Below are 144,179 nucleotides of genomic sequence, written 5' to 3'. Positions count from 1 at the left end.
TTTCAAAGACTAAAAAAATTGTTCTGTAACCTATGAACAGCTAGTTTTGCTAATCTACACCCTAACATTCCTGTATCTGTTAATGTATTCTTATAATAAAGTTAGCCAGTCTTATGTAAGGTACCTTTCCACTTTCTCATTACAACCACGACCCAATTTGTACCTTTATTCCTTGATATTTGATTTCTCTTGTTGCTGTTCTTGTATATTACAACTGCTGTTTCTCATTCGATGTGTATATACATGATTCTTCTGTACCATTGGCTTCATACTGTGTGATATATCTCTCTGATTCCACATTGATTAAGGTTGTAAGCACCACTAGTCAATAAAACCAGTTGAACAAGAAGTTTGTCTGTTGATAAAATTTTGCTTGGATATGTGATCAGTAATAGATGGGATCAGAGGCCAAAGCAATCTAAAGACTGGTTACTGATCTACTGATCTAAATTGAAGCATTGCCCAATCAATTTAAATATATGACTTTGCTGCCATAGTAAAATCAAGGCCTGGTTGGTCTTTATACTGTGCCAGACAAAAATTGGACAGACCACGATCCATTCTTTCCCATTGATGACATGTCCTAGCAATGGAGCAATATCTTATTATGCTTACTTTTGTTAGTCATGAACCAAAATGCTTGTACAGTAGTTATCCCCAAGAAAAGGGAACCTTATATGATTCATTTCCATTGACATTTAGTATTTATGGAACTAGGCATGGTAAACGAAACCAGTCTTTGACCAATATCTGACCTTTGTGTATTGCTGTGTAGGCATATCTGGTAAGAGAAAGTGTTAATGGCAATTTTACTTTTTCTGCTTTATTAAACAGTGTCAATGGGTTCATTTACATTGACTTCTGTAACTGCTGTAAAAGCTTAAAGGGATACTCCTGTTCAAGCATACTTTATATTTTCAAATCAATAAGTGTTAAAAAAAAGTTTATAGATTACTTCCATTTAAAAATCTCAAGTCCTCTAGGACTTATCAGGTGCTGTATGTCCAGCAGAAAGAGGTGTAAAAGCTAAAAACAAAAACAGAATGCCAAGTGCAGAGACCACAACACTATGCAAATGCCACTAATCGTGAAAGAATCACACAACACTATGTAAATCTCACTATGCCTAGGAGAATTACCTGTATGGAGTCTGTAGCAGATGTGATTCAAGTCTTCCTATTTACTGTGTAGTGCGGTAATGTCGATCCTTGGACTGTACCCTTGTGTTTTTAATCTTTGATGTAGTGTCCTAAATGAGGTAAGTATGAAGTCCTTTTCAGGGAGTAAAGTATTTCCAAACTGCTGTGATAGGTATGCCCCGGCCGGTAGCTATCCCTAAAAACACCGAAAGTGCCGATACACGTATGTTGGGTTTGTGGGACCGAGTGACATCACTTTCTCCTTCTACAGATTACACCATTTGCCCTCATCAGGTTTGGGCTTCGTCATTCTCTCCTTCTACAGATTCCCGTAGAGGCTTAAAAACCAACGTGTTTCAGCAAATTGCTTTCATCAGTTCTTTATAACATTCTGACGTCAACTGATCTGAAAACATTTTTTTCCCCTCTGAAGTACCCTTTTAATGAAGTGATAGAAATGGCCTATGTGACAGATATACAACCTAATGTCCATTCTGGGACTTGAGCTAAAAGGGTATTACAGTATATTGTAAAAAAAAAAAAGATGCTGCTGGGATGAGAAAAAAATTGAGTAAAACCAATACTTACCTAGCTGCTTCCCTCACAGCTCCCATTCTTCTCCATATAAAGAAACAGCATTTTATTTACTTATTTTTACCATATGCTAGAATGCCTCTTTAATTTTATATGGCTACTGGCAATGAGGCCCAATATTCCAAGCATGGTTAATAATTATAATTATTATTGCATCTTACAATATTTCTCTGTTTACTGTTCCAAAATAGTTTGCAGAAGGACAGTAGTTCGAATTCAGACAGGCTGCAGTGTTGCTGTGTCCAGGGCCAGGTTAAGAAATTTGTCTACACAATATTACATTTTAACCTGGACAGTCAAACTAAGCTTTTATGCTGTCCATTATCCACACCCAGACCCTTTCTATCATATTTAGGTGATTATGTAACTCGAGTGGGGTGAAAAATATGTAATTGTTAAAGGAAACCTGTCACCTCTTGATGTCCCCCTAAACCCACCCTACCCCTGCAGGATTGGCATTGGAAGGAGGAATGGCAGGATGGGGTAAGTATGGGGGGGCCACCCCTCAGGTTCCCTTTAAAGTCAGAAGGACTCCCAATGTGTAATTCTGTCAGAACGCTGCAGAGTATACAGTACCTCTGTATAGACATTCAGTGTGATATATAGGACTATTGTAAGCTTATACTACGCTGTATGTGTTGTGAATGGAGGTCTATGGAGCCATCAGATGTATAAGTCACGGAATATCACGGAATACTCATGATGTATCTATGTAGTATGTAGCTAAGATAGTAATCTTTTAGAAACAAACAGTCCTGTTATCTGCCTGTGCCTTTTATGAAGGCGTGCAATGTACGATTCAGAGGGGCTTTGCTGTAAAGTTGCCATGTGTCATCAGTGGATTTCTCAAGGATGTCCTTATATTTTACCCACCACAGTAGCTATTAGCTCCGACTGTAAATCAATGGTGATGAATGTAAATACTGATGGGCAATTTCTATTGACCGAGTATGCCCGAGTCCTGTAGTTGTATAGAATTTTGGATTTTTTTTATTACTGACATATGAAAATTAATATTTTTTCAAATATCAATCCACTGTTGATTCTGTACTAAGTCTTACAACTATATGATTTATAGACTGGAAAAAGCAGCATGAAAGAGCTTTTGAGCTTCACAGGAATGAGGCCCACTATAGCAATCCAAATATATGTTGCAACTTGCATGTTTTTTATTTAATTATGGAACAATGTGTTCAGTGTAAGTTGCTGTTTGCCTGTGATACCTATCCAAGTCTTCTCCTAGGACAAAGGCTGCAGTTATCAGCTGAATCTGTTTGCTCACACTGGATAAAGTTCTGATCTAACATTGGCACTGCTCCAAGTGTACCCACTCTTCACTGACCCTTTCGCCCTAGCTCAGGCTCCATAGCCAAGTCATGTTTTACAAGACCATGCTGCTCCAGGCAACAATTTATCCCAACTTCCAGAAACCTTTTTTTTTACTTTTAGGGCCCTATTACACAGAGTGATTATCTGCAAAATCAGGCCAATTCCAGCAGATATCGCTCTGTGTAATAAAGTCAATGATCAGCTGAAGAGCCAATCATCAGCTGATCGCTGTCTTTCGACATTTTACCAGGATATAAAGCTACCAAGGAAGGAACCTCAGATATAGTAGGAGACCATATTAATCCAGAGACACCATCAAGTGCTTCTCAACATCAATGAATCTAGGAACATTGGGCCCCGGGAAGACAAATATGCAAAAATACTGCACAGACACCACATGTGATGGTTTTTCAGCTGAGTTTTGGTCATCTTCCAGAGGTCAACCATCATTCTTTTAAATGCACTTACTAGGCTTTGCTCCCACTAGCCAGAATCCTACTCCACACTGATGAGGGGCAAATACCCCGAAACAGCTGTCTGTGGATGGATACCTTGCTTGAGTATTTCCAAAGTCAAGTAATTGTTGACTGTGGCTTGTTGGAAGGTGGTTTTCTTGAGTGGAAACCCCCTTGGCTTGGTTGTTCCTTCTCGGTAGAAGGTCTTGCTAGTTCACTGACACAAGAAACACTTAATGGTGTCTCTGCAGTATTTTTGCATATTTGTCTTCCCAGGGGGCAATGTTACTAGATTCACTGACGTTGAGAGGTCAACCATTATTTTTTTGAATTATCCCTGCAGAACGCACCGACAGGCAAAGAGCCATGACTAGTCATGTCTTGAACTCCACCCAGATGACTAGTTACATCTGTCCCCCTGCACCACATGCTGGATTAAACAATGTTTTACCTGGACATAAAGGAATGAACACCAGATATGGTAGAAGACCTGCTTACAGCTTATATGCAGCATTGCTGGGAGCTTACCTAGCACAATTGTGCCAATTGGTACCCTTTAAAGCATCTCTTAAATGAGCTTTAGAATCATAAAGCCATGAAGAATGAGCAATTCATGAGGCCATTCTTTTTTCTGCATTTAAAGGGGTTATCCAGCTCTTCAAAAACATTGCCACTTTCTTCCAGAGACAGCCCTACTCTTGTCTCTAGCTTGGGCGGGGTTTTGGTGCTCAGTTCCATTGAAGTGAAAGGAGCTTAATTGCAAACCACACCTGAACTGGAGACAAAAGACGTGTTGTCCCAGAAAGAAAGCAGCCATGTTTTTGTAGCACTGGATAACCCCTTTAATCGAGGCAGATACTAGCAGATGGATCTTTTGGATCGTTTTGTCCTAAAACATTATCTGTGCATTACTTTGTCAAGAAGTCAAACTCCCAATTCATCATCATAAATGGGAACAACATAGAAAGCAGATCTTTATTAGATCTTCATTTAAAAAAATGTACTTAGTTTTTTTTCTACAGCCTCTACAGTGTGCCATGTGAGCTCAATGCTTTCCATATACTTTTACACAGCTTATATAACTCTTTCTTATATGATCCTCTCTTTCTCTTACCCGTGTGAGCTGTCCTCAAAGGATTCTCTCTCTTTGAGCTGGTTGCACTTTTTAACAACAGAAAGTCCATTTGATTGATTTATCTTTCTCAGAGTAGAAGTCAAATGATAGGAAATTGTCAATCTAGAAAGTTGCTTCATTTGGCATTCAGAGACCAAATTAAAAAAAAATATATTCGAAAGGAAAAAAAAAAAATCAAACGTTAGGTACATTTTCATAATCTCAAAGGAGAGATATCAGGACATGTTCTGTAATATCTAAGATATCTGCGCTGTAGATGCTTCCACTGCCATAGATGATCAAATTGTCATTGATAGAAATAGTTTGGGTGATCCTGGCAATTAGAGTCTTGTTCTGGTGGGCCATACAGTTATGAAAACATTGTGTTTAAGTGGTATGTAATTGTAGAATTGATGTTCTATTTTTGCAATATTAGCATATAATTTATGCCAAAACTAATTCATAACATAAGAATATGTCTAGGTCTGAAATATTAACTTACAGCTACATCTTTCTAGTCAGGTTCAACTAGGTCATTGTTATTACGTCCAAACTATCTGCCAGTAACTACTGACTAAAGGTCACTAAACAACAATTCATAGGCACAAAGGTCAGAATGATGACTTGACTATTCAACAGAACTCTTTTTTCTTCCTGTGACATTGTGTTGTATCACACTATGGCTAGTTTCATAGGTGGTCACACTAATGCTAGTTTCATAGGAGGTCACTTGAGCAAGTTAAGATGTTATCAGCATGCCACTCTCCTACAGTAGAGTCCAAAAGTCTTAAAGTGATACTGTCACCCCCTTACTCTATGTGCGGCTCAGTGTGGTAGACAGTGTCACGTAGCTGGTGCTACGCGGCAGTTGGGCCCTCTCTTCCTAGGGGAGAGGGGATCCGGCTGCCTTGAAGCCCCATCTAGATGACACTGTTTACTGATGATATGAAGCAATTTTAAAGCAAATAGAAGTTTTATACAAGTATATATTGAATGTGTAGCATCTAAACTTGTGGATGGTGCGGAGAACCACACATAGAGTAAAGGGGTGACAGAATCACTTGAAGCTGGCCATGCATCTCCAAACAATTGTGAAAAAAACCCATGAAAAACTGCCATTTCTATAGCTTTCTGGCTTTTTCCTCCAATTTTTCTGTAGAAAACCTGACATCACATGAAGAAAGAATCCCATGACCTTTAATGAAAAAATGCATAGGATAAAACACCAAAAAATGCCTATGCTTATACACACTTAACAAAAAAAAACAAAAAAAAACCCAACTCTATAAAAACTGCCAAAAAGAAGTAAACACTGGGAATGTTCATTACCAAACCGACCTGTGTAGAAGGGCACTATGTGTACCCAGAAGAAATGATACTGTTTGAAGGTAGAGGGTGGTCACACCAAATATTGATGTGATTTAGATTTCTCTTCTATTCATACACAGTGCATCTTGTTAATTGATAAATATTAACTATTAGGCTATGTTCACACAAGGTTTTTATTTTTATACGTATTTTTGGACGCCTTTAATTTTGAGGCTAAAATGCAACTATATTTTCACAATTGCAGCTGTAAAAAATGCCCATGCTCTTTATTTACAGCTGTAATTATTAAAATATGGCTGTTTTTGCCTTTAACCGCTTAACAACACAGGGCGTTAATGTACGCCCTGGCGTCGCTAGGGGCATTTAGAGGGGGGCCATGCTGCCATCCACAGCCCAGTACCGTGGCAATTAGCGGGCACGGTACAATCGACGTGCCTGCTTATTAGCCATTCAAATGCATCTGTCAAAGTTGACAGCTGCATTTAAAAGGCTATTTTCCCCATGCCTGGTGTCTAGTGGGGGGGGATCGCCCCCCCTATGACGCAATCACAGAGGAGCGGTCCCCGCATCCAAGCCGTCCAGGGGTCTGCACTGTAATGACGCTGATCCCGGCTTGGCGATCGATTGTTCCTGGCTGCAGCAAGCCAGAGCAATAGATCGCCCATCTCATTGAGCTATGCAGTATATCTATACTACATAGATCTCAATGAAAGATCAGAGTAGTGATACTAGAAGTCCCCCAGGGTAAGTGTGTAAAAATAAAAAAAGGTTTTTTATTAATAAAAAAAGCCCCTCCCCTAATAAAAGTTTGAATCACCCCCCTTTCCATATTTTATAAATAAAAATAAATAAATATATTTGGTATCGCTGTGTGCGTAATCACCCAAACTATTAAAATATCACATTCCTGATCTCGCACCGTAATGGCGTAAGCGCAAAAAAACCCCACTAAAGTGTGAAATTGCTCATTTTTTTGTCACATCAAATCCAGAAAAATTGTAATAAAAAGTGATCAAAAAGTTGCATGTATGCAAACAAGGTACTGATAGAAGTACAGATCATGGCACAAAAAAATGACACCATGCACAGCTCCATAGACCAAATTATAAAAGCGTTATAAGGATGGTAAAAGACCAATTTTAAGAAACATTTATTTAAAAAAAAAAGGTTTTAATTTTTTAAAAGCCATCAAATAAAATAAGTTACACAAGTTACATATTATTGTAATCGCACTAACTTGAGGAACATATATAACAAGTCAGTTTTATCCTAGGACCAGCGTAAACACAATCACCCCCCCCCCCCAAATAAAAAAAAAAAGGGGGTTTATTTTCTATTTCACCACACATATATTTTTTTTCTGGTTTTGAAGCATATTTTATGCAAAAATACAGCCTGTCATTGCAAAGTACAATTAGTGGCGCAAAAAATAAGGGCTCATGTGTGTCTGTAGGTGAAAAAATGAGCTATGGCCTTTTAAGCGCAAGGAGGAAAAAAAGAAAGCGCAAAAATTTAAATTGGCTCTGTCCTAAAGGGGTTAAAATGATGAGCTTCTAATACAGCAGAACAACAACAACAACATGTGAATATAGCTTTAAAGGGAAAACTTTTATTGTTGAAAGCATTCTTACTTTGCAGCATTTTTTTACACACCCGCCTAAAACTTTTGCACAGGACTGTGCATTATTTATATTATCTGTAAATCAATATATGCTTGGTATCTCCTTAGCTTGTTTCCAATATTTATACACGGCATTGTTGCATCACATACTATAACAGTCTACCATAGTGACCAGAATTTGCATCACTACATGGGAGTTTCCGGTTCACAAGGTCATCCTTTCATCCCAGGATGGACACACGAGTCACATGACATTCACAGATGATAAGATGACTTCATGGCCAAGGCATGACCCTATAGTGTGAAGTCCCCTGGCCATCCTCATTAAACATTCCATCACTGCCAGAAGGTTTTATGTGCAGTATGTGGCAAAAACACGTGCTAAAACCTAAACTAGCCCAACAATGTATTATCCAGAGGAATGGGAAAGTCTTCTAAGGGCAGATTATGTATGTGCTGGGAAATAAAGATGTTAGCTAAACACGTGATATTCTTACAAGTGTTTTGATATCTTAGAGCTATTTGCTCAGTATATGAACCCTGTGGGACGAGTTCAGCGCCAGTTATGTTCTAGTCTAATTCTCCACTATTAATCTCTGGGTGTGTCACACACCTCCCTGATTCCGTTCTTCCTTTTCCTAAAATATTAGCACAAAATAAGTGTTCAAATACTAAAGGTGGTATCTTACGTCCTGAGCTATACAAATTATATGTCTTATTTATTTTACTATAATAATATGTAAATAATTTTATTGTGACATTCCAAATGAATACATATTTGTTATGGTTTGTTTACGCGGGACGATGAATCGTTCAATCGATCGTTAAATGTTTTTGAATGGCCGATTTTTTTCAAGAAACTATTTGCGTTTAACAGAACGATAGATCGTTTGGAAGATACGTCTTTGCGATCGCTTTTAAATCATTCATCAGATCGAACACTCCTCCTGAAGCCACCTCACACAACAGGTAAAATTGTTGAAAATCCATTTACAGATCTAGGAACGATCCAGACATGATCAATGATGATTTAAGAACATGCTAAAAGACCACTACCACCCATTTATTGCTCGTCATTTGATCGTGAAGAGCGTTTACATAGGCAGATTATCGATAGTATTCGGTCGTTGTAGCAAATCTAATAACGATAATCGTCCTGTGTAAACAGACCATTAGAATCAAACAGCAGTTTTCCCAATAAAACATAGGTTTTGGTCCTGTTGCTCCAGAATGTAAAGCCAATTCACACAGTCTAGAGTAGAAGTCACCTTCTCTATGTAACGTTGAGACCTTCAATGTAAGGCTGCATTCACACGTTCCATGACATTGTCCGTGATCATGGACAATTTTAAAGCCCATTGCTTTCTATTGGGCTATTCATACGCCCTGTTTTTTTCACAGATCCGCAATCCGTTCCATGAAAAAATAGGACATGTCATGACATCACATCACAAGTTTCCCCATAGAAGTCTACTACACGGATCTGACATCTGTGCAGTCCTTGAAAAACAAAGATGTGTAATTAGTTTAACTGAAAAAGCTTTAAACATATCCTTGAAAAACACGGACACGGATGCAATCACAGAGGCAATCACGGATGGTTTTTCACAGATCACGGAGGTAGATAGCAGACTTCATTCACGGACCTTGAAAATCACTGAACGTATGAATGCGGCCTAAGGCTATGTTCACACAATGTAAGTTTTGTATTAATCACAGCCGCACCCTCCATTGTTGGCTATGGTGAATTGGAATACGGGTGCACAGGGACGCGTCCTAATCCCAATTCAGCACAAATAAAGATCATCCGGCTGTATTGCAGTACCCGCCGGGATGATCTTCACTGACACCGGCCATTCTGTGACCTGAGCGGGTCAAAGATTGCCCGGTGTTTCACATAGTGTGAACCCAGCCAAAGGCTAATAAAGTTAATAACAAATAATAAAGTTACAAGAAAAAGTGACTTTTGCTCCACATAGCAACTGTTTTCTGCATCGGCTGATCACTCTGATAGCAGTGGAATTGGAACTAAAGTATTATCAAGAAAAGACATGTACTGTAATATTTTTGCACTATATATATTTGGAATCATACAGCACAGTATGGACACACAGAGGTAGGCCTTAATGCCCTTTTCACATGAAGGTCCTTACTAGACACTGATACCTGGTTAGATAGTGGCACTTTACATTGATTATGCCCCCACCATAGGCCTTTGGTGCTGATGACTCTTTCTTTGTTCCACCAAACTACAGAGGACATGGACCTAGTTAAAAAGAGCACATGAGGCAGTTCTCATAATGTAACAATGCCCTCCTCGGCCACCCCTAGAGAAACTACTTTTTTTATTGTTTGGTTTTACTTTAAATCATCACTTCAAATTTAATTTTTCATACAAATATCAAAACATATTATTTATGTGTTTAATACTGTTTTGAGGACAATACCGTTGTCCTTGCGCCAATGCTCTGCAGCTATAACGGCCAATAATTATATAACTTCCAAATGTGCAAAATATTTTAGTGGATATTTAATTCTTGAAGGAATAAAAAAAATTGAAAAAAACAATACAATAAATCAGTAAGTGCTGTTAGGATCTGGTCACATTGACATTTTTGTGGCATTATATTTTTTAAAATAAAGACGTACTCTTTGAAGACCTTACTTGAAGAAATATGACTTTAATTGTATAAATATGCCCTTCATATAGCTTCAATTCCTGCAGATTTTAATCAAATATTTGTCTTAGTGTTTAAAAGAAAAAAAAAATCACATAAGCAGCTATGTCTGTGGCCATGACTCCAGTCGCTCTGCTATTGTGTCCTCTATTGTTTTCTATTCACATAACTGGGAACTAGGGGTCTTTTTACAAGGCCTGATATGCGGGAGTGCAGAGTGATTTGCGGTAAAAATCTATTTCTTTCAAGTCAACTGGTTTCAGAAAGTTATATAGATTTGTAATTTACTTCTATTTAAAAATCTCATGTCTTCAAGTACTTATCAGTTGCTGTATGTCCTGCAGGAAGTGGTGTATCTTAGGCTGCAGGCTGAGTGAATCCCAGCTGGAGTGTATACACATAGGGGGACATTTATCAAGCAAAAAGGCGTATTTTTGTGCGGAAAATGGCCAGATGCGTATAAATTTAGGCTGGGAGAGGGTGTGGAGGGGGCGGAACGGAGGGGGGGGGGGGGGGGCGTGGATTCTGGGTCCACTTAATTCATAATTTTTCTCCCAGCTCTGAACTGACATAGGTTTCCTCGGCGCCTCTACATAAATCTCCCTAGTGCCAGCACTATGGGGACATTTTTAAGCCCGGCGCAGAAAACGCCGGACTTAATAAATGTCCCCCGTAGTATACACTCTGGCCAGGATCCCATGCCACGCCATAGAAAACTGACATGTCAGTTTTTTGTGGCCGCTATTCTGTAAATAGCGGCTGCAGAAAACCCTGTCAGTGCACACAGTGGAGCAAACGGAGCTCAGCGGCGCTAAAGATCATCTGGCCGGTACTGCAGTACCGGTCGGGATGTTCTTTTCTAAAACCGGCCTTTCTGTGATGGAACGGCTGGTCTCTTACCGTGTATGAACATGGCCTTACACTGTGCTCTCTGCTGCCACCTCTTTCCATGACAGGAGCTGTCCAGAGCAGTAGCAAATCCCCATAGAAAACCCCTGCTCTGGGTAGTTCCTGTTTCGGACAGAGGTGGAAGCAGAGAGCGCGGAGTCAGACGGAAAAGAAAACACCATTTCCTGCAGGACATACAGCAGCTGATACGTATGGGAAGACTTAAGATTTTTAAATAGAAGTGAATTACAACTCTATAAAACTTTCTGACAACAGCTGATTTGAAAGCAAAAGAGTTTCACCAGATAACCCGTTTACTCTCCCGAGCTGCATGAATGATCGCTGTATCAATCATGTCATTTAAATGTATTGCTATTGGTCACACATCCCCTTTTTACAAAGGTACAATAATGATCAGCCGATGAGCAGGCATTTCCCCACACCTCGGGTGATTGCCGACACTTTTACATTGGTTGATTATCGGCCAAAGGCGTGTTGGTAGCAAAGTTTCTTGCCAATTATTGGCCTGTGTAAAAGGGTCTTAACAAACTTTCTTTGCACATGTTACCTACTCTATTAATTATAGCAGGGCACTGACCCTAAAAAGCAGCCAAACTTATTTAACCCCATGGCAACATATTCCATAGGATTGAATAGTGATCATCAACATGTCAACATTCACATCAATCCTTGTCCTCAACAAAGCTTACGATCTGGGATCCCTGTGTCACACATACACACTGGGGCAATTTCTTAGGAATCCTGTTAACCTATTAGTACAGTCTGTAAAAGTGTGTGATAAAACTAAACTACTCAAAAGACAGCCCATACAAGCACAGGAAGAACATACACAATCCATAAAATCCACAAACGTGTTGGATTTGAATCAAGGACCCAATCACTAGGTATAAGTGCTGACTAGTAATCCCCCATGATGATCCATGCTTATGTATAATGGAAAACCTAGTTATAAACATACCACTTTAGATGAGCCAAGGGTGCATGATCATGGGTGCGTCATTTGATTACTGGTGGCTGCAGATTGATGTAGCCCTAGGGTGTCCTGGAAAACATATTCTATAGCAACTGATAATGAAATGCCGATTGCTCGAGTTCGGATGAGGTCCCTTACCTATATTTATTGTTAACTTGAAGAGAAACTGACAGCAGGTTAGAAGACTTTAACCTGGTGCTATGTTCCCATAGAACACTGAGAGGAAGGTAATTTTCTCCTATTCTTGTCTATATCCTTTCGGTGTATAGACGAAAAAAAAGCTGCAGCAGACATGGGCTATTACTGTTGTGAATAAGGTCTGTTGTAACCACGAAGAGTGCAGTCAAAATATGTTTTTAGGATGTTCCATCAGATCAGGATGTAACAGAGGTCACACATCTCGCTGCCAATAATGAGGTTGCAAGGCTCCCTCATTTGGTAAACTTTACTTTTTTTTTGTTTAGTTTTTTCCACAGATAAAACATTCCATGTTCCTGGATGCAAGAGTAGTATAAGTCAGACACTGGCAGCTATTCAGGCACTGGGGTGGGTGTATCCCAGCTCTGGAAAGTGAATTACAAGCTCCTTCATTATGACTAGATTAGTTTGAATATTTCTTATATTAACACAATTGCACATTTTTGGCTTATTAGATTTAATCTAGGCTTGAACATTTCTGATTTTCTCTAACATACATGACCCAGCAGGCCTGTAACAGTACTATATATATACTACTACTACTACTAGCCTACATACATGACCCAGCAGGCCTGTAACAGTACTATATATATACTACTACTACTAGCCTACATACATGACCCAGCAGGCCTGTAACAGTACTATATATATACTACTACTACTACTAGCCTACATACATGACCCAGCAGGCCTGTAATAGTACTATATATACTACTACTACTACTATCCTACATACATGACCCAGCAGGCCTGTAATAGTACTATATATACTACTACTACTAGCCTACATACATGACCCAGCAGGCCTGTAATAGTACTATATATACTACTACTACTAGCCTACATACATGACCCAGCAGGCCTGTAATAGTACTATATATACTACTACTACTAGCCTACATACATGACCCAGCAGGCCTGTAATAGTACTATATATACTACTACTACTAGCCTACATACATGACCCAGCAGGCCTGTAATAGTACTATATATACTACTACTACTACTATCCTACATACATGACCCAGCAGGCCTGTAATAGTACTATATATACTACTACTACTAGCCTACATACATGACCCAGCAGGCCTGTAATAGTACTATATATACTACTACTACTAGCCTACATACATGACCCAGCAGGCCTGTAATAGTACTATATATACTACTACTACTAGCCTACATACATGACCCAGCAGGCCTGTAATAGTACTATATATACTACTACTACTAGCCTACATACATGACCCAGCAGGCCTGCAATAGTACTATATATACTACTACTACTAGCCTACACACATGACCCAGCAGGCCTGTAATAGTACTATATATACTACTACTACTAGCCTACATACATGACCCAGCAGGCCTGTAATAGTACTATATATACTACTACTACTAGCCTACATACATGACCCAGCAGGCCTGTAATAGTACTATATATACTACTACTACTAGCCTACATACATGACCCAGCAGGCCTGTAATAGTACTATATATACTACTACTACTAGCCTACATACATGACCCAGCAGGCCTGTAATAGTACTATATATACTACTACTACTAGCCTACATACATGACCCAGCAGGCCTGTAATAGTACTATATATACTACTACTACTACTATCCTACATACATGACCCAGCAGGCCTGTAATAGTACTATATATACTACTACTACTAGCCTACATACATGACCCAGCAGGCCTGTAATAGTACTATATATACTACTACTACTAGCCTACATACATGACCCAGCAGGCCTGTAATAGTACTATATATACTACTACTACTAGCCTACATACATGACCCAGCAGGCCTGTAATAGTACTATATATACTACTACTACTAGCCTACATACATGACCCAGCAGGCCTGTAATAGTACTATATATACTACTACTACTAGCCTACATACATGACCCAGCAGGCCTGTAATAGTACTATATATACTACTACTACTACTAGCCTACATACATGACCCAGCAGGCCTGTAATAGTACTATATATACTACTACTACTACTAGCCTACATACATGACCCAGCAGGCCTGTAATAGTACTATATATACTACTACTACTAGCCTACACACATGAACCAGCAGGCCTGTAATAGTACTATATATACACTACTACTACTAGCCTTCAAACATGACCCAGTAGTCCTGTTATAGTACTATATACTACTAATAATAATAATTGATTCACCAGCTAAGTTTGGCACAGCAGCACCCTGGTTCTCTGGATGGTCCAAATGTATATTGGTTATGCCAGCCTAAAATATAGCATAACTGCTGAGTGTTTTCTTATCACTTTTATTTGGTTCTTCCTTAGATCATGTGTTCATGTCAAGCTAATTTACATTGCAAAACAATCAATTTGTAACTCAACTCTATCTAAAACACTTTCCTATTGTTACAATGCTGGCTAATTCCTAGACTGCCAAATCGTACTCCGATACTCCCAGGAGTTAAAGTAGGGCAAATTAGGGTGACAAGTCAGCAGTGGGCAAAGGAAACAAGTATAAATATACCAGAAGTACCAAGAACAAAATGGAAAATCACCATTAAATGGTTGGAACCTGAGATAACAGTATTAAATTCTTTAAATTGATTCAATTAAATTAATAGACAGAAATGGAAAGACAGCACTGGAAGGAGCTAACAAATTTTTCCATATTTTCCCTTTACCTTCTCCTAACTTAAACTGACAAAAAAACTAAGCTGCCCCTGTTATATCCCTGTACTAGACCTAGACTAAATCAGGCATAATAAATAAACAGAAGGCAGAATACTCAGAAAAACAGAACTAAGGAAAAACCCCTCAAAACCGCCAGAGAAAAATACTAAGAAAGTCAGGAAACCAGGATAACATTAACATTTAGCAGCAAATAGACAAGGAACTCAAGATACTAACACTGAACAAATAGAAGACAATGCAGAGGGCATTGTATTCTTTGAAAAGCTGACAAATGGAACTTCACCAAACATTTGGGTCTGATGTTCAGCACTTATTACACATCTCGATGACTGTGTGGCCAGAGCTGCCCTTTCCTTTATTCAGCCATTGGAGGCTCATCTCCTATTACACAGAGAGACGTGTGACCAACAGTGGATTATTTTTTGACAGGCCTAAAGTGGTCAGTTGGCTCTATTACATGCGGTGCTATCTACACTTCTCACTTAGAAGTAGCAGGTAATCACATTGTGTAATATGGCCTTTGGTGATCAAGATATCAGATACATTATTCTGGAATCAGATCCAGGCCTTAAGCTTAGAAAGCAAGAGAAGAAAAACTAGCAGGAGGATTACTGCTACACGAAACACCTTTAGGTTTTTGTGGTTACTTTTAAATAGGCACTTCCTCTTAACACCTATGGGTTGGAAAAAGTAACAATGTACATGACTAGGATGCCTAAAAGGAGGGGGGTGAGCCAATGTGTCACTTGTACAAGGGGTTAAAGGATGAGAAGAAGAAGGGTAGCTTTAGTAAATGGGATAGTGTGAGATAGTATAGGGATGGAAGAGGTTTGTAAAGAGGTGTGGTAGACTGAGGAGATGGTGTTTGTGGTCTGGTGAAGGTGTTCATCAGGTTTTATGGATATATTTGCCCTGGGAAGTTATGCAAGCCATTCAGAAGAGCAGGAGCTGTCTGTGGGTGGGTCTGTCGGGACAGACATGCACAGTTGGCCTGTTGAAGCTGGTCGTGTATTTAACATGTTTACAAAGTAAACCGAGTAAATACAGATGCAAAACCACATGACTCATAATATTTAACCCATTAAGTGCATGTGCATGTCTGAGGGGGCCAACCTGATAATAGCAATGTTGGAATGGGGCCAAGGCTCTAAAGCAATTTTCCCACATACTGTTGGCAAGTGCCACATTGTAATCACCAGAAACAAGCAATACACCAAAAGTGTCTTCTGATAATATTACTGTCTATGTGTAGTCATGTGATCAATCCTTGCTTTTTTAACAATACTCTCAGTAAACCTAATACCAACAGGCCTTGGAGATGATGGAAATCATTGAGTTAGCTTTCAGTCAGTGTCATAAATAAAGACTGCACCAAACCACAAGTAATGGACTGTCAGTGATTTTGTGGAATAGATATGTTGTTTCCAGTTTTTATATTCCAAGTAATTTTAGTGAGTGACCCAATAAGCATTATACCTTATGACTAAATATGTGTTTAAAATTAAAGAAACAATTTCACAGCACATTTTAGGTCTCTGCTGCTAATATACATCCGGATTATATCAAAAAGTATGCAGTGTGCCTGCAGTTGTAACGCCTGGAGTAGTGGATCCACTGGACCGTCACTAGCGATGGCACTAACCTCACCAGGGAGTCTAAGGGGCCGCTGGTTTTCACCAGAGCCCGCCGCTACCCCTGGCTTGGCCGGCACAGACGGAGATAGGAGCGGGGCGAGGTAAGGTGCCCCCCCGGAGCCGAACAGGTAGCAGCGCCAAGTCCCTGCACAAGGACCCCGGCGGCTGCATGGGGCAGAGGGAGGTCGAGGCGGCGGCCCGGAGCACGGGACGCCGCCGCGGCCGTGACAGCAGTATACTTATTCCCATCTTAACTAATATATTTTTGAAAATACATTCATTTAGCAAACTTGCCTCCTTCTCCTCGACACTATAAACACTTTGGGGGAAGTGGTGTAAAGTGAAGCTGGCTCAGTTGCCCCTAGCAAACAATCAGATTCAACTTTTTATTCCTCACAGACCCTTTGAAAAATGAAAGGTGGAATCTGATTGGTTTCTAGGGGCAACTGAGCCAGTTTCACTTTTCACCATGATTGATAACTTTCTGGGGGGCCATTTATCAACCCCTATGTCCAGCATGCCTCTGCAAAAATCTGCAACCTAATGGGCTGCCAGGTGGGGGCAGCAAAGCAGGATGGGGGGCTCCAGAGCTGGTGTAGATTTCCTAGACTGTTGTTTTTGTTTTTGCCTCTCAATAAATCTACTGTGCTGAATGGGGGTGGAGATTTAGTTAAAGGGAACCTGTCACCCTCCATGCTGGGTCAGAGCCCGGCCGACCCCCGCTAGAGCCCCTTATACTCACCTCGTTCCTGAAGTCCCGCTTCTTCAGCCGTTCTGGGGACGGAGATATCACCATCGGATGCTCGGCGCGCGTGCTGCTGAGATGAGTCCGTCGCTCATGAATGGAGCCGTCATTCTCTATGGGCGTTGGACTCATCTCAGCAGCGCACACGCCGGGCTTCCAACGGTGATATCTCCGTTCCCAGAACGGCTGAAGAAGCAGGACTTCGGGAACGAGGTGAGTATAAGGGGCTCTAGCGGGGGGTCGGCCAGGCTCTGACACGGCACGGGGGGGTGACAGGTCCTCTTTAAGACCGTCATACAGATACAGCAGTCCTGATAACCTCCTCCATATCTATCTATCTATCTATCTCCTATCTATCTATCTATCTATCTATCTATCTATCTATCTATCTATCTATCTCCTATCTATTTATCTTTCTATCTATCTGTCCGTCTATCTATCGATCTATCTATCTATCTATCTATCTATCTATCTATCTATCTATCTATCTCTTTAAGGGTAGCTTAACACATACAGCAAATTTTACTAACTAACTGAACACAGCATCAAATCTGCTGCAAATTCTGTACGTGTGAACGCACCCTAAAGCCTTTTCGACAGTATCCAAGCTAATACTGACTGTGGACACCTAAAATGTCATGTGAATGGGATCTAAGGCATCCTTCTTACTTTTTTTTTTGTCATTTGAATTTTATCACTGTTTTGTTTGTTAAATAATGTGACCACATAGGCTATATACATTATCGGCAGCTGTGTTGTACAAATGTATGAAAAGTTAAAATAAGTTACATACATGCATAGAATAGTTTCTAATATATTTTTCAAGCTCTAACTACATGAATGAGCTGTCTTAGAAATTTCTTCATTGTACAAATATACTCTTAAAAGCCACGGTAAAGAGCCAAAGTATTACACAGTATTACAGCTTGGAAGCACAAGGAATTGTATACAGCGAATATCTGCAAGATGTCAAAATAACCCTATCACACAAGACTCTTGGAGAGGAGCAATGCTTTCTCTAGGACTAAGATGATTAGGTTTCCTTAAGATGCCAATAAGCTCTATCAAGATGCCCCCTAGTGGTAGAGTGTGTGATAGAAACCTATTCTAGATACAGTAGTAGGTTATGAAAATACAATGTCAGGAAGGGTTTTAGACACTAGATACATTTTGTAAAGTTATATAACATAGGGATAAACCTAAAGCATAGAGAAACAGATAAAACTCCAGCTGTGACCAGCCATAGATGAGTGTCAGATGATAGCGTCAGTGAATGTTTGGATGTATAAGTACAGACCACCAACAAATTTCCAGAACAAAGGAGTATTGGCTCTCCATACATCTCTGGAGCCTTGTCAGCACACTCACAGCTTTAAGTTACTGGAAATCTCTGAAACAACATTGTAAGTGCCAGTTTAACTAAAAGCTGTGCTTACAGAATCCATGATGTTATCTGCTCATGAGTCTCTATGGCGTGTCAAAACAGAGATATTGGGTGAAATTCTCTGTAAAATGGTACATTATCTAAACTGTCTGTACAAATAATGTGACTGGCTGAAACAAGTCAAGCTGGTAACTGTTCTTGGTTTCTTCTGTACTGTCTGCAAACTGTAAATGAACTGATGAACTGTGAATATTTCATATTAGAAGTTTTAATGCTGGTGAAGGAATAGCTGAGCAGTTAATGTAAATGTAAAGCTATTAAATTGCTTCTACTGGTAATGTGATTTTCAGCAAATCCTTATGGAAAACACACAGTGGTATTGCCCCATATACAGTGGTACCTTGGTTTAAGAGTAACTTGGATTAAGAGTGTTTTGGTTTAAGAGCTCACAGTTTTTCAAAATTGTGACTTGGTTTAAGAGCATTGCTTTGGTTTAAGAGCAACCTGTACTGGGTGGGAGTGCGAGTGGAGGAGGGGCATGGTCTGCATAGCGGGGTCTACAGCATTGTACTATGACCCAGGAAGTCTCCCTCACCTTCCCAATCATAGCAGATCCACTTTAGGCTGGGGCTCACATCAGGGGACAGGACTGTGGGGGTAATCTCTTCATAGCTGTAACCCTTTCTCCCCATACAGAGAGTGCTGCATGTAAGTGCCCACATCTGTCCTGCTCATTCCTTCATGCCCCTACAGTCTCTGCCAGCCTTTGTGTTTCCCATCCTCTCCATTACTGTACAGTAACTTATAATATCACATATTCTGCTGTTTCTGAATGTTTGTTTCATCTGTTTTACATGTTATTCAGAATAATAAATCATTATTTTTTTGGGCGGTGGGGTGGTGGAACCAATTGTCGGCATTTCTATGATTTCTTATGGGAAAATTTGCTTTGGTTTAAGAGTGGGTTTGGATTACAAGCACAGTCCTGGAACGAATTATGCTCGTAATCCAAGGCACCACTGTATTTCTGTAGTTGCTGTGTGTGTGTGTGTGTGTGTATACAGTATATATATATCTGTGTAAGAAACTGCAGGACAGCTCAAGCATACCCCAGACATAGTTGATACTAGCCTCTGTGTTTAAATACATGTTAACATTAGAATAGATTTTACACTTAGGGGCGCTGTCTGTCAGTAGCACGGCAGGCGCAGCAGCCTGTAGCAGAACAAGCAGCAATATCACTTGTTTCGCTACAGGCTGCCATGGCAGCTCACATGGGCAGTTTCCCCAAGTGTAATGCGTTTTCTAATGCTAATATGCATGAGAATAGACATCAGGGGAGGCTCCATATAGCTAGCGCTGCATGCAACAGCACTAGCAATTTATGTATCTGTGCTGGGACAAGGGTTTGAACAACCCTGCAGTTTCCAATACTGGTGCTAGCAGTCTTCCAATAACTTGCTCTCTCTCACAGTCTTCATCAGGTTGTAAGCAGGTTCCTCTGGCAACTCTTTTAGTTACACAACACATACTCCCTGTCTGGTGCCCAAGTACTCCATTATAAGAACTCATATATCTCTCCTCCAAAAGTATGAGGGTCACAAGCCACAACTTTACACCAATTGCAACCTAGGCCCATGCTGGCACTTCATCCTACAAGCTGGCAGCTGAAAAAAAAAACATTTTCTTATACCCAACGGTCTGACAAAGTATGGTAGAACTGCCACCCCAGCACAGAAAGGCCAACAGGTAGTAATATATGATGGCCATAACAATGACAAGCTGTTCTTAAAGTGACACACATGCCCTTTTAAAGTAAATGGGGGTGGAGGGGTTTACCATTCTTATTTGCAGGATATTCTGTAGTATGTCTTTTAGACACCCTGTAGGGGTTTATTTGTCTTCTGATCTCATTTATTGTGGCTGCTTAATGGTGGATTTCGGGAGGAATCACTAGGATTGTATTATATTTCTGTGTAGCTCTTTGCTACTGCTGTCTCTTTAAGAGAATGTTTGTTAGAGAAGTGCTAATATATTTACAGTGCAAAAGGAGCTGCAAAGAGGTCATTTTATATTTAGAGATTATTATTATTATTATTATTATTATTATTATTATTATTATTATTATTATTATCTTTTTTAGTATTCAGCCTTGGTTTTTATAAAAACAATTTGCTGTATGACCATAGTCTGTTTGATCAGAACTTCCCCTTAAATAGACTGCTATAATGGTGCAGTGCAGGTCAGTGAGTCATGGCTGGGTAAAATCCTGTGCCAACACATTTAGTCAATCTGGTCTGATGATTATTTTAACAATTTTATTTTCACTTTCTCTGTGTCACAATATGATTTGTGTATTTAATTCTCTGTTATCTTATGCGTTCCTTGAATAACATATCCTATTAATAAGAACTGTGCGGCTTCCCCTAAATGGACAGTAAAATGGGCATAGTATGCTCTATGTCAGACACCTACAGTCTCAGCCAGCACATCCTCATAAATATTAGTAACTGGTACAATCTCTGCTGTTGAGGTCATTTTACCAAATGTGAAGTGAATGCTTCATCCTAAGGGTGCGTTCACACCTACCGCATCCGCAGCTTATTTTTCCGCGGAAATCCGCAGGTCTGGTAGCGCAGATTTCAACCTACGAGAAATCCGCGTATGTGTGCGTTTTGCGGTTTTTCTGCATCAAGTTTATCGCAACTGAAATGTCAGTTTAAAATGTCTCTCATTCTAAACGAACATTTCAGTTGCGATAAACTTGCTGCAGAAAAACTGCAAAACGCACACATACGTCCTAAAGGGGTTTCCTCACATTTTCTAAAAGAACATCTATTGACTGGAACCTGCAGGTTTTGCTGTGATGACATCATATGCATGGGTCTACTTTGATGACATCACTGCTTCATCAGTCTCTTTTTGCATGTACTACTAAGGCCATTGATATATATTTGTTGGACATTGTTTATTACACACATTACATATACAGTATATCACCATAAGATCCTTAAGCACTGTACAGAGCATGAAGTCATTACACTGTCTTAACTAGACACACATTCTAGGGCCAGTTTCATAGGGAGCCAAGTTTTCTTGTGTAGGATAGAAAGGGATTACCCAGCGGAAACCCAGATAACAAGAACATGCATACTCTGTGCAGATGTGATCCTTTTTAACTCATTGACCCACCAGAGTCATTATATATAGAGAGAAATAAAGTTAGATTAATCATATGCAGATAGTGTTCTTCTAAAGGATAGAACATTTCTATAATTCCCGGAAGGAGCCTTATAAAATGACTTGGATATTAGATAAACAGGAAAAGCAATCTATAGACTGATCTGTTCTTGGTTCCCATGAGTGCAGAGCAGGGGTCTGGTTTTCTACATGAGAAGCCCTGGATATTGCTTGTAGTGAGGAATGACGAACCATAGCCAAAAGCAGGACCTATGTAAAAGATAAAGAACTCACTCCACAATATGATATCATAAGTTATTTTTTTCTGTTCCCTAACACCAAAATCTTTCAGTCCATCTGCTAATAATGACATCATGTCATATGGTTGTGTTGTCCAATAATTTCCGCAGGACATTAGATTGTGTCTTTTTTCAAATTTATCAACCAAGTAACTATATATGTAACAAAAAAGCAGTAATGTAGTTGAGAGCCATTTGTTATTACATACAAATTACATTACATCACTATGAATCAGATACTACAGCAATGGTCCTTACACGAGATTTAGGGGCGGTCACAGACTGCATAGGGCCCCTGTGTAAAAAAGGTGCCTAAATGTGCACAAAGTGGGCACGTTCTGTGACAATAAATAGAACAGTAGGACACTGACAGGTCCTGCTGCTCTATCCTGTCCCTTATATTCAGCTCGCTCACTCTCACAGAGAGCAGGATAAACATTACAGTGAAGGGGCATCCCTGGAAGCTGCACGGCCGCAGCTTCTAGGGATACCGAAATGGGACATTCCCAATGGAATGCTGTGGCACTAAGTGGGCGGCGGGTCCCTCTCCCTCTCTGGGCCCCTGTGCAGCTGAACTGGCTGCACATGCAGTATGTCCACCACTATCTAGACCAGTCATGTCAAACTCTGGCCCGCGGGCCAAATCTGGCCCGTGGTGCCATTATTTATGGCCGGCCAAGCTTTTCCGTTGCTCTGTTAAATCTGGCCTCCCTGATGTCCCAGCAGATTATAATATAGGTGGTCCTGATGGCCACTCACACCGCCCATATTATAATCTCGTAGGCCACTGGCTACTATATAAGAGACTATTTTAGGGACTGGCTTCTACATAAGAAACTTTTGGGGAGGGTTGGCTACTATATAAGAGACTATTTTAGGGACTGACTTCTACATAAGAGACTATTGGGAGGGCTGGCTACTATATAAGACACTATTGGGGAGGACTGGCTCCTACATAAGAGACTATTGGGAGGGCTGGCTACTATATAAGACACTATTGGGGAGGACTGGCTCCTACATAAGAGACTATTGGGAGTGCTAGCTACTATATAAGAGACTATGGGATAGGGCTGGCTACAATATAAGACACTATTTGGAGGGCTGGCTATTATATAAGACACTATTGGGAGGGGGACTACTATATAAGACACTATTGGGGGCTGTCTTCTATTTTGGACACTATCGGGAGGGCTGGCTACTATGTGGGGCTCTAATAGTAGGCCTGGCTAGTATGTGGTGCACTATTGGGAGGGGGGGGCTACTACATAGGGCACAATTATGGCATTACCTACTGCTTGAGGGATATAATGGGTAACTACCATGTGAGGACAACTACTTTAGGATAGGCAGTGCCAGAAATGCCACATGCAATTTTCATTAAATATCAAGGTTGGCCCGTGTATTTGAGTTTGACACCCCTGACCTAGACTATCTAGAGAGGTATACTGGGTTAGAGAAGATTTCCAATGAAAATCTATTGGATTTTTTTTACTTCAATTTTCTATATCTTCTTGCTTAAACACAATATGAACATAGAAACCCACTTTAAACCTGTAATTATTTTCATGCTGCCTAAATCAGGAGTCTACCGGTAGGCCCAAGTTGTTACACAGTAACACCTTACATAGGGCCCAAAGGTCTAGCAGAGAACAACTCAATTTGGAGCTGACTTTTATCAGATATCCTATTAAACCCTAGCTGTGCTATGAAAGCAGCTGCCTGGACAGAGATCACTACAAGCTGGGGTGTGAAATGCACTGGCATGCGCTTCTCCTGGCTCTTTCTTCTGATCGGGGGGACCTCATCGAATCAAAACTTTTTGTCATGTTCCTGCAACATTTAAAACCTTTTTTCTTTCTCTATGACAGTGCCCATTTAAAGCCCTCCAAAGCAATTCATAGGATAAGCCATCAACGTGCAGTATAATGCCTGGGAAACCCAGTGTAAAAAAAAAATAAGCTGAGCCCTCAGGATAGTTTCCCCTAGTGAGCCTCACAAACTATTTGCATACAGGGAGAGATCTATCAGTCATGGCTGGTGGAGCAGGCAAAAGTCTCCAGAGACCATCCTAATGACTTGTGGTTCAAACAACATTTAAAATTATTACAGATCTCAGTGGTACCTTGGTTTAAGAGTAACTTGGTTTAAGAGCTTTTGGATTAAGAGCTCACAGTTTTTCAAAATTGTGACTTGTTTTAAGAGCATGGCTTTGGTTTAAGAGCTCCCTGTACTGGGTGGGAGGGGGAGTGGAGGAGGGGCATGGCCTGCATAGCGGGATCTTCAGCACTGTACTCTGACCCAGGAAGTCTCCCTCGCCTTCCAAATCATAGCAGACCCACTTCAGGCTGGGGCTTACATCAGGGGACAGGACTGTGGAGGTAATCTCATAGCTGTAACCCCTCTCTCCCCTAGCTGCATTATGTGCCCACATATTCCCCGCTTATCCTTCATACTCCCTGCAGTCTCTGTCAGCCCTTGTGTTCCCCATCCTCTCCATTACTGTACAGTAACTTATAATATCACATATTCTGCTGTTTCTGAATGTTTGTTTAATTTGTTTTATTATTGTTTCATTTGGTTGTTATTCAGAATAAAAATCATTATTTTTGGGGTGTGGAACCAATTGTCTGCATTTCTATGATTTCTTATGGGAAAATTTGCTTTGGTTTAAGAGTGGATTTGGATTACAAGCGCGGTCCCGGAAGAGAACTATGCTCATAATCCAAGGCACCAGTTGTATAAATAAATATATATATATATATATATATATATATATATATATATATATATATATGTGTGTGTGTGTGTTTTTACGTGCTGGAACAAGGTGACACAAGCTCGCGTCACGCCAGGTCATCCCAATGCGTGCAGTTTTTTTTGTTCGTATCATGTCATGATTTCACTAAGGACTGTTTTTGTTCTTAAAAGGGTCTGTCTGCATGTGTGAGTCAGGGGTGAACTGGGGCTATATAAATACATACGTACATATATATACATACATACTGTATACAGACGAAAAACATATTGTTTTAAGATAAAATGACAAGCCAGAAATCTGTTCAGCTCTTTTTAAACCCTAACACCAGCCATTTCATCTGACAGGAGTTAGTAAATAGGATAAAGCTGTGGGTTAAATATATGTTGCTTCTCCATCCTTCAGTGTTTGTTTTACTTGATAACATCATAAAGAAATGCAAAGTAATGTAGTTGTCAGGACAGACCAGAGTTGGCAAAATCTCAACACGTCTGAGCCAAGACGTGAAGTCTAGAGGCTCTCATAGAAGACTTTTCCTGAAATCACCTTATTTGAACATGTCCTGCACTGAAATCTGATACCTAGGACTTAGGAAATGCATGAGTTCAGTTCAAAACAGCCATATAGATGTATGCACATTACAGATAGATTCTCAGTAAACCACCAGAAGGAGACGTCTAATTAGAGAGAGCGATCTGTTGAAGCCCTGCCGCAAATACTCCAGGGGGGGATTTATTATTGCTGGCAGGCTATGAATGCTCTGATCCGGCTCTTCCGCAGCCAGAGTTAATTTAAGACTCATCCATTATATCACATATATACGCATGTTATGCAGGGGAAATTGTGGTTCCTTTCATATGAAGGAACCTATAATGTAACTGTCATTTTTATTTCAGTTTTATAATATTTTACTAAACAGAGAAAAGGTATTTTACTGCCCACTCCATGGTTAAAGGGCAACTATCAGCAGCTTAGATGACTCTAACCTGCTTATAGTTACCTATTGCGCACGGGGTGCTGAGAATGAAGTTATGTCTCCTTGTAGTGCTCTGTCCGCTAATGTCGTTTGGAGCACTGCCCCACCCCAGAGCGCTGACCGGACTGTTCCACAGACATACCTTCATGCTTAGCATCTAATGTGCTGATATTTCCCCTTTAAGAGTTTTTTAGGGGTATTTTGTAGAGATGAGCGAACCTCGAGCATGCTCGAGTCCATCCGAACCCGATCGTTCGGCATTTGATAAGCGGTGGCTGCTGAAGTTGGATAAAGCCCTAAGGTTGTCTGGAAAACATGGATACAGCCAATGACTATGTCCATGATTTCCACATAGCCTTAGGGCTTTATCCAAGTTCAGCAGCCACCGCTAATCAAATGCCGAACGATCAGGTTCGGATGGACTCGAGCATGCTCGAGTTTCACTCATCTGTAGTATTTTAGCCTAAAACATTTGTGAATTTATATGACTGCTAAGACCCCTACAACCACCAAAATGTGGGACCCTGTATCTCCAGGCTTAAGGATTGCAGCTAGAGGATTTTGAATGCACTGATTTACAATAGTGCTCTGTTTAAAGTTTATGGGACTGATGGAGGTCAGACTCCTGATGATCTCTTACTTGTCCCCTATTCTGTGGACAAGTTTGTATATGAATATTAAAACCAACAATGCTAACTATTCATTTAAGGCTAATTCTCACCCTTGACATTTCACAAAGAAGATGTTATTTTTATGTCCGCAGCATCGCATACCCACATCCACCTGTCCACTACTTCTTGTTACCTACCTTGTATTTTAGTGTGGTGTAAGCATATTTATCAACTAAACTGATTTGGGAAGCTATACAAAAACTGATTTATGTAGGTGGACTTTATAAAGAGTACTTTCTAGACAACAAATTTTTTTTAACTTTTTAAAGGGAAGTGTTTTGATATTCTTTAAGGAAGTTGAACCTCGGACCTTACATGTGATGCAATTGCTATAGGTTTTCAATAAAGATAATTTTTTCCATATGACTCAGATACTACACTTGTAATTTGAGGAACCAATATAGCAGTCCTCAGCACATTTACAGCAAGTTACACTCATTAACCTCACTGACATTGAGGTCACTACATGTCTGTTACTGTGTAAGTCAGCATAACTTCAGGGCCCATGCACTATGATGGACCAGGTGTACTCTACTAGTGACTACATTTGGTCCATTTTTCTATGTATACTTTTAGTTTGTGGCAAAAACTTAAAATTCAAAGTCTTCAAAGTTTCACTGACCTAAATGGTGCCATTCCAGTGATCAATGCAAGTTAAAAGTTATGGGCACTAGTTTTTATGTGATAGGACGCTGAACCAGGCAAATGTGCTGTTTGCCATTGGAGTTGAGAGGGAATTTTTCTCCCTGTGATGGGGCACTTGGCATCTACCTCATAAGGGTTTTTGCCTTCAGCTCAGTAGGGTTTTTGTAGGTTGAGCTACTATGCCACTATTTCTAGTGCTAATATTATTTTTTCGCATCATTGATACTTAAATGGGTTGTATGAGGTTAGAAAAACATGACTGGTTTCTTCTAGAAACTTACATCTCAACTAGAGATGAGCGAACCGGCTTCGGGTTCGAGTCGATCCGAACCCGAACGTTCGGTATTTGATTAGCGGTGGCTGCTGAACTTGGATAAAGCTCTAAGGTTGTCTGGAAAACATGGATACAGCCAATGACTATATCCATGATTTTCACATAGCCTTAGGGCTTTATCCAACTTCAGCAGCCACAGCTAATCAAATGCCGAAAGTTTGGGTTCGGATCGACTCGAGCATGCTCGAGCTTCGCTCATCTCTAATCTCAACTTATCTATGGGCTTCATCTGGTATTACAGCATATCCCATTGAAGTAAATAGGCCTGAGATGCAACAATAGATGCAGCCCTTGGACAAGAGTGGTGCTGTTGGTGTCAGTAAGAAAGCAGTCAAGTTTATCTAATTGTATAAACCCCTTGGTTTTTAATCAAGGTGCTGAGAATAATACTTGTGTTGAATACTTGACAAATACATTTCCTAGGGCTGCTACATTAAATAAATGCAGCCAAAATAAATTCAGATTCCTGAGGTTTCTCAGAGACCCTTTGAGAAAGTTTTAGACTTTAGTGAACAGAAATCTTTAGTCTGAGGGTTGGACACAGACTGTAGACTGTTGTCAACAGCTTGTAGACTTGTAGTGGACTAGGTACTGGAAAAATACCTTCAACTTTGCTTTGCATGTTCTGAACTCAGTTTCCGAACCCCAGACATCTATCTCATCTTTTCCTCTCATTAGAACTATTACATTTTAACGTCCTCAGGGATTAATATCTACAATATACTCGCAAATTATCCACACCAGGACATCAAGATCTCCTACCCTTGCTCTGGAAAATTGTAAATTATTAATACTCCCTTTAACCACTGATGCTAATGATGACCTTCCGGAACTACTTTTATATGTCTCGCCAGCTACAAATAACAAATTGATTCAGCTCTACACCATCCAGCAGTGTTATCTAACCTGTATGCCACTTTACCAAATAGGCAGGAAAGATTTTTTTAGATGCTGTTCCTACAATTAGGTGGACTTTTGGCATATTATTTGTAATTGTTCTGTTCTACAATAATTTTGGAGGGAAGTGGTCAAACTGCAGTCAGAAAGGTTATCAGTACCCTTTCCTTGACTCAAAATATGCCTGTTTAGAATCTCAGATAAAAAGCAATGGTTTTAGGGTCTTCAACTGTTGATGGTGACAAACCATTGCATTGTTTGTGCCGTGCAGAAAAACCTGGACAATTCTTTCATACTGCAGTTAACACATCCAAGAACTGATCTAAAGGTTATGTTAAAATTTCCTGAATTATCTAAAAAAGCAGAAATGCACTTTAAATTGTTTTACATACCCCTTTAACTAGTCTGAAAGTGTCTTGTAAAAGTGACAAAATTACTAATTTGCATATTCCTCCCTGTTAATATTATTATTATTATTATTATTATTATTATTATTATTATTATTATTATTATTATTTTAACTCTTCTGCTTGTCTGGTCTTCTGGTCCACCCTATGGTCCTGTTCCTCCTGCTTATATTAAAGTGCAATGCCTCCAGGAAATGGCCACCCAACTCAGTGATAAGCTGAGCAGGAAGAGAACATCACTGAATGGAGAAAGGACCACAGCAGGGACCAGAAGACAGGGATAACAGGAGCAATTAGGGAGTGGGGTAGGTGAGTATGTAGGCTTAAATTTTTTCATACACAGCGTATGCAAAACGAGTCTTTTTGCCCAAAAAAACTCTTTAGGGGTTTAATGAGATAAATAATAATAATTAAAAAAAAACAGAATACCTTCAGCTAGAAACGGTACCACTCTTGTTTGTTAGCCATGTGTGATATTGTATCTCTGCTTTTGGGATTGAATTACAATAACATATACAGCCTATGGCTGTATTCATATTCTGTATAAACAACCGCTGTTGTATGACGCGGGTGTTGTTTGCCATGTCAAACAACGGCCGCTGTTTGATATGTTCCTGCAGCTTATGCTACCATATCGGCCACAGGAACATCATTTTATTTTATTTGGATTGCAGGCACATTTGGGGGTGCCTGCAATTCAATTAACCATTAAACTCTATGCAATGTATGGCTGTCAGAACGGCCATACTGTCAGGATTGTATCTTTGCAGAGCGTGATGGGCCCCTTGGCTCGAGATGTGCGACCGAGAAGGTGCTGATTTTCTTGTATTCTGTTTCTGTGTTTTGTTTTGCAGTGTCTGAACATTGGTTTATCTGCTCACTTGATTTAATAGACACACACAACTTCACCTGCTGAGTTCTGTCTGGTCATGTCATGGTTAATCTTTGTTTTGGTTCCGCTGTGACTGACAGGCTTTCCTGCCAGTGGATTTGTTTTGTTGACAGGTGTCTGTGCTTGGAGATCAGGGGGATGGTCCAATTACGTTCTGGATCAGAGCCCTGGCCTCCTATATAACTAACCCCAGTCGGTGCACTCATTGCTGGTTATTGACTTTGTCTCTGCCTGCTTGTGTCTTCTGTTTCTTTGCTTCTCCTGATCTTTGCCTTGAATCTTTTGTCCTCCCTTGCTTGCCGCCTGCCCCTGACCATATTGCCTGTACTTTGACTACGCCTTTTGGATTCTGATTTTGTACTTTTGCTGCCCGATTGTTGTGTCCCGGACTGTTTACTATTCTTTATTGTGTTTGTTTGTCTTTCTTGTTCTGTGTGCACCTATACTAGTATAGGGAACATCTTCGTGGTTGTCCGCAGCTGCCTAGGGCCTTTTGAGGCAAGTAGGTAGGGACAGTTGGTGGGTTCAGCGTCAGGGCTCACTGTCTTGTCCCTGCCATCCGGTACCTGACACATACATTGTGTGAGTAGAACAACGTCCATTTTTCACACTCTAGTGGATGAAAATAATTGACATGTCAATAATTTTCGCAGCCATTCGTGTGTGAACAATGGCCGTTGTTTCTGTAGAGTTCAATGCAGTGCATTATTTTAAGGTAAGAACAGCCATTGTTTTTATTGCCAACAGTGGCCATTTTTTTCTTACGAAATACACTGTTTGAACATGGCCTATAGCTGTATCTGAGCATAGCATGTAGGATAGCAGCCATGTTTTTATAATCTCATACAACCCTTTAAAACTGCAGTTTGCCTTATCATCAGATAAAACTGTTGTTTTTTTGTCTATAGGCCAAGAATACTGAGGAATAAGGCAACTGAATCTGCATCTTATTATAGAATCATCATCACATTAGAAGCTCATCTTCCAATACTGGAGATCGCCTTCTTATTTTTCAACATGATGAATGATCCATCTTTTAGAGGGGCCTCAGGTTTCCCATGAGGCCTTGTGAGATGGTAGCCAAAGGTAGGCCTGGGTCTGATCCAAAGGCAGGTGATTTGTCTGGTCACCATGGTGAAAACAGACACTAGAAGAATGGAAAACAGATGTGAAAGTCAGAAATCACTTGCACAACTGAATCTATGAAAAGAAACATCTGAAAATTATTCTACAGTAAAAAACAATATATTAATCATTCAGTTTCATGGTATCGTCCATGCAAAGGAGCAGGTGGTAATTTACTAGCTGTGAGTACACAGTCTTTCTACATATGACATGCCCCAGAGTTGTGCACTTGCTGTGTCCAGATTCTCATTTCTGTTACTATTTTACATTGCTGCAATAAACTGCAGACGCAAAGGGAGTGAAACCGTGATATAGTGTATATTGTTGAACAAGTAAAGGTAAGATATCTATAAGATATAAGCGTATAAACGATTCTTAGAAATAAAGTTATGTAGTTGTCTCTTTTGGAAAGTAAGCATTTTTTTAAAAAAGAAACCTTCAATAGGTGTCAAAAAAGATTTGTAATTTACTTCTATTAAAATTTTTCAAGCCTTCCCATACTTATTAGCTCCTAAATTTCATTCAGGAAATGTTGTTTTATTTTCAGTCTAACACAGTGCTCTCTGCTGACTAGAGATGAATGAACCGGCTGAGGTTCAGGTTCGTGTGAACTTGAACTATCGGCTTCTGATTTCCGCTATCTGCCCGCTCCGTGGAGAGGGTGGATTTGGCCTGAGGACCGCCTAGATACTGGGATACAGCCTATGGCTATGGCTGTATCCCAGTTTTCCAGGCGGTCCTCAAGGTTGTATCCACCCCCTCCACGGAGCAGGCAGACAGCGGGAATCAGAAGCAGAAAGTTCAGGTACATACGAACCTGAACCTCGGCCTGTTCGCTCATCTCTACTGCTGACATCTCTTAAATTACAAATCAATATAACTTTCTGATATCAGTTGATTTGAAAGAAAAAGATTTTAGCTGGACAACCCCTTTAACACATGATCGTTGAGCCATCTAATAGGTTAATTGATTCTCTTGCTCATCATTGGACTTCATAGATTAAACCTTTATGTCTTATTCTAAGGATGTAAAATGACTAGGCTGGTGCTAAACTAATAATTTATCCTCATAATTATGTATTTTGAATGGATTTTTTTTACTTCCGTTGAGTTATCCTTGGTAAATCAGATTGCTGATTGCATAATGCACTGTACATGGATTTGTTTGTTTGCTGTTAAGAGCTACAAAACAGTTAACTGAGAGCTCTGGACATTTTTGCTGAATCCTGCCCTGTGGGGGAGTGATGTAAGGAACAGATGTGTCAGTCTCTGTCAGTTCTTGTAATGTGTTCCATGTACCTGACAGTAAACAAATATGTAATCTGCTTATAAACCTTTAACACGCGTATTTAAAGCCATACACAAATATGTAGCTCTACTCTATGTTAGCATGTCATTGTTAGTACAGTATGTGACATATAATATGTAACATCACAATATGACATCATCCAGTCCTGCCAAGTTTTCTAGCCATGAAAAAAAGGTTTATCACTTAAATGGTCACAAATTTTTCAACAATCTACAAAGAAGCGACTATAAAAATTGCAACATGTCTGTCAAAGACAGGGGTTAAGGAGTAAGTCATGACCTCTTTCCCTGCCTACTTGCAGAACTTGCGCAAGGCTGCAAGCGACAACTAGGCAATAAATTCTACACTAAGTGCATAGCAAAAGGTGGAGGACAAGCAACACTAAAGACTAACAGGACAAAAGCAGATAGAACTAGCCAGGTCAAAACCAGAGAGCTGTGGTCGTAGAAAGAAAAAAAAAACACCCAAAGAACTCGAAGTTTAATATCTAAGGTGTTCTAATACTGCTCAGTACTGCTCTTTAATGCCCTCTATGCTGCAGCTCCTTCTGAGAGTGTGCTAAAGATAGGGGAGCAGGGTAATTTCTTTTCTGTGTTTGCTGTATATTGAAGATGTCATAGCAATTAACTAAATACTAGCCAGTAATAATCCTACACTTCAGTACACACACGAGTGGCAACCTATTTTAAAGTGACTCTGTACCCACAATCTGCACCCCTCCAAACCGCTTGTACCTTCAGATAGCTGCTTTTCCAAGATCGGTCCTGGGGTCCGTTCGGCAGGTGATGCAGTTATTGTCCTAAAAAACAACTGTTAAACTTGCAGCCCTGTGCCAAACTGGCGTGGCCTAGAGTATCTGTGCCCTAACTTTGCACCACCCCTCCATCCCTTCTCCCCACCCTCTTCATCATTAGGAATGCCACTGGCAGGATTTTTCCTATTCCTCTGCAGTGAACACTGCACAGGTGCCTTAATGATTCAGCCCATGTGCCGCGTTCTCACAGCTGATGAATAGTAGAAAATCTGCCTGGGGCATTCCTAATGATGAAGAGGGTGGGGAGGAGGGACAAAGAGGTTGTGCCAGCCTAATGCACAAACACGCCCGTTTGGCACAGGGCTGCAAGTTTAAAATATGTTTTTAGGACAATAACTGCATCACCTGCTGAACGACCCCCAGGGCAGATCTTGGATTAAAAGCAGCTATCCGAAAGTACAAATGGTTTAGGGGCTGAAAGATTGTGGGTACAAAGTCACTTTAAAAATATAAAAACTTTCAACAACTGTATCATGGGGGTGCAGATCAGACCCTTAAAAAGTGTGGCACCTGCCAGATCCCCATCTACACTGCTTTTGATTGGTGCATCTATAGAGTAAAACTACCAGGTGTCTAATAACCGTCTGCAATAAGTGAGGTAATATGATGTTCATTGTTAAATTTCACCCAACAATCAATCGAACTTATTGAACTCATCTATTTTCATTAACTTTAATGTGTATGGGTACCTTTAAATATAGTAGGGATACAGGGATAGGGAGCTCAGATTGAGGACAGGGGGAAGAAACACTGTATGGCTGTAGAGAGTGAGGAAAGCAGATACAGGACAGTACAGTACAAGGCAGTCTGGAGGGGAGAATCACTTTTTTTTGCCTAAAATAAGTAAAGAGCAAAAATAAAAAAAACTTTCCAAAAAGTGTTACTATAACGTGTTTCTTTCTTTATGATCTATATGCATAGCTAGCCAAGTGTACACATTTTTTTTTCTCATAAAGCATTTGCACACAATACAGAAATGTTGCCTCTCTCATTTTATTTTATTGTTTATTTGTTTTGATTATTTACCATTTTACACATGCGTTCTCTCCTCAATTGTAAAGAACAGCCGAATATGTCGGTGCTATAGTAAAAAAACAAAAAAACATTGTTATTGTTATCAAGCTGAACTTATTTTTTCAGGGCACTCCTGGTTAATAAATCTTAACATTTTATGTTTTCTTTTTTCTCTAGCCAATTCCCATGATAGTCCCAATCATTTTCATGTTTTATAAGACTGCTCCCCCACTGTTCCCACTCCCACACACGTGACACTAGAGACTGTGAAGAGACCTCGAAGTTTTTTGGGCACACAATGTTTCAATTCACAAACTATTCTCCTGCCCAGTGTTTTTCTAACTCACCACTGATACCTCCTATATGAGACAGCAAACTTCCTAAAATAGCCATAAAGCTCCCGCTGGACATGTTAGTCAGTGCTGTGGTATCTTCTCTGTAGAAATCCTTCACTGCTTATTAACTACTTTCTTGCCTTATTCCTACGTGACATTCTGAGCATCTTCCATTACAAGTCACCAAATTTCTGGCAGCAATATACTGAACAGTCTATGAGAAGTATTGCATGCATGTATTATCAATCTTAGCACCAAAGTAGTATTAGATATGTTTATTTTAGTTCCACCATATGAAACTTATTATAAACCCTAACATATTGTGATTATCTTGTTGTCACTCATACATAATATACACCATATCCCATTAAAATAGAAGCCAAAACCAGTGTAGACATAATACTCCACTCCAAAATGCAGAGATTTATCAGGCGCAGGTCACAAACAGGAGCAAAGTGTAGCATCAAACTAATAAAATTTTATTGTAAAACATATAAAGCACTACGCGTTTCAAAGCCGGACCTCAGGTGCATAAGAAATGAACAGATCTAGTGACCTTATATACTCTCACTAATGACATAGGAGACCAGTGTAGATAAATCTTGATATATGCCTAAATTTAACATAGTAGACCATCCTAGTACCTGATCTTTAAAGCTTAGTTCCAGTTGAAGTCTAGGAATGTTAAGTGAGTGCTGTAGCTAGGATTCCCATGTCTTGCTATAAGATCTACTTTAGCTTTATCTTCTGTTTGCTCTGACAACAGAATTCTTAAAAGAACATACATTCTAGTAACCAGAATATTCATGCAAACTATCCATAGGTACCATTTCTCCATTAAATGCAGACCAGCTAGTGGTTAGCTATTATTACTGTACCTGGGGAATCTGAATGGCAGCAATTTTTTTTCTGCACTGGCCACTACAGGAGTAATGTGGTATTACATTGTAAATGTTTGACAAGCTTACAATGAGTCTTGGGTTGGGGGTCGCTCTTTGCTTTTGTTCTCTGCTCTGGATAATAAAAGGGAAATGTACTAAGGGAACTTGCCCCTTTATGGTGTTCATGACTAATGGGACAAACCCTGTAAGTAGTATATGTACACATACAAATATTACACAATCGTGAGTCACTTTCTAGAGATGAAGATTACAGAACTGAAAACATAGCTTTCCATCTAATAAGAAGGCATGAATGAATGATCTATATTAATGATATTTTGCGAGTGTAGAAAGAGGCAACTGAATCTAGTAACTTATCTGTCACAAGTTGCATATGGAGAAATGGTCCTTCTAAGTTACTGTACATAGTTAATAAAGTTGAAAAAAGACTAGAGTCCATGAAGTTTAACCTATAACCCTATTGTGTTGATTCAGAAGAAGGTTAAAATGCTCATGAGGCAGATGCCAATTGCCCCATTACAAGGAGAAAAACTCCTTACTGACTCCAAAATGGCAAGTAGAATAAATCCCTGGATCACTGTCCTACCACATGTAATCTCTTGTAAAATATGTCTTTGAAGAAAAGCATCCAGGCCTCCCTTGACAATGTTAAATGAATCATCCATGAGAACATCATGTTGCAGAGAGTTCCATAATCTCACTGCTGTTACAGTAAAGACTCCACGTCTGTGCCGATGATGAAACCCTCTTTTCTCTAGACGTACATTAGAGGATGTCCCCTTGTCATAGTTACAGACGTAGGTGTAAAAAGATCAGTAAGAAGATCTCTGTACATTGTGCTCAGATCACCCTTAAGACGTTTTTTTTTCTAAAACGAAATAGCCCCAAGCTTGATAATCTGTCTTGGTACAGTAGCCTGCCCATTCCCTTAATGACCTTTGCACCCGCTCCAATTCAGTCATGTCCTTCTTATATATTGGTGCTCAAAACTGTACACAGTATTCCATTTGAAATCTGACCAGTGATTTATTAAGAGGTAAAACTATGTTCTTATCTTTAGCATCTATGCCTCTTTTCATGCATCCCATTATTTTGTTGGCCTTGGCAGCTGCTGCCTGGCACTGATCACTAAGGTTGAGTTTACTGTCCACCAATACCGCCAGGTCCTTTTTAGAAGCAGTTTTACCCAGTGTTTTATTATTTAGCACATAAGTGTACTTATTATTTCTACACCCCAAGTGCATAACCTTATATTTATCCACATTGAACTTTATTTGCCATTCTCTGCCTAAGCCTCCAGCTTCTCTAAATCCCTATGTAATATTATATTATCCTCCTCTGTGGTGATTACTTTACCCAGTTTGTTTTTTTCATCTGCAAATATGGAGATTCTCCCCTGTAGCTCCTCTACAAAGTCATTAATAAACATATTAAAAAGAAGTGGTCCAAATACCACACTTGTGCAGTACCACATCTGTAACTGTGGCCCAATTTGAGTATGTTGCATACTCTGTTACCGGCCACTTACATATATGTCTCCTTCCATGTATTTGTAAACCCATTGCTGGTTGAATCTCAAATGTCACCCTGGATGCCCGAAAACAACAAACAAAACAAAACAAAAGTTTGGACAGAGTATACATAAACCATGCTTCTTTTGCAGTCGTTCACAGGATTGCTCTACCAAAATTATAAATCCTAACCTATCACAGCACAGTCTCCCAACACTTAAAAAAAAATTGATGATAATTAATATTATTAGAAAGCGGGTGGAGACTTTCTAGACAAAATATAAACATCAAAAAAAGGAGGAATGTACTGTAAATGTTGTATAAACTGGTGCAGACATCCAAACAAAGACAGCAAATGAGTAATGGTTGGGAGCTGGGCTAGACAGTAGATCTGATAAGGCTTACATGACCTGGAATAATCGCTGGTGAGTATTAGCATTCCTGGACATCAGACAGCGTCCCTCCTATTCACGTGGATGGCATATTCAGCACAGGGTGGTGTCCTGAATTCCAAGGACCAGCAAGACCTTGATCATGGATAATACTTTTCAAACTACTACTTAGATTGATAGGAACATGCCATCATCTGAAATTAAGTGAAGGTCCTTTTACAATCTTTGGCCATCCATGGCCTCTACAGGGCACAAGCAATTGTTTTCCTGCTCCCTGCTTGTTAGCAGTAATCGGTCGGTGTAAAAGGGCCCTTACACTTGGCTTTGGCATATGTCTAGATAGCTTATTTAAAAAACACAGGATACCAATTACTGTATGGTGACATGTACTTTCAGGTATTACATCTCCATTTCCTTTTTTTATGACATAGCTGAAGTATATGTGTGTGAATTTTCCAGGTGAAACAGATTAATGGGCTGTCCATTTTATAGGTCATCAATCATTTATTGGTGTGGTTACAGCAGCACTCATATTTAATATCTAATGTTAGTGTCACATGCAATACAAGGTCACCTTATCAATGGGGATCGGTAATATAATTTGATCACAATGTGTGCTAAGAGCTTGCAGGCAATAGTCGGCTTATGTAAAACGGCCTTTATGGTGCGTTTACACAGAGATTTATCTGACAGATTTTTAAGGCCAAAGCCAGGAACAGACTATAAACAGAGAACAGGTCATAAAGGAAAGACTGAGATTTCTCCTCTTTTAAATCCATTTCTGGTTTTGGTTTCCAAAATCTGTCAGATAAGTGTCTGTGTAAACGCAGCCTTGGTGCTTGCAGAGTGCTGCTATTAGGTTTTGTGTGTTTGGACTCGTGTTGCAGTCATGGCAGTGTGTACATGTGCCTTTGTTTTAATTTTGTTGGGGGTGCTGACAATTTTTACATTAAATCTAAATGCAGTTTGTATTTAGTCTTTGAAGGTTTAACTTTAATGTGAGTGTCCGTGTCCACCACAAACAAATGAATAGGTCCAAATTATTTGCTATATCTTTCATGTCATATAAAGATGAGGGGGCCTTTTTTCTAATATACCACTCCAAATCAAGTGCATGGACAGAAGAAAATAGAGTGAACTAATACAGTTCAGAATGCAAAAAGCTATCGCTACTTTGTATTCAAAAACAGAATAGTTTTCAGTAAGCTTAGCTCCCCCTAGTGGTGACTGTATGAAACCCAATTGTTATAATTTGTAATCATATTAATATGTTTTGCGATTGAAAAAGGGGAGCACATAATGATGGATCTAAAAACCAAATGGTTTGACAAACTGTTTTTTTTTTTTAAAAAAAGGTTCAAAGTGGATAATTTTTTTTTTTAAAGCAGAATCTATTGACTTAAATCTAAATGGCGAGTTTCTCCAACCTACAAGTACAGTAAAGCTGTAGGTAGATTCTAATAAATGCACCTGCATTTCCCTTACTGACATCAAACACGACCCGTCAACAACATGGAACAAAGAACCTCTTTATATTTGTGTGGTTGAGAGACGGGCAGCCTGGTACATTCTAATATAAAAGATAATTATTTGGTCGGTAAACTGTACCACCTGCCGGGAAGGGTCTGGGATGCACAGCTGGATGGAAAATCACAGCACAGATGGTAAGGACTGAGCGGACATTATCATTACTCTCTACAACATTTCTATCCGTGACTCATTATGGGAACTGCGTAAATTGCCATATATCTGACCACTAGTCAGTGTCCATCGCTCTCAAATACATCACTGAAACCACCATGAGTAGGTAATGTTCAGAAACCCCCAACCATTCTTATGAGAATGTATCACATGCAGCATTCTAACCCACAAAAGGACAAATGGTTCTTATCTGTCAGCATTTTCTTTGAATAATTCCTGAATCTTGGCGCGCTTTCTCAGAATCTGTATAATCACTTCAGCGCTGTTTTCTCAAAGAGCATCAGAATTTGCAACAAGAAACACATCCCACAAGACTGTACCGTCTGCATGTGGGCTGTCTCAGGATATTCTTATTTAAGGCCCTATTCCACGGAACGATTATTGTCCGTATTTGGCCGATATTGGCCGTTATGGACGATAATTGTCCTGTGGAATAGAAGGCAACGTTCAGCCGACATCGTTCAAACATGTTGAAAGACAAAGGACAGGGATAACCGCGATCTGCTGCCGTCGCACCATGGAATAGGAGCAGCGACAGCTGACTGCCGCTATCCTCTATGGGTTGCCCCGATGATCTAGCAATCACCCGGGCAGCCCCCCCCCCCCCCCGGACTCACCCACTCGCTGCTGCCACGCAGAATAGCAGTGGCAGTGAGCGGGGAATGAGGAGCAAACGAGTGCTGATAGTGCTGATTTGCTCCTCTCGTCGGCCCGTGGAATAGGGCCTTTAGGGAAGACCAGAGCCATATTTTGTAATTTTTTGTATCACAGAAGATGTTGGTTTCCTTTGTAAGAGGCTTAGCCCAAGATAAAAGCTGAAAGATAAGCGGTTACCAAGGTTCTCTACAGGAATAATAGCCGGTGATATGGAGCTTGGGAATCACTTCTAAGTGTCCATTGCAGAATCCAACTGTTCTCATGTACACAACCCGACTGTTCTCCAAAGGAAGACTAATATTTTAAGGTGTTCCATGCCACCAACCACTGTAGGGGCTTCACACATGCGGAACACAACTGTTCTCATGCTCACAACCTGAATGTTCTCATGTGCACAACCCAACCATTTGCATGAGCTAAACCAACCGCCAATATTGGAAATAAACAAAATGTCATATGTAAATGCTTACCCTTTAGAGGCATTCCATGCCAGCAGCAACCCTCAGCTTCAATTGACAGATTATGAATTTTTTGTGAGGAAAAAGTGTAAGTAGTAAAACCTTAGGACCTTCAAAAATCTCATTTAAACCTAGGAGCTAGAGTGTCTACATCAGCAGCCCATAGAGCCATGGACTTACAGTGAATTTCCACATTTATGTACCATTATTTTTCTTACTTTAAGTAAATATAAAATTTAGCTGTATCCCCAAAATATACAATTTTATTACTATTTTACTTATTTAAATGTTACAGTTAAAGGGGTATACCCATCAGAAACTTTTACAGTATATCCTCAGTGTAGTTTTCAAGCTACACTTTTTACATTACACCAGGAATTACACAAACAGTGTAGTTCACAGAGCTAGACTGTTTGCAGAAGTGCCATTACAGTCAATGGAAATTATGCCAATTGTGTAACTCCAGTTTCAGCTGTTTTTGACTTCTTAATCGCCATGTCCTGTAGATATGCCACAAGTGTCCCAGATGTCCCAGTATACCCCTTTAACAAGACTTACTCTATTCTTTGCAGGTTGAACCTAAAAGGAATCTGGGGAACAGACATAAAAAAACGTTTGCAGTTGGAGACTAAAAATAATATCAATTCCCAAGCTAAGAAAAGGGTAAAGCTCTATTACACAAAAGAGGCTGCATGCATGATGTTTCTGATCGTGGCCTTTTAACATGTTAAGGCTGGGTTCACACTATGTATATTTGAGGCTGTATTTGGTCCTCATGTCAGGTCCTCATAGCAACCAAAACCAGGAGTGGATTGAAAACACAGAAAGGATCTGTTCACACAATGTTGAAATTGAGTGGATGGCCGCCATATAACGGTAAATAACTTCCATTATTTCAATACAACAGCCGTTGTTTTAAAATAACAGCACATATTTGCCATTAAATGACGGCCATCCACTCAATTACAACATTATGTGAACAGATCCTTTCTGTGTTTTAAATCCACTCCTTGTTTTGGTTGCTATACAGCCTCAAACATACAGCCTCAAATATACGTAGTGTGAACATAGCCTCATGAAACAGCATGATCATGTCAGTGACTGTCTGCTCCACGTTTCTCTGTGTTATAGAAGCAGCGTCAGCAGACCACCGCTGACTACAATGGGCAGCCTAAATGATGTAAGGATCATCCGGGCCGTCCCTCCCAAACGTGGGGGAAACAAACGCTGACCTGACAGGTTGGCACTCACTTCCCCCTCATGCTGTGTAATATGGTCTTAAGTCTGATTGATCAAAATACTTTGGGGGCAATTATTTAAGGTATGGTATTTGACCATATAAGACTAGTAAACATTGTACTGTTTTTGTAGCAAGATTTGGTGTGTGGTGTGGTGGTTTCATTCTTTAAAGCTACATTTTATGACTTTCGCCATACCATTCCAATGGTGCACAAATCTTTCCCCCAATGCGGCACATCTTTTCTAATAAATCAAGTGTGACTTTGAAAGCCCGCCATTTCCTTCTTTATATTTGTATGCTGTAGAGGCATATATGTACTTGGAAAGAAAACTGGCACTAATACTGTGAGTAATCTGTATACTTTGTCGCTGTTAATGTTTAATACAAAAACAACCACAAAGTTATTGGATATTGTGTATGTCGTATACACTCACAGACTGCAAGGGTTACATTACTGTAGATGAAGCAATGGAACAAAAGACAGAACATCTGTTTGTTATTACTGGAAACGGTTAAAAAAAGGGGGGAAGAGTAGAGAAGTGGACGGGGTGAATGCCGAGCCAGAGGCTGATTAATTCATACCAGCTGTACCAAACCCCTCCTCAGTTCTTTCATTTTATTTCAATTTCAATGTGGATGGGGGTCAAACAAGGGGGACCCCACGTCACCCTCAGTGAAATAAATAAACATGGTTATACACTCCAGGGACAGACGAAACAGTTCCTGAAAAGCTTCACAAAGCCTCTAATTTTATGTGATAGATTTACCTCTCTGAGCAGCTATCACTGTCCCGTGACTATTGTTGGCTATTACGTGCTGTCACGCTTCATACTTGCTTACAGTCACCTTCTAAGTAATATAGTATAGTCATGCAGCACAGAGTGATGTCATAAGGGCACAGAATAGTTTCCACCATTGCCAGTAAATTCAAGTCCTCAAACAAAGAGAAAGAGAAACTCAGTCGGAATTTATGGCAATAACTCATAAATCTTTAGCTACTTCAGCCCCGGGCTCATAGATCACTGGTTTTCTAGAATCTATAGGGAAATATTTGAATTGCACATTCATGGAATGTGTGAAAAGCCTTAAAATTATTATACTTTAAAGGGGAACTAACAGCAGATTAGAAGACCCTAACCTGCTTATATGTTTCACTAAATCTTGACTTTAATCAATATGTAAATTTGTAATTTCGATAGACTAGGGACAGGACTACTGCCCTCAGTTCCCCGATCCACCCACAGGCCCATCCCCCTCCTCATGAATATTCATCCGACGCTCTGCAGAGAGTGACGTCACTAATATTCATGTGGGGAGGTCGGCTGTGGGGGCAGATTAGTGCACTGAGAGTGGTAGTCCTGCCCCTAGTCTATCGAAATTACAAATTTACATATTGATTAAAGTCAAGATTTAGCAAAAATGGCACTGAGGATGAATGTAAGAAAATTACTTTAATATTAAGCGTCTTGTGCGCAATAGAAACATAACAGCAAGATACAGTCCTCTAACCTGCCGATAGTTTCCCTTTAAGGTGACCAAACACCTTATACTAAGAAAGTACAGTAGCCGTCATCAATCCCACAGCCTCTCGATCCTGAGCTCATATGCCGAAGAGATCAATCCAATGTCTGTTGAAGCTAGTGGTGCACAAAAATCTGACCCCAGACAGATCCCCAATTTAATACAGACCCCAGCTAGAACACTAATGTAATGCAAGCCTACAATATATTATAGACCCCAGCAGACCCCCCAATGTAATTCAGGACCCAGGAAGACCACTGTTGTAATATATACCCTAGACAGACCCCTCCAATGTAGAATAAGCCAGAGAGAGATCTCCCATGTAAAAGGCAGACCCAGAATGCAATATAAACATCACACTCCCCATTTTATACAGACCCCAGAAAGATACTACATGCAATACATACCCCCAAACAGATTCCTGATGTAATAAAGGCAACAGACAGACCCCCAACATGCTCTTCTGCAGTCTCCTCTGTGGACCAGGAGGATGTGCCGGAAACAGATCTGCCCAGATTTCCATCAACAGTAGGTGAAGTCTTTAGACAGACTTTATCTTCCAGGCTGCCATCTCCATTTGGGTGGAATACTGGAAGCTACAACAGACTACAACAGCCCACATCATTAGACTGCTAAGATGTGATGTAGCTGCCTATGAACTTGCTTGCTGTCCATTTTCACGCTTGAACCCCTGAACCCCACATATGTCTGAGGATTTGTACTGGTTGCCCCCCCCCCCCAATCTTTACCTGACGAGGCTGTGAAAAGAAATAAAATCCTCTTATGGTGCTCCACCCCCTTGACACTGAACCACCAATACTTACTGGTAAATATGGCCCTGCCCTCTGCTTAAACAAATAACATCAAAGTAGCTCCAATGTAACTGGCATACACTGTGCTGCCTATTTAATGTACATTGTAAGCGCAGTGTCCGGGCTCCGTAGAGACATGCCATTTACCCCCAGGCATACATGTAGCAAAGGTTGACAGCCTAACCTCTAGGAGGCTCAGTGTGACATTTACTGTATGTTGTTTTTCATGGGGGATTCAACAAGTGGGACTATTCATAATTAACTTCATAAGAAAAGAAAAGAGAATATATCTCCATTGGGATGGATTTATTAAGTGAAGTCATATCACAGTTTTGTGATTGCAGCATTTTTCCATCCTCTGAGAATGGAAATTGAGCGAATTCCCATTGATACAGTTAATATTTACTGGTGTGGTTTCAGAGCATCCTGTGGGTAACTGATACTGTCTGTAGGTTTGGTATTTCCCCATGAATCAGGCAAACAAAGGCAATTTTTTTTCTTTTTCTTAACGTGTAATCTGCCTTGTTGACCCTTATGTAGCCGAACATTACACTCCCCCCCCCCCATTTTTTCAGTAAATATTTCACCACCAACATCTTACTAACTATCCTGTGATTTGAGAGCCCTTCCCACTTCCCTGGATGTTTGTTGGCTACGCACATGTCATGTCACGTGACATTTGGCAGGTACCACTATGTGGGATTATAATAGTAAAGTAAATTGTGAACTGTGCTTTAACTTTTATTCCGGCATCCTTTCATGGAGGAGAGGCCATTAGTATCATAGAATAGATGGCATTTTTATTGCAACCAATTGCTCCAGATATTGTGCTAAAAATAATATGCAAGCCCAAGTGCTGTTCCCCAGGGTGTGTCTACAAATGGCTGGGCCCCATAGAAAACTTTTGACTGCCCACCCCCCCAAAAAAATGTCCAACTCTTTGGGGGGACATTTTTTTTAAGTGCACCCCAGGCATATGCCATGGTAAAGGGCCAAATGTACCCCTCTTCATTCGCGTACGCCAGCTGTATCCCCCGCTTGCCTGAGGGGAAGATAAGAGGGGTGCGGTAAAGCGGGGATGAGGCTTAGCGTAAATCATGGCAGAAATCTACACCTGCTCCAAAGTGCCAAGCGCAGGGCCAGTTGCCTGCCTCCTAGTAAATGAGTCCGGGAAACTGAGGGTGGGGTTTTATATAAGACTGTGAGATGATCAGTGCAATCACCACACGCTCCTGCAGGTCTCTCACTTTCTCCCTCTTTGTATGCTACCCCAGCAGTGTTACAGGAACCAGGAGGAGGGCAGTCTGAGGTGCCCAGCCCCTAGTGTAGTGGGGGCCAGGCTGCAGTACACACTATCCCTGGGTAGCCAGTTTTAGGACAAAGGTCCTGAATGGTTAACCAGGGACATCTCAGGGCTAAGCAGGCCACCGGACCCCCTGATGTGGCAGATAATAAGTACTTGCCCCTAACATCCCATAAGTAGAGATGAGCGAACCTCGAGCATGCTTGAGTCCATCCGAACCCGATCGTTCTGCATTTGATTAGCGGTGGCTGCTGAAGTTGGATAAAGCTCTAAGGTTGTCTGGAAAACATGGATACAGCCAATGACTATATCCATGTTTTCCACATAGCCTTAGGGCTTTATCCAACTTCAGCAGCCACAGCTAATCAAATGCCGAACAATTGGGTTCGGATGGACTCGAGCATGCTCGAGGTTCGCTCATCTCTACTTATGGGATGTTAGGGGCAAGTACTTATTATCTGCCACATCAGGGGGCCTGGTGGCCTGCTTAGCCCTGAGATGTCGCTCATCTCTATCCTATTCTGCCCCTAACATGTGAAGAACTAATGGTACTTGGCAGCAGTAAGAACAGCAGAGCCTTATAAACCCCAGCCCTCACTCAGCCCACATGTGACAGCTATATACTGCTGAGCTGTGGGGAGGGCTGCTTTCATATATTGTGAGACTTACCCACAGGTGCAGAAGAGGGCGATCATGTAGACAGATGCTTTAGTGGTGCTGGAGCTGTAAGCTGTGCCAGGTTAAGGGGTTTGTGTTATGAAGGGTTGGTACAATATAGGCACTTTCTTCCAAAATCAGCATCACCCTGGTAGTGTGTTGTATTAAAACCTGGCTCAATTCACTTCAGTGGAAATGATCTTCAATACCACACACAGCCTGAGGGCAGAGGTTGTGCTGTTTTTTGGGGGCATTAAATCCTTCACATTCAGAGTAATGTAGTAGAATATACACTAATTGTAACATAATCGATTGGGGGCCCACTCAGAGTTGCTGGCCCCCCTTAGACTGAACCCCTAGCTACGCCCCTGAGATCAGAGCATGCGCCACCTGGTGAGATCACAAGCACTTGAAGTTGCTTAAAGGACAACTCCGGCGGGACCCCCCCCAAAAAAAAAAAACACAGACACACACAGACACCATACTCACCATCCCTCCGGTGACGATCGCCACTCCATTCGCCCGCCGTCCGCCTCACCGTCACCTGCCTCCGCCGTCCAGCGAGGTCTCTTGCTTCCGGGTCCATGAGAGAGAAAAGGCTGCCAGTGCGCTTGCGCACCGGCAGCCTTTTCATTGGCTGGAGCGCATCACATGGCTTCCAGCAAGCTCAGCCAATCAGGGCTGAGCAAGCTGGAAGCCATGTGATGCGCTCCAGCCAATGAAAAGGCTGCTGGTGCGCATGTGCACCAGCAGCCTTTTCTCTCCCATTCACTCTCAATGAAGACGCCGAGGAGGAAGAAGACCCGGACCGGGTATTTAACCACATTACAAAGTTATATAACTTTGTAATGTGTGTTAAATAAGCCAAAAAAATTTTTCGCCGGAGTTGTCCTTTAAGGCATGGTCTCTTCTTCCTGTATGTCATGGCTGTCTAGTGATGACAGGATAACCAACACCATTCACTAATTTGCATTAGCATTAATAAACCTTTTATGTAGCTGTAGAAAGTGTCTGGTTTCTTCTTGTATAATAGACTCAAACGTGTCACCTGTATGACAGGGGTCCCTGCAAATGCAGACAGTTACTGACACACAGTAATCCTGTCCGCAGTTGCAGATCCGTAATTACAGACAGGGTTACTAATGCGCCCTTGAATTAAAAAGCCTTTAAAATTTTCGAGAGTTAACCACGTGTCCCTCTTTGGCCGTCCAAAAAGTTGGGAGGTATGCCATTCATTGTATATTAGCGATGGTAAAACTGTACCAGGTAAAACTGTACCACCTCCTCATGCCAATTCGGCTTCGTAGAAAGTAAGCAGATACCAGATTTTTTTCTAAAAATTTTCACGTCACCTCCAATATAGTTTGAAATCATATAACCCATAATATACTACTTCAGGTGTTAACCTTTTTTTTTTTATTTACTATTACATACAGAATGGACAATGTTCTGCAACGAGGCTCTCCCAGTTTTACCATACCACACTGCCCTCTGCTGAACATTTAGATTTTATCAGGTTATGAACTGCCTTTCAGTCTATGGGATTTACGTTCCAAATGGGGATAAGTTATATTTCAGTATTATAGGCACTGTACAGAACAACCAGGATGAGTTACAGCTTGGTATGTACATACTATAATCCTCTACCATTCATTTGTTCTAGGAGAGCTTTGGCTGCGACTTTACCCTCCCCTTCCCATCGACCCTCAGTTATTAAGGTGTATGGTCACCTTTAAGAAACAGCAACAACATCACGCCCTTGTCTCCTGTAAACACAAGCTCTTTATTACAGATTTGGCACCTTTTCTTCCTGACATAAGGAAACAAAGTAACAGCATAGCAATAGTTACACTTCAGTCATCTGACGTTATCATTAATACACAATTGTATAAGAAGAAATATAAAATATTATTTGCAATGCACACTGAATACAACCTTTACAATATTGTGTAATAAATATACTTATTATAATCAGGCAATTTAGGGGAAATCCGTAAGAAGAATGAATAAAAGATTTCTCTCTCGGGCCTGGCTCAGCAGTTTACAGATAAAGCTTACAGAGGTTTGCAGCATATGACTACACATCAAGACTTTCCCGGGTCTGAAGTGTTGATGTGCACCTAAAGCGTAGTCATTGATCTCTGCAGCTTTACCATCAGAACAAAATTATTAAAAAAAAAATAGATTTTATTGGATTTCGGGTTTAAACAATAAATACAGCTAAAAATGGCGGACCCATTGTAAATCATTCCAAGCCTTGCGTTCTTTTATGGAATGATGGCAAAAACACGTTCTTGTTCATCAATCATGTACATCAGGTTTAATAGGGTTTATTGGAATCTTCTAAATCTGGAGTCTCCCAATAGAACAGGTGCCCTATAAGCAATCTGTACAAAATGATAAAAAATGGTCTAGAACAGAGTCCCTAAAATAATCTAGAGACAAGAAGAGGGGGAGACGGAAATAATTCTATTGTTTTGTAGTTGCAACTTGTACCCGTGTAATATTCTGCTGCCAGAACGTAGAACCAGAAGATCAAGTGTCACTTTTACATCTGATCAAGGTTTCCTGGCCTTGTAGATTCGATAGACACCTTTTCAGTGAATATACTTATTTTCAGAAAACAGCAAGTTCTTAGAAGTAACAAGCGTCAAGTCTATGGAAGCTTTATAGAGATTAGCGACAAGTCTGCCAATACTGCAGCAGTGGGGGCAACGAGAAGTTCCGGTTGGTAAATAGCTGGGATATCCCATCAGCTGAATATACATATAAGATTCAGGGTTGAGGATAAAGGAATATGCATCTTTAATACAGAGAGACCCATTTCTTTGCAAGATGCAGACTGAAAGTTTACTTGGGATTCAGATCAGCACTTGCATCTGAAAAGTAGTAAAGGAGGATCCCTCCGCCCTGGTGATAGATAGGTCCCTTTTGCTCTGAGCTCTGATAGAAGGCCATGCAAAAGGAGCATCACTTTATCAGCTTAGATCTGGTGTCCTCATGTACTTTGGGATATCTCTCATGAGCAATGTTAAAAAAATCCTCCACTGCATCAAGGCAGATCAGTCGGTCCTATAAGAGCAAACAGAGAGTTAGGATGTGTTGCTATTTCTAGCCTCATAGATCACTATTGGTAGAGTAATGGAATTGTACCATTATATAAAGGTATCTCTCTGGCAGATCCCATCCAGCAGGGAAGATTGTTGTATCATCTGCAAGTCGCAGAAGGAGCTCCATTGCCTTCTTCATGTTTTTAGGGCTACTGATGGTACTTTGCTTAGTAACAGACAACAGGGTTTCAGCTTCTTTTTGGAAACCTGGATGGGATAACAGGATGGTTGATGCAAATATCATGAAACGCACATTGAGGGTCAATACTTACAATACAGTTATGGAGCAATTTATTAGCATATTATAAAATATCTTATGCATGTTTATGTGGGAGTCGGACATCATGAAATGTGCGTGTATGATAGCAATTTTGTTCTATCATGCAAGAGGAAATTTCAGCTACGGGAAGCCTCATGCATGCTACGGAAAACATCTGTATACGTTTGCAGTAATGTCATTAATCTTCAAATACATAGCATGCCAACTGCCACTAATATTTCTGGATTTTCCATGTTAAAGGGATTTCCAGCGAAAATCTTTTTCTTTCAAATCAACCGGTGTCAGAAAGTTATATAGATTTGTAATTTACTTCTATTAAAAAATCTCAAGTCTTCCCATACGTATTAACTACTAAATGTGATGTAGGAAATGTTTTATTTTCAGTCTGGCACACTGCTCTCTGCTGACATCTCTGGCTGAGACAGGAACTGTCCAGAGCAGGAGAGGTTTTCAATGGGGATTCATATAAAACCAAGACAGAGTTCCTGTCTCGGCCAGAGATGTCAGCAGAGAGCACTGTGTCAGACTGAAAACAAAACTACTTTTCCTGCATGACATATAGGAGCTAATAAAAATAGGAAGACTTGAGAATTTTTAAAAGAAGTAAATTACAAATCTATATAACTTTCTTATACTAGTTGATTTGAAAGAAAAAGATTTTCCCTGGACAACCCCTTTAAAATAATAAAATCTGCATGATATGCTGGGTGAGAACACAGACTTCTAGTGTTTCACAAAATAGTTGTGTGCAGGGTAAATGAAGGTTGCAGGTTTGCCCTTTAGTGCAAGAGGGTGGAGAAAGGGCCATAAGAATTGTAGTCAGGTATTCCGGCTCATGTAATGTTGTTTTGGAGATATTTTGCAGAATGTCGGTGAGATTTGATGTTGGCTGGAGACAGAGCTTGGCATTTAGATGAGATGTTGTGTTGGCCTGGAGGTAACAGACAGCTGGATAGCGGGCTAATACATGCAGGCTAACATTGTGTAGGTAATTTAAGACAGTATCTGGCCAATATTATAAAACCATACTGACATCTAGTGGTCAACGTGAAAACTCCAATCATCATTTATTTAGGATTTTTGCAACAAATGTCACAGAGTGTAAATATTTATAGGTTGTTCAGTTTAAAACATTAATTTTAAAGGGAACCTTTCACATCAAACCTTGCAGTGCAATCTGCAGACATTATGTCATAGAGCGGGGGGAGCTGATTTATATACTGTATAGATTTGTGGGTAATGTTCCAGGCTATATTGTTGTTCATTGATGTAAAACTTTGAACATTTAAATGAATAAATTAGGGTATCCTGGAACTTTTTCTACAAAAATATAGATATCGATCTGGTCAGCTCCTCCTGCTCTGTAACATGATACCTGCAGATTACACTGCATTTTCAAGGTGACAGGCTCCCTTTAACCTTATTAAAGGGGTGCTCCAGCCTGGGGGCACTTTTTTGGGGGGACCGGGGAGGAGGTGGCTGAAATAAAAGACGTCCACTTACCTCCTCGGTTCCAGCGGCGGGTCCCACATCACGGCGCTCCGGTGCCCGGTTCCCGGCCGCTTCCTGGTGTCTGACGCCGCCCGAGACGCTACGTCTCAGGGCTGCTCAGCCACTCAGTGAAGGAGGCGGGATCCGTTTAAAGTCCGCTCGGATCCCGCCTACTTCACTGAGTGGCTGAGCGTCCCTGAGACGTAGCATCTCGGGCGGCGTCAGACACCAGGAAGCGGCCGGGAACCGGGCACCGGAGCGCCGTGATGCGGGACCCGCCGCTGGAACCAGGGAGGTAAGTGGATGTCTTTTATTGCAGCCACCTCCTCCCCGGTCCCCCCAAAAAAGTGCCCCCAGGCTGGATAACCCCTTTAAAAGAATCATCACAGGGGGTAATATCCAGTATTCAGAATTATCCAGCATGAATAAGTAACTACAAAGAGGGTCTTGCAAGGACATGGGATCTCCATGTACTACACGGACAGCATATTGATGTAATTTGGAAATGCATAATGGTGGCAACGCTGCAAAACCATCAGTCACTTGCTGCCAGATTGCAACTGGTCATCCAGTAGGACACACTGATCATCTTTTCACTAGAGGACCTTACTAGCAAAGAGATATCGTCCACAGTGGATAATTAATTTAAAGGGAATGTGTCACCTAGGTATCTTTTACTGATTAAACCCAGATAAAAAATATTCTGTTTTCATACCGGTTTTGATTTTATGATTGTAAATTATTTTTTATTTTATTTTGTGTATATGGCTATGGGGGCAGTAATCTTGCCTATGCTACCATGCAGTTCTGTTTACATTAGCCACAATGACCCAGGAAACTGGTATCTGGAGAGGGCTCATTGACAGGTGCAGAGATCCAAGGTCGTAGGTAAAGGATCTTGGGCCCCAGTGCAAAAGCTCTGCATGGGTACCCCATCTATTGTCTGTTCAACAGGAAATTGACTGCTGTCAGAAGTGCCTAGCAGCAGCTTTTCTCTCTTTTTTTCCCTCCCTAACACATGAATACTTACAGGCTCCTGCAGACCTATGTACTAGTGCAGATTTCAGCTACAGTCATAAATGTTTTCTATATTTAAAGGGAACCAATCATGGCTTTAAAATCAGCTATAAATACAATGCAATATAGCCTGTAGCAATGTTCCCAACCAAATGAGTAATAGCGTTACTCCAACCCCTAGAAAATGCACTTTGTTAATCTTGCACGTCATATGTAAATGATACCTATGTAGGCATCAGAGCAGTCCTTAGCGGGTAAGTAGTTATGGCTGGCAGGAAGCATCATATCTAATCTCTGGTAGCGCTGGCACTCAGGAAGGGCCCTCTGTGATACTGCCAGCTCATACACTAAGAACCACGCCCAGCACTTGCGCAGACCTGGAGAATGGCATGAGCGTGCAGGAGGCCGGGCATCACACAACATTTATAAAGAAGAAGGAGTGGTGAGGTGTGCCAGCGCGCGGCACAAGCGCTATACCATGACTCCTCTTTAACTCTTCTTACAGTAGGAGAATTGAAACCTCCACTGACAAAAAAGCCAAAAGGAACCTGCTCAATAGTGTACCACCACCTGCTGCACACTGTCAGCATCTTGGATTCCCTTTAACCTTAAAAGGCCTATTGGTTGAATGAATGTCTTGACTATGCACTCCCTCTAAGTCATGCAAATGACCTTGAAATTTTCTCTATTTTTTTTTTTAAATGGCTGCCAAGAATTTTTCTTTTCACATTTATCAAACTTACCCAAGTCTTCCAGAATCCGTCTCCATCTTGTTCTCACTTCTCTTCTTGCTTGCCTCAGGGTGTAAATTTCATAGTTGAGTTTTTGCCATTCCTAGGTAAAGATCAGAAGATAATTTTTATTCTTTTGTTGCAAGCTGTCAGTAGAGAAGTCACATTCATTATACACTCTTGGATTTCAGAATTTTTAAAATTTTTTGTTATATTTTCCTTCTGTATGAATTAAAACAACTAATCTTAACACTGTCATATTGGCAGCCATCAGGTTACAAACTGCTAAAGTTGTGTGTGGCTCTTACCACCACTTCCAGGGAAGAACACAAGCCCGATCCCACCGATCTACCTGCCCAGTCGGCGTTTGTCCTGGTGTTCAAATCTCCCGCACTTCCTGCCTCTCATCATGACACTCCTATGATGCAGCGCGCCACACTGTCCTCCTATCTACACGCCCACTACAGCTAATACCCGCCCCTCCTTTCACTAGCCCTGCCCTTCTGTAGCAATCATTGGATGCAGGCTCAACTAGTGGATGGACACCCGGCCAGCCGTCAGCTATGATGCATTGACACAAAATGGCCACCAGACCGAGGGGTCAACACACCACCGAATGAACTATGAACTACCCTATTTCCCAGTGTCTCATATTTCGGGTGTTCAAGAAGAGCACTTTGGCTGCAGAGATAATCATTAACACATTATATCATGGATCTCCAAACTGCGTCCCTCCAGTTGTTGCAAAACTACAACTCCCATCATGCCTGGACAGCTAAAGCTTTGGATTTGGCTGTCCAGGCATGATGGGAAATGTAGTTTTGCAACAGCTGGAGGGCCGCAGTTTGGAGACCCGTGCATTATATGGACTGATCCCTAAACGAAGCAAGTCTCCTCCTCAGCTACATAATGGACATGGATGAATAGCTGCTACATGTAAATCAATGACTGGAAGAAGCTCCCTATTAGGGCCTTGTTAATGCAGAACTTAGAGGCCAGGATTCAATTACTTAAGACAATACATGTGGTAATGCCGCACTATGAAATAAACCTGGGGCAAGTGAATACAGACGTTGTGAGAGATTCCAAGATGCCAATAGACAAACCCTTAACTAGGCCTTATTTTCAGCGGATGTCTTATTTTCAGAAAAACACTGTATATTTTGTGACACTCTTTCTATTTTATCTTGGGATATTTAGAGAAGGAATTGTTAAAATGGGACGACCCCAAGTGTAATTTTTGCATCCTTATTATCACTAAAAAGTTCTGGCTATATCATGGGTTTAATAACATAGGCTGGAATCACATATACCTGTCAGTGTTCAATGAATCAACAATGAAAGCAGATCCATAGACAGGTAGAATTTACCGATACCCTCCACCCAACCCCCTCTGTAATATCCACTCCTGAAGAAATGGCACAAAGTTGTTCTATGTGATTCTAGATACAAGTATTTCTTCCACCGTCTTTCAAATGAATACAATAAGATCAGAACGGACGTTTCTGAAAAAAGGGGTCTGTGAGTGTGAACAATTACTTTTTGTTATTTCTTTATACTGTTAGTGGAGCAATATTTTACAGCTGGCTGGCCAATAATTTATTGTGATCCACACACAGGATGTCAGCTCTTTTACATCATTACAACGTCACGGTTTCCAAGGTAACCTATTGATGCGGCATTCTTACTGCTGCGTCAATGAACACTATTAAATTTGGAGCCAATTATTTAAATTCTCTCATTCTGATGCAGCCACAGCCTGACCTGGATTTCAGCAGAAAATAAAAAACTTCCTATTGCCTATATTTCTTCCATTTTAATATTAAAGACACATAGCATATATACACTTAAAGGGACACTATCAGCAGGTTAAACAATGAGTTATCGATAAATCTTAACTTTTATAACCTGTATATGGGGGTGTTTGGTGCACTGGGGAAGTCCATTAACCAGCAGTTGTCCTATCGGATGTTGTCCTATCAGGAAAATTATTGCAGATATGCATTGATATAACATATGGACATCATAGAGAAGGACCTCATCTGTGCCCCCACTCTTTGAGCGGCAGCATAGCGGACCTGATCTGTCCATGTCTTGGGCCAGGGTTACACTGGGTTTTTGTCCGTTTAACGTATTAACCTTTAAAAGAAGAAACTGGTGGTGGTATCCCATACAGCAGCAGCAGTTTTCCACTACATTATTAAAAAAAACACTGATAGAAACAGATCAATTTTTTTAAAATATTTTTAACGTACCCAAAGACATGGTTAATCACTTTTTTGTACGCTAAAATTAAACGTACTTAACGGATCCAAAAACAGTGTAAACCTAGCCTTTCTTAGATGCCCATTCCTTTGAATGTTTTCCATATAATATTACATTACCCCTTTCCTGCCTGGCTGCAACTTTTCTCAACAATAAATGCTCTTCACCGGGAAATTGTAAAGACAGACCTGCAGCGATCAGCTGACCACCACACATGTCAATTCTTTGGGCAAACGGCGATAATCATTAAATCTATGGGACGGGCAGAACTTCAAGCAGAGGCTGTGTGGCAGAATCTTGAAGTCTCTGTGGGTATTCCATAGTGTGCACATGCCCTTAGGGCCCCAGTGCAGCTTGCCACCAACCAAAAAATACAACACAACCAGTAATTGAGCATTGTCTTCTGTACAAGAGACCAATGTATTTTTTGATGTTGTCTACTGGAGGAAAATTTTGGAACAAATCAGGTCTCCCCCTCTCTTTTTGCACAACAGAAAACATTTCAACAGCTGTAAAAGAATCTGTTCTCCAGGTGATGTGGATGGTGCCAAAAGTATGGATAAAGACAAAATTCCACCAGCTCAGAAAGCCGGCTCATAGACTGAGAACAGTTCCCCCAAAGTATAAACCAGCAATGTGAAGGTGATTATTTTCTATGAGAATGACGGCAAAGCTTGGATTAGAATTTTAAATAGCCATTGTTAGAATATGCAATTTGGCAATACAAAGGAATCACAGAAACTGTACCCTATGTGAACTACTGGAATTACAGTATGAGGCTGGGTTCACACTACGTATATTTCAGTCAGTATTGTGGTCCTCAGATTGCAACCAAAACCAGGAGTGGATTAAAAACACAGAAAGAATCTGTTCACACAATGTTGAAATTGAGTGGATGGCCGCCATATAACGGTAAATAACTGCCATTATTTCAACATAACAGCCGTGGTTTTAAAATAACAGCAAATATTTGCCATTAAATGCCATCCACTCAATTTCAACATTGTGGGAACAGAGCCTGTGTTTTTAATCCACTCCTGGTTTTGGTTGCAATAGGAGGACCACAATACTGACTGAAATATACGTAGTGTGAACCCAGCCTAAGGCATCCTCACTCATTTCTTTCAGTTGAAGGAGAAATCCATTGCATCTTGACTCAATGTTTTTGTTTGGTAATTAAAAAACAAAGTAATCAAATAAATAATCAGAATGTATTGTATATATAATATATATTGTTTGAGGGCGCCTTCACACGTACCATATTGCAGCAGATTTCACCAACTTAACTCAGCATCTGCCACGTTAAAAAGCAAATACATTACTTGTCTGGGCTCCAGCTTGCTTCGCCGACTCCCGAGTCACTGTCGTCCTGCTTAGCCAATCAGTGGACAGCGTACTGATTGGCTAAGCTGTACTGTTCGGGCCCTATTCCACCGGACGATTATCGTTCAGATTATCGTTAAATCATTCGAATCTAAACGATAATCATTCGGTTGAAATGCAGTTAACGATTAACGACCGAACTAGAAATCGTTGATCGCTTTATAAGACCTGGACCTATTTTTATCGTTGCTCATTTGCAAAACGTTCGCAAATCGTTCGCATTGAATAAGACATTGTTCGGTCGTTCGCAATAGATACGAACGCAATAGCGAATAAATAGCGAAGAATAACTATCGCAATTACGATCATTATCACAGTTTGAGAAGCACTGCCTTAGACCATGGCTAACAGTACAGAGTATCTCAGCGGATTTCTCAGCATAAAATTTACTGTGAAACAGTACATGTGAAGGTACTCTAGATCAAGTTTTTATGTTAACCACTTTCTTAAAAGAATTAATGGTGATATTTTGTCTAAAATTTTCATTTAACTAATAATAAAATAATCCTATTATCTTGTAGTTTTCAGTCTGGCCACTAGGCCTAAAATTAAGCTAGGACTTCCTGTTCTGTCTGTGGTGATAAGGAGGTAGAAATGAAGAACACATCAATTTCCGGTCATGGACACAGCCACTTGTATGTCACAATGCAACCCCATTCACTTACATTACCAAGACTGTAGCACAATGAAGGGAGTGCAGCACAGCAATCTTTGCACACATGACCCAAGTCTTGGCTAAAGTTGCTGTGTGGCTCTAGCTTAATAATGTGCTATACAGTAACACTACATTACAGTGCTGTGAAACCTATTTCCCTTCTGGTGTTACAAAACTATTCTCATCATACTTATATAGGGTTATGAGGTATGTGGTTAAAAAAAATAAAAAAATAAAATAAAGTGTAAAACAAATACAATTTTCTAGTGTCAGCTAGTAAGGTGTGCCCAAGGCAAGCATGGTAAACAGCAAAGTCACTGTACCTTCAAGGAACATACATAATTATGCTTTTTGCAGCAGAAATGAAGGGAAAACAATGCCGTTTACCAGTGCTGAGTGTATCTATGTTTATATATAGCTGAAATTCCCATAAAGAGAGGTAATCATGGGTTGAGTTATATTGGACTGTGTGTGCTTTCTTGTCGACGGCTTCCCTGCTCAACACCGTCGCCTTCTTATAAGTTAATAATTTACTAAGCTTTGAAGAAAATCTTCGCACCTACTGTATCACAAAACTACATAAAGAGAAAAATATCCAAAGACTTATAATATTTACTTTTACAGTTTTTATCAGTATTTATACAAATGACATTATATGGAGTGCTCAAAGTGCAAATAGTTTAGTGGTTAGTGTTACTTTGATCCAAAGGATCTGTCTGCATTACAGAGTGGTTACAGGTGGCAGCAGAGAGCTTACTGGAAAGTATACACCACTTCCTGCAGGGCGTATAGCAGCTGATAAGTACTAGACCACTTTAATTTTGGAATAATAGGTTACTACCCAGGCACTACCACTACACCATCTTTTGTATTGAGAACCTTTGTCTGCTAACAAAGGCAAAGACTCATTTATTAAGAGCCCTATTACACCAAATGATTATCTGACAGATTTTTTGAGCCAAAGCCAGGAACAGACTATACAAAGGGAACTGGTTTTTTTTTTGTTTTTTTTTTTTTGTTTTTTAGCTGCCATTGCAGTTTTTATGCCAAAACTAGGGGAGGATCCAACAGAATAGAGATGTACAAGTCCGCTCTATATTTTCCATCCTATTCGAATCCACTTCTGGTTTTGGCCCAAAAACTGCCCTGGTAGTTCTCCACAAAAAAACTGCTGTGTGTTTCCAGCCTGACAGGGCCAAAGGCTCTATGTATACAACTATATCACAAATCAGCCACAGCTAGATATTAAAAAGAGGGCACTGACTCAAGAAAGCCTGTCCCAAAGTTTGTCTCATCTTACTGGCTCATCCACTTATTGGCTGCTGCATAAAACTACCCATGTATGTGAGCTCTTGCACCTCTCTCTCTACCCACCTCAGAGTCTTTTTCCAGTTGACGTCTGGTCTGAATCCAGGAATGCAGCATCCTATCATCAACGGCCTCTGTGTGAGACAAGTCATGAGGCGAGCTCCACAAGTTTCTCTCATCATCATTGCCGACAGAGTAATTCTGGATATGGTTGTTATTACTAATGAACCAAAGAGGAAAAACCATCAGCATTATAGATTTGGGGAACTAAACCATACAATCAAATGTTTTTGGATTTCATATTAGTGAACGTGACATTCTTTTCAACAGTAGCCTGCTTCTATACGAGCTCAGGTATTGGCACAATCACTAAAACAACCACGTACTTGAAACCATGGCTTGGCAAACACCCTAGTACACTATATACAAGATACAACACTCAATAAACTTAGTTATCAGACCTATGATTGCCTATAGGCTGATAGCAGGCGAGAATGACAGAAAAGATTCTGTTACCTTTTATTAGTGCGGCCGGCTAAACAACTGATTGTATCTTCAGAGGAATCAGTAAGATCTGTGATCTGTACTCATTTGCATGACAGGCTCACCTTATGCTTTAAATTATACTTCCTTTACGTCTGTAAAGGTCCTTTTAGACGGCTGGATTTGCGGCAGACTACGAAAGCAAACGAGCGCCGATCAGAGAGACAACTAATCAAGCGGCCAGGCCACACGACCAATGCCTGTATCGTTTGTGCAGTCATTTAAGTATATTGCTGTTGTGCAGTTGGTAAATAATTTGTCGGCCTGCTCAAAAGATGAGATCAACCAAAGAGTGGGTACTTTTTATAACACATTTTTAGCAACACTCATTGACAAAAACTGGCCTTTGTAAAAGGGCTGCACGGTTCTCATCATTTTATTTTACATTTTATTGCGGAGATTCTGTGCATGTTGTATCAACTGGAATCCTAAACAAAACGTTTAACAATAAACATCAAATGCTTGTAACTGAAAAAATTCCCACCAAAATACATGTATAAAACACATTAAATGCTCTTTTTCAATGTTCTACATAAAAACTGGCAGCAAAGTTGGCAAATGTATCAAAACTATGCAAAATATATGGCAACTGGGGCAACTTGCTAGACAGGATAGACACTTTTGTCTTTCATCAATCACTGATTCTGTCTATAGCACACCATCTGTACACACATTGCAAGGCCTAGACACAGTGTAAGCAGTTCACTCTGACCTCAGTTTGGGTTCACTTTTTGATCTCTTATTTATTTTTCCTTTGACTTTGCTGGTGTATGTTTTGTTTTTTGGCACTTTCTTTTTATCGATACCAAGCTTTGCTGGTTGAGCGGTTCTGCTGTATTATATCAATTCTATATATCGGTATTTGTGAGCTTACACGCTCACACTTTCCTTCTGAGCTTGCATTTTACAACTACAGGCGGGATAACCTTTTGTATGCAAAGTTGCAAGGTATTTTGAATATACTTAATATATGCACATTTACAGTACTTATCTTCAGTACCATTATGGCAGGCTTTTATATATCCATAGATTTTCTTGACAGGATCCTGTATTAGTATTGTTTGTAAAACTCTGCCTTTTATTCCTTTTTTTCTCTGCCGTGATTGAGGCTTTTTCTGTGAATTTTTTTCTTGACTTTTTTTTTAATGTTTTCCTGTTTACCCTGCAGGGTCTTTTTGTTGATTTGTGATTTTATTCCCTTTATGTTCCTGTTGTTTTTTTGGTTTTGCATTAAGTTTCAAACGTGGGATATTACTCCTTGGGCTTCAAAGGTATTAGGTATGTGCACACTACAGAATCCGCGAGGATAATTTCTAGCGTATTACAAGTGCTTGAAGTTACATCCGCCGCCTAGGCTCAGTTCTATGCTCAGATTCCGCCGTCTTCCCAAAGAATTGACATTGCAGATTCCATAGTGGGCACATACCTTTACAATGTGAGCAGTTCCAACAACTACTAGATTACTGGAAGCAGCCATTTGTGGGGGTTGTTTTTAAAGAGACTCTGTACCCACAATCTGACCCCCACAAACCACTTGTACCTTCGGATAGCTGCTTTTAATCCAAGATCTGTCCTGCGGTCCGTTTGGCAGGTGATGCAGTTATTGTCCTAAAAAATAACTTTTAAACTTTAAGTCCGTGCCAAACGGGAGTATCTGTGTCCTAACTTTGCACCACCCCTCCGTCCATCCTCCCCACCCTCTTCATCATTAGGAATGCCACTGAAACATTTTTCCATGCTGAACATTGCACAGGTCCTTACCAATCCAGCCCATGTGCCGGGCTGCCACAGGTGGGGAATAGGAGGCAATATGCCTGGAGCATTTCTAATTATGAAGAGGGTAGGGAGGAGGGACTGAGGGGGTTGTGCAAAGTTAGGGCACAGATACTCCCGTTTAGCACGGGCTTCAAGTTTAAAGGTATTTTTTAGGAAATAGCTGCATCACTTGCCGAACAGACCGCAGGACAGGTCTTGGATTAAAAGCAGCTATCCGAAGGTGGGTTTTTTTTTTTGGGGGGGGGGGGGCAGATTGTGGGTACAGGGTCACTTTAACTCAAACATTAGATTCATTTTTATTGAAACTAACTTCCATTGTAACAAGGCTTCCAGTTCTGATCCCGGCTCTGCATTCGATTGCTTTTGGCTGCAGCAGCCGAACGCAATCCAGTGCCTATCTCATTGATCTATGCTGTATATCTATACAGTATACATCTCAATGAGAGATCAGTGTACTTATACTAGAAGTCCCCCAGGGGAGCTTCTAGTATATGAGTAAAAAAAAAAAAAAAGTATTATTAATAAAAAAAAAAAAACCTCCCCTAATAAAAGTTTGAATCACCCCCCTTTCCCCATGTTATAAATAAAAAATAAAAAAATAAATAAACAAACAAACAAACAAACTAACTATTGTATCACTGCGTGCATAATCGCCCAAAATATTAAGTTATCACATTCCGGATCTCACACAAAAAAATTCCAAAGTGCAAAATTGCGCATTTTTTTAGTTGCATCAAATCCAAAAAAATTGTACTAAAAAGCCATCAAAAAGTCGCATATGCCCAATCAAGGAACATGTATAGCAAGTCAGTTTTAGCCCAGGGCGAACGGCGTAAAAACAAATACCCCTCAAATAAAAAAAAAGTTGTTTATTTTTATAATTTCACCACACTTTTAATTTATTTTTTGGGGGTTTTGCAGTATACTTTATGAAAAAATTTAGCCTGTCATTGCAAAGTACAATTAGTGGCTCAAAAAATAAGGACTCATGTGGGTCTGTAGGTGAAAAAATGCAAGTGCTATGGCCTTTTAAGCACAAGGAGGAAAAAACGGAAGTGCAAAAATGCAAATTGTCTCTGTCCTTAAGGGGGTTAAAAAGAACCTGTCACCAAGGCAATGCTATTTAATCTATCACTATCATGTTATAGAGCAGGAAGAACTGAGCGGATTGATATATATATCTTTGTGGGAAATTATTCAGTATAACTTGTAACATGTTGATTGAAATCCCTGATCCTTCTGTGTTAAGGAGTCCAGTGGGCGGTATCACTCAATGGACTGGACTCTTAGAAACATCAGAGATTTCTATCAATAAATTATGAATTACACTAAATCTTTTCCCATGAAGATATATATTGCTCAGCTCAGCTCCTTCTGCTCTATAACATGATTATGATATCATTCTAATGGTTACAAGTTCCCTTTAAGGGCTTGTTCACACAACAATCCTGCTGTTCCTGAGATATATACAGACATGGACCTCATTGACTTTAATAGACAAATGCCCATAGCAACAAATCACAGCTCAGCTTTCATGTCTCTTATTGGTCTGGTAAAACAAAAGCTAAGTTGTGATTGGTTGCTATAGGCAATAATGAGAATCTTACAATAATGGTGCGTTTACACAGACAGATTTATCTGACAGATCTTGGAAGCCAAAACCAGGAACAGACAATAAACAGAGAACAGGTTATAAAGGAAACACTGAGATTTCTCCTCTTTTCTAATCCATTCCCTGGTTTGGCTTAAAAAAATCTGTCAGATAAATCTGTCTGTGTAAACGCAGCATAAGACAGATTAATAAATCTCTATCTCAATCTATATGGTTAGAAAATGACCCAAATGTAGTCACTAGTTTTTGGGCCAATAAAGTCAATGGGTCAATATATATGCTAATATATACATGCCATGGACAGCACAATCCTGATGTGAATAAGCCTATGGCTGTTTCCATGTTTTCCATGACTCCCCATGGCTGTTGTCATCCACCGTTATTTTAATGCAGATCGCACTCGAGACCTTTGTCAAATGGAAGCCTATGGCTGACAAAACTGTGTGTGAGCATAGATTTAGTTGGCTGTGCAGCCATGTGATGAATGATCCAGCAATCAATTGTGTGACCCTGTCTGCATTGTAATGCTCCTAAAGGCTATGTTCACACATTGCAGTTTCATTACAGTAATGCATCATTTTATTATGGTACTGCATCATTTCTCTGAAGATACTGCAAGACAGCAATACAATACAATGGCTACTATAGAACCAAAGAAATATACAAGTACTTACTTTACTAGAGGCTGCTTCTCATTCTTAGGATAATCAATGCACCCGAGTTTAAGACAGCAAAAGGCACACAACCAATCCTTCATACCCATGGGCTCTGCTGTGAAATAAAAGGAAACATGCAGTCAGATATATGTGGCGCTTACATGTCTGCCTTCGCCTTGCACCGTCACAACATACTGACCCTATAGCTTTCTGTGCGGACACATAAATCACACACACAAGAGGCAAAGATACTCAGTGAAAATCCAGGGCTTCATTATCCTTTGCAGGGATTTAACATTCCCATGGAGGATCATGCAAAGCAGGAAGTAAGGACAGCCCAAGCCCTCAGTCATATGGTTTTGTAACACAAACTACTCTGAGACAAGCAATCAGACAGGTTAGTCAGATGATAATAGGGCATTAGCAATTGAGTGAGCGCTCCCATAAGAGCCCAGAGGTGAGCACTAGAGGCAATGTTACACTGGTATCACATAGCAAGCTCTGGGCGTGCTTACCTGAGCTGGATTTTTTAAGCAAAAAAAAAAGAATTTTTTTCAAAAGCACAGCATGCTGTAGGTGTTGCAGTTTTCTCCTATAGACCTCTCCTGTTTAAAAACTGCATGCAATGGGTTTTTGAGTTTTCAAATACTACATGAGAAATGCTCCAATCACATAATCATAGAAGCACAACATAGCTTAAAGTGACACTGTCACCCCCAATAATCATTTTTCAATCTTTACAGGTGTGTGTAACCCGCCTATATCTCTCTGCATACCTGTAATTATTTTTCTGTTTCATGAGGTGGCTTTGCCTGAAATTGTAATTTGGCCGAGTATCTTCTAGCGCCACTGGGCGGGGCTTGGTCCCTGAAGCGCCACATAGCCCCGCCCCCTTGGGCACGTCATATGTCCCGGCCGCCGCTCCGTTTTGAGGCCTCCTTGACGTGCGCGTCCACATCTCCCGCCGTCTTCCGCGTGCGGGAGCGTCATGCGCAGGCGCAGAAGGTGACCGCCGGGTCACCCACAGCCGGGCTGTGCGTGCGGTCGCACAGCCCGCAGATTACACCGGCCGCACCGTCCCTTGTTGTTTGGGACTCTCCGGAGGCCTCGCTGCGGCTGTGAAACCCTCCTCACAGCCAGCAGCGAGGCGCAGACATAGTGTGCAGGCGCACTGCGGCGTCTGCCACGCACTGAGCATGTGCCGAAAAGGACCACCGCAGTGCGCCTGCGCACTATGTCTGCGGCTCGCTGATGGCGGTGAGGAGGGTTTCACAGCAGCAGCGAGGCCTCCGGAGAGTCCCAAACAACAAGGGACGGTGCGGCCGGTGTAATCGGTGGGCTGTGCGACTGCACGCACAGCCCGGCTGTGGGTGACCCGGCGGTCACCTTCTGCGCCTGCGCGCCACATGACGCTCCCGCACGCGGAAGACGGCGGGAGATGTGGACGCGCACGTCAAGGAGGCCTCAAAACGGAGCGCCGGCCGGGACATATGACGTGCCCAAGGGGGCGGGGTCAACGCCGCTCTAATGGGCGGGGCTATGTGGCACTTCAGGGACCAAGCCCCGCCCAGTGGCGCTAGAAGATACTCGGTCAAATTACAATTTCAGGCAAAGCCACCTCATGAAACAGAAAAATAATTACAGGTATGCAGAGAGATATAGGCGGGTTACACACACCTGTAAAGATTGAAAAATGATTATTGGGGGTGACAGAATCACTTTAAAGGCTGGAAACACAGGTGGCAGTTTTTGTGCCAAAACCAGAAGTGGATCCGACAGAAAACAGAACCTTTTATACCTTTTTACCTTTATATTCTCCATCCCATTGAATCTCGTTTTTTTTTTTTTTTTAACTGCTGTGTGTTTCCAGCTGTAAAATGAAGTCGCTTAAAGTGCCATCTTATTTTCTGCTTATTTAGTGATTTGTGGACATTGGTTGTTTGGTTGCAGGATGCAAATAGCACACAACTTTGCAACATAGAGTGCCTTTACACAGAGAAATTTATCAGATTTTTGAAGCCAAAGCCAGAAATGGATTTGAAAAGAGGAGAAATCTCAGTCTTTCCTTTACGACCTGTTCTCTATTTATAGTCTGTTCCTGGTTTTGGTTTAAAAAAAATCTGTCAGATAAATCTCTCTGTGTAAAGGCACCCATAGCCAAAGATCTAGCCGTTTGTTTTGAAATAACAAATAAAGGCTGTTATTTGCCATTAAATGGCGGCCATCTGCTAAGTTTTAACAGTATGTGAACATAGCCTTTTTGTGTTTTTATTCCACTCCTGGTTTTGGTTGAAAACTAATGAGCAAAAATACTGTGTGTGAACATAGCCCTACAGAGTATCCGCAATGTGTGTTACAAGTCTTATGGTGCGTTTACACAGAGAGATTTATCTGACAGATTTGTGAAGCCAAAGCCAGGAACAGACTTTAAACAGGGAACAGGTCATAAAGGAAAGACTGAGATTTCTCCTCTTTTCAAATCCATTCCTGGGTTTGGCATCCAAAATCTGACAGACAAATCTGTCTGTGTAAACGCACCATTAGTTCAGTAGTTTTTCTGGACCGTATGTGATGGTTGCAATCGTCTGCAATCCACAAATAAATTTGTTCGTGATGCGTCCGTATTGCGTCCGTAATACATATTTTTTGTGAATTAGCAAATAGTATATAGTATGATAGTTAAATAGTTGGGAATGGTTTAAAATTTATTACAAATCCACCTTTTTATAGAGATTTGTGGTTGTTAAGGACGTTTCATCCGTACAAATTATGGATCCGCAAAAATTGCGGATGCTTCTATGAGGCAATCTATGCTGTAATTACGGTACATATTGGAGCTTGTCAGTAATTTATGTGGATTCAGTTTTTGCAGATTGCGGATCCATAAATATATGAACAATGTGAACAGCCCAGGTGAAACCAATGGGCCCTAATACTACAAAATGTGTGACTGTAGCATTAGGCTCCATTCACACGCCCCCAAATTTTGCGGACCTACGGACCGTGAATACCGTCTGTCCTGGATGGTTTCCCCACCCGCCATGTTGTATCAATATCATGCCAGCAGCAGGGAAACAGTTTGAATCTCTGCGGTACTGTAATGACAGAGCTGCACGGCTATGTTATTATAGTGCTGCAGAGATTCAAACTGTTTCCCTGCTGCTGGCATGATATTGATACATCATGGCGGGTGGGAAAACCATCCAGGACAGGTATTTACCGTCCGTAGGTCCTCGAAATTTGCGGAGGTATGAATGCAGCCCTAGGTCATGTTCACACAGTGTATTTGATTGTTAAACAATGGCCGTTGTTTAACAGCACTGCTTAATAGAATAGCAGTCTGTGGAAGCATGGCCATACTATATACACCCTATATAGACTTCAGCCGTTGTTCTCTGTGGCCACACAAAATAACTGACAATGTCTATTTTGTGCGGGCACTGTTTAGCGAACAGCGGCCGTATAAGATAGCCTGTGCTCACAGGTTAAATTACAGCTCCCGGCCGTGCTTTACATTGTGGGCTATGGAAAATTTTAGTGCGGGCACACCCGAATGTTCCCCTAATTCCAATTAAAATAGAGTGATGTTCATGTTCACTGCAGTATAAGCCGAGTGAACATCTCAGACATCGGCTGTTGTTTGACTCATCCGGTTCAAACAACGTCCTATGTTCATACATTGTGTGAACATGGTCTTAGAGTTCAAGTAACTAAACATGTAAAAAGCCCCTGTAAATGATTACAGGGAAGCTTTTCAGATTTTTCAACTTGGCATCTACATTCCAGCTCACATGAAGTAATTTTACATTATGAATGGGGGTATAGATAGCCCTGTATTTGTGTAATTCAATTCCATGTTGTCCTTCTTTTTAGTTTTCCTATAAAATGGCTATACCATTCCTGTTTGGTAACCGCTTCCTACACATCCATGTATAGACACTGTTCGTTTTTTGCTACGATTAGAGAGATATTCAAGGATTAAAAAACTATAGCTGCATTCTTCCACACACAGCACCACTCTTGTCCTCAGTTTGTATGTGGTATTGCGGCTAACTTCCATTGAAGGGAATACAGCTGAGCTGTAATGCTGCACACAGCCTGAGGACAGGATTCTTTTTGGAAGAAAGTAGCTATGTTTTTTGTTTTTTTTGCCTTTTGGTGACTCTCTCTGCAGGAGGTCTACTCTTCATTATGGGTAATACCTGACTTTATTACTTATTATTTAGTCCCAGTAGATTTTAATAGGTGCCATACTATTGCTCTTAACAATTAGGACCAGAAAATAATCAAATGTACGAGCCCTTACTTTGCAATCTTTCTCCGTTGACAATTGGCATGTAATCATTATCGTAACAAAGCCGCTTTATCCTGTTTGTTCAGTTTGGAGAGACCCAGGTTTATGTCATGACAATTCAATGCTAATGTAGAATTTCATTAGTGCATTTACGTTGGAAGAGCATTGGATTATAGGTGACATCTAATTACGCTAACTACATTAGACTGTAGGAAGATTGTCTCATTGAGCCACTTGACCTTCCTTGGTTCTTCCTTAGATTTACTAGAAGTATTTTAGGTAATAGAAAACTTATTTCTGTGTACTAAGGTGTGGGGGTTTATATTGTATTTATTCTAGGCTGTATATATTGTATGCTCAATGCTCACATTTACACTGTGGAGCTGGGTAGCCATAGTAATGGGGGTTCACAGACAGGTTTCTGTGGGGTGATCACATTCCTACAGGAGTGGCTGCTGGAAAGCGTATAATGAGTGATGCTGCAAATGTGTATCGGAACGCATTGAAGCCAATGCTGAGGGGAGAGAGACCAAAGAGTGAGGGGGGGCATTTGATATTGCTATATAGTGACTTCAAGTGCCACTGTCCACTGTGAGAAGGTGCCAGGTGATGCTTCTGTTGCCAAGAGGCTGGCATCAAGAGTGGGACAGATGAAGATAGAAACAGCCCGACGTACGTTTTGCTCACTTCATCATTAGCTCCTGATGAAGTGAACGAAACGTACATCGGGCTGTTTTTGCTGGAGAGGGGTAAGATGTCAAAATGGTAATTGGTGTTCACCCTAGGAGTCTGCTTTTGTGTTTGGCTGGTTTGTTCCTCCCTTTTATATTTCTTTGTCTATGGGTTTTATCTTTGCAGGGCATTGGAGTGGTAGTTCTTTAATTTTCTCCACCATATATTCTATTATAGTTGCCCTACTTGCTGGCCCAGCTCATACAGGAGGTTACTAATTACAAATTTTAGTCTTGTGCCATACACTGGGTGTCCACTAGGGGATGCTAGTACCATTAGCACTCTCTTTTATACTTTAATTTTGGATCTAATTGTTCAGTTATACTTTCCTATACATACATATATACCTCACTGACATTTGCCCCCCTCTCCATTTGTACATGACTGTGCATTTTTATCCCATGTTTGTACTATGTATTAAATTATTGCTTTAATAAAAAATTATATGTATCTTCTCTATACATTTGGTTTATGCATTTTTTTCTTTGGCTAATATCCACCTGTCCCATAGACTCCACTCTATGCTCGGGCGGATTTAACGGTCCGCCAAAAGAACTGACATGTCACTTCTTTGGGCGGATGATGGAATACGCCTATGGGACTGGCGGAGCATGAAGCAGGTGGGGGTGTTGGTGTGAGGAGGAATCCATGAGTAGATATGAGCGAACCTCGAGTATGCTCGAGTCGATCCGAACCCGAACTTTCGGCATTTGATTAGCGGTGGCTGCTGATCTTGGATAAAGCCCTAAGGCTATGTGGAAAACATGGATATAGTCATGTATCCATGTTTTCCAGACAACCTTTGAGCTTTATCCAAGGTCAGCAGCCACCGCTAATCAAATGCCGATCGTTCGGGTTCGGATCGACTCGAGAGTGTAATGGTGCGTTTACACAGAGAGAAATTTATCTGACAGATCTTTGAAGCCAAAGCCAGGAACAGACTATAAACAGGGAACAGGTCATAGAGGGAAAAATTGGAATCTATTCTCTTTCAAATCCATTCCTGGCTTTGGCTTAAAAAATCTGTCAGATAAATCTGTGTAAACGCACCATTACACAGCAGTTACTGTTTAACAACAGTCAAGTGTGTGGGTCTCCCTGCTTGGAAAGAGAGTTATCTTGCTCTTTTCCATGTGGCTGTTCAGTAAAGAGCGAGTTCTGCAGTATTGCAATGTCCTTTTTGGTTCCTCTTACTGCACTAACTAAAAATGATGAAAGGTTCATTAGTACAGAAGGATATACTGCCCTGCCTTAACCCTGTGCCTTTAGGCCCCCTACCCCAACCCTGTGCCTTTAGGCCCCCTACCCCATCCTACCTGCTATGCTTAATGGTTTTAGGTGATAGTTTCATAACCAAGAGGCACATTCTATACCTTTTGGAACAACAGATCATATTTCATATTGCAATGTTCTATTTTTTGTCTGCAGTAATGTGAGTACAATGTAGTTCCACCAGCCCATTAAATGTAATATTTCTTAAACCCAGCTGTTTTTACACAATTATGGTAAAGGTCTGGATGAAGGTAACTATATGTGAAGATTACATTCACTTACCATCAGGGACTACTAGTTATGAATGAATAAAAAATACCTTTACCTACCGAAAATGATCAGTGGATTTGTACTCTTGGATTTAAAGGTAGGCGCTAATAGATTTGCACTAATCAAATTGGATTATTTCCTCTGCTAGGTCCATGAAAGAAGCCTGTATATAAGAGCCCTATGATTCTGCAGTGTTTAATCCAGGTGGGTTTATGGGATTTATACACTCTTGGTAAATGTCTACCATTCCATGTTTTGAGTCTTAGAAGAAATCTCAATCATATACCATGAAATAAAATTGGCACAATTCATACATCAAAACCTTCACACCTACACTATTTGGTGTGGATTTGCAGTTCATGGTTATAGTGAAAAATACAGCAAATTTTTAGTTGTGGAGAAACTGAGCTGAACTCAGGGCTGTGGTGTCTTTTTATGTTCACACAACATGAGTTGGGTGTTGAACAATGACTGCCGTTTAACATTTTACTTCGGCCGATATTGCATAATTAATAGAGATGAGCGAACTTGGAGCATGCTCGAGTCCATCCGAACCCGATTGTTCGGCATTTGATTAGCGGTGGCTGCTGAAGTTGGATAAAGCACTAAGGCTATGTAGAAAACATGGATATAGTCATTGGCTGTATCCATGTTTTCCAGACAACCTTACAGCTTTATCCAAGTTCAGCAGCCCCAGCTAATCAAATGCCGAACGTTCCGGTTCAGATGGACTCGAGCATGCTCGAGGTTCGCTCATCTCTAATAACTAACCATTGATTTCCATTCCCACTACAGCCAGCAGAACGGCCACACAGTGTGTGAAGAGTCTATTTTCTACGGCCATGCTCAATATTTTGTACTGCTGCAGTAAACAACAGCTGTATCGATGCGCTTAGTGCACAACAACGCCCGTCTTTCTATTGAAATCAATAGAAGTTAATGCATTGGGAAACTTATGGCCGTTGTGTTTAATGACCATTACAGCCATAAGTTTCCGAATGTATTACAATGAGTGAACATGGCCATATACTGAACAGTCATATTTGCTTTTGCAGCTGCTACCTGACAAAGTATTAATTCTTAGCTTACTTATAGTCAGAGTACACAGTTCCTTCTTTTAAAGCGAATGTACCATCAGGTACAACGTGCTGCATGTGAATAGAACGGTGCTGGTGCGGGGAGTGTTATGGTAGAATGAAAGACGCCATTACAAAGTACAACTACTTCTGTAAAAAACAAGCCCTCACATGACCCTGTAGATAGAAAAATAAAAATGCAAGATCTCTTAGAAAGGGAGGAGGAAAAAATTTAAGCGCAAAAAGGAAAATTGGCCCTGTCCACTGGGTCTTTTTGGGCTTGGTCCTCAAAGGGTTAATCCGATCCAGAATATTGTTAATAAAAGAATAATAGACATGGGCAATATCTGCCACCTTAGCCAGGTCCAGTGGGGAAAAAGGAGCAGGTATCCAGACATCTGAAGAATATGCCCATGTCTTTTATAAGCTTCAGGTTCACAATAAGGCTACCTGTATTTGCCCACACCATTTTGGCACATTTTCTTAAAGTAAAAAAACAACAACCTGTAGTTATTACAGTATCTGTAGTATAAACATATTAGTAACATGATTAGCACATGTACTATACAATATTATTAGCTATAATGCATAGTATATAGTGACTAGCAGTAGATAAACATTTAACAGTACCATAGTTGTTAACAGCCCAGAATTTACCAGAATTGTCCCTTTAAGAGCAATCCCAACCAATATTTGCTATGATTACATTCTGCAAAAACATTGTCCAGATCTAAACCACATCAAACCCGGCATTAGATTGCTCAGAAATACACCAGCTCACCAGCTCCGTATTATTCCTTCCGGTCAGCTTGGACTTGTGTTTACAAAAACCTTGTAGTTGTAATAGATGCAAAATCCAGTGATTGGAATGGAGATAAAAAATATTATTTCTTTATTGATAAAAATGCATAAAAGGTCTACAATCCTCTTGTGTAAACCAATGCATTTCAAGCATATGGAATGCTCATACTCTTGGCAGAAGTGTTACACATGTTTAAAAACAAGACTTTATCCAATCACTGTGCTTCTCACTGACACCTGAGAATCACTGCAACATGAACTGCATGTGTAAGCCTTGATCTTAATATTAACCCTGTATATGTCAGAAATCCTTATGCAGGCTGAAAAACAGCATCATAAATCCTCCGGTGGGCCTCCAGCTTTAGAACCTGGGCCAACATTGACTGACATGTTGTTTCTCACTGGTTCTTCATTGGTGGGCCCAGAGGATCATTTCCTCTGGTGGGCCCCAGATAACCCAGTCCGACACTAATGGCCATAGTGTATAAAGCATAAGAAAATGGTTAAATTAAGAAGAAATAAAAATGTATATAAGTGTTAAAAAAGGTATATTATTTGTGTTTATCTGCATATGATAAACATATTATTACAGAAAGACCAGAGTGGTTCAAACTAAATATTGTCGATACCGCTTATTATGCAGGAAGCTAATAATACATAAACTCCAATTTGTAAAAAAAAATTCCTTTGGATACCTGGTATCTAAATTAATGATCCAAAGGCTTTTTAATAATGTAATATTTTACTGCAATCATCCTTTTAGGTAGGGTGTCTTACTCCGGCAATAGAGATGATCAAACAGCGGGAATTTTCAGGTTTGTTCGAACTCGAACCATCAGGTTTTGATTCCAGCTGCCTTCCTGTTCCTAGGTAATAGGCTGTATCCCTGTTTTCCAGGCGGTACTCGGGCTGTCTCCACCTTCCCCACGGAACGGGAAGGCAGCAGGAATCAAAACCCGATGGTTTGAGTTTGAAAGAACCAGAAAATTCCCACTGTTCGATCATCTTTCTCTGGCAATTCCAAAAAGCTTGAAAGTTATTCATTTTGCAATCATGAATATCCCGAAAATGCTTTATATTTCCGGAAATGTTTCGGTCCTGGGTGTGCAAGATATCATCAACCCCTTTTAGCCTCTGAAGTTCATGTATATCCTAAGTTAGGTGGGGAAGTATGGAGTGGGCTCAGGAACTGAGCCTACTCCATACAGGCAGCTGCCAGCTGCTATCAGTAACCACATTCTCCATCATTGACCAGCAGCTGAAATGACTCTAATACTGGTAGATGACCCAATCAATAGTGATAATGATGCAGTTGCAGTGGCTGCCATTTCAGCTCAGATATGACAAGCTGCCAAAGTGGGCTGTGCTAGTAGCATGTCAAACAAGCATCATAATGCTATAGAGTGGAACTGTATAGGCAATGAAATAATTGCTTGTACAAGGCCCCACGGGGACAAATTAATTAATTAAAAAGTAAAAGCTTTCAAAAACATAGGTGATAAAAAAGACCTATATATATATTCCAAAATTGATTATTGAAAATTGATCATTAAATCATTAAAAACCACAAATGACCGTTTGCATTGTAAATGTAGTGAGCCATAAAACAGTTTTTTACTATACAGTGAACTCAAATAAAATTATTTCCCATTGTTCATTTCTTTCTTCCAATTTTGACCCAGAAGCAATTTATTCAGAGTACTTTAAATGGCAAAATGAATCACGCCGATAAAAAGTAGAACTTGTCCTGTAAATACCACACTTTCATAGAAAGTAGTCTGTAGTCGTAGTCTGTGAAGGGAACAATAGATATTGGGTCTTAAAATGTGAATAGAAAAATGTCAATGGAAAATTAAAAATTGCTGGGTTGGGAAGAGGTTAAACAATGAGACATTTAGCTTCCTGAGGTGGGGTTGACAAACTGTTTCTTACACAAAAAAAAAGAAAATGATATAAACCATATGATCAGTGTGACCACACAATGCATTCCTTGATAATAACATTTTCTATACTAACATGTCCCTGAATTTTCTTGTGAGATTCTCATACAGTTAGAAGGGGCCTTACAACATTGCTCACAAATAGACAAACAAAAATCACATAAAAACTAGTAGCCTGAAGACAACAGAATAAGGAAAAAAATATAGGGGGTCAGGAGCAGAAAAGTATGTGGCACATTATGTCAAGGCATATTTCAAAGGGGAAGCAAAGTTGTGAGGCCAAATATCTGTCTTGGTAAAATTATATAATGTTTTCTAGTCACAAATGACCAACATTTAAATGTGTCTATGGATTCTGCCCTGGACTATGGATTCTGCCCTGGACTTGAGGGCATAGAAATCAACATTTGGTGTTTTGAACACTTTATTATCATTAATACAGTTGAATGCTTCTTCAGTTACATCTTGGTGTAAATCAATAGGACATACAAGGGATGAAAGCACTGAAAAATTCAAGCCATTAAAGCATTTATGAAGCTACATATCATCCTGTACTTTTATTTAAAAATCAAATAGAAAATGACATTTAACAGTTAATATGTGGACTAAAGTCATTTGTTGGCATAAAATGTTATTAGGCATTCTCATTTATAAAGAATAATTTAGTATTTTCATTAAAAGGGCTGAACTTTGCTTTTGTTACCTATTAGACTACTAAGAAGATACTATTAGCACTGTAAGTGTATGTTCACACTGAGGAATCCGCACAAAGAAGTTCCCGCGGATTCAACCGCTCATCTCCGCTCACGGCCGCACGCATCTCAGCCTGTGCCACAGACTCCATTCTATGGTCAGACGGATTCCTTTGTCCGCCGAAAGAATGAACCATTAAAGTTAGGTATAGGACAGACAAGCATTGTTTACTTTGTTTTTTGTTATAGTTACTGTACTGTTTCCCATGTAGTGAAGTACACATCTAGCTGCGACCAGTTTCAAACAGATTCTGTTGTGTTGAAGTAGTTTTTGATGTACCTATAATCTCAGTCAAAGAAAATGAGCTACTGAGCCTTAATATTTTCACAATCTGTTTACTGCTCCATAGTTCTCTTTACACGTTACCTTATAACATTACTAGATGAGCTAGAGCAGAATTTAGTCGTTTTTTCTTACTGCTGCACCCGGCCACTGGAGAAGGTTTAGGACAAGATAGGAGCATTCCATGCTGGAAAACAGGCTTATGACTTAAGAAAACATAATCATTGCAAAGCTAATTATATGTTACTATAAATTTACTAATGTTGGTAAGGAGACTCTCCCCAACAGCAGACAGACAGAAATTGCTCTAAAGCGCAACCCGCCAAGTCACTAAACCTGCGCTAACCCTCCTCTGTATCATATGCCACTGTGTTTGAACACTGCCTAATAATCTGCTGATCTGCTGTGGGGTGACATTTTAAAAATAACAAACTTTACTCCCTACTTCCTGTGCCTGGTGAATAGCCATGGGGCGGAGCTTCAGCGGTATGCCACCCACCTACCAGCTTCACTCCTAGTTGGCACCCTGAGTGCTGGAAACTTTATGCAGGACGTTATGCCTGGCAGCTATGAGGTACTGATGACGGATGTGACCGGTTCCCTTTAAAAGGTCTATGCATTGGTTTTCTCTCTGTTTCCTGAGAGGAAAGCCTCTTTGTGCACATTTTTAATAAAAAAAATTTCCCTATTTCTTTCCAAAACTAGTTTCCTTCTCTATATGAAATGGAGAGGATGGAAGATTGAAGGAAAATCTGGAAATCAATAACAGCTACGAAGCAGTAGGAGCAGTAAATCTCCTTGAAGGGTAATATAACATAACTCTGCAGGTTTTAAAAATTCCTTTGAAAGTACAGGTTCACTTTAAACTCACAGAACTGTATTGCGTGCAACTATGTGTCAACCACTGCTACTGTGGGGCTCCTCTAATAGAAGTTCCTCTGAGCTATGATGTTTATTTTCTGTCTAGTGAAACACGGTACAGCAGGAATGTTACTTCTTCCTGAAAGTGCAAAGTTAGAAGTACAAAGTTAGCATGCAGATGATTTTGCTTTTGAGTTATGTTATAGCGTCAAATTCCAATTGTAGAGCTATAGATGAGTCCAAGTACTGTATGTGCTTAAGTGTAGCTGCATAGCTATCAGAGGACTTTATCTTGATTGCTTAGGTAAGACTATTACAGATGTTGTTTTGTTTTTCCAAAATTTCCATTCTTTCCCAGTCAAATATACATTCCATTCTAGATCATCAAGCAAGGTTATGTGAAACATGTGCAAAGAGAACTATGAAGCAGTATTCATATTGTATATATATGAAATATATATAATTTTTCTTGATGCAATAACTATTTTTACCTCCTTAAGGACACTGTGGATTTTGCCTTAGGCTGGGTTCACACACTGTATACTTCAGGCAGTATTTGGTCCTCAAGTCAGGTCCTCATAGCAACCAAAACCAGGAGTGGATTGAAAACACAGAAAGGCTCTGTTCACACAATGTTGAAATTGAGTGGATGGCCGTCATATAACGGTAAATAACTGCCATTATTTCAATATAACAGCCGTTGTTTTAAAATAACAGCAAAAATTTGCCATTAAATGACGGCCATCCACTCAATTACAACATTATGTGAACATAGCCTTTCTGTGTTTTCAATCCACTCCTGGTTTTGGTTGCTATACAGCCTCACAAATACAGCCTCAAATATACATAGTGTGAACCCAGCCTTAAAATGTACCTGTCCTTTCAAAAAACTTTAGACACATTATAGAGACATTTCAAAAATTTCGATCTTTCCAGGTCTGAGTGTTGTGATCTGTACCAATCAGGAGAACAAGTGGGGAGAAGACTGTGCTGCAGCACGTCCGCTCCCCACTCTGTGTAAGAAAGGAAGAAACAGGTTCCATAGAGCTCCATTATAAGCCAGACTTTTATCTAACACAGAGTGGTGAGAGAATGCGCTGCAGAGTGTCTTCTTCCAGCTCGTTCTCCCAATCGGTATGGGTCTGAACACTGAGATCTTGATGGATCAAAATTTTTGGCATGTCTCTATGACATACAAAAAACATAAAGTGCAACCGCACTTTTGGCATGCCAAAAGTTTTTTGAAACTACAAGTACACTTTAAGGGTATAATTACATGGGCCCGATTGGGGCCACATCATTACTGTAAATGAGCGCCGATCTGCTAGATCGGTGCTCGTTTACTGGGCCTATTACACGACCCAATAATTGTTTTACAAGGGCTGCATGGACATCGTTACCGATGTCCTTGCAGCCCTGGCTTAAACTATACACATTACCTGTCCATGCTCCAGGGCTGCTCTTGCGGTCTGCTTCTTCCTGGGTCCTGCAGCTTCAGAGCGGCCTGTCTAAGCTGACAGGCCACTCAGCCAATCACTGGCCCGATTACATAAAGCGATGCGCAGTTGGTTCCCGATAATTATAGGTCCAACCTAAATCAACGATTAGCCGATGATCGTTGTCATCAGCTGATGGTTGGGTCTATTACACTGAGCGATAATCGTTGCGTTTAATAAGGCCCTAAGATCTTTTCTAATTAAAATTTTTTAATTTTCTTTTTTTTCCTAGCACTTTTATTTTTTAACCTACAGGGCTGATTGGAGTCTTATTTTTTGTGCCACAATCTCTAGTTTATATTGATAGCTTATTTGTGTACATGGGACAATTGGATCGACAATTTGCGCTCCCTGCCACTCCTCCCTGGGTGCTGGGAAAAGCTGGATCAAATCCTGGGAAACTTCTCCCAGTTTCCCAGGATTGGATTCAGCTTTTTTCCGGACAGGAGTGGAGCAGCGCAGCGCAGAAAGCCTTGATGAGGCTTGATGAGCGGAGAAGAGCTTCTCTAACCAGTATGTCATTGGTCCTTAACCCCTTAAGAACCCATGATGTACTGGTATGTCATGGGAGCCTGTCACTTAAGGACCCATGACATACTGATATGCCAGTGGGTCCAGTGGCGCTATAAAGTGAGCTCAGGAGCTGATCTCACTTTATAGCACGTGGGGACCGGCTGCTAGCAGCAGCCAGGTCCTCACTGTTAATGACGGGCTGCCACAATCGCTCAGCAGCCCGCCAGTAACCCCTGCAGTGCCGCAACATTTAACTGTGCAATTGAGACCCCTGCAGTGTAATGAGGGGGTTCAGATCATACTAACTGACTGCCGGAGGTTCCGTACCTTCCCGGCAGTCAGATGTGCGATCAATGCATGGAGTCTGCCACAGGCAGGCTCTATGCATTGATCAAAGATAACAATGATCAATGCTTTGCTATGACATAGTAATGATCAGTGTTACTGAACCAATGTAAAAATGTAAAGGTCCCCTAGGGGGACTTAAAAAGTGTAAAATTAAAAATTAAAAGATTTAAAAAAAAACATGCCATAGCCCCTCCCCCAATAAAAATTTAAAGGGGTTATCCAGCAAAAATCTTTTTCTTTTAAATCAACTGGTTTCAGAAAATTATATAGATTTGTAATTTATTTTTATTTAAAAATCTCAAGACTTCTCATATTTATTAGCTACTGTATGTCATGCAGGAAATGTTTTCTTTTCAGTCTGACACAGTGCTCTCTGCTGACATCTCTGTCTGAGACAGGAACTGTCCAGAGCAACAGCGATTTCCCATAGAAAACCTGTACTGCTCTGGACAGTTACTGACATGGACAGAGGTGGCAGCAGAGAGCACTGTGTCAGACTAAAAAGAATACGCCACTTCCTGCAGGAAATACAGCAGCTGATAAGTACTGGAAGACTTGAGATTTTTAAATAGAACTAAATTACAAAACTATATAACATTCTAAAATCAGATTTTCGCTGGATAACCCCTTTAACCCCTAAACGACCCACGACATATCTCATACATCATGGCGCCGTTAGGGAGGTATAAAAAATGGGGCTGGGCCGTGACCCCGCTCTGAACTGCCGCGATTCTGGGGGCTACGTATAGCCCAGGACTGCGGCTACTAGCGGGCACAGCCAATCGCTGCACCCGCTAATAATGACATTTAAATGCAGCTGTCAGACATGACAGCTGCATTTAAAAGCCATGCAGAGCGCCATCCCTGGTGTCTAGTGGCGGGATCTTCCCTCCGTGATGTGATCACGGGGAGGAGATCCCTTTTGAGTCGGCTGGGGCTGATCCGGCCTCAGCAATCCATGCATCTGGTCTGCTGCAGAACAGAGCAATACAGCACTGATCTGATGGATCGGTGCTGTATAATCTATGGGAGATCAGTGTAGTTGTATTAGAAGTCTCCCAGAAGTCTCAATGTGTATGTTAAAAAAAATAGTTTTTTTTTTTATTAATAAAAAATCCCCTCCCCTAATAAAGTAAAAATAAATACATAAATAAAAAAATAAACATATTTGGTATCGCCGCGTACGTAATCGCCTGAACCTTTAAATTATACCATTCATTATCATGTGCGGTAAATGGCGTAAGCGCCCAAAAATTCCAAAGTGCCAAATTGCGCATTTCTGGTCGCATCAAATCCAGAAAAATTGTAAAAGAAGTGATCAAAAAGTCGCATGTAAGCAATCAAGGCACCGATAGAAAGAACACATCATGGCGCAAAAACTGAAACCTCACAGAGTCCCATAGACGAAAGGATAAAAGAGTTATAACGATGGTAATAGAGCAATTTTAAGGAACATTTAGTTTTTTTTTTTAAGATTAAAATTTTTTTAAAACAGTCAAATAAAATAAAAGTTATGCAAGTTGCATAACATTGTTATCGTAACATCTTGAGGAACATGTGTAACATGTCAATTTTACCATAGGGGGAACGGCGTAAACGCAAACCTCCCCCAAATAAAAAAAAAATTGCGTTTTATTTTCAATTGCACATATAATTTTTTTCTGGTTTTGCAGCATATTTTATGGATAAATTAAGTCTTCTGTTGCAAAGTACAATTAGTGGCACAAAAAATAAGGGCTCATATGGGTCTCTAGGTGAAAAAATACAAGTGCTATGGCCTTTTAAACACAAGGAGGAAAAAACGAAAGCGCAAAAATGAAAGTGAAAATTGGCTCAGACCTTAAGGCCGGGTTCACACTACGTAAAAAACATGTCCGTATTTCATAAAACCAGCCGTAATTGCGCAAACAACGGCCGTTATTTCACAAATGTGTTTTTTACGAAGAGTGAACCCAGCCTAAGGGTACTATTACACGGAATGATAATCGGCCGAATCGATTATCGCTCCATGTAATAAATACAACGATCAGCTGATGACAACAATCATCGGCTGATCGTTGATATAGGTTCTGACCTATTTTCGTTGGGTGCCGACTGCGCGTGGTGCGCGGCTGGCGACTAACGATATACATTACCTATCCACGTTCCAGGGCTGCTGCTACCATCTTCTTCTACCCGGGTCCTGCGCGCTCTAGCTTCAGAGTGGCCTGTCAGCTGACAGGCCGCCCGGCCAATCACAGGCCGCAGCGGTCCCGGCCTGTGATTGGCTGAGCGGCCTGTTAGCTAACAGGCTACACTGAAGTTAGAGCGCGCGGGAACCTGTGGAGAAGAAGACCGCAGCAGCAGCCCTGGAGCGTGGATAGGTAAAGTTTATAGTTAAGCAAGGGCTGCAAGGACATCGGTAACGATGTCCCTGCAGCCCTTGTTTAACGATTATCGGGCCGTGTAATAGGTCCAGTAAACAAGCGACGATCCAGCAGATCGCTGCTCGTTTACATGTATTATCGGGCCGTGTAATACCACCCTAAGGGGTTAAATTACCCCCCTTTTCCATTTCTGTTTCAATATGTTTATTGAGATTTTTCACACAAAATTTTCACATAACATCAGTTGCCAAAAGCATGGTCGCAGAAAAACGCAATAATCAAAAGGGACGGGGAAGGGGATGAGGGGGGAAAGGGGGGAGTGGGTGTAAGGAAAGCAGGAGGCTAAAGGTAAGGGGGGGGGGAGGAAAGGGAAATAAAGCAACAAAATGAAAATGCCGTAGGTAACGTTGCTTAAGGGGGGAGGAATGCGGAAACCCACATGCTAATAATATAACAAAAGGAACAATGTTGAACAGTAATAATGTTGAACAATAATGTGTAGAACAGCCACAAACAAGAGCATTTAAGTCACGTTTGTTACTACGCGTGTTCAAGGAAGGTATAATCACTTTAAGTCGTCTGTAAAAAAAAAAGTTATAAAGGGCATAAAAGCATAAATGTATAGCAAATGCGGCACAGGACACTGATAAAAGCACATACAAAGGAGGTAACGCAAACCAAAGGCAAAAGAAGGGGGGGGGGAAGGAAACATCAAGTAGGACATACAGGACAAACAGACAAGTGTACAACAGTAACAAATTGTAGATATTAAAGAGAGAGCAGACAAATGCGTATAAAAGAGTCAAAACATCTACAAATAACAAACAGGAAACATCTACAACTAACAGACAGACACACAATCGCCTAGAGTGGTACTAGGCAATGTGAGATAGCTCAAGATGGAAAGAGCTAATAGGACGTGGGGGGCACAGAGTCCAGCGAAAGCCAAGGAGAGGAAGGACATGTAGGTTAACAAAAGTCTCTAAGACCACATCTGCTGGGCCTAACGGTTAACCGCCAGGGAAATATATCGTAGCCAAATGTAACAGGGGGGTGCTGAGAACATAGGCTTATGAGGCCAAGACACTAGAGAAGCGAAATGTAGAGTTCTCAGGTAGCAGGCTCATCCCCTCCAGGATCTGAAGGAAAAGTAGCTCCACAAGTGTCCGGTACTACATTCCAATCTCTCAGAAGATGTAGCCCTTCATCCAAGTCTTGAACTGCGAAAATCTCAGCTCCCTTAAACACGGTCAGAATCGACGGGGAGCTCCACTTATAAGGAATGGCATGTTTCCTCAGCTCAGAAGTAAATGGGGTCATGGATCTGCGAAAGTTCAAGGTAGTGGACGAGAGGTCCGAGTATACAGAGATCGCTACATTTCTATGTACAAGTCTCTTGCTCTTCTTAGTTGCGGCAAGAAAGGCGGATTTTGTGCGGAGATGTTGAATGCGGACAATGGTATCGCGGGGGACCTCAGTGGGCAGGTTTTTGGGCCTAGGTACCCGTCGCACCCAATCAATACTAGGATCCTTGGAGGCGTATTGAGGAGTATGTTCATCAACGAGGCTTTGGACAAATTGCGAGAGGTCCGGGGCCAAAATAGCTTCGGGGATGCCCCTTATTTTCACGTTATTTGCTCGAGAACGGTCGTCAACAGTTGCTAATACATTGTGTAGATGATCCACTTCCTCATGCAGAGCCCAATGCGACTCAATCAAAGTGTTATAATTAGAGACAAACTCAGCCATTGCCCCTTCTAGCCTTTGCACTCTCTTTTCCATAACATGAACAGAGTCTTTGATGGCTGCAATAGTGTGTTTAAAGCCATCCTGCATGAAACGCTGCATTTTCAGCAAAATGGATTTTAGAGAATGGATGGTCAATGGCGTTGAAGAGTCCAGCAAATCATCCAGGCCGTTCATGCCAACAAAATCAGGGGCATCGGCACCACATAGCATATCAGTATGCAGAGCTTGTTGATTACCTCCAAGGTTAACAGCTTCAATCATGGTGAGATGCGGTGGAGAAGAAGCCGCAGGGATTCGGGTTACAGCTGTCACAGGAGAACGTGGAGTCTGCAGCTGCTGTCCCTGTCGCTGAACAAAATCCGGAGCCGTGGGGGATAATCTAGTGTCTTGCCGACTAGAAGTGGAGCCGTCCCCTCTAGAGCCTCTTTCACCGGAATGCTGAGATGTCGGACCCCGGGAGGGAACCTCCAGGGTCCCTCCCCGACGCCCCTCTGTTGAAACATTGCGTACCGGAGGAGTCTGCCACCCTTCTCCGGCAGCTGCTAGCAAACAGTCCAGGATAGGGTCCGTGCGGGAGCCGGCGCCATGTTGTGGAGGTGGCGCAGTCTGTCGGGAGGCTTGTTGTCGCCTCCGGGCGGCCGCTGTCGCTTTCCGTGATGTCTGTCTTGACATCAGGGATGATACCGGGAGTCAGGCTTACCCGGGCAGTAATCAAAGTTGACCAAATAGCAGAATAACCGTCGCTTGGAGGCCAGCAGGAGCTCAGAGCAAACACGTCTTCTCTCCTCAGCGGCTAGCCACGCCCCTCCCCCCTTTTCCATTTCATAAACATATAAAAATAAATAAATGTATTATATACCGTAGCATGCATATTTGTCAGATCTATTAGAAAAAACTATATTATTCCCGCACGGCAAACGATGTAAATAAAAAGCAGCAAAAACCGCCAGGATTGGTGATTTTTTATTATATTTTATATTTTAACAACAAAAAATCCAGGACAGTCAGAGATAAATATTATTGTAATCTTTTTTCACGTAATTCATGTTCAATAAAATTCATTGAAAAGAGAAATGAAACAGAACCATACAGTAAAGAAATCAGTGAGGGGACATACATATATACTTCATAAGATCATATATTGCACATGCATGGAAATGCTAATAGGAAAAATGTGTGGGTATTGCAATACAGGCAACCTCCACTAGATGGCAAATAAATTACAGGTAATGAGATTGAATGGCAAAGAAAAGATATATTACAAACAGGCAAAGCCCTATGAAATGCCGACGGTACTAAGTAGGTACCGCACAAAAGGTGAAATCACCAAGATATATTTTATATGAAATTACCAAGGAGGATGCATGTATTCAACCAAATCCCACTCACCTACTCACCCTACGCGCATTTCGCATGGCTTTGATCAATATGTCTGATCTACACAAATACAGTACTAATAAAAACTAGAGCTCATGATGCAACAAAATGATGTGGAACCCCCCCAAATGAACACAGAACCCCCCCAAAATTAGCTGAAATGTATTTCCCCCCCACCCCATAAATGATATTTGGGGGCTTCAACTTTAATTTAATGGTAGATTGGAAGGCACCATTACAAAGTAGACCTGTTCTTAAAGAACAAACCCTCACATGGCCCTCTAGATGGGATAAAAAAAAGAGTTATAGCTTTAAGAAGGGGAGGAGGATAACGCAAAACTGAAAATTAGCCCGGTCCTTTAGGTTATTTTGGGCTCTGTCCTTAAGGGGTTAAAGGACAGGCTCTCATGACGTACCGGTACAGCATGCATCCTTAGGCTATGTTCACACTACGTATATGTACGTATGTACATATGTACACGTATGTACATATACGTGTAAAACTCCGGCCGGGATTTACGCTATGTCCGCTATGTCCGACTATGTACGGTCCGCGAACTTAGGCCCGTAAGCTACGTACGCTTCCCGAGCGGCGTACGTAGCGATCTGACAAAGGTATTTTACTGGTATATCTTCGGCTAGCCCCGGAAACCCCACAGAACCTTTTGGATCGGCAAATCAAAGTGAAAAAAAGAAGAAATCACCACTCCGTACAGGACCGCATGTTACGCCTCGGGCGTAAGTTACAGCATTTCCGTCCCGAAACAATGGTCTGGTTCATTTTTTACGGCGCCGCATACGATCCGGGCGCAAGTTCGTACGTAGTGTGAACTGTGCAGCCGTAGATTGTATACTTTCCATTGTATACGCAAACTAGGTAAATCTCCGGCCACTTATTCACGGAGCGTGCTACGGCCAGAAACTTACGTAGTGTGAACCTAGGCTAAAGGGGTTAATATCTATACTTTTAATTTACATACATATAGTTACATAGTAGTAAGACACTTACTCAACCAAGTATGGGAAGAAGATGTGTATCAAGGGTAATGGTATTGGTGACCTTAGACATGAATTCTGTACTTTTAAATAAGCATTCATATAATCTTTTTCTAGGAATTTGTCAAGTTTGTTTTGAAGCCATCAACTTTATTTTTTGCCGTGACCAGCCCCGAGGTATTATCCTACAGATTCATAGTTCAGGCTTGTCCCCTCTGGAGATTTAACCTATTGTTATGATCTTGAAGTACATTGCTTACATATTTACATGACAATGAGGAATGCAATATACGGGATCAAAACAAAAAAGGACACTAGAACAAATGCCTTTCGAAATGAACGCACTCAACCAAACTTCTATAGAACTCATCCCAAAGAAATCCCCATCCAAAAGAAACACAGTTTGGCTGTTGACTTTACACTTTATAAATTTTTGAGATGGCCTCCTATGATGTCAGAGCTATCAGAGATGGAAGTACTACCTTCTCCCCTTCCCCACCAACTCATACATCTCAACTTGGACAGCCAATAAATATTCATCTGTGAACCTATTCTACAGTCATGGCCAAAAGTTTGGAGAATGATACAAATATTAATTCTTACAAAGTCTACTGCTTCAGTCTTTAAAATGGCAATTTGCATATACTCCAGAATGTTATAAAGAGTGATCAGCTTAACAGCAATTACTTGCAAAGTCAATAGTTGCCTAGAAAATGAACTTTATCCCCCAAAACACATTTCAACATCATTGCAGCCCTGCCTTGAAAGGACCAGCTAACATCATTTCAGTGATTGCTCCATTAACACAGGTGGGGGTGTTGATGAGGACAGGGCTGGAGATCAATCTGTCATGATTAAGTAAGAATGACACCACTGGACACTTTAAAAGGAGGCTGGTGCTTGACATCATTGTTTCTCTTCTGTTAACCATGGTTATCTCTAAAGAAACACGTGCAGTCATCATTGCACTGCACAAAAATGGCCTAACAGGGAAGAGTATCGCAGCTAGAAAGATTGCACCTCAGTCAACAATCTATTGCATCATCAAGAACTTCAAGGAGAGAGGTTCCATTGTTGCCAAAAAGGCTCCAGGGTGCCCAAGAAAGACCAGCAAGCACCAGGACGTCTCTTAAGGCTGGGTTCACACTACGTCTATTTCAGTCAGTATTGTGGTCCTCATATTGCAACCAAAACCAGGATCTGTTCACACAATGTTGAAATTGAGTGGATGGCCGCCATATAACAGTAAATAACTGCCATTATTTCAATACAACAGCCATTGTTTTAAAATAACAGCAAATATTTGCCATTAAATGGCGGCCATCCACTCAATTTCAACATTGTGTGAACAGATCCTTTCTGTGTTTTTAATCCACTCCTGGTTTTGGTTGCAATATGATGACCACAATACTGACTGAAATATAAGTAGTGTGAACCCAGCCTAAAAGTGTTTCAGCTGCAGGCCTGGGCTACCAGCAGTGCAGAGCTTGCTCAGGAATGGCAGCAGGCAGGTGTGAGTGCATCTGCATGCACTGTTAGGCGGAGACTATTGGAGCAAGGCCTTGTCTCAAGGAGGGCAGCAAAGAAACCACTTCTCTCCAGAAAAATCATCAGGGACAGACTGATATTCTGCAAAAGGTACAGGGAGTGGACTGCTGAGGACTGGGGTAAAGTCATTTTCTCTGATGAATCCCCTTTCTGATTGTTTGGGACATCTGGAAAACAGCTTATTCGGAGAAGTGAGCGCTACCACCAGTCTTGTCTTATGCCAACTGTAAAGCATTCTGAAACCATTCATGTGTGGGAATGCTTCTCAGCCAAGGTAATCGGCTCTATCACAGTCTTGCCTAAAAACACAGCCATGAATAAAGAATGGTACCAGAATGTCCTCCAAGAGCAACTTCTCCCAACCGTCCAAGAGCAGTTTGGCGATCAACAATGCCTTTTCCAGCATGATGGAGCACCTTGCCATAAAGCCATTTTGGGTCCATGGCCTGGAAACTCCCCAGATCTTAATCCCATTGAGAACTTGTGGTCAATCATCAAGAGACGGGTGGACAAACAAAAACAAACAAATTTTGAGAAAATGCAAGCATTGACTGTGTAAGAATGGACTGCTATCTGTCAGGATTTGGTCCAGAAGTTGATTGAGAGCATGCCAGGGAGAATTGCAGAGGTCCTGAAGAAGAAGGGTCAACACTGCAAATATTGACTTGCTGCATTAATTGTACGCTCTCCTAAAATATAACATTATTGTTCCTGCGCGGTTAACAGCGTAAACATAATTAGAACAGCAAGAAAAGTGCCCAAATAAATATGTGTCCAAACGCACGGTTCTGTTTCACGTCCCTCCTTGTTTTAATGAACTTTTATTGAATTAAAGTACTTGAATAAAGAATATAATAATATTTATCCTGGATTGTCCTGCATCTTTTGTGATTCCTTTGGGGATCAGCGTAAACATAAAAAAAACACACACCAGGATTGCTGATTTTTTTAAATTGTATATCAGAATTTTTTTTATAAAAAGCGATCAAAATTTTTGTTACACCAATATGATATCAATAAAAACTAGAGATGATGGTGCCAAAAAAATTACACCCCAACCAGCCCTGTAGGTGGAAAAATAAAAGCTATATGGCTTTTAGAAGGCGGGAAGGAACATTGCATTAATTTGACCCGGACATCTGTGCATCAATGGGCTTGGTCTTGAAGGGGTTAATGTAGTAATGTAGAAAGGTCTTAACTAGAGCTGAGCAAGTACTGCTCGATCGAGAAGGTATTCGATCAAGTAGTACACCATTCGAAATACTCATTTTCGATCAAGTATTCGACCAAAAACACAGTCAAAATTGGATTCCCCTCCCACCGTCCCTGGTGTTTTTTTTTATAACTATGCAGGGGCGGGAGGTGGTGGGATAGGCACTAGGAGCACAGAGGAAGTGAAAATAAGCATCTACATTCATTAGCTTGCTAAACCATATGACATAGTGGTTTTCAGATTCGTTATCAGGTTCTACTTGGAGCTAGACTGGGAGACAGTGTGTAGTAGAGACAGTTAGGTGTTAGGTGATTTTAGGCAGGAGGGACCCCCAAAAGACCTTGTTAGGGCTAAAAGTATAGATAGCAGAGATTGATCACACATATACAGCTATTAAACTGGCTAGCAGCACATCAGTGTGTTCAGATAGGCAGGCAGCTGGAGGAATAGGCTGCAGTGTATCTACTTGGTGAAAACCTCAGATATAGGGTATACGGCTGTATACTGAGAGTGTGCCAAAAAAATAATAATAATAATAATAATTTGGTAGTACTGTTTGATGTTCTAAGCATAACATTAACCATTGGAACGCGTGTTGCCTGAAGGCATTTCTAAAAAATCATATATAGGGTATATGGCTGTATACTGACAGTGTGACAAAAAAATATAATAATTTGGAACTACTGTTTAATGTTCAGTACGTAACATTAACCATTGGAAAACCTGTTGCTTGAAGGAATTTCTAAAAAATCACATACAGTGGTGCCTTGGTTTACGAGCATAATTCGTTCCTGGACCGCGCTTGTAATCCAAATCCACTCTTAAACCAAAGCAAATTTTCCCCTAAGAAATCACTGATATGCAGACAATTGGTTTCACACCCCAAAAATAATGATTTATTATTCCGAATAACATGTAAAACAAATGAAACGAATATTCAGAAACAGCTGAATTTGTGATATTATGAGTTACTGTACAGTACTGGAGAGGATGGGAAACACAAGGGCTGACAGAGACTGCAGGGAGCAGGAAGGAATGAGCAGGGCAGATGTGGGCACATATATGCAACACTCTCTGTCCGGGGAAAAGAGGGGTTACAGCTATGGAGAGATTACCTCCACAGTCCTGTCCCCTGATGTAAGCCCCAGCCTGAAGTGGAGCTGCTATTATTTGGAAGGTGATGGAGACTTCCTGGGTCAGAGTACAGTGCTGTAGACCCCGCTATGCAGACCATGTCCCTCCTCCAATCGCGCTCCCACCCAATACAGGGAGCTCTTAAACCTAAGCAACTGTGAGCTCTTAACCCTTTGAGGACCAGGCCCAAAATGACCCAGTGGACCGCGCAAATTTTGATCTTAGTGTTTTTGTTTTTCCCTCCTCCCCTTCTAAGAGCTCTAGCACTCTCAGTTTTCTATCTACAGGCCATGTAAGTGCTTGTTTTTTACAGGAATAGTTGTACTGTGTAATGGTGTCTTTCATTTTACCATACCATGTATGACGGAATTCCAAATATATTATTTATGAAGATATAAATAGGTGAAATCATAAAAAAGAATGCAATACGGTAACGTTTGGGGGGTTCCTGTGTCTACGTAATACACTATATGGTAAAAGCGCCATGATACAATTATTCTATAGGTCAGCCCGAACACAACCATATGCAGGTTTACACAGATTCTCTAATGTTATATATATTTTTTTTTATGAAATCCTTTTTTTTGGCAATTAAATATTAATAAAATGGGCCTATTGTGACACTTATAACAGTTTTATTTTTTCACCTACGGGGCTGTATGGGGTGTCAATGATCTCTAGTTTTTATTAATACCATATTTGTGAAGATCGGACGTTTTGATCCCTTTTTATTGATTTTTTTAAATATATAATGTAACATAAAATCGGTAATCCGCGCACTTTTTTCCCTCTTTTCGTCTACGCCGTTCACCGATCACAATGACGCTTGTTATATTTTAATAGATCGGACAATTACGCACTCTACGGTATATTATATGTTTATCTATTTATTTATTTTTATATGTTTTTTTAATATAATGGAATAGGGGGGGTTATTTCAACTTTTATTGGGGGAGGGGTTTTGGGGTAGTGTAATAGTGTTTTGAACTTTTTTTTTTTTTACACATATTTGAAGTCCCTTTGGGGGACTTTTACATACACTAGTTTGATTTCTACACTGATGATTGCTATGCCATAGGCATAGCATTAATCAGTGTTATCGGCGATCTGCTCATTGAGCCTGACTGTGCAGACTTAGTGTAGCAGATCACCGATCGGACCACATGGAGGCAGGTGAGAGACATCCGGCGGTTCGTTTCAACGATCGGGACCCCCGCAGTCACACTGCGGGGGTCCCGATCGGTATGTGACAGGGGACTCCCCCTGTCACTTACACTTAAACGGCGTTTAAGGGGTTAATGACACGCGGCAGCGCGATCGCTGCAGCGTGTCATTACCGGTGAGGTCCCTGCTGCTGATTGCAGCCGGCCCCCACCTGCTGTGAAACTTCATAGCGGGAGAAACACCCAGGACGTACAGTTACGACAGGACACTTCCTGGTGGGGGGTGGAGGGGGGAAAAGACAGGGAAGGGAGGCAGATAGGTGATTGAAGCACATTACAGAGTTATATAACTTTGTAATGTGCTTCAATTACTGGGAAAAAGTTTTTCATGGCACTTGTTTTTTAAAGTAAGGCATCCTTCCGAAAATAAGGCACACCCTACTTTAAACTAGGGCACCCCTCGAAAGTAAGGCGCCCCTCAAAAGTAAGGCCAAAGTTGCCACCCGCCACCATTCAGGACTCACAAAATCCCCTAGTGGATCTCCGAAGCCAGCACTGAAGGCAGCCTGGTCCTTGACCCTCACGTCCCGACACATGCCTCTGCGCGTCACATGCATGTTTTGCAGCATGCCTGACCTGCTGCTGATGGGCTCTTAGTCCCAGGGTGAGTATTATGGGGAGGTCTAGGGAGTATGCCTTATTTCTCTCCGCCTGGGACATCCCCCGAAAATAAGACATAGTGCCTGTTTTTTTGGGGAAAAATAAAAGGCACTGTCTTATTTAGAAACACGGTGGGGAGATTTATCAAAGGGTGTAAAATTTAGACTGGTGCAAACTGCCCACAGCAACCAATCACAGCTCAGCTTCCAGCTTTGGTGAAAGGAAAGAGGAGCTGTGATTGGTTGCTGTGGCAAGTTTGCACCAGTCTAAATTTTACACCCTTTGATAAATCTCCCCTGGTATGTTGTCCTGTTTCTATGTTTAATATACTTATTTGTATATATTTGAATAAATTGTTTAGTCTGTGAGGGTCATATTCGGTTGGTTTAGGGTCCGTTTACACACACAGATTATCCGACAGATATCTGATAGATTTTTGCAGCCAAACCAGGAATGGACTATAAACAGGGAACAGGTCATGAAGGAAAGACTGAGATTTCTCTTTTTTTCAAATCCATTCCTGGTTTTGGCTGCAAAAATCTGTCAGATATCTGTCAGATAATCTGTGTGTGTAAACGGAACCTTAAAGAGGATGTACCACCAGGTACATCCTCTTTAATCTGAACAGACGGATCGAACAGCGCCGTCACAAGGAAGCCAGTGCGACGGTCCGTTTTTCATTCCCGTGGTCCGAGCGGTCCGCCCCCAGTGGGAGGGAATTCCCTCCCCTCTATGACACGGCTCCATTCATTCTAATGGAGCCGCGATATACAGAGGAGGGAATTCCCTCCCACTGGAGGTGGGCCGGCCTACCTCCAGTGCTTAAGCACCGTCCGGTTCCGGTGCATAGATCGGCGCCCTGCACGGGAGCCAAAAAACGGACCACGGCACCGGCTTCCCTGTGTCGGCGCCGTTTTACCTGGTGGTACATCCTCTTTAATCTTCCTTGTTTCTTAACTTTTCAGGAAATCTGATTGGGTAAGCGGTGTCCAATGACATGCACAGGTCATCACCCTTGGTATCTGTGCCATCACTATGGAGCAGTCTTCCTTCCTTGGCTGAAGCTATCCTGCTCTAGCCTAGCAACAAGATCTGATTGGTCAACTGTTGTGTGGTGAAGGAATTTGATTATAGAAAGGGGCTTATTTGCTAATTCTCTCCCTGCTACCCGCCCTCCCTCCTTTTCTCTTGTCTGTTCTGTATGTAGTGACTTTTTGGTAGTGGGGGTAATCACCAGAAAATGCAGGGCAATGATTAATACGGTGATTTTATTTAAAACAAATTTGAGTGATAACATTTTAGTATTTTGGTTAACTTGTGTAACCCCATAATAAATAATTTCATGGCAATTTTATCTCCAAAATAAGTATCTGTGTTTCGCATTTATTTCAAGGTTATTTACGTGGTTGTGGTTGGGTCGGGGTGATGGGTACGTTACCATGTTAAAACACCAGGTAACAATACACTATGGTACTGCCAAGGTGTGCTGCTGGGGGAATTAGGTACATATGTAAGAGTATCCCCAAGAGAAATATTTTGGCAATATGCTTCTTTTGTGGCACCAATGTGTTGTACCACCATGCTGTGAAAAGTAGCAGGGAGGAGTCAAAAGGAAGGAAGTGGAGATTGTCCATATGCTTTATCTACTGGAACTGCCATTAGCCTGTGAAGTGGTGAGGGCCAGGTCTGTTCCACTTGGAAAATTGTACTGTTTATTTTGAGAGTGAACAGTGGGATATCTAGTGACTACCTTTAGATAGGGTTAAAGGGTAGTACATGCTTGGAGCAATATGGTAGGCTAAGATAATAAGAAAGAAAATACTAATAGGGCAGACTAGATGGACCAAGTGCTTGTTTTCTGCCAAGAATCTTTTATTTTTCTGTGTTTCTAGGTCTTGATAAACAGCCCGGGGCCTATGATACACTTAATCGGACATTATAAAGGGGTTATCCAGTGCAACAAAAACATGAACACTTTTGCACCACTCTTGTCTCCAGATTGGGTGGAGTTTGATGGATGAAACATCTTACAGCTCTTATAGATGATGAGCTGGACCAATATATAGCTACCCGGGGCCCCATAAAAAAAAACTGTACGGGGCCCCAATGCTCACCTGGCATGGCATAGTCCTTTGGTCTTCCTTCATTCTCTCAGCTCCCTGGTGCATAAATTACGTCACTTGTGTGCTGGGGAACTGAAAGAACAAACCCGGGGGGCTGCGCTGAGCCAGGTGAGTATGCTGTTAGTGGTGTACCATGAAGGCACGCCATGGTAGCTAGGCCACTGTACCTGGCCATTAAAAATACTAACTAGATGCCTGTTGTTGCATTTCAGCTCATAAAACTTCTAAATTGTAATATTTATTTGCATCTTTAGGTTTAATGCTGAAAATGGTATAGCTTATTACCACCTGTAAGTAATTTGAAAGGAAAACCTCTGCAATCTCTTATGGCTGAATGTGTAGTAATAACAGGAGCTCAAAATCAGTGAACAAACCAGAAATAATTGATTTGCTGCTCATTTTGGTGGACTCCATTACTATAAACTTTTCAGGAAATTTACACAGGCTAAGTGCACTCACCATTTGGGGCATTGACACACAAAGTTTTATTGATGATTTTCTTAGGGACCAGCAGTGCTTCATTTATACTGAAACCTAGAGAAAAAAAAAACAAGGCAAAAATAAGAGACAATTCATAAATGATGAATTATACCTTCATATAAAACATAATGCTGCTTCGGCTAAAATTATACTTTTGCATCAACTGTTCTGCTTCAGCTAAAATAAAGCAACAAACAGAGCTTGTTAGTAATTGTGTTTAGTTACTTTATATAGGGAAAAAGACGTAATCAGGACAAACGTAACCCACTGAATATAAAAAAAAGGGGGGGGTTAGCACTCAGTTCGGGCAAGGTGCCATGGCTCGGGGCGCTGGATACTGGTGTTGAGCCAGCCGGTGGGCTTTGGTGTTTTGGGGCGGCTCTCTCACAGTGGCCAGGAGTGGTAATACACACCCTGGGACACACGGGTACTGGACCTTTGGTAGAATTAGTGTGATGTGCTGCATGCAGCGTGCGGGCACAAAGTTAAGCCCCACTTAAGCAAAGCTTAAGCTTTACTTGAAAAATATAACAGTGCTTTGGTACAATAAACAGTAGATATCTCAGTAGGTAACTTGAGGTGACGGTAAAGTAGTGTGAAACACCGATTTCACAGATTCTCCATTGCTAGACCCCAGTGCTTCAGCATTCCCCGGCATACTGAAGGGGACTGATGTGGGTATACTGGTGTCGAAATAAAAATGAACTTGATAAGTAGATGTGACAAAAGATCTTCTGCCACTTTGCCACTTTGGGAGCGGAGGGGTTGCTGTGCCGAAATGGCTAGAGGGGGTGGTGGAGAGAATGAGTCAGAGCTTTCTGCAGTACAGAACTTCCTGCTGACAACAAAATTATTTAAAAATACAAGAAATCAGAAAATAATAATAAAGTAAATAACCAAGGTTGTTTTTTTTTATGTATTTTTACAGTTATTTTCTCTGCACGATCCCTATAAGAAGAGAAAGTCTTCTGTTTGCCCAGTACAGTCTGGAACTAAGATGGGGAACCCTTTCAAACTAGTCCACAGTGACAAAGAAATAAACTGGTAGGAATACATTTATATGACTCACTGCCCCCAGTACCTAGAAAGTTGGGTCACAAAGTGTTCTATCCATAGAAAGATATAGGTCAACCACAATAAGAACATACACAATCAGACATACGACTTCTATTGCAAATTGTCTTTAAGAATCCACCACTGATTTGCCTACAGAAATCTATGCAATGTGAACATGGCCTTAATACATGGCCTCTGGAAATAGCTACATCATGTACAGATGAGGGTTTATTCATGTAAGCTTTAGCATGGACAAGCCTAATTTATTATTCTGGAAGCCAACTCTTCTGTGTAGAAGCAGGCAAGGACAAACCAACAGCTAATCTCCCAGTTTTAAGTCGTCTCTATACTTTGGCATGGATATTGTCTTTGAGTTCCAGTCTCACCACACAGGCATGTGAACGAGCATGTCCTCATTATCCTAATAAACTTCAAATTAAATTGCAATGTCAAGTTTAAATTACATTTTTAATTCTATTTTAATTTTAGCATGGAATTCTCACAGAAAGTGCTGTCCAGTCCACCTGCAAAGACACAGGCAGGTGCACCTCTTGCCTTCACCTGCCCCTGACGCAGCCATATTTGCTTTAAACCTAAGTTTTTAACCTTGTGGTTCAACAACTTCTGAAAGATACCCTGGTTTGCCAGAGCTGGCCAGACTTGCCCTCTAATAGATAGTCATTAAAAGATTTAAAAGTGTCCTTATTTTAATTACAGGGCCTTTTAAGACTACTATATTGTTATTTATCGCCACATCCTTGCATCACAATCCTGTAACAGTTTTACAAGAGTCACAATATTTAAATTTGAATAAAATTTTTTTTCTAATTCCATTTTAAATAAAACATTTATTATAAGGGTCAAAACCAGGCTCTCTCCCCCAATTATAAGAAGGGTCACCACCAGACGCTTGCACAAAAATTTTACAGCATGTGCACGAGGCCCTCCTTTATATGATATGAAGAGTCTATGGGAATGCGTATTTCCTTTAGATTTTCTCAGCCCTTGCATAAGCTTGATGAGTCTACGAGTTCATCCGTCAAAATTTAAACAGGATAGGTCACACACACGGACAGTACCAGTTACTTTGATTTCCCCCTCACCTACGGCATCTATGCTTGTCACAGATAATGGGAAAGATTAGAGATGGGCCATCTTTTAAGGGGTTTAGGAGCAGTTTTTCTACAAGTAAATATACAGGAAAGAGTGTTTCCTAACCTTAAATTGGATTTTCTCTTGGGTTGCGTTTGCATTATTGTCAGTCTGTAAAAGTGACATAATACAGTAACCTGGGAGTTTTTAATGCATGGATGCAGTAATGCAAGCCTCCCATTGACTTTAATAGGGTTTGTTACTCGAGTCGTGCACCTGAGTATTAGAAAATACTCAACCCAAGTGACAAGCATTCATGCATTTTAGTACTCGCTTAACTCTAATGTTAAAGGGGTGCTCCAGTGTGGGGGCACTTTTTTGGGGGACCGGGGAGGAGGTGGCTGAAATAAAAGACGTCCACTTACCTCCCCGGTTCCAGTGGCAGGTCCCGCATCACCGCTACGTCTCAGGGCCGCTCAGCCACTCAGTGAAGGAGGCGGGATCCGAGCGGACTTAAAATGGATCCCGCCTCCTTCACTGAGTGGCTGAGCGGACCTGAGACGTCACGTCTCGGGCCCGCGTCAGACACCCGGAAGCGGCCGGGAACCAGGCACCGGAGCGCCGTGATGCGGGACCCGCCGCTGGAACCGGGGAGGTAAGTGGACGTCTTTTGTTTAAGCCACCTCCTCCCCGGTCCCCCAAAAAAGTGCCCCCCCCCGCCGGAGCACCCCTTTAACCATTCAGCTTATGGGCAGATCTACTTTCTCAGTCATATTTATGATATGTGTCTTTGTAAAAAGTCTTTAAAGAAAATTTGTGGAGTAAAATGTAAGCCACAAAACTGAACCAGAAAGCCCCAAACTAGCAAATTTAACAAATGATCTGCGTCATTACAGTTTGTAAGATGGAAGTACATCTGAGATTTTACAATGATGTTTTGTCATTGGACTTGTATGGGTCTAGGTATAGTGAACTAGTGCTACCTTCCTCCTACATAAAGATTAGTACTATATGTCCTTATGCTTGCTTTTACTGCTGGGTCATAGTGGAAGGGCTCATGGGTTAATTGACGCACACCAATGCTGGACGATCTTTGTGGACCCAATTAATCCCATGGATTGACATCCTGGGTAAGGTGGAGGTAAGGTTATGTGTTTGGTGCTTTCTGTGCCCTGTGTTGTACAGTGCCAAGGTTTGGCACGAGTCCCCTTCTGGCAGAAGAAGATTCTTGTATGGAGGAAAGACCTGAGCTAGCTATGCCTTTTTCTAGTTCTGGCTCCTATCTGCACAGCACTATCTTTTATACAGTTCCAAGCTGACATGAAACCTTCTAAGTACAGTCTTCACAGAAATATTGCCACAATTTCAGACCACCATAGACTTGTATAGTGTTTCAATTCAAGTCTATGGGGATGACTAAGCAGTTTTTTCAGATAAAGAGGATGTTCCAGACAGCCACTAGGTTTTATAATTCTGCATATTCTCTCAAAGCAATTTTGGAAAATAATTAGCTTTACAGTTCTCAGTATTAGCTGGCTATCTATTAAACTTTTTTTTTTTTACAGAGCAGCACAGATATAGCGCAAATAAACAGAATATATTATAAAACAAAACATATAAAATGCAGTTCAACAATATTAGGCTATGTTCACACTACGTATATGTCCGTCCATAGTTCGTACGCAGCCGGACATGTGCGGCTGAAACTACGGCCGTGTGAAAAATAGACATGCGGGCAAATTGCGAACATACGGGCGAACCGCGAACATACGCCCGTAGTATAGTTATGCTTACTAGCTTGTTTCGAAGCGGTTTACTTGGAAATCTTCGCGCAGCCCCGTAAACCACATAGAACCTTTTTAATATAAAAATCTATATTTGGCTGAAAAAAGTATTCCGTACGGGGCAGCATTGAAATCCACGGCCATGAGTTGGAACAGTTCCGGGCGCAAACAATGGTCTTGTTAATTTTTCACGGCGCCGTATACGATCCGGCCGTAGGCTCATACTTAGTGTGCATTGTGCGGCCGGATATCGTATACTTTCAAGCGTACGCATCAACCTCAAAACTACGGGCGTATATTCGCGGTTCGCACTACGGCCGGAAATATACATAGTGTGAACATAGCCTAAAATAGCATAAATGTACAAAACTGCAGAAAAATCACAGTGCGTGTTAACATTTCAAATTGCAAGTAGGGGGTTAATGTCTTTGTCTGATAGGGGCAAATGTCCATAGGGGCAAATGTCCATAGGGGCAAATGTCCACAGATGTCTATGGTCCATAGTACCCTTGTTCCTGGGAACTACAGTTGTTATGCCGTTCTTGCCAGTCTGAGGAGGTGTGGGCCAGACACAGTGAGTTGAGAGCTAGCCTATGTGAGATATGGACAGCTGCATATACTTGAGCAGTAGTACCTGGCACTTGTAAGGAACTTGTGCTAGTGACTGAGGGCAGCTCTGGGGATGGCTGTCGCAGGACAACAGGCTTGGTAACCAGAGATACAGTAGTAAGTGCCTAGCTCCATTAGCACACCTTTTGGAGATCTTTGGGAAGATCCCTTTAGTGTGAGAGCATCCTCCTGTCAGAGTGAGAGCTGCAGGCTCCAACGATGTGTTATACTGCTAATGATCAACAGGTGTCAGAGGTGGTCTATAGCCTTTCCTTATGCTGCGTTTACACGGAACGATTATCGTTCGAATTTTCGCATAAACGATCGCATTTATTTTCATCTTTTACCATGTTCTTAAATCGTCGTTCGTCGTTCGCTGAAAATTCGCAGATCGCTTCGTGTAAACAGTCTTTCACCGATTTACCCTATGTAAAAGATAGGAGATCCTAAAAATGATCGCAATAACGATTTTTTTGTACGAATTTTCAAACAATTTTTCTAACAATTCATTCGTCTAAACGCTGATCGTTATAAAAAACAAATTGTTGCTTCAAAATCGTTAAACGATCGATTGGGCGAATTATCGCTCCGTGTAAACGTAGCATTACCAAACCTTATAACCTTATAGCCTTAACAAGGTTCATGTTTGGGACTGTTTATGCATGTGCCTCTCCCATGTAGAAAAAGAAGTAAAGCCACAACATATACCCTAATGCATAGGCAAGCTTTTACTAAATCCGTTCCGCTTTATTGTATAAATGGTAAAAACATAATCCGACAAGAAACATAACATCTAATGTCAGACATGCCTCTGTTACTCAATCCATGTGAACTTAGAACATTAACACCCCCTTAAGGTATAAATCTAATAAAACGCACCAGCTCATGTACTGGGCTCTGGTTACCCTACACATGTGTTATGTTCTTAGTTGGCATTATGTTTTCAACATCTGCACAATAAAGAGAAAGAAGTTCACACTGCGTTTTTGCATTGTAAAAAAAACGGATCAAAACGAATCCGTTTTTTTTTTTGACGGACACAAAAACGTAGCTGACAGTACTTTTGTGTCCGTTAAAAAAAATGGATCCGTTTTGATCCATTTTTTTTACAATGGAAGTCAATGGAAAAACGGAACAAAACGGATGCACACAAATGCATCCGTTTTTTTAATCCGTTTTTTTTTTTTTTTGCAAAAAACTGATTGCAAAAACGCAGTGTGAACCTAGCCTTAGTCTCATATATTTATATTAGTATAGAACCCCTTTAAGTTTGACACCTGAGCAGAATGAGCAAGGGATTTGGATTACCCAACTGTATATTATAGTGTATTAGTCATAGTATCAAACTCTTTTATCTGCGTCAACCAATGATTCACTTTTCACCAATGATTCAACTATTGCTATAAAATATATTAATTGCAAAGATATATCCACCTTAAAGTTAAATGTGATGCGTGAAAACCTAACCATATTTATTTATTTATCTGTTTATACAGCATTTTATTGTCGATAATTCTATGTATAGGACAAATGCTGTTACCATGGGGATGGCAGAGATACATCTATCATGCTGGGGGTTCCAGCATCGCAGGACCATGTGATCTCAGCAGTGCTCTGTCTAATTGGAGTGCAGCATGCTTGGCACAGCCATACACTGCAGAATCCTTACATCTGGCACATTTTACAGTAGCCCAGACATTGTTTTTGTTGTCTGGTCCATTAAGTAAATTGTAAATGACTGTATTTGTATAAGCATACCTTAATTTCATTGACCCTCGTGTACACATGAAGTAATTACCAAGTCCTTGCGTCATCCACTTATTATATTGCTGCCTCCTCTGCCATCACGTTTTGCCTGATCCCGGCAGCTTCACACCTTCCCTCTACAGTCTCACCTCTCAGTAGAGTAACATCTGCTAACACAGCTGTGTGTCTAGTGTTATCAGCTATCACACTCATACAGTGCTTAATAATTTATTCATTTTACTATCCAGTCATTGCTACACGCCGTTCTTGCCGCTTTTTTCCCCCCTCTTCTCCCCCTAGACATCAGGTCTATATTTACCACCTACGTCATTACATACGTCTATATTCACCCTATCAATAATACACGTCTGCAGTCACCCACATGACACACAAACACTTGCCCTATATGTCTTTTAAATATTCATGTGTTATTCTTTACAGTTCTGCAGTATATGGTATATACCCACAGTAACCTTATACCGCGCACACGTAGAAAACAAGTCTATTGATATAACAATCATAGAGTGCTTTCACCTTGTTCTCACATTAGCTGCTTTTCATTCACTCACTTAGTAAAAGATAAAACTCTTTGGACGGGTATACATTTTGGATGCAGGCGTTATTGCGTTATTATATAAATCACTGCAGTGATATCAGCAGCCAGGGATATTCCCCTATGTATACAGTATAATACAGAATGAAAATGAGTCACTTCATTGTCTGCTGAATGCTACAACCATCCTAATTATAAGAGAGCACAACTACTGTGATACAGTGACATTGATAAAAATCCATTGTCAAGTGACATTCATCACCAAGGAAATCATGGGAAATTTTCTACCGCGGCCTCTATTAGAATAGCACAAAGACATAACAAAATAATATTCTGCTCTTTTAACCTTATAAAGTAATATTCCTATTACTTTATAGTTTTTAAATAATAGACACAATTCTAGAGTCTATGATATAATGAAAATAACATAGGATGTATGTACTGTATATATGGTTGCATAGACAGCAGGCCGGCAGAAGCAATGGATTATATGCCGTATATGCATAAAAGATATATTCATATAAAGACAGATGATGATTGATAGACAGACAGACATTGACATGCACATGCCCTGCACAGTCTCTCCCATACCTTTTGTCTTCAGATTCGATCCTTGCTTCTGCAAAGCAGTATTTTCCACGTTTTCCTTCATTTTCTCAGAAGGTTGTGCTGAAATCACTTGATGCTCAATGCTTGTCTGCAAAAATGCACAGGCAGCAGCTGAACCAACACAGGTGGGGAGAGGGAGAGAGTGGGGGGAGACATGTGGTGGTACAACCACTCCTTACTAGTGTAATGCAGCTTGTACCTCCTGACTGCCAACCTTTCACTATAAATACTGTAAACCTTTCAATCTGAGCTGCTGTTTATTCCAAGTCATATTATAATCTAATTCTTTTAACCTAAAAGTACCTTTTTCTTTAAGGCTAGGGTCTTTTCATAGCAATACTCATTATCACTGCAGTCAGCAAGATTGCATACATTTCAATATATGTTTGGACCATAGTAGTAACTCTATAGTTAAAATCAGTCTGAGGCTCTACAAAAAGTATTGGAGTAGCTCAAGCCCAAAGGGCATCTGCAATGACCTATTGGGACCAACACAATGGTTTGGCATGTAGTTCTACACAGCAGCAATTCAAAATGTCACAGTGGCTGGAGTAGGCTTTCTGGCCCTCAATACCCCCCCCCCCCTTTGTCTCCTGGGGCATACATTTGCTAACAATGTTGGCAGATGGGGTGCTCTTGATAGTAGATGTACGGTACAGTAAAGAGTTAACCTGTTGAGTGTTAACAAAGGGCTGCAGTTGGTTCTTGTAATGGTTGTGTCCCTGAGGTGAAAGAGAAATCACAGTGGTTGGACTGTGAATTTGGACTGTGCTAGAGTAGATGCCTTCAAAGTCAATTGATAACTTAGGTGAACTTAGGTGAATTTGTTATTCCTGTGGGGTGGTACAGTATGACATGTACTGGTCACAATAAAGGGATGTCCCTCAAGCCAGGGCACAGCTGTGCACAGGGTATTTGTATTTGCCATACGTATTGACTAAAGATGAGCGAACCTGCCGAGGTTCAGGTTCGTATGAACCTGAACTCTCGGCTTCTGACTGCCGCTGTCTGCCCGCTCTGTGGAGAGGGTGGATACAGCCAGAGGAGCACCTGGAAAATTGGGATACAGCCTATGGCTATGGCTGTATCCCAGTTTTCCAGGAGGTCCTCCGGCTGTATCCACCCTCTGCACGGAGAGGGCAGACAGCGGCAGTCAGAAGCCGAGAGTTCAGGTTCATACGAACCCGAACCTCGGCAGGTTCGCTCATCTCTAGTATTGACCAGGCTTGATCCCACATGGCTCTGGTAGGCCTTGACAGCTAAATTGATTTTTTTTCGAAGGCCTATGCAAAACTCATCAGATGTCAGAACATAACTGAGGAATTGAATTTCTTGGACCCCAAACACACATTTCACCAGTTTAGAATACAAATGGTTTTCTCTAAGAACGTGTCTGAAAAAGTCAGTCAACCAAGTAGACAAATACAAAATTTTGGAAGACAGCGGGAGAAATACTAAGACCAAACGGCATAATAAAATACTCCATGTCATTCTGGGGTATTTATTAAAGGCTATTTTCCAATCATCCCCAATCATTATTCAAATGATTTTGTAGGCTCCCTTTTCAATACTTTCAGAAATATAATGTTTTAGGAATCGCCTCTCTGGCCCAGAGGGTTTATATATTTTTCCCTTGAGATATTGTAACATACTGAACATTTTTTACATCTCTTTATTCAAAATATTTTTTTCACAATTACATATCACCCATATTTGAGCTACAATAAACAAAGATAGGAAGGGACTGTGGTGTCCCAGCACAGGGTACTGTTCTAGTGCACCTTAGTGAGTAACTCCCTCAGGTTCACACAAGTGGGAGATGGTGTACGATTGAGTTTTTCCCACTAGGTGTCACCACTGTCTGCATCTAACCTTATGCACAGCTGAGGGAACTTCAGGGTTAACTAGATTGTATGTCACGTGTTATGTATTGTCCAGTCACAGGAGCGGGTGCTTTCTCTCTTGTGCTGTCCTATCCTCTCTCTTTCTTTACACACTCACAGCTCCCACCAATCACATGAGGATTTAGTTAGCTCTTGTAGGAGGAGTTAGTTCTTGGCGGGAGGAAGTGAGAAATTCTGGTCTAGTTCCTGGTGTCAGAGGAAGCAAACAAACTAGTCTCTGCAGAAGTTAAGCCAAGGCCTGGCTTCGGACAGGTTCCCTGACAGGGACACAAGACAACAACTAAAGACTTCTTTATGCAAGTGCTATGCAGTGCCAAGCATCCTAGAGGTACCTGTGCATCATGGGAATACTGGTAGGAAACTAAAACACCAGGTCAGTCTGGTCAGCAGCTCAGCTGCTGATAGGAGACGCCTATGATTTGGTCTGTTTAGCCATAAAAGCATTTATCTGCCTGCTGAAACCTGTATTCTGTTGACCTCTGTCTGTACCTTGGATTTCCCTTTGTCTTTGTAATTTTGTGCTATTATTGGAATTTCTGACTTGGTATTGACTTTGTTTTTGTTTTGCAATTGTGTTTCTGACGTATTCTCCTGGATTGATCCGACTAGTCTGACTTTGTTATTCTTTTCCCCATCCCTCACATTATCATAAGAACGGACCTTTGCCCAGCTGAGGGTCACTGTTTAGAGTCATTTTCAAATAGGGATGGACAGCGGGAGAGTTTAGTTGCAGGACTGCACTCACCTTACCACTCCGGACTAGAGATGAGCAAATTTACAGTATTACCAAATCAAAGTGCTTATCGGCCGTCTGTCTTTGAACTTCGTGCTGCGTTGCTCTGGGTGCGTGGAAAAGGTGGATACAGGCCTGGGAAACTGGGAGAATTTTCCCAGGATTGGGAAAGAGTTCAAAGGCAGCTGGCTTATAAACTAGCTGCGGAGCTAACAGAACTGGCAACAGAATTTTTTTTAGACACAGTGGGAAATGGCCTTCAGAATCTACGTGTTGAAGCTCCTCAGCCAGCTAACGTTTGGGGCATTTCTGTATGTGGTGGTTAGTAGAGATGAGCGAGTATTACTCGATCGAGTAGACATCAGATCGAGTAGTACACTATTCAAAATACTCGATTTCGATCGAGTATTTAATCAAAACCCAGGTACAAATTTGATTCCCCTTCCCTGGCGTTTTTTTTTTATTAACCAATAACTATGCAGGGCAGGGTGACAGGTACTAGGAGCACACAGGCAGTGAAAAAAAGCATCTGCTTTCATTGGCTGGCTAAACCATGTGACCTTTACAGTTATAGAATAGTGTATTTGAGATTCGTTTTTAAATGCTACTTGGAGCGAGACAGTGTGTAGCAGAGTGAGTTAGGTATTAGGAGAGACCCCCAAAAGCATTTTTAGGGCTAAAACTATAGAAAGAACACATTTATCTAAAGATATACTGCTATTAAAGTGGCTAGCAGCACATAGGTCACATAGGCGTGTTCAGACAGGCAGCTGGAGTGTATTCACTGTGAGGAATAGGCTGCAGTGTATCTGTCTGTATAAGGTATACAGCTGTATACTCCTTGTGTGTCAAGGCCAAAAATAAAAGCTTGGTACTACTCTTTTTGTTGCTGTGTGCAAAATTAAAAAGTTGAATGCCTGTTGTCTGCTGTAAGGCATTCAGCTATGTCATAGAGAGAGTATACGGCTGTATACTCCTTGTGTGCCAAATGACCCACACTCCCTTTTGTGTAATTAAAGACATATGGAAGTGGCAGATGACTTTGAAAATTTAAAGGGAATGTACCACCAGGCCAGGGCTCAAGCACTAAAGGCAGGCCGACCCACCCCTAGTGGGTGAAAACCCTTGCCCCTCTATGACACTACTCCTTAAGAATCAATGGAGCCGAATCATAGAGGGACGGGGGTTTCCTCCCACTGGTGGTGTGTCGGCCGCCTCCAGTGCTTCAGCCCAGGACTGATGGTACATTCACTTTAAAGAGGATTTGTCTGACCGCATATCACACACACACACACACACTAACAGTTAGCAGTGGGTGCTGTTTTATTTCCCCCTTGCCTATGCCATCTTTGGTTGTCATAAACAACTTGATTTAAAGGGGTGCATGAACATTTTTCTTTGACTTACAATGAGGCTTTCTGTCCACATTACTGTAAAGGAAAGAGGGATTCCATGTGTTTTTTCCATTTTACGTAGAATTATATTGTGTTTTTGTGTGGAGTGTATAGCTAAGAAGCTGTGATAGTGGCGTAATCATGCACCAAGGCATGCTTCTCCTGCTGTCCCAATTGCATTTCAGAGGTGTTTGCATTATTTCCACAGGTGTTATTGTGGACTTGGTAACCTCACAGTGGTCAAATTTAGATTTTCAAGATTCAAGCATTTTTCTCCCATAAACTTTTGATCGAATATTTGATCGAATAGTCAAGTATCAGGGTCTACTCGACTCGATATTCGACTCGCATTACCAGACCTGACACTCAGTGAGCTCTTTTGGCAGGAAATGGGATTAGTTAAAGCGTAACTGTCATTTCAGGGTCATTTTTCTGAAAACAATAAATATCAATAGTACAAGAAATTTTAAGAAACTCTGCAATAGGTTTTATTTACCAAAAGAGTTTCCTTCTGTACTCAAAAAGCAGTTTTCCTAGGTCCCCCCTGACTTCAGATGAAGCAGGATTTCTTTGTCCATTATGTGGCTATGGAGAGGGGAGGGGCTGAGAGGAGTGAGAGAGCACGGAGCAGTCCTGCACAGCACAACACCCTGCAATCTTCTCTCAGAAGGTTCCTAGATAACCACTGACCTTTCTGACAACTGAATCAGGCATTTTAGGTGCCCAGACAGTGTACAAACAGCTGACCTTCATGTCTCCTCTTGCTGCACAGAAAGTACAGAAAAAGGCTTTTTTGCCTAATAAAACCTATTATAGAGTTTCTTAAATCGCCTATACTACTGTTTTCAGCAATAAAAAAAATATGACAGTTATGCTTTAATCCGTAAGTAGGAGCTTCTTCTATCAAGCTACACTTATCAAGTCAAATTGCCCTGTCAGAGTACTCCACTATATAGACAAGGTCCCTTGGTAGACCCCTAGCCTTCCTTTACAAGTCAAGCCTAACTTCACCTACCAGTCACAGTACAAAGACCTGCCTTACACCTACAAAGATACCTCAAGTACCCAGTCTAATCACTCTATGTTGTCCATCAGGTGAAAGGACTATCATCAACTGCCAACCACTGTAATGTGTATTTGCACTGAAGAGTCTATCAGTAAACTGTTCCTAAGACTGGGCTCTGTCTTTACTCCGCACCTGCAACTACACTTGTCCTAACCTTTTAGTAGTATACCCGGGGGTGGGCATACCACTCCTGGCCATCATGACAAGTGCCTGGTCAGTAGCCCAACAACTAACCCACTGCTAACAACACCTAGCAGGTTACTGCAGAGGGAGTGCAGCACTGGAACTAAACCCTCCCTACTTGATGATCCCCCTAAACATTGGCTTCCAGCTGGGCGATGGTCCATAATGCGATGGATAATGAAAAGGATAGAAAACAGTTGGACTAGCCAGATCAAACAAGGAAAAAGTCAACACCAAGCTGAGGTCAGAAAGTCCAGGTGCAGCACTTCAAATCCAAATCACAAAGGCAAAGAGAATTCCCCGTCAACCATGTGATGTCAGGGCAGGTGTATTGGAGATGATCAAAGGTCCAGTCCAATCATCCTTAAGACTGGATCTCTGGTCTCCTTTATAGTGTGTGCCTGACCAGTCTCCCTTTACCGGTTATTGAGCTTGTCTCTGCCTGCTACTGTGTCTTGATATTGCTTATTACTTTGATCTTACTATTCTCTGACTATCTTTGATTGCTGCCAGCCCTGACCTTTCGCCTCACCTGTGAGTTTAGTTTTTGGATTCTGATTTGGATCTTTGCTGCCTGTCATCGTGGTCTCAAACCGTTTACAATTCTTTGTTACGTTTGTTTGTGTTGTCCGTGTTCTGTTTGCCACCTACTTAAGATAGGGACTGTCTTCATGGTTGTCCGTAGCTGTTTATAGCTGTTTGAGGCAAGTAGGCATGGACAGTCGGTGAGGACAAGCTTCACTGTCCGTGCCTTTACTGTGACTTCCCTGACCGTACATCTCCACAGTCCCTTTCAGACACTCTCTCCTAGGACAGAAGTGAATGTTGGAGGATCAGAGGTGTATACTTACGTTTTTTCCCTGTAAAGCAGTGAATGTTGGTTGATCAGCGGTGTAAAATGAAGTTTTCATTTTAGTGTCTTTCCTGTCACTTCCCTGACTGTACATCTCCACAGTCCCTTACAGACATTTCTCCCAGGACAGAAGTGGATGTTGGTGGATCAGTGGCATAAAATGATGCAGTGGGCACTTCAAGGGCAATTTTTTTTACCCCAAAATGCCTAGAACAGACATCTATAAGTGGTAGCAATAGCTGTAGCAGTCTTCTTGATCCTGAGGCTCCTGGCACACAGATCTTGAGGTGGCAGCGACAGCAGTAGCACTCTCTTTGACCCATATGGGCCAAGGACATACAGTTGAAGGTGGCGGCAGCAGCAGCAGCAATAGCACTCTCTTCGACCCAAAAGGAAACAAACAGGTTCCCGTTCTCAAATAAAGTGCACTTTATTTGAGAAAGGGAACCGGTTTGATTCCTAAACGTGTCATATCAGTGTTTTCTATGTATAAACCCTACCTTTTATTCAAGTTGGCACTTGTGAATGTTCTTTTGATTACGAGTACCTTTGTTTTTATTTTTTTATTTTCTTTTTATCACTTATGGGCCCCTAGTTGGGAGTATCCCGGTTCGGTATTACCAGCCTTTAGCAACCCTCAGACATCCCAGCCTTACCTCCTGCAGACATCCTGTCAGGGCCGGACAGAGGGTTAAAAGCAGCCCTAGCATACAAACCCTACCAGCCCACATACAATAACCACCTCTGAATGTATCCCAAAGGGATTAACCAGTGCTACAAAAGCATGGCCACTTTCTTCCAGAGACAGCTCCACATATGTCTCCAGTTTGGGTGCAGGTTTTGTAACTCAGTTCCATTGAAGTGAATGGAGCTTAATTGCAAACCACACCTGAACTGGAGACAAGAGTGGTGTTGTCTCTGGAAGAAAGTGGCCATGTTTTTGAAGCGCTGGATAACTCCTTTAAAGGGGAACTCCAGGTAGAGGTTAAAAAAATTTAACTTCTGCAAAAGCATAAAGCATTACCTACCTATCTATTCCATTTTTGAAACTACCAAAAATCCATTTGTTTTGCGGGGTTTTGTTCTGTTTTGTGTTTCTGCACTTTCTGGTTTATCAGTTGTACACAGTACTACAGGTTCCAGAATGCAATGCTTTCCCTCAGCTGTTTATCACAGTCCTCCATCCTGCTTATTCCCCGCCCAAAGCTGTTGCAGAACATCTAGGCTGTGTTCACATATTGCAGTTTCATTGTGTTACTGAATTATTTGCATTAATTTATGATCTCATTGTTGTCCCACCCACACAGCACCCTGTATTCTCTACCTGTAACACCACACAGCACGCTGTATTCTCTAACTGTAACATCACACAGCACACTGTATTCTCTACCTGTAACATCACACAGCACACTGTATTCTCTACCTGTAACACCACACAGCACGCTGTATTCTCTACCTGTAACACCACACAACACGCTGTATTCTGTACCTGTAACACCAAACAGCACGCTATATTCTCTACCGGTAACACCACACAGCACACTGTATTCTTTACCTGTAACACCACACAGCACACTGTATTCTCTACCTGTAACACCACACAGCACACTGTATTCTCTCCCTGTAACACCACACAGCACACTGTATTCTCTACCTGTAACACCACACAGCATACTGTATTCTCTACCTGTAACACCACACAGCACGCTGTATTCTCTACCTGTAACACTGCATAGCACGCTGTATTCTCTACCTGTAACACCACACAGCACGCTATATTCTCTACCGGTAACACCACACAGCACACTGTATTCTTTACCTGTAACACCACACAGCACACTGTATTCTCTCCCTGTAACACCACACAGCACACTGTATTCTCTACCTGTAACACCACACAGCACGCTGTATTCTCTACCTGTAACACCACACAGCACGCTGTATTCTCTACCTGTAACACCACACAGCACGCTGTATTCTCTACCTGTAACACCACACAGCACACTGTATTCTCTACCTGTAACACCACACAGCACTCTGTATTCTCTACCTGTAACACCACACAGCACACTGTATTCTCTCCCTGTAACACCACACATTCTCTACCTGTAACACCACACAGCACGCTGTATTCTCTACCTGTAACACCACACAGCACCCTGTATTCTCTACCTGTAACACCAAACAGCACACTGTATTCTCTACCTGTAACATCACACAGCACGCTGTATTCTCTACCTGTAACACCACACAGCATGGTGTATTCTCTACTTGTAACACCACACAGCACGCTGTATTCCCTACCTGTAACACCACACAGCACCCTGTATTCTCTACCTGTAACACCACACAGCACACTGTATTCTCTACCTGTAACACCACACAGCGCTGTATTCTCTACCTGTAACACCACACAGTGCTGTATTCTCTACCTGTACCACCACACAGCACATTGTATTCTCTACCTGTAACACCACACAGCACGCTGTATTCTCTACCTGTAACATCACACAGCACACTGTATTCTCTACCTGTAACACCACACATTCTCTACCTGTAACACCAAACAGCACGCTGTATTCTCTACCTGTACCTGTATAGACACATATTTATCTTTTAATGTACTTTTAATAAAAAACATGTTTTTCTTATCCGGAGTTACCTCATGTGTAATACACAGGTGCACCATAACAGACAAGGTCAGTATAGGTGACACATTCCACTTTAAATTTAAATCACATGTTCAAGGTGGACCAAGCTCCCCTAGGCGATTGCACCAGATACCCCATCAGGAGGTGCTGTCATTACTTCTTTTTACTCGAAAAACTTAGTGAAAGGTGACATCTTGGACTCTTTCCTTTTCCACAGTGGAAGTGTAAACCCAGCCTAACTTTGTTTACACAATAATGTGACATGTCCCCCACATCCAACATGGGCCAAGTCAAAATACCCCCACAAATAACCCAAAAAGCCCCCACCAAATTAACCCTTTCAGTTTGTCACTAAACTACTAGTAAAAATAAATGGATTCATCTGCACTATTGCATGCTAATGGCACATAAGCAAACACAGACAAGCATTTACACATCACCCATAATCATTCACATCCATTACACTGCAGCCATCCTCCTCCTCCTTCTCCTCACACATTGTCTGCTCTTCTGTAGAAACTTCTATCACAGAGTGGGCCGGGAGCTGCTGCAGGACAGACACTGGAAAGAGCATGTCATGTGTTCCAGGGGTCATAACCCCTTGGGCAGCAGAAAACGGAAATTACTTACGGTAATGATGTTTCCCGGAGTACATGACAGCACCAACCAGAGAGAGGGACCCCGCCTCCCCAGGGACAGGAACCTGAAGAGATAAAAGAGCAGGCCCTCCTCTTCCTCCTCAGTGAATTTCCGAGACCAAAGAGAGCCTGAATTATTAGTTACAACAAACTCTTATAACCCTACACCTATCACCAACTCCGACATTAACACCCTGTGAACACCCTAGTGCCAACAGAAGCAGAAAAGAAAAGGGTGGGTTATACCATGGTGCTGTCATGTACTCCGGGAAACATCTTTACCGTAAGTAATTTCCGTTTTCCCCCTCGACATGACAGCACCAACCAGAGAGAATACCAGAGATGGAATTTAGGGAGGGACCACCGCTTGTAACACCTTTCTCCCAAAAGCAAGCTCAGAGGCAGAAGAAAGATCTAACCGATAGTGACGAAAAAAAGTGTGCGGTGACGACCATACTGCAGCCTTGCAGATCTGATCTAGCGAGGCGTCTCCCCTTTCGGCCCAGGAGGTGGCCACTGCCCGAGTAGAGTGGGCCTTTACAGAGAGAGGAGGAGACAGACCAGAAGACGAGTAACACATACATATAGCTTGCCTAATCCACCTAGCTAGGGTTCCCCTAGACACCTTATCACCTCTATTAGGACCCGCAAACTGTATAAACAGGGAATTTGTCTTTCTAAACTGTTTTGTTATTTCTAAGTACTTAATCACTGTCCTCCTTACATCCAGCAAGTGAAATTCTCTTTCCCTATCATTCCTGGGATTATCACAGAAGGATGGGAGGACTATTTCTTGTGTTTGGTGGAAATTAGAGACTACCTTCGGTAAAAAAGAGGGGTCTGGTTTAAAGATAATTCTATCTGAAAGTATTCTTGTGTAAGGTTCTGAACTAGACAAGTGGACTATCTCACAAACCCTTCTGGCTGAAGTAATTGCCACAAGCAAGGCTGTCTTCCACGTTAAAATTTTAAGGGAAGCTTCCGTCAATGGCTCAAAGGGCCCTTTAATTAAAGCATTTAGGACCACATTTAGGTCCCATGGAGGAGTTTTATTCACTACCCTGGGACATATTTTTACTAAAGCTCTAAAGAAACGCATAATCCAAGGATGTCTGGCTAGCTGTTGATCATACAATGCCCCTAGCGCAGACACCTGTACCTTTAGGGTTGCTGGTTTTAACCCTTTCTCCAAACCTTTCTGTAAGAAATTAAGAATCTTTGCCATATTTGGACTACTAAAATCTAACTGTCTTGTTCCCACAAAATTAAAGAAAGTTTTCCAGATTCTGAAATAAATTTTGCAGGTAATCGGCTTTCTGCTCAGCTGCAAGGTAGAAATTACTGAATCTGATAACCCCTTGCTCTTAAGAATCATCCTCTCAAGAGCCAAGCCGTCAAGTGTAGATGTTGTGCTTGTGGATGCAGAATCGGGCCCTGAGATAGTAGGTCTGGTAGTTCTGGCAGCACCCACGGATCCGCGATTGACAAATCTCTGAGGGCTGAGAACCAGGCCCTGCGAGGCCAAAACGGGGCAATCAGAATGACTCTCGCTTGATCCTGCCTGATTTTCCTTAACACCCTTGGGAGAATGGCTATTGGCGGGAAGGCATACGCTAGATCCCACCCCCACGTCTGTGACAGGGCGTCCACCGCCATCGGCTTGTCCATGGGGGACAGTGAGTAGAACCGATCTGTCGATTCTCCCTGGTTGCAAATAAATCCACCTCCGGACTTCCCCACAGACGCACAATCTTTTGGAAGATTTCTCGGCTCAACTTCCATTCTCCCTGTTTTAATCGATTTCTGCTTAAGTAGTCCGCCCTTATGTTTTGCGATCCCTTTAGATGGACAGCCGAGAGGCTTAGGAGATTTATTTCTGCAAAGGCAAAAATTTCATAAGACAGATTCAATAAACTCTTACTTCTTGTGGTACCCTGCCTGTTTATTATGGCAACCGCTGTGGAGTTGTCTGTAAGCACATTAATATTTGAGTTCCTAATATATCCCTCTGACATCTTAAGAGCCTCACTGATTGCTGCCAACTCCCTAAAATTAGATGATCTTTCCTCAAAGGAACTATCCCATGATCCCTGAAAATCCAAACTACCTAAGTGGGCTCCCCAACCTGAGGGGCTGGCATCTGTAGTGATGACCAAAGGACATTTCCTGACCCAGGATAATCCCACCGAAAGATGATCTGTCTTCAACCACCAGGATAAACTTTTCACAACCTCCTTTGTCAACACTATGGATCTGTCTAGCCCTCCAGGGGATCCGTCCCAAAGATCTAGGAGATATGTCTGAAGGGGCCTGGAGTGTGTCTGCGCCCATGGGACTGCTGGAATAGCTGCCGTAAATAACTCCAACAAGGACATACCCCTTCTGATTGTGAGCCTGGGATTTCTTACTGCCAGCGACACTGCGGATTGTATTTTCTGGATCTTTTCTTCTGGCAGAAAAGACTTTTGAACAGAAGAATCTAAAACGATCCCCAGAAACTTTTTCCTTTGCGCTGGAGACAAAAAAGATTTTTCATAATTTACAATCCAGCCCAGCTTACCTAGGATGGCTAAAGTTCTATCCACTAGTGACTGTAATAACTCTGCTGATTCAGCCACTAACAAAAAATCGTCTAAATAGGGGATGAACAGACCTGGCCCTTCCCTGACATGCGCTGCCATCTCTGCCACGATTTTGGTGAATACTCTGGGCGCTATTGCTATGCCGAAGGGAAGAGCCTGGAACTGGAGGTGAAACAAAGAACCATTTATACATATAGCAATACGTAGGTACTTCTGAAATTGTGAGTGTATAGGGACATGTAAGTAGGCATCCTTTAAGTCAATAGATGCCATAAAACAATTTTTGCTAAGTAAATTAACCGTAGACTTGATCGTCTCCATCTTAAATTTTTGGTATCTTAGATACTTATTTAATGGTTTTAAATTAATGATAACTCTATAGGAGCGATCCGGTTTCTGGATCAAAAAAGGTTAGAGTAGAAGCCATGACACCTTTCAGCCTCTGGCACTGGTACCAGGACATTTTTATTTATCAAAGAAATAACTTCCCCCTCTAAGGTCTTCTGACCTATTTCTCCCATGTGACTTCTTGTCACCAAAAACCGGGTAGAGGGTAATGACACAAAATCAAAAGTAACTCCTTCTCTAATATAACTGAGAACCCAACTGCTACCGCAGATCTTTTCCCATTCACTAAAAAAAAACTTCAATCTGCCTCCTACTTGTTTTAAATTATTGGCCGGCTGGCTTCTTCCCAATGTCAGATTTCTGGTTGAAGAGGTATCCCCTAGCTCTGAATGCCCCTCTTCCTCTTGATCTATCTGCACCTCGACCCCGGAAGTTTCCCCTTCCTTGTACCCGAAAGGACTGGAACCTTCCTGGTTGATAAGTAGAGGGAAAACCTTTCTTCTTGTCCCCTGCTTTTTCTAATAAATCTTCTAACACCGAACCAAATAATATATTTCCCACACAGGGAATGTTACACAATTTTGTTTTGGCCACTGCATCTCCTGATCAATTCTTTAACCATATGGCCCTCCTGGCTGAATTGGACAGGGCTGCGGATCTTGCGGAAAACCGCAAGGCATCCGCAGACGCATCCGCTAAAAAGGATGCTGATTTTTTTAGCCTGGGCAAGGATGCTAACAGATTTTCTCTAGACTCTCCAGACTGCAGCCCTTCCTCCATCTGTGCCAACCATAATAACATAGCCCTAGCTACACAAGTGCTTGCTACACTCGGCTTAAAAGACTCTGTTGTGGCTTCCCAAGCTCTCTTTAAGAACCCCTCCGCTTTTTTATCCATTGGGTCCTTTAAGGTGCCCAGATCCTCAAACGGGAGAGTTCCCTTCTTTGAGACTTTGGCAATGGCCACGATGGACCCACCCTGGATTTTCTGAGTCGTTGAAAGGGTATTTCCTTTTTACCGCTCTGGGCACAAACCCCTTTCTATCAGGCTTGGACCATTCCCTCTTAATAAGGGCTGAGATGCTTCTGTGGACTGGAAAGACTATTTTCTTTTTCTCCTCCAGCCCCCCAAACATGATATCTTGGATTGACTTAGGCGCTACTTGTTCCTCCAGCTGCATAGTAGCCCGGACCTCTTTAACTAAAAAGTCCACATCCTCTAAGGGGCACAACGGCTTCCCTCCAGCATCTTCCTCTGGTACATTAGCTTCCTCTATTTCAGAGGTATTATTTTCTGCCCCATCCGTCTCCTGATCAGAATAACCCGCACCTGCATGCGAGGGGCCCGCAGCCTCCACAACCAGAGGGGCTGCCACAGGTGGGACTACTTTTAGAGAGTTCTGGATTTCCGTTTTAATCAACTCCCTAAAAATAGGAAAAAACAAAAAACGCCTTAGCTATGTGCTGACCTTTAACCAGCAATATACTGGGCAAAAACAGAGGAATCACTCACTTCATGGATGCTAGCAAGGTAGACATATTAGGGACTTCTGCTGACACCATCTTGCTCACACAGGAGTCACATGTAGGACGATCCAAATCAGCCGGCAACCTGACTTTACAGATCCTACATTCTTTCTTAGTAGATTTTGAGGACCTCTTAACCTCCTCCTCCTAAGAAAACATCACATTGTCAGCTCCCTGAGTGATTTTTTGTCTTACCTCCGAGTGACCCTCAGCACTCTGGTACCCTGGGTTTTTCTGCCGTCCGTTCCGATTCCTTTCTTTCACTCATCGATGCGTCCAGTGACCGGCCTTCTCACCCCCAACTGCCTGCGCCACACTCTCGCCTCTCTGACACCACGAGCGCTCCTCACTGAAGAGCCTCCGGCATCCGGCGCTCTTCCGGCGTGCGACGCGGCTTCCGGAACTTCCAGACGCGTCACCGCGAGTCACTTCCGGAAGTTCCGATACTAGGCCCCAATCCTCCGGACCCTCCGGCGCGCCACAGCGCTTCCTCGGAGCTCCGATACCGTCCGGCCTGACTGGGAACCGATCCCGATGTCTCCTCAGTCTCCGGGGTGAGTAGGACTTAGGCCGAACTACGGCCTCTAGAGCATCCCCCTCAGCATACAGCCCCAGGGAATAGAGGGAGCTCCGGTCTCCTACTTTTCTTCAGGCTTCCCGCAGGGACAGGAAACCACTGAGGAGGAAGAGGAGGGCCTGCTCTTTTATCTCTTCAGGTTCCTGTCCCTGGGGAGGCGGGGTCCCTCTCTCTGGTTGGTGCTGTCATGTCGAGGGGGAAACACATGTAATTTGTTATCAGTATACAGATAAAGCACTGTATGCTGAGGAATCGTGCTGCTGCCTGAGCACTAATCTATGCAGAATAGATGGTGACTAGTGATGAGCGAATAGTGAAATATTCGAATATTCGATATTCGTACGAATATCTCCCTAATATTTGATCCCATTAAAGTCAATGGGAACAAATATTCGATTATTTAAAAACATCTATTCGACCACTTGGAGGTAAAAAACGGAAGCTGGGGGATTTGAACGCTTATCAAATATTTATCGAATATTCGATAATATTCGATAGATCGAATACCTTACTATTCGATCGAATATCTATTTGATCGAACAGTATTCGCTCATCACTAATGGTGACTGGTCAGAGAGCCACTAAGTGTAATTTCTAATTGCCAAGTTTTCTGTTTCCCTCTCCATCCTGCAGCCTAGACACCTGCTCTGGGGGCAGCTCCTCTCCGGACCAAAGCACTGATAAGCTGGAGGAGCCTTCAGAGAATAAGACTAGCACTATATGGCCCATTCTTAGGCAACCAGCATCAGCTTGTCTTGTGCATTGCTTCCCCAGCTCATCAGTGCAGTAATATGCAGGCCCAGCCTTTGCTCACTTTGGACTGTGCCCATATTATGATTCACTACAAGACAAGCCCCTGTTTAGCTCAGACCCATGACAGCAGTACAGGGGTTAATAGCTCACCCACCCTGAGGCAGCCAATGAGGGCCCTGTTCTGCTGAAGACCCTCTTTTTTCTGCTCCAAACACGCCTTCACCTCTACTGACTGACCTGAAGGTCAGTGGAGTCATGGGGCGGAGCCAGCCCGGCCACTGTCCATAGGAGGACCCCCAGGGGCAGGCCAGGCGGATGGGGCTACAGCAGCTACAGAGGAAAGTCGTGAAGGATCCAACTGGATTATTTATCATCAGGTAACAGCCCTCAACATCACACACAGACAAAGCAGCAAGCACCACTTATACACAGTGCCCAGAGCAGCACACACAGCCACTGCCGCCACCACATGTAGACACAGCAGACAGACAGTCCAGCACCCCTGCACCATCACAGATGACAGCTTATCCTCCTCCTGGCCTTCAGTGACAGGCAGCGACCCTCAGTGTCTAGCACCGCTATTCAACACAGCAGCTGAATAAGCAGTACAGTGGCAAGCGGCATTTGTTTATAATGATGCAAAATTTAAATATGCAGACCGGGCGGCCCATGAACCGTCAATCTAAGCAGCCCACCGGCATTTGCCCTATCTACTAGATTGTCAATCTGGGCATGCATCCTGTGGGCAACAGCAACACTGGTACCCCTACGGACTGTGAGAGATGATATGCACAAAGCCCAAGGGGCAACAAGGTGAGCAGCCGGTATCATTTTACTACTAGTCTTTTCTCTGAAGACACCGGGCCTTTTTTCTTTCTCTTCTACTTGCTGCCTTAAACTGGGAAGGTGGAAACCCCTGATGGGGTATCGTGGGTAACCATACCACCTTCGCTTTGTCACTCCTACAAACCCTTCACCCTGATGGGGCATTCACATGTTGCTGTGGGGCTGCTGTGTAAAACTTACAGTGGATCTTTTTGCAGTTCAGTACTATGTAGACCTTTGAATTTTGTATTTCTGCTGTCCCCTAGTATTGATGGTGGCAGAAAACCTGCTGTGGATCAGTTTTAGGCAGCAGGATTGTACAGGAAGTTGCACCCTGTTGTTATACCTGTTGGTATTAGCATTACCACAATCCCTTGTTCTGCCACTACTCCCTCCTTTACTGCTACTTCAGCTGCTGCCACTGGCCATACTATGGAAAGGGCCTTGAAATGTTGTTATTATGTGTTCTATCCAATACCGAAAACCGATGTAACCTGCAAGATGCTTCACTGGGTTAACTTCACCCAGGAGTTAGCCACTAGTGGACAGAGTCCACTGACACACTGGCCCTATCAACAGTGCACAGTACCCCTCTGACTTAGGGGTGTAACTAGGATTCATGGGGCCCCATAGCAAAAAACTGTATGGGGCCCCCTCCCATATATACACATATATATTCGGTGATGTGGCAAAAAAAAAAAAAATCTCTTGTGGCCAGAGGCAGAATCCTGCGTGGAGAGGGGAAAGCCAATGTCTGCTTGTTCTGTCCATCCACTGTATTTAACAGCTGTATTAGGAGCCTCGTGGTTATATACATAGGTGCAGGAGCAGACTACCTTTTGCTTAACCCTTTATTTACTGCAGTGTGTAAGTGACCCAGTGTTCTCTTACATGCTGCAACACAAAGGGTTAATGCAGAAGACAATTAGCTCTCTCCTTGCTACTCCTGCACTGATAACCCCTGACCTCTGCAGGAGCTCAGAGAACAGAGGTTATCACAGAGCTAATTGTCTTGAGCTTATATTAACCCTTTTTTGTGTTACAGCATGTAAGAGAACACTGGGTCACTTACACACTGCAGTACATAAGGGGTTAAGCAAAATGACACAGGAGGCTCTTATCTTCCCTGGGCCCCCTCCCTCCACGGCCCCATAGCAACCGCCTTCCCTGCCTCTATGGTAGCTACGCCACTGCTCTGACTGGCTCTATGATTGGCTCTATGACCAGCACACAGAACTCCTCTGCCTGTCTATCATCAGCGCACAGTATTCCACTGCCTATGACTAGTGCACAGTACTCTTCTGCCTGGCTCTATGACCAGCAAATAGTACACTTCTGCCTGTCTATGACCAGTGCACAGTCCTCCTCTGCCTGTCTATGAGACAGCCCCTACACCTAAATCACTCCTACCTCAGTACACCACACTAACCTCTAACTCTATCTTTCCATGCCTCTAACTTTTATCTATTTCTCCCTCTCATGTATAGATGCTTCTCTATCCAGCAGCTGAATGCTGACTTCAGGTTCACTGATACACTATATAGTGAGAAGGAGAGTGTGGCTTCAAACAGTGGAGGCTTGGAGCCGATTGTAAAACTGCAAGTGATTAGAAATAATTCCTTGCACCCGCCATCTCTGATTACCCCGCCAGATTCACTATGTGGTGCACGCGTCTTAGTGAATCTGGCCTGTACCTCCTGGGCAGGGGTAGATTTCAGCCATGACATACACCTGTGAGCAGGCAGAAATTCTGGTAAATGAGGTGCGGGAGGAGGCCCATCGGGCAAGCGTGGATACGGCTGGTGTACACCAGGGAGCAGGGACAAATTTATGCCTTCTCCATGACATACACCACAGGCGCAGCCTTCATAAATGTCCCCCGATAAGTGCAGATGGCTGGATAGTCCTAGAGTGGTGAGAAAGGGGCATAAGGTAAGACACTATGGGGGAGATTTATGACGGGGGCGGGGGGTATATACACCTGGTGTAAACTGCCCACAGCAACCAATCACAGCTCATCTTTCAGCTCTGGTAAAATATAAAAGGAGCTTTGATTGGTTGGTTTAAACCAGGTGTATATTTACACCCTTTCATAAATCTCCCCCTGAGTTGTGTCTATGTAAGCCTGATATTTGTGACTTTGTGGGCTGGCAATATTCTTGATAACATTGCAATATTCGTGGACATTGTGCAATAAGAATAAAGGATATTGTGCAATATACCGAGCAATAGTTTGGATATCGCTGCTAAATTGTTTGACTGTGTGCAATAAGATCAAAGGACATAGTTCAATACAGAGGAAAGGGTATTTTGCAATATGGAGAAAGAAACTGTGTGCAATAAAATAACAAATTGGATATTAGCACAAATGGTGAAGGTTCATTTTTGGGAGGTGTAATTAAAAAGGTATCCATTGGAAATTAATGGGGTAGTTCACTAAAAATAATTCTTTCAAATCAACTGATTTGATTTTTTTTATAGGAGTAAATTACAAGTATTTCAGTACTTATCAGCTGCTGTATGTCCTGCAGGGAGTTTTGTATTCTTTCCCGTCTGACACAGTGCTCACATGTGTCCCCATAAAAATCCCCATAGAAACCCTCTTCTGCTCTATGGACTAGAAGAAACAATAATGCTTCCTGCAGGACATACAGCAGCTGATAATTACTGTAAGACTTAAGATTTTTTTTTAATAGAGGTACATTACAAATCTCTGGCACTTTCTGGCATCATCTGATTTGACAAAAAAAAAAAAAGCGGAGCAGACTTTTCTGCCACCTCTTCTGTTTTTGCCCAGGAAACCCTGTGGCTAGAGGTAAGCGAATCACTTGGAATTTTGTTTTGCGAAGTTCCCAAATATTTGCAAATCGCATACAAACTAATTTTTATTAAAACAGGCAAACTATACTAGCTACAATAGTGGGACTATTACAGAGTATCACTTTTTTTTCAACAGTTGTTGCTGTGACAGTGTCTAAATTGGAAAATGGCAATTTTAAAAAAATGTCAATCAGTATGGACAGTAATAGACGTTGGTGGATCAGCGGTGTAATATCAATTTTCTCCCAGGACAGCAGTGGACATTGGTAAATGAGCACCCAGTGAGTTATTAAGATGGACACTGTGCTCACGGTGACTTTCTATAATACACACCCAGCACCCAGTGACTTCCTATAATGCACACCCAGCACCCAGTGACTTGGATTAATGAACAACTGTCACCCAGTTACTTGGTATACTTGATAATGGCTTCACTGCTCCCACAGAAAACCTCCCACAATCCACCCTCCTCTCCTGTCTGTCCCTATCTCTCTGTATTTCTCTCCCTCTACTTACTGCCTGCTGTAACGTACTCTCCACTATACACAGCCGACTGGCCGCCTCCAGGAAGCCAATCACCTTATATAGAGGGTGAGGGGGGGGGGGGGGGGGTTTGCTAACATCACAGTAGGGTTTGCAGGTGATTGGATGGGTGCAAGGAATTATGGATAATCCCTTGCTCCCGCCAAAAGACACTTCTCTGAGCTAACATGTCAGGCCACTATGTTTTGCGAATTTTGAAGCAAATCTGGTGAATTATCCAACTCACTACGAAGCAAATTTAATGCCCGATTCACTGCAAATCAGAACTCATCAAATTTGCTTTGCTCATCTCTACCTGGGGCATTAGGCAGAAGCAGCAACCACCACTGTTTTACTGTTTCTGGGTCAGTGATCCCCCTGGTTAGACACTGTGCATTCAGCCCTAGAAACCTTAAGTATGCAAAGCTATGCAAACTACTTAGCAGTTTACAGTTCTGTGCTATGTGGCTAGTGTTAACATGCCAAGCTGGCACTCTGCAACACTCGATATTGTGCAATTGGGATCATGTTGGCACTTGCTACATCTGTAGTTTGAAAGCAGACAATAGCAGGAATAGATGCAGATAGCCTCTCTTATACACTTTGCTGTGTCTGCTTCACTCTCTGCTGTTGTCTGCTCACAAGTTGTATAGTAAAGGACATTAAACGATTACACTAAACAATTTCGGCCTTACTTGGTCGATTGTCAATCATTCAGGCCCATAAAAGTTTAGTGTAACACGACATGTTGAAAGGCCAAGATCAGCGGACATGCACAATGATGATTTTGCACATGATTTTTGCAGCGATTGTGCAGCCCCTCCCGTCCTCCCGCTTGCTTTCTGTGCATGTAATAGCGCAGGGAGTGAGCAGGAAATGAGACGGAAGGGAGCACTAAACTGACAAGTCAGCGCTTGCTTCCCCTGGAATATAGTGCCGTGTAATATGGCCTTAATACGGGCACTGCTGTCCTAATTTGTCTCAGCACATGGCTCTGTGACCCATCTGGAGGGGCTGTAAATCAATCACAGAGAGGTCAAAACAGTTCTTCTGCATTCTTTTTCTGAGGACAGTTACCAACACAGACATAGGATGGGTTCACACTACGGAATCCGCGTGGATAAGTTCTGGTGTATTCCGCCGCTCGTACCCGCACACGGCTGTGCGCATATCAGCCCGTGCCATAGACACCATTGTATGGCCGGGCAGATTCTGACTTCCGCAGAAAGAACTGACATGTCAATTCTTTCAGCAGACTGCAAAATCGGCCCAGCCATAGAATGGTGTCTATGGAGTCGGTGGATATGCGCGCCGCCTTGAACGGGTACGAGAGACAGAATTTATCTGTGCGTATTCCATAGAGTGAACCCACCTATAAGTGGCAGCAAAGAGCACAGTGTGGCACTGAATAGAACCACAGAGACATACAGCTGTTGCCTCTAGAATTCTTGGATTTTTATTTTTTTTAAATTAAGGAAACTTACAAATCTTTATTAAAGCGACTCCGTACCCACAATCTGACCCCCCCCCAAACCACTTGTACCTTCAGATAGCTGCTTTTAATCCAAGAAATGTCCTGGGGTCCGTTCGGCAGGGGATGCAGTTATTGTCATAAAAACAACTTTGAATCCGGCAGCGCTGTGTCTAACGGCCGGGGCTTACATTTGTATATGCATTAGGCTGGTACAACCTCTCTGTCCTTCCTCCCCACCCTCCTCAGCATTAGGAATACTCCGGGCAGATTGCTTCCTATTCCCCACCTGTGGCAGCCCGGCACATGGGCTGGACCGTTAATATACCTGTGCAAAGCTCAAACAGCAGTAAATGTTCCTGGATCATTCCTAATGATGAGGAGGGTGGGGAGGAAGGACAGAGAGGGTGTGCCAGCCTAATGCACATACAAATGTAAGCCCCGGCCGTTAGACACAGCGCTGCTGGATTAAAAGTTGTTTTTATGACAATAACTGCATCCCCTGCCGAACGGACCCCAGGACAGATCTTGGATTAAAAGCAGCAACCTGAAGGTACAAGTGGTTTGGGGGGGGGGGGGTCAGATTGTGGGTACAGAGTTGCTTTAATTTCTTGAACCTTCTGATTTAAAATCATTTTTTCCCAAATAACACATATTTTATTAAACTCGCCAAAAAACGCATCATTGTCTCCGTACTATCTAGTAGAACATCTTTATTAGGTAATCATTAATGTATGTTTAAATTTGCTTATTAGTGTTAATATTAGTGTACAAAGTCTATGTGGCAAAGCTTGTATACAAACATTCTTCAGGATTGGTTCCCTCAATTTTGAACTTTATGTGTGAAAGCGTATTTATGTAACAGATGCAGAAGGATGCTAATAGCTTTCACAGAATCCTTGACACCTTTCAAGGTAAGAGATACTTTAATCTGGTAATTTGTAGCATAAGAGGATGACCCTCTTAATTTATATTTCAATGCAGTAAGGGTCCATTTACACAGAAAGATTATCTGACAGATTATCTGCCAAAGATTTGAAGCCAAAGCCAGGAATGGATTTGAAAAGGGCAGAAATTGCAGGTTTTCCTTTATGACCTGATCTCTGTTTATAGTCTGTTTCCGGCTTTGGCTTCAAATCTTTGGCAGATAATCTGTCAGATAATCTTTCTGTGTAAATGGACCCTTAGGGTGGTATTACACGGGCCGAACAGGGCCCAATAAAACCTGTAAATGAGCAGCGATCTGCTAGATTACTGCTCATTTACTGGGCCTGTTACACGGCCCCGATTATCGTTAAACAAGGGCTGCAAGGACATCGTTACCAATGTCCTTGCAGCTCTTGCTTAACTAGTATACATTACCTATTCATGGTGCAGGGCTCCTCTTCTCCTGCTTCTCCCGGGTCCCGCGCGCTCCTCCAGCTTCAGGGCGGCCTCTGTCAGCTGACAAGCCGCTAAGCCGATCACTGGCCGGGACCACGATCATCGGCTGATCATTGACTCTAGTCTACGGAGCAATAATCGGCCGAATCGGGCCGATTTGGCCGATTATCGCTCCGTGGAATAGGGCCCTTAGACTAGTACTAGTAGAAACTAGTAAGACTGTTTCTAAAGCATACCTCGGACATTTACAGCACTAATGTTTTGTGATGAGCGAATACTGTTTGTAATAGTAAGGTATTCAATCTATAAGGTATTCAATATGTCCCTTTAAGAGCAAAATGGGTCCCTTTAAGAGCGACCTGGGCCCCTTAAAGAGCGAAATCGGTCCATTTAGGGGCGACCTGGGCCCCTATAAGAGTTACCTGGGCCCCTTTAAGAGCAAAATGGATCCCTTTAAGAGCGAAATATGTCCCTTTTAGAGCGAAATATGTCCCTTTAAGAGCAAAATCGGTCCCTTTAAGAGCGACCTTGGTCCCTTTAAGAGCGAAATATGTCCCTTTAAGGGCAAAATCGGTCCCTTTAAGAGCGACCTTGGTCCCTTTAAGAGCGAAATATGTCCCTTTAAGGGCAAAATGGGTCCCTTTAAGAGCGACCTGGGTCCCTTTAAGAGCGAAATATGTCCCTTTAAGAGCAAAATGGGTCCCTTTAAGAGAAACCTGGGTCCCTTTAAGAGCAAAATATGTCCCTTTAAGAGCAAAATGGGTCCCTTTAAGAGAAACCTGGGTCCCTTTAAGAGCAAAATATGTCCCTTTAAGAGCGACCTGGGTCCCTTTAAGAGCGAAATATGTCCCTTTAAGCGCAAAATCGGTCCCTTTAACCCTTTAAGGACATGGCCCATTTTCGTTTTTACGTTTTCGGTTTTTCCTCCTTGTGTTTAAAAGGTCATAGCACTTGAATTTTTCCACCTAGAAACCCACATGACCCCTTATTTTTTGCGTCACTAATTGTACTTTGCAATTACAGGCTGAATTTTTGCATAAAGTACACTGCGAAACCAGAAAAAAATTCAAAGTGTGGTGAAATTGAAAAAAAAAACGCATTTCTTTTATTTGGGGGAAATGTGTTTTTACGCCATTCACCCTGGGGTAAAACTGACTTGTTATGCATGTTCCTCAAGTCGTTACGATTAAAACGATATATAACATGTATAACTTATATTGTATCGGATGGCCTGTAAAAAATTCAAACCGTTGTTAACCAATATACGTTCCTTAAAATCGCTCCATTCCCAGGCTTATAGCACTTTTATCCTTTGGTCTATGGGGCTGTGTGAGGTGTCATTTTTTGCACCATGATGTGATCTTTCTATCGGTACCTTGATTGCCCATATACGTCTTTTTGATCGCTTTTTATAAAATTTTTTCTGGATTTGATGTGACCAAAAATGCGCAATTTTGCACTTTGGGATTTTTTTGCGCTGACGCCGTTTACCGTACGAGATCAGGAATGTGATTAATTAATAGTTCTGGCGATTACGCACGCGGCGATAGCAAACATGTTTATTTATTTATTTATTTGTTTACTTTTATTTAAAACCTGGGAAAAGGGGGGTGATTCAGACTTTTATTAGGGGAGGGGGCTTTTTACTATTTAGGCTAGGTTCACACTGCGTTTTCAGCATCCGTTTAACGGATCCGGTTTTTTTAACGTCCAGAAAAATAGGGTCAGCAACGTTTTTTTGTCCGTTTTGGTCCGTCAAAAAAAACGGATCCGTTTTTTTTTATAATGGAAGTCAATGGAAAAACGGATGCACACAAATGAATCCGTTTTTTGCAATCCGTTTTTCATGCGTTTTTTGCAAAAAACGGATGCGTTAAACGGATGCTGAAAACGCAGTGTGAACCTAGCCTAACAACACTTTTTTTTTTTTTTTTACACATATACTAGAAGCCCCCCTGGGGGACTTCTAGTATATACACTGTGATCTCTCATTGAGATCTCTGCAGCATAGATATGCTGCAGAGATCCATGAGATCGGCACTCGTTTGCTTTCGGCTGCTGCAGCCGAAAACGAACGAGTGCCGAGCCGAGGACGGCGCCATCTTGGACGCGTCCCCGGCCGGCATCAGTAACGGAGATCGCTCCTCCGGGACAAGGTCCCGGAGGAGCGATCTCCCCCACTAGACACCAGGGAAACGTTGCCTCCGGTAATCGGAGGCAGCTGTCAAGTTTGACAGCTGCCTCCGATTAGCTAATTAGCGGGCACGGCGATCAGACCGTGCCCGCTAATAGCAGCGGTCCCGGGCTACTCGCGGCACCCGGGATCGCGGCACTTCAAAGCGGGGCCGCCGCGCGGCCCCGCTTTGAAGTGCAAGTGAGGACATAGGACGTACCGGTACGTCCTATGTCCTTAAGAGGTTAAGAGCGACCTTAGTCCGTTTAAGAGCGAAATATGTCTCTTTAAGAGCGAAATGTGTCCCTTTAAGAGCAAAATGGGTCCCTTTAAGAGCGAAATATGTCCCTTTAAGAGATAAATCTGTCCCTTTAAGAGCGACCTTGGTCCCTTTAAGAGCAAAATATGTCCCTTTAAGAGCGAAATATGTCCCTTTAAGAGCAGAATCGGTCCCTTTAAGAGCGACCTTGGTCCCTTTAAGAGCAAAATATGTCCCTTTAAGAGCGACCTGGGTCCCTTTAAGAGCGAAATATGTCCCTTTAAGCGCAAAATCGGTCCCTTTAAGAGCGACCTTAGTCCATTTAAGAGCGAAATATGTCCCTTTAAGAGCGAAATGTGTCCCTTTAAGAGCAAAATGGGTCCCTTTAAGAGCGAAATATGTCCCTTTAAGAGATAAATCTGTCCCTTTAAGAGCGACCTTGGTCCCTTTAAGAGCGAAATATGTCCCTTTAAGAGCGAAATATGTCCCTTTAAGAGCAGAATCGGTCCCTTTAAGAGCGACCTTGGTCCCTTTAAGAGCGAAATATGTCCCTTTAAGAGCGACCTGGGTCCCTTTAAGAGCGAAATATGTCCCTTTAAGCGCAAAATCGGTCCCTTTAAGAGCGACCTTAGTCCGTTTAAGAGCGAAATATGTCCCTTTAAGAGCAAAATGGGTCCCTTTAAGAGCAAAATGGGTCCCTTTAAGAGCGTAATATGTCCCTTTAAGAGATAAATCGGTCCCTTTAAGAGCGACCTTGGTCCCTTTAAGAGCGAAATATGTCCCTTTAAGAGCAAAATGGGTCCCTTTAAGAGCGAAATATGTCCCTTTAAGAGATAAATCGGTCCCTTTAAGAGCGACCTTGGCCCCTTTAAGAGCGAAATGGGTCCCTTTAAGAGCGACCTGGGTCCCTTTAAGAGCGGAATATGTCCCTTTAAGAGCAAAATGGGACCCAGGTCGCTCTTAAAGGGATCCAAGTCCCTCTTAAAGGGATCCATGTATCTCTTAAAGGGATCCATGTAGCTCTTAAAGGGACGGGACCCAAGTCACTCTTAAAGGGACCCAAGTCGCTCTTAAAGGTATGGGACCCAAGTCACTCTTATAGGGACGGGAGCCATGTCGCTCTTAAAGGAATGGGATCCAAGTTTCTCTTAAAGGGAAGTCACTGGTAAAGGGGCGCTCTTTTCAAGCACTATGTATTTTCCTGGAAATGCAAATCTAGTTATCATTTAAAATGTGAAAGAAAAAGTGAACTTGAAAAAGAGGTGCTTAATATCTACTTTAAAAAAGGAGACCATTGCAAATAATGTTTCTATTTACTTAACAGATTTCTACATTAGAACTACCAAAGCCAAAGTACATATCATCATGGCAGTCCATCTGTTCAAAAAGAGGACATATTCTTCGGTATATCAAAAGTATATGGTACCAGTTTCCAGTGAAATTCTCAATATCATTGTATCCTTCGTTAAAGAAAAAGTAAGTATAAATGGAAGGTAAGGTACTAAATATTTGACTATTAATTTGAATAGAAAAATATCTGTTTGATGACAGGCACATTACTTTGATAGCTGTAATTGTTACAACTGTATATGGCTGAAAATATAACTGCCTTTTTTTCGTTTACATTTATTAAGAAATATTTTTACTATAACAAAAAAAAGTCCTAATAATTTTTAGAGGCTTAAACTTCAGATGCTTTTTTAGATATTTTTATTGAAAATGGCTTTTTTGAACTGTTTATGGACAGCTATTTTTCTCAATCCATCTTAAAGGGAACCAATCACTTAAAAAACGCATGTAAAGCTATGGGAATGTGCTGTAGCAGCACCCAGCACACTTCCCAAACATGCTTTTAAACCCCCGTCCCTGCAATGTACAAGCCAAAAATGTACTTTATAAACTCGGCGCCCTGTATGTAAATTACCCCCAAGTAGTCCTCTGGGCGGGGAACTGCGGGCAAGTAGTCATGGTCCCGGTCTGCGCCGTACTGCGCACGTGCAGAAAGCCTCAAACTCATTGCTGGAGATCCGGCAATGAGTTCGAGGCTATTTTGCACCTGCGCAGTACGGCGCAGACCGGACCCGCTGTACTGCGCATGAGCGGCACAGCAAGAACGTAGGCGTGCTGACATTAGAGACAGCGCGCCTCCGATGACGTCGCCACAATTATGCAGGCTAATCACGCCCAGAGGGGCGTGATTAGCACTGCAGAACGCCCAGGGACCATGACTACTTGCCCGCAGCTCCCCGCCCAGAGGACTACTTGGGGGTAATTTACATACAGAGCGCCGAGTTTATAAAGTACGTTTTTGGCTTGTACATTGCAGGGACGGGGGGTATAAAAGCATGTTTGGGAAGTGTGCTGGGTGCTGCTACAGCACATTCCCATAGCTTTACATGCGTTTTTTAAGTGATTGGTTCCCTTTAATTTTCCATACAAACTCCCACCATGACAGCAACTGTCCAGAGCAGGAGAGGTTTTCTATGAGGATTTGCTACTACTTCGGACAGTTCCTTTTGGACTGGAAAGAATACACCACTTCCTGCCTGGGGTAGCTGACACCAGGGCCGCTTTAACCAGAGGGCACATGGTGCACGTGCACCGGGCCCACTGGTTAAAGGGGCCCCCCCCCCGAGCAGGCCGGCCGTTGCTATGTGCGACCAATGCGGTCGCACAGGGCTCCGGCCACCAGCCTGTCAGGGGGGAGCGCCATGGATGGGTAATCTACTTACCCCTCCATGGCGCCCCCTGCAGGGCCTCCCCGGCGATCACCGCTGCCCCCGCCCGCTGCTGCTGCGGCTCTTCAGCGCTGCAGCAGCAGCGACACTGACAGAGAGAGAGCCATTGGCTCCCTCCCTGTCAGTCACTCACTCTTGTGGCCGCACTTCCTGCAGTCACAAGAGGCCGCACTCTCCCTCTAGCGCCCGACGTCACTGGAGCGTCGGGGCGAGGGTAAGGGGTGTGCAGCCTCTTGTGACCGCAGGAAGTGCGGCTACAGGAGGGAAGAGAAGAGGAACGCGTGGACCCAGGTGAGTAACAGTGTTTGTTTTTTTCAATGTTATATGGGAGGGGGAGCTATATACTACGGGGGGGGGGGGGGGGGGGGGGGGGGCACAGGGGGCTATATACTATGGGGGGGCACAGGGGGCTATATACTATGGGGGAGGACGGGGCTATATACTATAGGGGAGGACAGGGGGCTATATACTATGGGGGAGCACAGGGGGCTATATACTATGGGGGAGCACAGGGGGCTATATACTATAGGGGAGCACAGGGGAGCTATATACTATGGGGGAGCACAGGGGGCTATATACTATGGGGGAGCACAGGGGAGCTATATACTATGGGGGAGCACAGGGGACCTATATACTATGGGAGAGCACAGGGGACTATATACTACTGGGGAGCACAGGGGTCTATATACTATGGGGAGCACAGGGAATCTATATACTATGGGGGAGCACAGGGGGCTATATACTATGGGGGAGCACAGGGGGGCTATATACTATGGGGGAGCACAGGGGGCTATATACTATGGGGGAGCACAGGGGAGCTATATACTATGGGGGAGCACAGGGGAGCTATATACTACTGGGGAGCACAGGGGAGCTATATACTACTGGGGAGCACAGGGGAGCTATATACTACTGGGGAGCACAGGGGGCTATATACTACTGGGGAGCACAGGGGGCTATATACTACTGGGGAGCACAGAGGGGCTATATACTATGGGGAAGCACAGGGGAATATATATTATGGGGGAGCACTGGGGAGCTATATACTATTGGGGAGCACAGGGGACTATATACTATTGGGGAGCACAGGGGAGGTATATACTATTGGTGAGCACAGGGAGCTATATCATATTGAGGAGCACAGGGGTCTATATACTATGGGGGAGAGCACAGGGGGGCTATATATTATGGAGAGCACAGGGGGGCTATATACTATTGGGGAGAGCACAGGGGGCTATATACTATTGGGGGGAGCACAGGGGGGCTATATACTATTGGGGGAGAGCACAGGGGGGCTATATACTATTGTGGGAGAGCATAGGGGTCTATATACTATTGGAGAGCACAGGGGGACTATATACTATTGGGGGAGAGCACAGGGGGACTATATACTATTGGGGGAGAGCACAGGGGGGCTATATACTATTGTGGGAGAGCACAGGGGGGCTATATACTATTGTGGGAGAGCACAGGGGGGCTATATACTACTGGGGAGAGTGCACAGGGGGGCTATATACTAATGGGGGAGCGCACAGGAGGGCTGTATATAACTGGAGGAGCACATGAGGGTCTATATACTACAGGGACACCTTAAAACTATGGAGGCACAGAGGGGTGTAACTATGTAGGAGTACAGAGGGGTGTAACTACTGTATAGGGGTACAAGGGACCTAACTACTGTATGTGTTGGAGCCTAAAATATTTGTCTGGCAGATTCTGGAGAGAAGATTCACAGCCAGGAGAAGACTTCAAGGTGGCCCAGGCTGGATGGAGAGAAAAAGAAAAGGTGACAGACTCTGATTGGAGAAAACGCCCCCGGTGAGTCACTGGATGTAACTGCACTCTGTTATAGGATTGTAGTGTTAGGGGTCATGATGTGGCGGTATTATGTAATGGTATCATTGGTGATATCTTTCTGTTTTGTTTAGTGCAGTTTTTATGTAATATGTAATCACTGTATTGTGGAAATAGTGTTATAAGGTAACTACTGTTTGTATTGGGGCTCTTGATACAGTGTGGGGGCAAATTCAGTACATTATACAATGTGCGAAAGGGAAGGGGGGGCCCACTCTTGAGGGCTGTGCACTGGGCCCACCAATGTATTAAAACGGCTCTGGCTGACACCCACCCCCTTCCTTGCTACATCCTTGCACATAGTAATGATAATTGTACGTGCCTACCCTTTTAAGCTGTCAGTATAATAAGCATATTGTTTAGCTGTACTGATGAACCGAGCCCTTCTCTATAGACAGATGGGAGACCTCTTAAAATGGGATTAGATGTTGGCTGTGGGACTGGACGTTACACTTTGCCTCTAGCTCCTCACTTCGAGAAGGTCCTGGGAGTAGATATCAGTGAGTCCCAAATAAATGTGGCTAAACAACATACTACCGCAAACAATGTGTCGTACATGTAAGTTGTACACTGGAATTACCAATTTTATTAATATAATGAGATTAGATTGTATTCATCACAGCACCAATCATTTCCCTCCTGTCTATAGGGTGGCACCAGCTGAGAAGTTACCCATGAAAGATACTTCTGTGGACCTTGTAAATGCTGCTCTTGCTGCTCATTGGTTCACAACAGATGAATTTTTTGATGAAACAATTCGAGTATTGAAAACAAGAGGATGCCTGGCTGTACATGGATTTTCTCCAAATTTTGACATTGAATACAAGGATTTATCACATGACCTAAATGTAGTATTATCAGAGGTAACTAATTGATGAAGATTAGTTATAATGCAGATAGAAGTTATACGCTTATCATATTATATACTAGTAATCTGCTGTTATATTTCACTTATTTTATATCTTGTTAGTGTCCAAAATAGTTTATAATATTTTCTTTCTCTAAACTACTGTCGAACAATTTTAGAACTTTAGCTTGATGCAGGGTCGGGACAAAGGGTAGGCCAGGGTAGGCGATGGCCTAGGGTGCCATCTAGTGGTGAGTTACAGGGGGCGCAATTTAAAAAAAAAAAAAAAATTACTACAGGCTCCTGTACTCCTGGTGGCCTCAGAGTGCTGTCCCTCCCTGCTCACCTTCAGCATCCTCATGTCCTCCCACTCTCTCCCCTCCTAGGCAGGCAGTGTGAATATCGCCTCATCCTGAGCAGGATCATTGCTCTGCCCTGAAGATGGCCTGCTAGGACCTGCTAAAATGACCTACTAGGACCTTTCACTCGGACTACAGAGGCTCCGCCCCCCTCCTCACCATGTGACCTCCTCACTATCTGATTGCTGGAGGCCATGCCGTCTTCTGGGCTGCTGTCTGGTGAGTTCACTGACTGACTCTCATCATCCTGTAGGTGTAGGGAGGCTGGGAGTGCTGGGAGAGGGAGGTCACCTAGGTCACAGGGCTGCCCCATATAACACTGCCCCATATCCCTGCACTGCTCCTCTATACACAGCACTTCCCATATTGTTCCCCAACCTGTGGGTCACCAGCTGCTCCAAAACTACAACAGTCAGGGCATGATGGGAGTTGTAGTCCTGCCACAGCCCGGGAGCCACAGGTTGGTGAACACATATTCTGTTTATTATGTACAGGCTAATTTTCCTGACACTGGTGCTTTCTTTCCTTATTGTATTGGGTCCTTGTACTGGGTCAGGCAGGATCAGTATATGATGTGTATATGGCGCTGTGCTGTCATGGTATAGGGGAGGTGTATGTGGCAGGATCAGTATATGATGTGTATATGGGCTGTGCGGTCATGGTATAGGGGAGGTGTATGTGGCAGGATCAGTATATGATGTGTATATGGCGCTGTGACTGTGCTGTCATGGTATAGGGGAGGTGTATGTGGTAGGATCAGTATATGATGTGTATATGGCGCTGTGACTGTGCTGTCATGGTATAGGGGAGGTGTATGTGGCAGGATCAGTATATGATGTGTATATGGCGCTGTGACTGTGCTGTCATGGTATAGGAGAGGTGTATGTGGCAGGATCAGTATATGATGTGTATATGGGCTGTGCTGTCATGGTATAGGGGAGGTGTATGTGGCAGGATCAGTATATGATGTGTATATGGAGCTGTGACTGTGCTGTCATGGTATAGGGGAGGTGTATGTGGTAGGATCAGTATATGATGTGTATATGTGACTGTGCTGTCATGGTATAGGGGAGGTGTATGTGGCAGGATCAGTATATGATGTGTATATGTGACTGTGCTGTCATGGTATAGGGGAGGTGTATATGGCAGGATCAGTATATGATGTGTATATGGCGCTGTGACTGTGCGGTCATGGTATAGGGGAGGTGTATGTGGCAGGATCAGTATTTGATGTGTATATGGCGCTGTGACTGTGCTGTCATGGTATAGGGGAGGTGTATGTGGCAGGATCAGTATATGATGTGTATATGGGCTGTGCGGTCATGGTATAGGGGAGGTGTATGTGGCAGGATCAGTATATGATGTGTATATGGCGCTGTGACTGTGCTGTCATGGTATAGGGGAGGTGTATGTGGCAGGATCAGTATATGATGTGTATATGGCGCTGTGACTGTGCTGTCATGGTATAGGGGAGGTGTATGTGGCAGGATCAGTATATGATGTGTATATGGTGCTGTGACTGTGCTGTCATGGTATAGGGGAGGTGTATGTGGCAGGATCAGTATATGATGTGTATATGGCGCTTTGACTGTGCTGTCATGGTATAGGGGAGGTGTATGTGGCAGGATCAGTATATGATGTGTATATGGCGCTGTGACTGTGCTGTCATGGTATAGGGGAGGTGTATGTGGCAGGATCAGTATATGATGTGTATATGGCGCTGTGACTGTGCTGTCATGGTATAGGGGAGGTGTATGTGGCAGGATCAGTATATGATGTGTATATGGCGCTGTGACTGTGCTGTCATGGTATAGGGGAGGCTCCTGTGCTGCATCATTTTCTCTGTTCCTGAAGTCTGTAGCGCTGTATATTCCTGTTATACCTACAGCACAATGTGTACCATCATTAAACCCGAGGGGCCCGGTGTGTGACACCTATATTCTCAGGATGCCATATGTGACACTACTACATTCAGGTGGCACGGTGTGTTACAGTCAGGGGGTACAGTATACATGTCCTGTTACAGTCAGGGGGTACAGTATACATGTCCTGTTACAGTCAGGGGTACAGTATACATGGTCCTGTTACATTCAGGGGGTACAGTATACATGTCCTGTTATAGTCAGGGGGTACAGTATACACGGTCCTGTTACAGTCAGGGGGTACAGTCTACATGTCCTGTTACAGTCAGGGGGTACAGTATACATGTCCTGTTACAGTCAGGGGTACAGTATACATGTCCTGTTACAGTCAGGGGTACAGTATACATGGTCCTGTTACATTCAGGGGGTACAGTATACATGGTCCTGTTACATTCAGGGGGTACAGTATACATGGTCCTGTTACATTCAGGGGGTACAGTATGCATGGTCCTGTTACAGTCAGGGGGTACAGTATACATGGTCCTGTTACAGTCAGGGGGTACAGTATACATGTCCTGTTACATTCAGGGGGTACAGTATACATGGTCCTGTTACAGTCAGGGGGTACAGTATACATGGTCCTGTTACAGTCAGGGGGTACAGTATACATGGTCCTATTACAGTCAGGGGGTACAGTATACATGGTCCTGTTACATTCAGGGGGGTACAGTATACATGTCCTGTTACATTCAGGGGGGTACAGTATACATGGTCCTGTTACAGTCAGGGGGTACAGTATACATGGTCCTGTTACAGTCAGGGGGTACAGTATACATGGTCCTGTTACAGTCAGGGGGTACAGTATACATGGTTCTGTTACAGTCAGGGGGTACAGTATACATGGCCCTGTTACAGTCAGGGGGTACAGTATACATGGCCCTGTTACAGTCAGGGGGTACAGTATACATGGCCCTGTTACAGTCAGGGGGTACAGTATACATGGTCCTGTTACAGTCAGGGGGTACAGTATACACGGTCCTGTTACAGTCAGGGGGTACAGTATACATGGTCCTGTTACAGTCAGGGGGTACAGTATACATGGTCCTGTTACAGTCAGCGGGTACAGTATACATGACCCCCACATACAGTATAGCCTCCTGGCTGTTCCCGCATAGTGTACAGTCTATACTGAGGGGTGGGGGGGGGGGCGCCATTTGTCTTCTCTGCCTAGGGCACCAAAACTCCTTGTCCCGGCCCTGGCCTGATGTTATGATGGGTCTTCATTCTAATAGGGTTAACCAGTGTCAGTGTCAGAGCAAATGGTTTTATAAATCTGCCCCCTATCTATAAAGAACATGTGCAGCCATGGGTGGATTAACTTTACTATAGGCCCCAGACTGTTCACCAAGCTTGGGCCCCTACCCCACTGTAACTATGGCAGCACTGAAAGTATAAGTCTGTTTAGGTGGCCATGAGCCCCCCAGGACCTCAGGGCTTTGGGGTACTGCCCAAAATGGACCTTTTATAACCCACTACTGTGTGCAACGTCCTTTTTCAATTGCAATCGGTGTTATCATAGCACAGGCAAGACATTTCATAAGTAGATTCTAAAAAGTCATTTATAAATAAGATATAGTCGTCTAGTGTCATGTGAACCAGAGCAGTCTTGTTCTGTAGTTTTGGGGACCTGTTATATTCAAAGTTCATAACTGTGTTAGAGCCTTTACCCATTATAGAAATGTAGGTCAGTCTCGCACTAATAAAAACATCATAAATAATTTACTTTTTCTTATTAATCATTTTTGCAGGCATTGGATACTTTGTCCCAGTATTATGATTCCATTGTAGAGCACATGCTTTGTCAGTACCGTAGTATATATGAAGCTATTCCACTAAAAGACAAGGAATGGTAAGTTTTTATTGTCTGCGTTTCCAGTTATTTGTCATTTTTGTCATATTTCTCATTTTTTTTCAGTCACGGCAGCGGCATGTACCTCTGCCTGCTCCCATGCTCATGGCTAAAGTGCTTAATTTCTACAATGGCCCAGCCATCTTTTCTAAATGGCTTAATACAAATGAAGATGGGTGAACCAGTCACTCAACAATCTCTTTATGTCTAAGGGCCTGTTCACACTACAGATTCGGCGCAGAGATTTCACGGGGAACCTCCGCCTGCGGTCTCCGTGCCGAATCCCTCCTGCTATGTCTGTGAATAGGAGGCGCGCAAGCCATCCCATTAAAAGACATAGCAGGAGGGATTCAGGGAAATTCATCACACATGGTGTAAAGTGAAACTGGCTCAGTTGCCCCTAGCAACCAATCAGATTCCACCTTTTATTTTCCAACGAGGAATGAAAAGTGGAATCTGGTTGGTTGCTAGGGGCAACTAAGCCAGTTTCACTTTACACCATGTTTTAATAAATCTCCCCCTAAGTGCTTGGAGTGTAGGACTCGTAGGAGAATGGTAAGAGTGGAGGTGACCAGTTTGGGGAACCTGATGAGCCTGATTGAAATGATGTGTGTCTGAGGGCACGTGAAAAGCTTTGTGAATTAGGAAATGCATTTCAGAGAACTGGAGCAGCTCAGGTAAAATTCTGGAGATGGCAGTGAAAGGTGTGGATTATGGAAGATGTAAGTTGTGAGTCATTAGCAGAGTATAAGACACAGGTAGGGTGTTAGACAGTGATGAGGAAGGAGACATAGGAAGGTGGAGCACTATGGAGAGCTTTGTGGGTGAGTACTCATATATTTAATTGTGAGTACACTTTGACTGAAGTATCTAATTTTGGCACTTTGCCAGATAAACTGCAAGCGCATATACTTTTCTTTCAGGATCACAGATATACCAGTGAGAATTCAAATGTCTGTTCCTGAAATTGTTGGATTATTCCAGTCATTTTACATGTATCAGACATTTATGGAAAAAGATGTGAAAGGTGCAGAAGAATTTCTTATACAGACTAAAGAAAGGTACAGTATAAATACAGGTTACTTGTTTGTGTGGTTTCCTCTGAGGAGACTGACATAGGGAAATTACATTGCAAATGTGTGTAAATTGTGTCAAAGTACGTTGCTACAACTTAAAGGAAATCGATCACTCCAAAAATCATCACCTCCATAGGCCATTACATAACTATATTAAATATGGCAGATACACGTGTAGCCAGGTCATGTTGTATGCCTCTTTCTGGAATACCATTTAAGCATTTATTGTTTCTTCTCCTGCATTTCTCTTGGTCATCAATGAGGACAGTCCTGACCTGTAGGTGGGTTCTAGTATGAGAGAACTGAGCCGTTGTTACCCTGTTGGTTAGGGCAATAATGGCGGTTGTTCTTGGAAAAATTCTAAGGCGTCTTCTCTTACCGCCTCCTTGCATGACTGTGTCCATTTCCTGTTTGGACGGAAATGGCTGGATCAAGCTGTGGAGTAACTGCAGTTCACTCTATACTACAGCGTTGGCCGAGTTATGCTGGGACACACCTTATGCAGAGAGGCCATACGAATCCAGTACCGGAGACACAATACGATTAGCGCTCTAAGAGACCAGGCAATCATCTTAGGACAGGTAGGTAAGTTGCAGGTCTCCCCAATCAAGCCGGGTGGAATGTTGTGCTTTCCAGATTACCTGGTCTGTGTGGAGGCATGTCCTCACAGTTAGCTACGCTACACCCCCAAGCTTTTATTTTTGATTGAAGTACCTTATCAACCGAGGATGCTTGGGAAACCATACATACTCCAAGAAAATCTCTAGGCGATAGACACTGTTGCACGTGGGTTGTGCGGAACGAATGTTGACACTAACCAATGCAGTCTGCCTTTACAAACATTTGTGAAAAAATGGGTCATTCTAAAGAGCTCACTGGATAATGGAGCCTGATAATGGATGCCACTGTTAAAAGTTGTTTTATGATAGCCCCCCCCCCCATCCCAGATCTTCAATGATCAACTCTAAGTCTTATTATTAAAAAGGAAAATTACTTAGGGATAGCAGTAACTCAGCCCTGAGTTACACATATGAGACATGTGAGATCACATAAAGTTACAGAGTTGGACAGCCAAGTGCTGCTACAGTATTTAGCTGCCGTTCCATGTCTGGAGCCAAGCAGCAAAGAACGGGAGTGCAGGGCTGTGGCAGTGTGTATCAGGCTGCCTGAACAGGGAGTTCTCTGTACTTGGCAATAGCCAGTACTGGGACCGGAGGTCCAGGAGGAGAGAGAGATGCTGCTAGGGAGTGATGTGAGAGGCAAGTGTCCTTTTTTGTTTTTTGTTTTTCATGTAGACGCTGCTATACAATGGCCTATACTATGTTGGGGTTGCACAGTGTGCCTTTTTTTGGGGGGGGGGGGGGGCTGCTCTTGGGGCCTAAATTATGTGTGGCTGCACAGTGGGCCCTATATTAGGTGGGACTACACAGAGGAGCCTATACTATGTGGAAGCTACAAGGGGGTGTGCAATATTATGTGAGGCTGCACAGGGGGGCCTGGCTATATTATATGGGGCTGCACAGGGTAGCTTATACTATGTGGGGGCTGCGGCAAAGGGGGTCCTGTACTATTTGGGGATTGATGTATGGGGGTCTATACTATATGTGGTCTGCTACACAGGGGGGCTATATTACATGGGGACTGCTGCACAGAGGGCCTTTACTACGTGGAGGCTGCTATACAAGGACAGAGACTACTTATATTATACTATACTAGAGGGCTTATATGGAGACAAGGAGCAGCACTAATACTATGTGGGGGTAGAGAGAAGGCCTATACTATATGTTAGCACAAAGAGGGCAGTGGCCAGAGATAGACGGAAGCCTATATAATAATAGTAAATTTAAAGTTATTTAAATACACTGATTTATCACAATGTTTTCACATGATGGAAATGGGTTAAACTATTTATATGTATTTATTGAAATGTTTTATATTCTTTACAACACTGCTTTGAGAAATGGATGTTTTCTTTGGGCTCTTTGGCACTATATTGATATGCAGGTGTATATGATATGCTAATGTATGCTGATGTCACATCCTTTATAAGGCACCTGTTTGCTTACTTTAGGTTATGTTTGATAAAAGGCTTCATGTAGGTTTTTTTTTTTTTTTTTTTGCTTGTATATGGAATAGACACAGTTTGAAGTGAAATTAGCATTTGGAGTGCTGCGGTATTTTCATTATTGTGATAGATAGATAGATAGGTCTATAATAAAACTGATATCTACCAGCTCATTGTGTATCTTGGATTGCACACATATGCATACAATTCCAACATTGATGACACTTATCAGAGATTGTCAGGTTATAGGGGTTCTCCAGGATTTAAAAACATGGGTAATTTCTTCCAAAAAAAGTGCCACCCATTAGGTTGTGTGTAGTATATCAACTAGCCTCCTGGCACTGAGCTGCAATACCACATACAAACTGAGGAGAAGAGTGGACCTGTTTTGAAAAAAAGCAGCCTTATTTTTTAATCTTATTTTTCACGCTGCCGATTCACAGCGAAATCCGCTGCGGATCCAGTGGCATTCATCCTGGCTGTGAGTATGTGAGTTAACCCCCCTCCGCTCGCCGCTGAGAGCGACGCGGCTGCATGTGAGGCTCCCAGCTCCGGTCCCACTCAGCCAATCAATGGGAGTCGGGAGCCTGTGGCGCCGAGCAGGTAATGTATGCTCTCGGTGGCGGGCTGCAGGGCTGCGGGTGGCAGGGGGTTAACTCACATACAGCGGGATGTCAATCCCGCTGCGAGTATGTGCTCCCATAGGGATAAATGGCACCAAATCCGCTTCGGATCTGGTACGTGTGAAGGCACCCTTGAAGGGAATCTGTAAGGTCCATACCAGGTCTGGAGCTGCAGATCCCATCAGACAGGTGCTGGGGAAATATACGTGACAGAACCTTTAGTTCAGCTGATCACCATTTGTAAACTTTTTAAATTGTTCTATTGACAACCAGCTGAAGTGTCGGAGTGACAGCAGGAGCACTGCCTTGTATGTCAGTCAGAGCAGGAAGGGGCAGAGGCAGGAGAGGTGTGCTGCTATGGCTTAGCCACTTCTCTGTAAATAAGATAAATAAGTTAAATAAGAAGACCCGCCAGAATTGGCAGCTCTGCTGTTATTTTATCAAAATAAATACATAAAATCCGACAGATCAAATCCAGAGAAGATTAGGTAAATGTGAACATACCTTAATGATTGGCTGCTTATCGTGGGCCAGTGCTGTGTGCTTGCCCCCCAGACTAAAATTTGCCAGTTAGCCCCTGCCAATAGCTGACTGAGATGGGATGGCGCTGTGACCAATGACTTGCTAAGTGGCCAAGAGACAAGTTTGTTGTGTACTGGGGGGCCTGCCTTCAGTGCATACAGCAGCCCGATTTCCATATGAAGAAACCGGAGTCAATAATGGGAAACAGGCAACGAGTAGAAAAACAGACTACCAAAGTATTACATTCACTTGAAGTATCATAGCAGAGAGTCTCAATACGTATAAATGTGGGAAATTTTTGTCTTTAACAAATTTGCAAAAAATTCTAAAATTCTGCTTTCATGTTCTCATTATGGGATATGAAGTGCAAATTGATTGGGAAAAGCGGATTATTTATTTACTTTAACGCAAAGCCTCAACAAACTGTGAGATGGTCTGAAAGCATTGTATGTCCAAACAAAATTGCTGGAGTGCTTCTTTGAAAAAAAATACAGAAGTAAAGAATTATGATAATAATAATAATAATATTATTATTACTGTTAACCAATAAACCACCCTAGACCACCAAGAATACTAGATATTAAACCCCTTTGTTACCCTAAAACTCCAGAGATAGTAAATTAACTGCTAAGCCACTCTGAACTACCAGGGATGTTAGAAAATATGGAATAAGTGCCCACTGGCTCTTAAACTACCACATGTATATGTAGATGTTAGAGTATAATAAGAGGCATAACGGGTAGGGTGTTGTTTTTTATGATTTTGATAAAATAGCTTTATCATCACAGATTTCAAGATATCCTTGGAGAAGAGGCTGATTCTGTCCAGCTGAACATAAATATGAAATACTACTGTGTCCTTGCTTGCAAACATTAACATGGAGACCTGCCGAATCCATCTATATGAAGTCTTCCTTTTTCTTATTAGAGGGTTGGATCATTCCTCTTATTTTTTAAGATGGACACCTCTCCCCATTTTATAGAATAAAGTTGTGAGAATTGAAACATTTAAGATACATCTATGTTCTTTCTCCCTTGTTACCTTTGGGTGATACCAAGAATGTCTGAATGGTTTTGGTGCCAAAGCACCTCTTACCTTTCTGGTGTCTTCTGCAGTATGCGAGCGATACTGAGTGAGAGCTGGAAAGAGGCTGGGAGAGCAGCATTCGGGAGACTGACACAGGTGAAGACCGGCATATTGCAGAAGATGCCAGATGGGTGCTTTGAGGGGCTTTGGCACCAAAACAGTTCATACATTCTTTGTATTCTAGTTGAAGGCAACAAGCATCATTACACTTGAAACTCTGCATAGACCTACTCTCAATTCTGCATTATTGTTAGTTTGAATACTGCTCTGATACAATCTGCTGCTATATCGATGCTTTGAAATCTGTTACAACTGTAATACATTATGTAACAACTCTGCTACATTGTGTATAACTCAGGTCAGAGGGTGAGTTGGCACTATCGTGCCTTGCATATGTCAACACAGCATGCTATGCAGTTGAAGTCCATTCAAGGATTCTTACTTTCAATATAAGTAGTGGTGCTCAGTTTTAGCAATAGACACCATCCATTTCATGTATCATCCCTAAGAACGAAAAAAAAAAAAAAAAAAGCACCACTCGTCATCAATAGTTCTTTAATTCACAAAAACTGCATATACAGGCCCCCTTGTAAGGTAGACAGCATTGCTGTGTCAGCGGCTACAGCTGTTTCACTGGAGTCTCCTGCTTCCTCTGGCCTTCTTTACTTCCTACATTGTATGATATCTTTTCACATTGTGTACCAATAAATAACTACAAGAAGGATAAGCTTAAAACATTAGATACTTTATTTCTATTCGTTTAAAATATATCAAAGCTAACAATATACAAATGTACAAGGGTCTCCAAGAGCAAGGTCCGTAGTCAGTAGGAAGGGGGTATAGCTTTCCTGTTCTCACTGGTATGCGGGGGAGGCTCTGTTCGTGTCCACAGTTAACTGTCCCACATCCAGTTACAATTGTAAACAGTACCAACAGTACCTACCGACTAAAGAATAGGACCAATTGTGAAACAATTAAGCTGTCTCCTGATAGACAGTAAACCATAATCATCTGGTTTATACTTATCCAAGGAGAACAGACCAACCAACATGCCCACATTGTGTACCAACTCTGCTACTCCATACAATGTTGTTTGTGCAGTATACTGATCATATCCATTTGAAATTGGGTCAAACCTTTTTATTAAGTGCACATCCAGAATCTGCCCATTTCTCACCACTGACACCGCTCAGACTCTGACTGTCGCCCTGATCCACTCCCGTCTTGACTACTGTTTTCCCCTCTCCAGTCTATCCTGAACGCAGCAGCCAGACTCCTCTTCCTCTCCAGCCGTTATACTGATGTCTCCCCCCTGTGCCAGTCTCTGCACTGGTTACCGATTAAATACAGAATACAGTTCAAACTCCTCACCCTCACCCATAAAGCTCTCCACAACTCTGCCCCTCCATACATCTCCTCCCTCATCTCCACCTACCATCCTTCCCATGCTCTGCGTTCTGCTAATGACCTTACACTAACCTCTTCCATAATCAGAACCTCTCACTCCCACCTCCAAGACTTCTCTTGTGCTGCACCAGTTCCCTGGAACTCCCTACCCAAAGACCTCAGACTTATTCCCAACACCCCCAGTTTCAAGCGTGCCCTGAAGACTCATCTCTTCAGGTGCGCTTATAACATTTCCTAATCTCGTCTCCCTCTCTGCTATCCCTTCTGCATCCTCTCTATAACCTCTTTGTGCCATCTACTTTGTACTTGCTACCTGAACTCAGAAAATGACGTGTGACTCGCTCGCCCAATCACCTATAGGCACTTTGATATTCTATGTACAATGACTAGAACATCGACAAATAAAGCCCTTGTTGCCTCTCGTGTCACTGCCAGTCATCATAGTCTGTAAGCTCTCGAGAGTGGGTCTCTAATTCTGTATTTTTAATTTAATTTTAATTTATTCATTGTATAATTTAATATAAATATAACCTGTACACAAATAAATATTATTATTATTATTATTAGTAGTAGTAATTAAATAAGGTATAGAAGTAGAGCTGACACTCTATATGACAGTAGTCTCTGCAGCACACCTACTGGAGGCTGACATGCAATTGGATACTGCAAGAAACATAATTTCACTGCATACCGCCTGACTTATGATGTGTCTTGTAGTAACCTACTGCAATTTTTTTGTATATTTCGTCCCTTGAAGGGATGCTTATATGAGATATACAAAAATTAAAAGGGAAAATTCTAAGTCATTACAAATCAGGCGGGATGCCGTGGCAGCGATAGTACAGCAGGGAGATGGATTAAATCCTACTGAAATTCATTTTATTTTATTTCATTTCATTATTTCATTTTGAAATTCATACTGTTATACTGTCACCTACTGGCCAAATCTTTAATTACAGTTAGCTACCATTAACAAGTTTCCTTAGCTACACCCTGTCGCATTTAAGCATAACAATGATGTGTCAGGGATCATGTTGAAAGTGGTTACATCTGTATATATTCACATAGAAGTAAGAACAGCGGTAAAAACTCAGCGAAATGCACAGTCCTTTACCAGGTCGGCTGTTGAACCAGGCAAAATTTCAAAATATATAACAGAGGACAGCATCTTCTCATATAATGTAATTTATTTTGCCATTTGTATAAAAAAATGCAATGTTTCGCCACTAACATTCTGAGGAGTCTATTTCAAGCTTCTTTTTTTTTTTTTTTAATGTTTGTGTGTGTGTGTTTGTTTGTGTGTGCATACACTGATGTTCATATTGGCTAGTATTTGAAACCTGTATAAAGTCTTATTCTATACACAGACAAAATCCCCCTATACATTTGTGGTGTCCTACCACGGGTGTTGCTATTGGTTACACCCCTCGTAAAAGCCTGTACTTATTGTGAGCAAGTGGTGATGAAGTAGTGATACAGTTTCACCACTAGATGTCGCTATTACAGATGTATGGAAAGGGTTATTGTTTATTTGTATGTCACATGGTTCTGTGAACCTATAGGAGTCTTTTCTTCTTCTGTCCTATCATCTCTCACTTTACTTCTTCTTACGCACTCATCACCCACTCAAAGCACCCCTTATATACGCTGGAGATAGGAAGTCCCATGGGTGACAGGAAGGGTAGTTCAGTCTTAGTCAAGTCCCCATATGGGTAGGAAGACAGACAAGACACAGCTAACAGTTTCTCCTCAGTTTACTTCACACAACACTATGCAGTCTTATTCTCCTACAGGAGAGGACAAGTCAGAGATAACCTCAATCCACGCCATGGACTAGGAGAGTCACAGTGCAGGACAGTATCCACAGACAGCAATAAGCTAGGAACTGAGCAAAGTTGCTAAGAACCTAGGAACTCTATTTCACAGCGTGGTTGTCAGCTGGGAAACCTCAGCATTCCTCTCATCCCAGGTAACAGGGTCTGGGGCTTGTTTCACCCTCATAGAATGGGTCACCCGACACTGGTGGGCATAAGGTGGTGCGAAGACCCCAAGGTCAAAACACAGGCACAAGTATTCTCTTCTTCTTCTACCTCATCCTCCAACATCGCGGCAGAGCACACTACTACTTGGGTTGGGACTCTAACGACATCCTCCTCTCTGCTCCTCTGATCCTTTGTATCTCTTAACATGAAACTTACTCTCCACTATACTCATATCGCAGAACTGGATCCTGTATTATCAAGTGTGCTACCAAATGTATTATCAAGTGTATTATCAAGTGCTTTATCAAGAGAAACGTACCCTGTCAAGGAAAAGTTGCATTTTCTGCTGTACCCAAGTACTTTCCAAGTAAGCAAGAGATTATTTATGATCAAGAGACTCTGCGATTCTTCGCCCCACACCGACAGAGTGTACACTACAATCTTGGGACAATTCCTCCTTCTGTGGGTGGCGGTACCGATAGTCCGGGAGGGTCACTACACCACTCCAGCCCACCGTGATAAAAACGGACCCTGTAGCAACCCGGCAGGTCACTGACCACAGGGGAACAAGGTGTAACTGGCCCTTTAAAATAAAAGCAGGTGTGCCACCATACCTGTGTGCCCAACCAGCACTGGTGTCACGACACAACATCTCCACTGCACTGCCGCTCTGTGCTCCCAGTGTGAGATAGAGGTACCATGATAGGCAATCAGTTTGCCTCCATCTCACACCATCAGACCTTATCTGCAAATGCCTGAGATGCATCTGTTGAGGAATGAGACAGGCGTGCATGAGACAATGTTCAGGGTGGCACAGTACATTATACCACATGGAGGGCATAGTGTATTATAATTCACTCTGCCCCATACATAATAAAATATAGCAAACTATGCCACCAACCTTAAAGAGGTACTCTGGTTGGAACCCCTTTTTTCCCAATCTCCAGGTAGGGGGTGGGTAAAAACAATTACACTTACTTCCCCGGCTCTGGACCTCAGTCTCCGTCCACTTCCTAGTCTGAGAGGTGACGTGGGGAGGCCTTCTTATCAATTCAATAGCAGAGGCAGTACACTACTACAGCCGCTCAATGGCTGAAAGGGCCTGCCCATGTTTCAGACCAGGAATCGTCCAAGGACCGAAGCAGCTGGATGTGGGTGGCAATGCTAAAGCTGGGGAGGTAAGTGTATGCAATTGTTTTCTCCCACCCCCACCCCGTAGATTGTAAAAAATGGGGAGTCAGCTGGAGTTCCCCTTTAATGAGATATAATACACTATGCCCCCCTCCCCAATTAGATATATCACACTATGCCCCTCCAATGAGATATATCTCATAAATAGGGGAGGGCATAATCTATTATAATTCATTAAGGGGGGCATAGTGTATTATATCTCTTTACATCAAAAATATGGATCCTTACCAATACTGAGATTGAAAACACAATCGCTACTTATTCGCTACGAATGGAGCATTCAGCACATCTGAGAGGCTACCTCTTTATTCATTCTCTGTGAAGCCATTAAATAATTCCAAGTTCAGCCATGAGCTTGTTATCCCCTATCCTGATGAGAATATCCTTTAATAAAATAACATATAAGAGGCCTTGATATAACTGCTCAGCAGACAGTATCACACATGACATGCTTAGAAGCAAAATCCAGAGTTTTACTGACTTAGATACACTGTAAATGTATCTAAGTCAGTAAAATGTGATAAACTTTGACATAATGTATATGAAGCAGTATGTGAATTACCATACGATTAGATACCTAAGCTCAGTAGCAGAGTACCAGTTAACACAAAGGCACAAAGGAATTCTATCAAACATTATTTGGGGATATTTATCAATGGTTTATGA

At 42.1% G+C, this 144,179-nt stretch overlaps 2 protein-coding genes across 5 annotated transcripts; one reads left to right on the top strand and one right to left on the bottom strand.

Annotated features, from left to right (window-relative positions):
* Nucleotides 1-47,370: 47,370 nt before the first annotated feature.
* Nucleotides 47,371-99,406, bottom strand: MREG (melanoregulin). Of its 4 annotated transcripts, none has more exons than XM_069985214.1 (7): nucleotides 99,314-99,406; nucleotides 91,862-91,936; nucleotides 62,454-62,550; nucleotides 57,915-58,068; nucleotides 52,250-52,340; nucleotides 48,762-48,925; nucleotides 47,371-48,680 (listed from the first exon to the last, which is right to left on the bottom strand). In XM_069985214.1, the coding sequence occupies exons 1-7, from the start codon at nucleotides 99,372-99,374 to the stop codon at nucleotides 48,579-48,581; spliced, it is 744 nt and encodes a 247-aa protein (XP_069841315.1). In that variant the 5' UTR covers nucleotides 99,375-99,406; the 3' UTR covers nucleotides 47,371-48,578. The 4 variants fall into 4 exon arrangements, with proteins under 4 accessions (XP_069841315.1, XP_069841318.1, XP_069841317.1 ...); XM_069985217.1 differs by lacking the exon at nucleotides 99,314-99,406 and adding an exon at nucleotides 98,182-98,235; XM_069985216.1 differs by lacking the exons at nucleotides 91,862-91,936; nucleotides 99,314-99,406 and adding an exon at nucleotides 62,635-62,797 and having other exon boundaries at nucleotides 62,454-62,547.
* Nucleotides 99,407-121,017: 21,611 nt separating this feature from the next.
* Nucleotides 121,018-138,858, top strand: LOC138800936 (putative methyltransferase DDB_G0268948). Its single transcript, XM_069983193.1, has 7 exons — nucleotides 121,018-121,091; nucleotides 125,317-125,468; nucleotides 128,979-129,142; nucleotides 129,234-129,447; nucleotides 133,461-133,561; nucleotides 134,485-134,622; nucleotides 138,636-138,858. Exons 1-7 carry the CDS (start codon nucleotides 121,043-121,045, stop codon nucleotides 138,721-138,723), a joined length of 906 nt encoding a protein of 301 aa, XP_069839294.1. The 5' UTR covers nucleotides 121,018-121,042; the 3' UTR covers nucleotides 138,724-138,858.
* Nucleotides 138,859-144,179: the final 5,321 nt, after the last annotated feature.

This window comes from Dendropsophus ebraccatus, chromosome 9 (genome assembly GCF_027789765.1).
Source record: "Dendropsophus ebraccatus isolate aDenEbr1 chromosome 9, aDenEbr1.pat, whole genome shotgun sequence".
Classification (NCBI taxonomy): Eukaryota; Metazoa; Chordata; class Amphibia; order Anura; family Hylidae; genus Dendropsophus; species Dendropsophus ebraccatus.
Note: the sequence above shows the minus strand (reverse complement) of the source record. Positions and strands in the feature narration are given on the sequence as shown.

Coding starts and splice junctions, on each gene's coding strand:
- MREG (XM_069985214.1), bottom strand. CDS start 99,374: ATGAAGGAAAACGTGGAAAATACTGCTTTGCAGAAGCAAGGATCGAAT. Junction 58,069..62,453: donor GAGAAGCAGCCTCTAGTAAA/GTAAGTACTTGT, acceptor TTGGTTCATTAG/TAATAACAACCATATCCAGA. Junction 48,926..52,249: donor ACGGATTCTGGAAGACTTGG/GTAAGTTTGATA, acceptor TATCCCATCCAG/GTTTCCAAAAAGAAGCTGAA.
- LOC138800936 (XM_069983193.1), top strand. CDS start 121,043: ATGCAGAAGGATGCTAATAGCTTTCACAGAATCCTTGACACCTTTCAA. Junction 129,448..133,460: donor TAAATGTAGTATTATCAGAG/GTAACTAATTGA, acceptor TCATTTTTGCAG/GCATTGGATACTTTGTCCCA. Junction 133,562..134,484: donor CCACTAAAAGACAAGGAATG/GTAAGTTTTTAT, acceptor CTTTTCTTTCAG/GATCACAGATATACCAGTGA.